General features: G+C 38.9%; 3 protein-coding genes across 5 annotated transcripts; 1 reads left to right on the top strand and 2 right to left on the bottom strand.

Moving 5' to 3' along the window:
• Positions 1–27,814: 27,814 nt before the first annotated feature.
• MAIP1 (matrix AAA peptidase interacting protein 1) lies at positions 27,815–42,597 on the bottom strand. 3 transcript variants are annotated; one of them, XR_005985008.1, is made up of 5 exons: positions 42,019–42,597; positions 36,611–36,682; positions 36,082–36,208; positions 34,801–34,902; positions 27,815–32,982 (listed from the first exon to the last, which is right to left on the bottom strand). XR_005985008.1 is itself a non-coding variant. In XM_041737172.1 (5 exons), exons 1-5 carry the CDS (start codon positions 42,460–42,462, stop codon positions 32,904–32,906), a joined length of 870 nt encoding a protein of 289 aa, XP_041593106.1. In that variant the 5' UTR covers positions 42,463–42,499; the 3' UTR covers positions 27,815–32,903. The 3 variants fall into 3 exon arrangements, 1 of the variants encoding a protein (XP_041593106.1); XR_005985009.1 differs by lacking the exon at positions 34,801–34,902 and adding an exon at positions 34,610–34,763; XM_041737172.1 differs by having other exon boundaries at positions 34,801–34,948; positions 42,019–42,499.
• A 76-nt stretch (positions 42,598–42,673) lies between these two features.
• Positions 42,674–62,779, top strand: TYW5 (tRNA-yW synthesizing protein 5). The gene is made up of 8 exons (XM_041737171.1): positions 42,674–42,884; positions 48,883–49,037; positions 53,502–53,571; positions 56,054–56,098; positions 57,168–57,305; positions 59,013–59,100; positions 59,492–59,608; positions 62,283–62,779. The coding sequence occupies exons 1-8, from the start codon at positions 42,807–42,809 to the stop codon at positions 62,537–62,539; spliced, it is 948 nt and encodes a 315-aa protein (XP_041593105.1). The 5' UTR covers positions 42,674–42,806; the 3' UTR covers positions 62,540–62,779.
• Positions 62,780–66,543: 3,764 nt separating this feature from the next.
• On the bottom strand, positions 66,544–80,360 carry C22H2orf69 (chromosome 22 C2orf69 homolog). Its single transcript, XM_041737170.1, has 2 exons — positions 79,928–80,360; positions 66,544–69,502 (listed from the first exon to the last, which is right to left on the bottom strand). The coding sequence occupies exons 1-2, from the start codon at positions 80,264–80,266 to the stop codon at positions 68,678–68,680; spliced, it is 1,164 nt and encodes a 387-aa protein (XP_041593104.1). The 5' UTR covers positions 80,267–80,360; the 3' UTR covers positions 66,544–68,677.
• Between the last annotated feature and the right edge of the window lie 49,545 nt (positions 80,361–129,905).

The following is a 129,905-nucleotide window of genomic DNA, read 5'->3' as shown; positions in this document are numbered from 1 at the left end:
CAAGAGGTCAGGCAGGACTGGAGGCAAACCAGTTTCCAAGCCAGAATTGGCTTGTTGGGGCATCAGATTGGCTCATCCTCTTTCTGAGCACCGCGAAAGGCAAGTGCTTGGCTGAGAATCACTGCTCCTCCTGGCCTGGAGCGAGAGCAGCACCAATCTTACAACCAAGCCTGAGTCTGGAGGAAGAGGATGAGGAACTGAGTGCAGGACACTTGCTTCCACACATCTGGAACCCAAGGTCACTGACTGAAATAATCTAAGGAGGTCATAAAGGCATGGCTAAATTCTGGAACATAATGAAATGAAAATATCTTTCTGAACCTATTGTAAAAAATCATGTGCTTTAGCAGTGTGCTAAGAAAACCCATCAGAATCTCACCTAGTTTCTAAGTTTTTCCAATGTAAAGGATACCTTTCTATTCACCCATGACCTCGGGTATGACTTCATGGGATTCACAGCCCCTATCATATTTAAACTGTGCCATCCAAGCCTCTGAGAGATATTCAGGTATTAGGTGAGTGCTTCTAAACCCTGTCAGATTCAGTATCTCTTTTTAGAGCAAGTATTTTGTAACATCTCCTTTCCTATCTTGAGATGATAATCACAGATAATGTACCTTAACTTAACTTGTAACTTTTTAAAAAAATCAACATAATGCCATAGCTGTAATTTTAAGAAATAAATAGAAAGTAATTTATAATAAAAAATACATATTTCAATATGTAAAAGCTCAGACATGCCTGCATTAAAAGAATGAAAAAGCCAGATATTTGTACCTATATGCAGAATTACTATGATTGCAACAGCTAAAAATGCCAACAGTTATAGGCGCTGTGTTGGCAACTCAAGTGCCCCAAGCAGTATTGCTGTCAGTGATATAATTTTCTGAAGTGGCTAACAACTTTTATTAAATTCCCAACAAAGCAAAGTATAATCTTCCATCCATTTGCATGGTAGCTGCACTCATGGGAAATTCAGTATATATTTAAAGTGTACCCAATGTAGTCTGTGTTTAACATAAAGAAGAGTTAGGCTTTAGGCTTAGATAATTATAAACAGGTTTCTCACCTTCACTGATGTCTTTTGGGACATTTAAAAGACATGTAGATCATGCATCAATTATTCGCTATGCAAGACAGTCTTGTATATTGCAGAAGATACACAATCCCTGACACTTAGCTCATGAATGGCCATTATCTCCCCTAAACATTGTGACAATCGAAAATTCTCCTCCACATTTCCAAATGGTCTTAGGGGAAAGTGTCTCTGAGAGCCACCGTACGACGGCATCTTAGTATGAAATATCATTTAAAACACAAGAGTCAATTAATTGGCCCTTATGCAGTATCTTCATAGTTTTAATGGTAAAAAATTTCAAGCATGCAAGACTCAACTCTGGGCACAGGGAGAGAGGGGACAACTGGAGGGTCCCTCAAATAATTTAAGCCAAGAGCAGATGAGAATGTTATAAAAACTAGACATTTGATCTAGAGAACTAGTAACTGTATTGTTGAAAACCTAAATCATGTACCAAACCTATACAGATCAAACCTGCCAGGTTTTAATCAATTGTCCAGAATGGAAAGAGCTCACCATTTTAGGTTGCTGCATCCACCTGAGAAATCACTAACATGGCATCAGATCCGACTCTGTTCTGTGCTTCTGACCTTCTAGAATACTTCTAATGTTTCATGGAATGTTTTAATGTTTCATGTTTAATGTTTGCACATTAAACGTTTAATATTGACCTCCTGTGACTTTTGCATAATCTAAGCATTAAGCCCTTTGAGGGCAGGGATCTTTTCTAACATATCTTGGGCTTCCTCCCAGGAACTAGTAAACAATTGGTGAGCACTCCCAAGAAGGAATGGAGAACAAAGGATGGGAAGAACTGCTTCCAGGGACTGGAACCTGGTGGCAGTCAAGAATTTTTGCTGTCTCCAGAGATGGGGAACCTGGTGGCATGTGGCCTGCTGGATTTCAAAATCACTATGATTAGTGACTATTCTCTACCCCTCATCCTTCCACCTTATAGATGTGTTTGGTATGTCCTTCTCATCTCACCATTGATGTAGGATGTGAGTAGGGGGAGGGGATGGAGATCCTTGTGTTTCTAGTTCATAAGTCTCTAGGTGGAGAGGCACTATACTGGAGGAGTATATGCTGAAGAACCTCATCGGCAGCTGGATTTGACTATGATAATAATCCTGGACTTCAAGTCTGATACCATAATGACGTGAGACTTTTGAGACTGTAGTAGATTTGCAAAAAAAAGGTCACAATCTCTTTGAATTGCTTCCCACACTTGGTCCTGTGGCCCACACTTGGTCCTGCGTCCTGCTTTTGTCAGTGTGACACCAACAAAGTACAAAAATAAGCTTGAAATGTGCTTGCACTTTGGGATTCAGAATTGTTTGGAAACCCTGTAAGCAAGCTTGACTTGCCTTCTAAAGGAGAGGATGTGGAAATAGGCCACAGCCATCCAGCCATCCAACCCATCCATAAGCTGACCTGCAACCACATGAGTGAGTGAGCATGCGGAAGTCCAGCAGAGCTGCCTATGTGAGTCCGACCCAAGTAGCCAACTTACAGAATCATGCGCTAATCAGTGGTGGTTGTTTTAATCCACCAAGTTTTGGAGATGGTTCGTTACATACACAGATGAACCTATGTAGTAACTCTACAGCTCTCAGTGAGAGGAACCTCATCACCACGAACAGCCACTGTGAAGTTCCCCAGATAGAACTGCAGAAGGCTTCATTATCTGGCTCACTGGAGACATCAAAGTTCCCAGCTTATCCAAAGGAACACTGGCCACTCTGATTACTGACTTGTTTTATATATCCAACTTTTACACATAAAGGTTTCAATCTTGCTAAGTTATCAGATCCTGAAACCGCTTGAGAGAAAGAAACTTCACGGTCCAATACACCTACCTGACATTTTTAGGCAGTTACTCTGACTTTAATTTTACCTTTGGCTTATGAAACCTTATGTAATGCATCAGTTTTGCTCCCTAAAAGCTTTAGGGTTTATCAAATTACATGTTGTTAGTTGACCCCTCTGCTTTTCTCCCCATTATGCTGGCTTACTGCAAGGTACGTGTGATTAAATATCATTAACCAAGGGGAATAAAGAAGTCTTGTAAATACGCATGCCAACCTTTGAGCAAATACAGTTTGCAGGCTATTTCAGAAAAGAAATGCTGGAGTTCTCATCTGGCACTTCTATTTCTGAGTTCAGTGGGGGCTATGTGAGGTGACCAGGGTGCTCAAGTAGGGGTAGACAGGCCTGGTTTCCTAGTGAGGCCATTCCCTCTGTTTTCTGTGAGATCTTAGAGTTCTTTAACCCACCCCAAATCTCAGCTTTCCCATCTGCTAATGGGAATGATGAAACCTGCTTTGCCACTCACAGGGTGGGTGTGAGGAATAAATGAGGTCATGCTCTTGAAGAGATTTTGAAAACTCAAGACAAAAACTTCAAAGCTACGTGTGTCAGCATTATCAAGTGTTCACCAGGCAACAGAAGCTTTGTGTATAAAAAGTTGCTTCTAATGACAAAATTTCACCTCTACACAGTAATATGTTAGTGAATCAGTAGCTACCACGCTTATCAGAGAGAAGAAGCCAACGCAAAGCCCTCAGGCCTTGGTTCCCTGGCAGCTAGGAAGCCAGGGCACCTGCCCTCCCTGGGCAGTGGTCTCCACCTTCTGTTCAGAATTTCTCTGTCAGCATGGTGGGGGAGATCTTCTGAGCATGCATCGCATTTATTTATGACATTAGATCATTAGACCATTTCTATGGCTACAGGGTGTACTTCTACCAGAAATGTATCCACACTCCTCTTATACACACCCCCTGATATTTGCGAGGCCCAGGGCAAGAGGCTGAATGGAAATTCGTATGCCCTATGTATGAATATCATTTAAGTATCACATAAACTCATATGGGAGTTAAGTAAAATATATTATATTCTCCTATCTTGACAAATATACCTTCACACTAACCTTGAAGGCTGATTTCAAAGTTAGAATTCCTCAGACTTCTCAGACACATATGTAGACATCTCTGTCCTCATGCCTCAGCTCCACCCACACTTCCCACAAAGTTAGTGGTTTTGGCCTCTGCTCTGAGAACCGTGCTAGGGGAGTATGGTCCACGCGCGGTAGGCAGACCCAGTAAGAGGTCTGCATGAGCCCTGGAAGTGTGGTATGGACTTTTGGGCAGACATTTCTAGGGTCCTAGATACCTAGAGTATGGTCCAGAAGGGAAGTCATGGGCGCTCTTCATGGCTGCATTCCCTTGGTCCTATAGACTCCTCAGCCTTACTTACTGGGATCCCTGAGGTCTTCAGCTCTCAGAGTTACCACTCCCCTTTCCCCAACTTCACAAGCAAAGTCATGACTCAAGAAGAGATTAGGAGGGACCTTAAAGCTGTTTTGAAATGAACAGGGCATGAGTACCATCCAATCATCCAACCATCAGTGGTAAAAATAGACACAGACTATGAGCAGTTGCTATGGCCATAGTTTTGCCTGGAGCTGGCATCTCTCTCTCTATCTGATATTTGTTCATAGCTTGTCCCTCTCCCTGCTACACTGGCAAAGTCCATACAACTGACACTCTGTCCCACGCGACTTGCTGGAACTGGAACTCTTCCCTGACCCCCCAGTGTCTTTGACCGGAGCCCTGACACCCTTCCAAGTTCTTCCCAGCTCCTCTTTCAGGGGCTGGATGCCTCAGTCAATAAAATTACCCAGATGCATAGTGCCACTATCTGCCTTACTGTGGTAAAACCTGCTGCCTGTATCCCCACAGATCCTCCCAACCCACTGGCATGGGCCCCATCGAGTTTGTCTAGAATTATTCTTCCCATCCACTTCCTGAGCACTGAACCACCATCAGGCTGGCTATATGGATAGACTAGATGCAAACACAGAGAAACAGAAGCAAGACTTTGATGTAAGCAGGGTCCTATCTTTCTGGCCTCGCCCTCCCTATTTCCAGGCTTGATAGTCCTCGGTTTCCACCTTTGTGGCTGGGAACTCTTTTCCATCCCATAGCTGCAGCCCAGAACTCCTGGATCCATGGTCATCTTCCCTGGTTTGCTCTTTCTGCTCCCTGCTTCTAGCAGAAGCTGTGTCCTGACTCTTTTTGACCTGAGCTCCAACGTACCTTCTTGCTCACTCAGAGCATCTGACTAATCATCTCCCACTTGGGAGAGGTGGGATTCCTGATGCCCACCCCCCACCCCGGGCCTACAGGCCCTTGTGTCTCAGGCAGTGTCTCATGGAGTACCTGGGTCCCAAGTAGAAGTACAAATGCAGTTCCATGTATAGTATGTCTAAATGTTTTAAAGTTATACGTTAAGCCAACCAACTGCTAAATAAAACACAGTCTATTATCTTAACCTGGACAAATGTACCTTCCTGGTGTCCTTGAAGTCCAGATTAAAAATTCAGTTTACTAAACTCCTCAGAGCTTTATGCCAGGATGTGGAGGCCCATAAGAACTAGTCTTCAACCTGCCACACAACCTCCTCATCTTCTGACCTGCCTTTGCTCCACATGAGGAGGGATCTTGAAAGGACATGTGGACATCCCACTCCTCATGCCCAGGGTTCATCCACACTCTTTGAAAACATCTTACCTTTGCCCACCCCATCTTTGAGGTGACCAAGCCAGGGAGGAGGTTGGCACAGGCCCTGGAAGCAGCCTGAGGCTATCTGGATGAGGAAATCTGGGGTCCTGGATACCCAGGCAGATGTGGTCTAAAAAAGGGGATGTGGGCTTTACGTGGGGAGTTCCCCTGACCACGGATTTCTTGCCCTGTGGGGACTGGCACAGCAGGGGAAGGGAGAGAATGAGCCCATAACACCTGAGGTCCAGTGCAGGACTTCTCTTCCAGGCCTAGAGGCTGTTAGGAGAGAAACAACGAAGAAGTTTGGCTTTAAATGTGTCCAACCTGAGATGCTGTCCTACGTGGAGCTGTCCTATAGGCCTTTAGGAACATGGTTACAAAGTTTGGTCAAAGAACCACAATCAGCAGAAACATGAACATCACAGAGCTAAAGAAAGAAAATTAAGTGGGATTTCCCATACCAGCTGACAGCTGGTAGAAAGTTATTGAAAACAGGGAAGCGTTGTAGTGCCCCTGGAATCACTGCTCCTAATAGTGCAAAGGTGGTTGCCTCTGCCTCTCCTGGTAAGGCTGTTTTAATAAGATACATGGCTTTCTAGGAGACATCTGGGGCAGCTGGAAGGCACACTAAGCTAGATTAGGGTTGACTACAAGTGCCAAAAAATATCAATGGCTTACGTAGTGGCAGTCGGGCTGCAAAGTTGGCATCACAACCACCAGGAGCCAGGCTCCCTCTATCTATCATTCTGAATAATAGTTTCCACCTCATGGTTCAAGGTAGGTGCTCAAGCTCCAGTCATTGCAACCACATCCTAGCAAGCTGGAAGGAAGAAGAAGAAAGTACACGCCTTCACCTTTAAGGACATTTCTCAGAAGCCGTACGGGGCAGGTCTACCTTCATCTATCTCACTGGCCATCTCATGGCCACACCCGACTGCAAGAAGCTGGGAAATACAGCATTTATTCCAGTCTGCTAGGGTGCTCTCCTCACCCCTCTCAACAGGGGGTTCCATTACTGGAGCATAGAATGGAAATCCAAGGACAATTGGACAATTAGAGACTGCCACAGGTTGGAAGGGAAGAGGTAACAGAAAGGGGTGGCCTGAGCAGCAGGCTTTCTTTGCTTCTGCTGCACAGAGAAGTCCTGGGGGGTACAGCCCCCCTTCCGCCCTGGTCCTTCTGCTGCTGTTTGTGGGGGATGGAGACCTCCCCCACCGCCAGCACTGGGGCCTTTCAAGTGAAGCCCGAGCAGTCGGCCCCTGTGGAGGTTCTGGGTGACAGTCAAGTCTTCACCTGTCCCTGCTCTGCTCATCAAAGGCTGGCTGTCTCTCTGAGCGAGCTGCGGCTGTTCTTGGGCCCCGCAAGCTGAGAAGTTTCCGGGGATCAGCAGTTCTGGAAGCTGACTGGCCCTCGGGTGCCCAGCACATGAGCAACTGTGCCGCGTGCAACATGGGGCTGGGCCGCGCAGGGCCTGCTGCTGGGTACCCAGTCCGCGACGGTCCCGGAGGCCCTGCGTCCAGTCCTGGGGGTGCAGCCACCAGCCCAGGTGGCAGCTCGGGAACCAGGGGACGTTGAAGTAAGGAAGAGGAAGGAAAGTAAGAAGCAGAGCCTTCCAATGAGAGTCTATCCTCTGCCTTCGTGCTCTGAGCCCCTCAAAGTCAAGGGCTTCCGGGCGTCAGGAGGCAGCAGGTCAGGGAAGGAGAGTCCAGGGCACTGCAGACCCCTTGGGGCACCAGCAAGGGGGCCACTAGGGCCGCATCCCAGCACCAGCTTGCCCCGCCCGGTAAGTCCTCGGAGACCCCATTGATCCGTGCTCTCCCCCAGTTACCCCGCACTGCAGGCCCAGGCCGGGGAGCAGCATCCTGGCCAACGCACAGGGTTTGGGGCCAAGTGGAGCCCAAGTTAAAATTCTGGAGCTGCTATTTACTAGGTCCGGAGTCATAATCATAGTAACCTGAGCCTCAATTTGCCTACCTGTAGGATGGAGGGGAGAGGGAAATACCTCATAGGGTAGCTAGGACACTTCCATCAGGATGGTCCGCATAAACCCCTGGAGCAGTTCTGGCCCATGCACACATACAAGCTGTAGTTGCCTCCTCTGTCCCTTGTCCCCCACTGCAAGCACTGAAGCCTGGGTAGGGCCTGCCCAGGAGAACCCCGCTGCATCTAATAATCCTTGCCCATCCCCACTGTGCCCAGCCACAAATTCCCTCTCAGCTGCTATTCTTGACTCTCCGGTTGAGCCCTACCCTTACTTATCCAATTCGTTCTCACCAGTCACAGAATGTCCTTTCTCAACAGCTGCCTGGCCCACATCAAGTTCTCCCTGCCCCAGAGAGACTTATGGAGGAAGTCTTTAATTTCTCCTACCACAAAAAACTGCTTGTTGGCTAAGTGATAGCTCAGCCCAGATGACCTGGGCCTGGCTAGTCCGGACAGTAAATCCACAGCTGTGAAAACATGTGGTCCTAGGAACTGAGCATCCCCTGATTCTGAAGCCCCTCTGAAGCACCCCCACAGTGACTAAAATCTTCTTTTGGATCAGAGCAAGATGCAGGGCGGACTGGAGAAACTGGAACCCCAGACACTTCCTTCTGGGCTGTTACATATATTTGTAGGTCAAACCTCCTTATTCCTCCCTCTACCTCTGGCTGGTGACATCCGCCCTGGCCAGAGGAGCCTGGCCACACCGAGTCCAGCTAACACTGGAGGCCTTAGACTGGCAGACACAGAAGAACTTGCTCCTGATCCTGACTTGCTTCCTCAGTAAGACACACTTGGGGAGATCTGAATCTGCCTTCTCTTCCTCTTCCTCCAGCCACAGGGCAAGGACCCCTATAGCCAGCCCTCTGCTGGGCTCACTTCCCAGTCCCTGAACTGGTTTCCTTCTGTTACCTCTTCTCTCCTCTTCATTATGAATGCTTCCCTCTGGATTGGATCATTCCAAACACCATGAAAACATACTTTGCCATTTCCCAGTTAATAAACAAAACAAAACAGAGACTTTCTCCTCACTCTGCTTCCAGCCACTATCCTGTTTCTCATTCCTTCATGACACAATCCATTATGGCTTCCATTCCTTTCTCTCTGCTGCAACTGGTTATCAAGACTTCCAAAGATCTCCATGTTGACAGGTCTTGGGGAATATTTTCTACCTTCATCTTGCTTAGCTTCACATCAGCTTTCAGTTGACCACTGTCCTTCTTCTTTGGCATCTATAATGCCAACTCTCTTGTGATTTTTGTCCCTAGTCACTAATCACTCTCTCTCTAGCTTCTTTGCTAGTCTACCCTCTTCTATCCAACTCCTAAATACTGGAGTTGCTCACTTCTCAGCCCACAACCTTGTTTTTTTTCTTTACACTCTATTGAGGGCCAGATATGTCTCATCTATTTTTGTGGGCTTAGATCTCTCTAAATACCATTTATATGCTGAGTACTCCTCAATTCACAAATATTTCTCAAACTTCACCTCTGAAATTCATATTCAACTCACTACTAGAATTATCCATTGAGGATCTTACAGGTATCTGCAAATGGCCAAATGGAACTTTTGATTCCCTTAAGCCTCTCTTTCTTCTTCAGCCTTCTTCAACCAAGAAAAAGGCATAACACTTCTACCCAGTTAGTTGCTCAGGCCAGTGATTCTTGTTGAATGTACATTCCACAAGGGAAGGGATCTTTGTTTTCATTGTTGATGTGACTGGCACATAGTAAGCACTCAATATTTATTTGTTGAATAAATTATTTCCTTAATTTTTCTCATGCTCCACATCCAATCCATCAGCAAATCTGATTAATTACACTTCCTTTTTTTTCAAAAAAAGATTTTATTTATTCATTCATGAGAGACACAGAGAGAGGGGCAGAGACATAGGGGGAGAGAGAAGCAGACTCCATGTGGGGAGCCTGATGTGGGACTCCATCCCAGGACCCCAGGATCACGACTTGAGCCAAAGGCAGACGCTCAACCAGTGAACCACGCAGGTGCCCCTGATTAATTACACTTCCAATCCAAACCAGCACACGCACCTGCTCATGCCTCTTCATCTCATGGCCACCATTCTGATGATCTCTCACCTGGATGCCTGAAATAGCCTTTCTTTTTGTCTTGCTGCTTCCACTTTTGTACCTTGCCAATCTGTTTTCTTTACAGCATCAGATGATACCACTCCTTTGCTTAAAATCTTTCAGAGGCTTCAAGGTAATATGAATTCCATTCTTTTGGCCTACAAAAACTTGAATGGCTATTTCTAACTTTTGGATCTCATTTCATTATCTTTCAGACTTTCTCATTAACTTTTAGTTATTGGTCTTCCATGGATATCTACAAATTTCCAATTTCCTTCCACCTCAGGGCCTTTTCATTCACTGCTCCTTTTGCCGAGGAGTATTCTTTCTTCTCTTTGCTCTTTGAATGGAAGATTCTTTCTCAACCTTTATGTCTCAGCTTAAATATCACTTTCTCAAGAGATCTCATTGAACAGCTTACCTTGGTATTTTCTATTACAGTACTACCATTATTAACATTCAGTAGAATCTATCATTATTTTGACCATTTATTTAAATGTTTATTGTCCCTCCCCACCTCTTTCTCTACTCCTCCTGCATGTTTATTAACTTCATAAAATCAGAGGCTGTGCCTATCCTGTTCACCATCAATGCTACTGGTCTGGTATAGGTACCAGCATTTGCTCTAAACCGTATTTATTGAAGAATGAATGAATGACTCAGATGTGCTTCACCTGTCAAGTTACATGTGCATTCTTGAGATATCTGGTCCAACTTCGCAAATATTTGAATATTAAGTAACTCAGATATCAGTTCTAGGTACCCATTCTTTCAGATTTACATACGGTTGAGAGTAATTCTCTTTCCTGCAAAAGTTTAATGTCCTCCTCAGGATGTTTATGAATTCCTGGTCTTATGCTCTCAAGAGCACTTCTGGTCTTAATTTGCTGCTCCTGTAAATTCTCAGTCTCGTTCACATCTCTTCTCATGAAGCTGTTCTTAGATTTCTGCTCCAACATATTCCAGATGAGAAACAGCTTTCTCTTTCTCACTGGCCCCAAACATCACCTGACCAGGCATTTGAGGATAAAGTAGAGTTTCTTGATGTGTTAGAACATTAGTTGGGATACAGAAGAAGAAGCCAGAGAAACAACAGTGTTTACACTACAGCACTAGGAAACAAACAGCTTTAAATGTCAACATTAAACATTCTTGTCCTTAAAAGTCCTAGAGCTACCACCACCGCCACCCTGCCATTGGTGATTTTTCACTGGTGACATTTCATGGCCTGGCCTCTTCTCCTTTCCCATTGTTCTTCCCCTAATTTCTTTTGGAGAGCAGCTTAATGCTCTCTTCCTCTTCTTTTAAACCAAAGGGTGGTGGGAGGGAGCAAAATGGGGGGTGAGTGACACTTGCCTTTCAAATAAACACAGAAATAGTCTAGTCCCTTGGAAACAGAGTGGCGGCTCTCTGCTCCTCCCCGTTCGACAGACAGCTGTATCTTCTGGTGCATGGCCTTCTGTGTCCCCACCCGCAATGTGTCAGTTGTGGATCTGACCTGCCGCCTGGAGAAAGCTGCCAAATATGACGACATCAAGAAGGTAGTGAAGCAGGCATTAGAGGGCCCCCTGGGCTACACTGAGGACCAGGTTGTTTTCTGTAACTTCAACAGTGACACCCACTCTTCCACCTTCGACACTGGGGCTGGCATTGCCTTCAATGACCACTTTGTCAAGCTCATTTCCTGGTATGACAATGAATTCGGCTACAGCATCCGGGTGGTAGACCTCATGGTCCACATGGCCTCCAAGGAGTAAGAGCCTCCTGGACCACCAGCCCCAGCAAGAACAAGAAGAAGAGAGAGGCCCTCAGCTGCTGGGGAGTCCCTGCCCCAACTAAATCCTCCAACACACTGAGAATCTCCTGACCTCCAATTTACATCCTAAACCTCAAGGAAGGGGAGGGGCTTGGGGAGCCCTACCTTGTCATGTACCATCAATAAAGTATACTGTACCCAGCCAAAAAAATAAAAAATAAATAAATAAAAAGAAACAGAGTGGCTGCAGATTGTTGTGATTAAAAAAACAAACAAACCCTTTTTAATTCTATTGTACGTACTCGTACTTGCACCAATTAAAAGAAGTATATTTATTGCTATAAGTGCCTACATTAATAGTGATAGAGAGAGAGGGATGATAGAGATAAAGACAGAGATGATTGGGCAATTATTTTGGTTTTCCAAAGAACTCCTGTGGAAAGGCCTGAGGCCCATGACCTTGATTCTCAGTGAGTCATGACTTTGGAGTCTGAACAAAATTCTTCTTCTCTGGGTCTGCAGCCACCCTACCTCTACTCTCTCTTACTTTACCCATTATACGTTGGCTCATGTAGACCAAGTAGCCAAGTCTGGTAGAGTGTGAACTGGGGAAAGGGTTTAAAGACATTCACACAAATCTCAGTTAATATTGGATCCAAGGAAGAATAAGAATCTTCATTTGGATGTAAAAGTATGGAATACCCTTGGGATTGGTTGGACTTGATTTCCAAAGAATAACTCTGAGCACATAGGAGAACTCATACATCTCAGAAACAATAAGGAAAATAATAAAAGGACTATGTTCCTCTGGTGAAAGAGATTGAAATCATTTGCTCTAGATGAAAACATTTGGAAAGGTCATGTTTAGATTACCCAGGGAACATAATAGCTGACTCCCTAGAGCTCAGAGCAAAGTGCACTCTCAGACTTCACTCTGAGATTGAAGTAGGTTTTCTTGTACTCTAAGTACAAGTTGATATATTCTAGACCATTTAGGCTGAGAAAACCTGGTCTCTAAATACAGAGGAATTCAGACTTTATAGAGAGGTCTGAGCCATTACTGGCTTGCTTTAATTAATGGGGAATGGGGTTATAAATGGAATAATCAGCATCAATATTTCTGTGGGTCACTGAGTAAGACACATGCCAAGTATTCTAGAAAGAATAGAGATAGGACTGTCCCACCATCCATGGCAAGGTGGAGAAACAAGGGGTTGTTGTTATTCCTGTGGGTCTCCTCTTACCCACAAATGGCAAACAGGGCCAATCCTTGTCCCCAGCTCATTGCCTCTTCCAACATGTTTCCTTTGTAAGCTAAGTCTGTGAAGAAAGCTGGGGCCTGCCTAGGGGCCAGGCACGGTCTCTCTGATGAGGACAGCTCTACTCTTGTTCTCTGGATGGCTTTTACTACCAACACTTCTATCAGACCCTCCTTTGCTTCTTGCCTTCTTGAATGCCACGTTGCTAGATTGGGTCAGTAGAGGTTAATTCGATCAGAATTAATGACTAAAGGAATTCCTACTCAGTCTCTTCTCCTCTGCCTTCAGGCGTAACTCACTTGGGAGATCCAACAGTAAGGATTTAGGGGGCTTCTGGACTGATGTTTGTAGTCAATAGTGACCCAAAGTCCCTTTCCTTCCTTCCCTGACTAGTTCTGTAGTACTACAGGCACTGATGTGATTCCTCCCTTTCCTCCACTCCCTCCAAATTCAGTATATAGGCAAGACATTTAGATAGATCTCCCAAAGCCACCTCCTTCTCTCCATCCCCACTGCCACCAGCCCAGCCCAAACCTCAACTGATGTGAAGGCAATTTCAGATGCTTCCTTCTCTTCTCTCTTTTCCCATTTTCCACACATCAGCCAGAATGATCTTTTAAAATGCAAATCAGATGATGCCTCTGTCCTGCTAAAGCCTCCAATGCATTGGCAGCTTCAGAACTTCTATACAGGTTAGAAGAAGGACTGTCGTGCATCACTTACCTAATATTGTGGAAACAGCAATTAAAGAATGTGTGGAGGAAGGACTCATGGGCTTATGGGGGGTGGAGGAAACCTCAAACCACTTTGAATAAAATCTATTGTATCTTATGGCTTGAAAAGACCTCCATGGGGTAGCCCTCCTCTTTCTCTTTGCCCTCAGATAGACCCACTATCCCTTTGCTCACTGTGGGAGGGACCAATGTGGACACACTGGTCCCTCCCACAAGGCGAGCTCTTTCTGTCCTAGGACCGTTAGCACATGCTCTGCCATCCGTCTCTGCTTCTGCATGACTGAACCCTCCTTGGCCACCACGTCACCCCCTCAGGGTGGTCTTCTCTGACCTCCCTTAGAACCACCTCCCATCCCCCCTTCTCTCTCTTTCCCATTACTCTGTATCACCACACTGAGCTTTCTTCATAATACTTTCCTCAATTTTGTCAGTCTTCCTGACTAGACTGTAAACTCCAAGAATGCAAAACAGCATTTTGATTTTGTTTCCCAGCACTTAGCACAGTGCTCATCACAATAGGCACTCAAAAAATACCCGTGAATGAATGAATGCTTGAATGAATGAATGAATGAATGAATGAATTATACTGGGTGGCTGTATTATTTCTTTTCTGGCCAAAAGAATCATGTGTGACTAAATTAAGAAGGTAACAAGGAGGGCCGCCCGGGTGGCTCAGCGGTTTAGCGCCACCTTCAGCCCAGGGCCTGATCCTGCAGACCCGAAATCGAGTCTGCATGGAGCCTGCTTCTCCCTCTGCCTGTGTCTCTGCCTCTCTCTCTCAATCTCTCTCTCTCTCTCTCTCTCTCTCTGTGTCTCATGAATAAATAAATAAAATCTAAAAACAACAACAAAATAAAAAGAACATAGCAAGGATTAACAGCAAATTTGGGCTCTGCACGCAGTTTCAACCATTCACATGCATAAACCTAAAACTGGAGTGGGAAGTATAGATGTATTATCAAGGGATAGTCTGATGGCCCCTGAACCCAGAGAACAGGTATCAGGGATCTGGGAAGGTACGTGTACAGATATATCATTACCACACTTAAGTGCATCTAGAACCATATGGTCTAGTGCTGGGTTTCTCAGCCCCCACACTATTGAAATTTGGGGCTGAAAACTTCTTTCTTGTGAGGAGCTGTCAGGCACATTGTGGGAAGTTTAGCAGCATCTCTGGCCTCTGCACACGAGATGCTAGGATCACCCTACTAGCAGTTGTAAACAACCAAAAATACCTCCAGAAATCACCCAATGTGCCAGGAAACAAAATCATCCCAGTTGAGAACCACTGGTCTAGGGCACCACTTAACCATCTTCAGATGGATTGCAGTGATCTGAAAGACCTTGGGGTGTGCAAAAGAAAGAAAGAAGAAAATGAGATTGGTTATAGGTTGCTTTTTATTCCTGGCATGAGGACTAGCACACAGTATTCAAAGGCCAGAATGTGTAATCAATCTAGTTTTAGCTTCAGAAATAGACAAAAGATCTACAGAATGAAGCCTGAAGCTCACTAGAGACTTCCAAAAGAAGAGAGAGGTGAATTAAATACGACTAGATAAAATAATTCATGCAACAGCAACAGGATTTAATTACGGCTGGCTGCAGTCTATGAATGTGAATCAAAAAAAGTGCCAAAGGCACATCGAGCAATGATGACTGAAATGATGCTCATCGTAAACGACCGGCTTATGAACCAGGGCTTGCTGGATAGAACATGGGGAATGAGCCGCGTCTGGTAGGGCCTTAATCAATAGGCAAGTCCAGGTAAGCAGTTCAGGAGCTGCTAAACTGATGCGATCATTGGCCACGGCACGGGGATGGGAGCGCTTTATAAATCATCCTGACATCAGTCCAAGCAGTAGAAAAGCAAAGCTGAGGTTTCGGGCGCTGGGTCCGGAAGGAGACGGCATGTGCACAGAGAAAGTGAGTAGAGAGAAATGAGAGGGACGAGGCGGGAGTGATCTGGGCTCTGCCCGTAGGGAACAAGCGCCAAGACTGTGTTGCAGAAATGCAAACTGAGACACAGAGAAGGCGTCAAAACATTTAAGTAAACGGGCCTCGAAGGCACTTGGAATGGAAAAATGATTATGGCGCAGAGCCCTCCCAAGGAAAACAGGAAACACTCTGCACTGGGGGAAAGCACAGAACCTTCCTCGCACAGACAATCCTACATGCAAGTGGAAACTTGAAAGGAGACACGGAGCCGCAAACTCTCGCACACACACTCAGGAGCCACATAACAGCTGCCTGATGCAGAGCAGAGTCTGTGAATGTGTCTTTGAAATTATCAGTGGCAACAGCTGAATAAGACAGAAGCTGTGAAGGCTTCTTCTCTGTTAAGAGAGGCTTTTAGAAAGTATCCGGGAGGCCACGGGCTTCAGGATTTCAGCAGCAGGGGAAAAGCGTTTTGAAGCCCTAGGCCGCAGCCTGAATGTAGGAATTGCTAAGAAAGTGATGTTTAATTACAAAGAAATCAGCACAGATTTTCAGTGGGGAAACTGTTTTGCAAACCTGCGAGGTGAACCTGTAAAGGAACATGTTAACGGCTGAAGCTGCCTACCCAAATCATTTAAACACCTTTCCGGAAAGCATTTGACACCATTCTTTGTAAAAACCCTAATCTGCAAAAATATATTCTGGCATTTACAAGGCAAGCTATTTTAACCACAATGAGAAAAGAATCCAACCCCCCCCTTCCCCAAACCAATTTTGAGATAGGCTATCGAGTTACAGTCAATATTCTGGTATGGCAGGAAGAACACTGAGGCTCATTTGAAATACTGTGTGCAGCTCTGATAAGGACATAAATATGGAGAAGGTGGAGCAGAGAGCAACCAAGTGATAAAGAGACTCAAAGGAGACATACTTTACATTAGCACGTATCTTGCAAAATCAGCAACTGCACAGCACTTGGTCAGCAAAGAAGGGAATTTATGAGTGGATTTCATTGAGATGTTAAGGGGAAATCTAAAGGGATTACAACTGATCATGCAACAGGGCTGCTTGATTTTGAATGTATGACCAGGGTCTGCAAATTCAGGTGCATTTTTAAAAATGTAAAAAAAAAAAAATTTCTTGTTTATTTATTTGTTTGTTTGTTCACTGGTGGAGGTCGTGGGCCTTTTGAAGTGGGGAAGAAGGGCCTTGAGCAGCGTAGGGACAATGGAGCAACTGTGAGAACTGTGAAAAGGAGAAACAAAGAAGAAAATGAATCTTACAGCATCTTGGACATGGCCGTATAGATTCATCCCACCCTAGACTGGAGAAATAGCTGTTTTTCTCCTTAGGTCCATCTCACAGTTTTATGTATGGATATGTTTCTTCTTAGATCAACCTCATTGCAGATTTTGTGTAATCCTGCCCCATGATGCAGAAAGCAAGCCGTCTCACCATGATAGAGAATATAGAACACCTACATCAGGCTTCTTAATGTTCCCTGTGGCTTCTTTCTTATTTCAAGTCCAACACATCCTTCAAGATTCACCCAAATTCTATCTCCTCTAAGAAGTCTTGGTTGACTTCTTCGGTTGAATGTGATTGCTTCCTATTCTGAACTCCTCTGGCATTCTCTTCTCTTCGTGACATCATTTATTGGGCGTTTACTTTATACCTAAAGTAAGTTGTATCAAGAGCAAAGAAAAAAATCAAAGACTATGGCATTTTGAGTGGGGAAATAAAGCAGGAACAGATTAAAATGAGAGAACTGGGATCTAACTCAAATTAAGATTTGAAAATGGAATAGATCAATTTTCTTAGAAAAGAGAAAAAGGACTTTAAATGCTAATATATGGTTTGTGTTTATGCTAGGTTACTTCATTATGTTTTCACTAGGTAATCCTACTCTACAATATTTGCCTGTGTACATATACTTATGTAAATTTTTATTTATTTTTTAATTCTGGAGGGAAAGACACCTGTTAATAACTATGATTTCCTCCAGGGAATGGAGTACCTGAGAGACACTCAAAGAAGACCTAATTGACATGAGCACATCCAGTAGGGAGTGTGAGGGGGGGGGGGGGGGAGATGATTGAGGACTTTGGATTTGCCCCATTCGTGGATTATTTTTATTTTTGTAATGCATGCTCACGTGAGTACCTGCCAGAGTCTCAGAAGAAATAAACCACTGCAATTATTTTAACAGTGAGAATTTAACATAAGGAATTTTTAACCAGGTGTTAAAGCATTTCAAAAGCGTAAAGGGAACACCGAAGTACCACACAGGTCATCACTGCCCAGAGCACCCGCCACCTGGAGCTGGGGAACAAAGGGAGGTCAGCAATCACTACATGTTAAGAGTCTGGAAGGGAACTTGGCTGGCCCTGGTGCCTCGGGATCTCAGAGGGCGAACTCAGATCTCCAACAAGGGGCATCAGGGATGGTAGGGAAACCTCAAAACTGAAATCAGTGACTAGGGGAGAGTCAGGCAGGAGGGCCTTGGCTGAGCCACCCCCGCAGGAACAGAAGAGCAGGGAGTGGCTGGCTCTTCCTCCTTCCCCTTCCTTCCACCCTTCCCTCTCTCTCTCTCTCTCCCTCTCTCTCTCTCTCCCCCTCCTCCACCACCCATGCCCCCTAATGGAGATTATTGCAAAGCTGTGCCAGGGAACTGTGTACAGTGTTGGTGAACCTTATTCACAGCTTACCAGTTATGTTGTGCAAACCCTATGATCCCTGTGGGTGATATAAACAGTTCAGCTCTCTCCTAATCCTAAGAGTCAGAAGCAGCCTCAAAGACGTTAGAAGTGGACCCCGCACTGATGTCTAACCAGTCTCCTTGGAGAGGAACATTGGATTGGTAGGGAGTACACGCAGTTAGGAGCGAACAGTTTTTATTCTTTCTCTGGCTCTGCCACTAAATGGGCTATCGTATATAAACTATGTCATCTCTTTTAAAATAATAATAGTAATGGATGTCTGGGTGGCTCAGTGGTTGAGTGTCTGCCTTCAGCTCAGGTGATTATCGGGGTCCTGGGATTGAATCCCGAATTGGGCTCCCCACAGGGAGCCTGCTTCTCCCTCTGCCTGTGTCTCTGCCTCTCTGTGTCTCATGAACGAAGAAATAAAATCTTTTAAAAATAAATAAAATAAAATAACAATAGTAAGAATTAACCCCTGTTAGAGTATGACTCTCTGGCCTCTGTTTCCCTGTCCATTTGAGGAGGTTGGACCAGCTGATACTGAAGGCTATTTCTGCAAGACACTAGGATCCTAACACAAAGGAACTCAAAGGTCCTGACTAAAACATAACTACAAAGAAAAGCTCCCTCACATATTTATAGACCCCTGATCTCTCAAGACTGATAATAGCACAAACTTTTACATAAGTACAAAAACTGCCAACTTGACATAGGTTATTATTCACCATCATCTATTATCCTGCTAGGAATTAGATGAGAAAAAAAAAAAAGGAAGAGGATCAACAGCTTTTTAGAAAAAAAGTCATTTAGGATAATCTGTTTCTTGCTTTTGGCGTTTAGGTGTGTGATCATCCCACATTTGACTATAACCCTTAATATTAAATTGGGGAGAGGATAATGCATATTTTTTATTACTTTGTTTTTTCCCATTTTTATATCCTGTTTGACTTTAAAATTCTCAGTCTATCACAGGCCTTTGAGATGAGTTAGTATTTTCAAAATGGAAAGGTCCAGAGACCAGGGATGCTTGAGAACTTGCCTGAGGACACCCACCTGGTAAGAACTGAGCTGGGATCTGAACGTGTGATGAGTTTTACCTATAGTGACAGTACCGGGACTGCCAACACTAAAACTGATCTTGTCGTAGAAATCCTATTTTTTAAATAAAAACTCTCCTGTCAGTGTGTAACCTTGTAACTCTTGACGAGCCAGGGATAGGGACATTAATACACTGCCAGCCCCTTGGCCAAATGCCCTGACACCACTGAATCCCTGGAAGTGTCACCAAAGCAAGTCATAGGCCAGCCGCCCACCATGCTAATGGGGTCCACAGGTGTCCAACATCCCCAGAAACTTCACACCTCACCACTGGGCCTGAGTTGTAGAATATGATGGAACCCCTAAGAGTCTCAGGAATGGAGTGATTTTATAAGCACAGACACTCATTTTCTTAGAAACGTTCCTGTGGAAAAAAATTGTGCACCTAGGCTAAAGCAAGCCTCTTCTGTTCACCATCAGATGATTTTAGCTACAACATTTATAGTGCCATTTTGGGCTTATGATGAAGTCCCTTGTAGGCTTTTGGACCCCCCCTGCTGGGAAATAGAGGGCTCACTGTAATAACAAGATGCCTGCCTCAGAGAGAGATCTTGATTCTTCATCTGCACATCTATAGAGCCCCAGAAAGAGTGAGGGCAAGAAAGGGAGCGCAGGGAGGAGAGCAAGCCTTCCCAAGGAATGGTCTGGGGTGCAGGTTCCATGTCAGAACTCCAGGGACAGCTAAGCAGAAGGAGTGGGGATAGCTGGTCCTGTTTCTCCTCTTCCCTCCACAGATAGGCTGGAGGTCCTTTGAGAATGCCATGCCCTCTTCAGTGTAGTCACAGCCTGTGCCCAGTGTATATAGGGCTATCGTATATCGTATATAATAGCCCTCATACCTGAAAATGAATTACTTTAATCAACTATCAAAGTCAACAACTAATTGCATCCAATATTATCTCTGAAGGGAGGGTGGAAGGTACTGGGGGTTTCGTAGACCAGGGCACAAACCCCAGGAATTCCACCATCTTTATAAATCTATACAGGTACACAGCCTCTTGAGCCTGGGTGTCTTCTTTTGACAAAGGTGAGTGATAAAACTGCTTTTGTTGGCTGGAATAGTAGTTTCCTATGGCTATTGTAATTAAAAAAAAACAACAACAACAACCTTAAAATAACAGAAATTCTGACTTTCATACTTCTGGAAAATCAAGTCCAATATCAAGGTATTAGCAGGAGTACGTTCCTTCTCAAGGCTCTCGGGAAGAATCTTTCCTTACCTCTTCCGGGTTCTGGTGGCCCCAGGCATACCTTGGCTTATGGCAGCATAACTCCAATCTCTGCCTCATCTTTACACGCCCTTCCCTCTGTGTCTCTTGTCTTATAAGGGCATCAGTTGTTAGATTCAGGCCAACCCTAATTCAGATGATCTCATCTTGATTCTTAACTAATTGCATCTGCAAAGACCTTATTTCAAAATAAGGTTAAATTCTGAGGTTGCAAGTGGACATGAATTTTGGGGTGTGGGGCGGGTAACGGGAAACATCACTATCAACCTATGATGGCTGACTAGGAGGCTAAATGAGAAGTATCTCACACAATACTTGCATGTTATAGGTCTTGAATAAATAAAGGGATGGTTTTTGGTTTTATTACTATTGCTACCGTAGGAGCCATTGTTTTCCTAGGCAATCAAAACAAAATGTTTGATCTAGGAATGAAAGGGCAGGCCTGGGGAGTAGTAGGGGAGAGGACAGCACAGAGACCCAGCAGAGAGAAAGTGCTAAAGTGATGATTACTATGTGGACTTGCTTCATTTCTATGCCTCCCGAGGCCAAGACCCAGGATAAGCTATCAGCGTTGGTTGGGGAAACTAGACTCTTCAGCCTGGCCCGGCTTAGCTTTATTTCCCTGAGGGAAGAGAAACAGAAGAATCTGGGGAAAGGAACTCCCCACATCCCCACTTCTAGTATATGTATTTCAGAATGTTTCTTACAGGAGTGGAAGAACAGATTCTGGAAGCAACACTCCCACAGGCTGAGGGCTTCTCACTGAAAAGTGACTCTATCTCTCGGAGCTGAGCATAGAGAGAAACTCATGATTCCAGATGATTCCCGAACCCTGGAAATCAACCAAGGATAGCAAAAATGTGAAGTCAGAGACAGCTGGAAAAGCTAGACCCCTTCCTCCCCAAGGCCAAAATGACAGGCATCCTGAATGTTCTAAAATTAGGTCAACACAATTTTGAATACACTAAAATTTCATTCTGATACAAACTGTGCACTGCCAAGCATTGTAACTAATAGTTTTGGTATGTTTGACACATCTTTATGTCATCAGAGGAGATGGAGGGGAGAGAGATGAGTCACAACGAAAAATTATTAATTATTAATTATTATTATTATTATTAGTCTTCCCTTGAAGACTAACTTCGTTCTTCCAGAGACTAGCCTAGTGGGCTGTCAGCCAAGTGTTCCTAACCTTTTCTCTATATCATGGATACTTTTTTGAGAGAGAGAGAGAGAAAGAGAGCACGCTCACACACCTGAGCATGCGCAGTGCGGGGAGGCTCAGAGGGAGAGGAAGAGAATCTCAAGCAGACTCCACATCCAGCATAAAGCCCAACATGGGCTGGATCTCATGACCTGAGATCATGACTGGAACTGAAATCAAGAGATGTGTAAGTGACCGAGGCACCCAGGCATCCCTATACCATGAATACTTTTGACAGCTTGATAAAGTGCATGGGCCTCTTTTCAGAATATGTTAAAAAGCAAAACAAAATAAAATAAAACTACTGACACCAATATTAAAATACCAACAACAAAACAACAAATTCGTGATATAGTCCTTATGTGCTTCTTTTTAAGGTATTAAATCACAAGATCCAGCAGGAGGTCCTCCTGCTACTGTAATTTTGAAGTAATGAGGGATACAACCAATATTTCAAGATCTCTGCAGCACCCATGGTGGATCTACAAATATCTGTGATTTGTTGCCTACACTTCATAATCGAAAGAAATCCTACATTTTAGTAAGAGGATAGTGAAAATAAACCATAGTTTTTTTCCCTATCTAAGGTCACAGAAGTCTATCAATGGAGATCAGTGGCCCCCAAATTTAGAACCCCTGTTCTAAGCAAACTTTTCTTTTTTTTTTAAGCAAACTTCAAAGGTACCCAGTTTTTGGTGGGGCTCTGCGGGCTAACCTGAGCACCAACACAGTTATGTTGGCAAAGGCGGCCCCCTGCTGGCCAGATGGTTTGTGCTAGTTATCTGAAAACTCCTTTAATTGGCCATGTTAGAAAACAATAGGTCGGGCAATTAATTCATTCACATCAAGAAATGGAGCAGGAAAGCTACTTGTCAGCCAGGCTCCAGGGTATCTAATCAGTATAGGTTTAAAAGCTCCATTTGGCTTAATGGGGAAGTGCTGATGGTTTGTGGCTGGCTGTTGGTCATTAGCAGAAGAGGGTGAGATGCCAGCCCAGCAAGCTGTTTCTAAGGGGGCTGCTTTCACCTGTTCCTGGCCAAGAATGACAAAAACCCTGCAGATTGGTTAAAGGTTAGATTTCCACCATGGGCTTGTCTAACCAAGATCTTTAGGACCTGCATTTGGTACTTGGAGTGTGGAGCCAAGGGGAAGGGAAGGAGAGCAGAAATGAATTTAGGACTAACTGTGAGCCACATACCAGGGTGTTTACAGATATGCTATTGCAATCAATGCCTAATGCAACTCTGCATTTTTTAAATTGACTTTTTTATTTGTTTTTATATACAGATGTAAATGAAGCTTGGAGAGGGATGTTGTCACTTGCCCACGGTCACTGAATTAATAGCCGTGTGGGTTGGAGGGATGGGAGCCCATCTGATGCCCTGTTTCTGCCACCAGAGGCAGGGCAGTGAGATGCCCATAACAGTGCCCATTCCTCTTGGCACAGAGTTCTGGAGACTGTTGTTTGGTTTGAATCCCAGGCTTCACCATATACTAATGGTGTGAACTTAGAAAAATTAATCCATCGTGTGCTTCAGTTTCCCAAGCTGTAAAATGAGAATAATAATAGTACCTATTGTAAGGGATGTTGCATTGATTATATATGAAACCCATCTGTAGGCAATTAATAAATGATAGGTATGATCACTCTCAGACAATATTGCCTCCTGAACACCAACACAGCAACACAGCAGCCGATAGCTTAGACCAGTGTTCCTCAATTGCAGGCGATTTTGTTCCCCAGGGGACACTTGGCAATGTCAAAGACATGTTTGGTTGTCACAACCAGGGGGCCAGAGATACCTTTAAATACCCTCCACAGAAAAAGACAGCTCCTCCCACAACAAAAAGTAAGTAGCCCCAAGTGTCAGTAGTGCCAAGATCAAGAAACGCTGCCCTGAACTGAACAACAGGGAGATAAAGGATATTTTGCCAGATAGGATGAGGCACTAGATTGAAACCACAAGGCCCCATCCTAGCAGAGGGAGGACAGACAATAAGCAAACGAATAAAAAAGAGACCATTGGATGACAGTAAATGCTCTGAGAAAAAAAAAAAACACCAGAACATGATTGGGTCAGGCGGCTTTAGATTGGATGAACAGAAAGTCTTCACAGAGGAGGTGGCATTGAAACTGGAACCTAGATGACAAGAAGTGACCAGCCATTGAAGATCTGAACAAAGAGCATATAGCTGGCAAAGGGATAGTTCTTCAAAAGGTGCCAAGGTAGGGAGAACCTCCATGTGCCTGGGGAACAGAAGGAATGGGAGGCTAGAGACTAGCCATAAGGAAGGACGTAGGGAATCAGGTAAAACTCCCAATCAAGCCACACAGAATGGCTTCTTTTGGACAATGCTACCCCTTGATGTACTCCCTAGTTAAAAATGTGGCCTCAAAGAACTTGATGGTAACTAAAATATGTGATTTGTTATGTGGTATAAATTTTAAGTTGGTTTTAAAGTTGGATTTTTTCCCCCTTTAGGAATCAATACTAGGAAATCTCTTTCCTAGCAATAAATTAGTTAACAAGGTCAGTTATTGGAATTGGCTATTTCTGTTTGAGATAAACCGCATTTTTTTTTCTGTTGGAGCTTTTTCCCTGAGTGGGGTGTCATATTACAATGCATATTCTGAGAATCAATAAAGCCAGGATAGGGGGTGGGGAGGAGGGCAGATGAGGCACTCTGCTAAACCCATAGAGCTTTGCCCATAGCTCCTCTGCACTTAGTCAGAGGCTAAGGAAGGCTCATCAAAGGACCTGATTATCTACTTTTTCCAGTGCTCCTGATGGATTTCTTCCCATGAAGGCAAAAGATGCTGTAACTTCTCCTACAAAATTGAAATTGAGTTGTAATTCATTAAGCAAGCAAATGAAGTAAATTTTGATAAAATATCCAATAGACTGATTGGTTTATAGGATGGAGGGGAGGACTGTCAAGAGGTTTCTATTTTTGAAGAGGGGATAAACTATCTCCAGAGTCCTCCAGGCAGGAATGTATGGTATAAACAACAGGAAGTGAGCCCTCAGAGGTCTGGACAGATTATTTGGAGCATTCTTAAGCAGCTCTGGATTGAGAGTCTTCTCTGGGTGCTCTATTACATCTAGGTTTTAAAAATTAGCTGGGCAATGTTTAGGACTATTACTAGACCCTACTTAGAAAGTGTGACGGGGTCTCCAAAAGCTAGCTCTTGGTCAGTGAAGCTGGCAAAGCAAACCTGTCAGCCATCTACCAGAGTCCACACTGACTTATGACTCAAGGAACCCAATCAGGGCAAATTACTAGTTGCCTCCTCCTCTTCCTTTAGTCTTAGGACCCTTAGTTTTATTTGGGCAATAAATTGTGCCCAGCAAAAGACTGTATTTCCCAGCCCTAACAAAATTATGTTTGGCCATATGCCTAATTCCTAGCCAATGAAATTAAATGGAAGTGTTTTGTGTGATCTCTGAGAGAGCATCTTAAAAGACAGCTGATGGGTACCCTTTGCTTATTCTTTTCTTCTCCTATTCTGCTGCTGGAATATAGATATAATGGCTGGAGCTCAGCCATTTTGTACTATGAGGACAAGGGTCATACTTGAAGGAAGGCAATACTGACTGGAAGGAGGCTGGCCCCCCCAAAGACTCTGTGGAGTTCACATACCAGCCCAAAGTATACTATCTCTGTACTTCTGTTAAGTTGAAAATAGAGCAAGCAATTGCACTACTGGGTATTTGCCCCAAAGATACAAATGCAGTGATCCAGGAGGGGTACCTGCACCACAAGATTTATAGCAGCAATATCCACAGTAACCAAACTCTGGAAAGAGCCCAGATGTCCTTCGACAAATAAATGGATAAAGAAGATGTGTATATCACATACAATGGAATACTACTCAGCCATCAAAAGAAATGAAATCTTGCTATTTGCAATGATGTGGACGGAACTGGAGGGTATTATGCTAAGTGAAATAAGTCAATCAGAGAAAGATAATTATATGATCTCACTCATATGTGGAATTTAAGAAACAAAATGGGATTTTAGGGAAGGAGAGAAAAAATAAAACAAGACAAAATCAGAGAGGGAAACAAATCATAAGAGACTCTTAATCATAGGAAACAAAAGGAGGGTCGCTGGAGAGGAGGGGGTGGGGGGATGGAGTAACTGGGTGATGTGATGAGCACTGGGTATTATATAAGACTGATGTGATGAATCAATGACCTCTGCCTCTGAAAACCAATTATATGTTAATTAATTGAATTTACATTTAAAAAATCAAAATTAAAAAAATAAATCACCTTGGCAGGCCTCATCAAAGGAAGAGAATGGAATTCACATGTTCAATGGCCTTTTTCATTTTATACTGGTTTAAGACATCTGCAATCATTGATATACAGAAATAGGCCCCTCACCTTCAGTCCCTGATAGCAGAGTAGTTAATAATCCTCAGCTAATAAGAAGTCACCAGAGGATCTGGGAAGTCCCTTTTTGTACTGAGCTTACTGATCTTTCAGAATCAAGAGTATGAATTGACTGGCTCTACAGCAGTCATTCTTAGAATTAAAACAAGAGAGGTAGTTCCTTGCAGCATGGGAAAATAATTGTTACTATTCACCAAATGCTTCTCAATCTCTGCCTTCCAGCCACACAATAGAATTATACTTGGTGGCTCTCTGTAGTTGAGTAGGGTCATGTTCTGGCCAATGAGCTGTATCACTTCCAAGCTTGATATTTAATTGCTCATGTGAGACCCTTCAGAGCTGTATTTTTCATTTACCATCGTTTCAGGTAGTGGCTGCTCATCAGCTTTGTCCAGGAGGGCAGGCGATGCCAGTGCTGAGCAGAGTCCTTGGGTATCTCATATTGGATAAGTAGTGTAAACAAAAATATAATTTTTTTTGCTTCAATCCCCTGATATTTGGAGATTGTTTCTTACTGCAGCATAATTATTATCCTGACTGATATACTATAACATCATCCAGAAAAAAACCTTCTGAAGATGGAAATAATCACGGGAGAACTGAATGATATAATCTATGGTTCCAACAATCAGAGAAAAGATGTAGGTAAGTTCCCTCTGCTTTGAATCATGCACTTAACCCTTTTAACATCAATAAATTCTGCTCGTGAAACTTTTTTTGTTAAGCAGTGTCTATAACATAGCTACAAAAATCTGTCCGTAAGCAAAGCAATCCTCCCATTCCCCAGTGACTTCAGACCCCATCAAATTACCGCCCAGCCTGGCATTTAGATTCCATACACAATTAGCGCCACCGTGTGGTATTCACAATAAGTGACATTTGTCATAGGATTATAAAAGTAAGGTCACTTACCAAATAATATCATTTACTCATTGAGAAAGGGATTGTGTACATGATAAAAGAAACCATATCCAGCTTGCTAGGATGTCAAATCAAAAGCAAGAGGGGAAATTCTCCTGTCATGTGAGCCAGGAAACTAAATAGTAGTGAGATTTGCTCATTTATTTATTCATTCAACTAATATTTACTAAATTCTGCTATATACCAGATATTGTTCTGGGGCCTGAAAATACAGCAGTGAACAAGGGAGACAAAGTCCTTGCCTGAGTTGCAAATATAGACAATGGAATAAATCAACAAAGTAATATATACTACAATGGCAGATATGATAAGTACTATAAACCAGAATAAATCTGGGCTAGGGCATAAAGAGTGGGGGAGGGGGAGAGAAATTATTTTAAATAAAGTTGACAAAAATAAAGGCAAACTGTCTACATTTAACCCTCCAAAAGTTACTTTGACTGATGTGATGAATCAATGACCTCTGCCTCTGAAAACCAATTATATGTTAATTAATTGAATTTACATTTAAAAAATCAAAATTAAAAAAATAAATCACCTTGGCAGGCCTCATCAAAGGAAGAGAATGGAATTCACATGTTCAATGGCCTTTTTCATTTTATACTGGTTTAAGACATCTGCAATCATTGATATACAGAAATAGGCCCCTCACCTTCAGTCCCTGATAGCAGAGTAGTTAATAATCCTCAGCTAATAAGAAGTCACCAGAGGATGATTTTGGATCATCCAAAATCTCAAATATATATAAACACGAGCCATTCCTTTGCAAATAGTAAATGTCAAAATGCTTCCAGATGCCCAAAAACTTGGTTTTTAAACATTATCCTCTTAGTCCTCTTAGTTACTGTAACAAAACTACCATAGACTGGGTGGCTTAAACAACAAACATTTATTTCTCACAGTTCTGGAGAGTGGGAGGTCCAAGATCAAGGCGAGGCAGATTCAGTCCTGGTGAGAACCCCCTTCCTGGATTGTAGATGGCCATCTCGTTGTGTCCTCACATGGCAAAAGGAGATTTCTGGGGTCTCCCTTTTGAGAACATTAATCCCACTCATGACGACTCCACCTAATAACATGATATTGGGAGTTAGGATTTCAACATATGAACTAGGGAGGGACACATTCAGTCTATAGCAACCATCCTGAAAAGAAATCATGATTCTTCAGAGAAAACACTGATTTTTCAGGACTGAGGCAGGAAATGAAGATCCCATTTTTCATTATGACAAAAAATGCAGCATTCAAAGACTAATAACAACTATGGTCATGATAGTTTTTACCTGTCACAGCAAACAAATTATAGGGACTCCCACTGGTCAAATTGGGGACTATTCAAGCATCAAGATAATAGTAACTGTTATTGATACTGCATTGGCTGATTACAATTCATGAATTTGTGGTGATTTGTTTTTTTAAGGGAAGAGGCTCTGTTTTATAGAATGCCAATGGAAGGTATTATAGAGAGAATCATTAATTTGCAAACTATAGCAGAATTCATGAAAGGATCATTCTGTATATTAATTCCTGTTGCCAATGTAACAAATTAGTACAATCTTAGTGGTGTAAAACAACACAGATTTATTATTTAACAGTTCTGGAGGTCAGAAGTCTAAAATGAGTGAGTATGGCTGCTCTCCTTCTGCAGACTCCAGGGGAAAATCTGTTTCTTGCCTTTTCTACTTTCTAGATGCTGTCTACATTCCTTGGCTCTCATGGCCCCACATCATTCCCACATTTGCTTCCATTATTGCATCTTCTTCTCTCTGGTTCTGACCTGTTTCCCTTTTATAAGGGCTCTTGCAATAACACCAGGCTTACCCAGAAAATCCAGGATATTCTCCTCATCACAAGATCCTTTTTTTTTTTTTTTTCATCACAAGATCCTTAATCAGATCTGTAAACTCCCATTTTGCCATGTTAGGATAACATATTTACAGGTTCCAGATATTAGGATATAAACATCTCTGGAGACTATTACACAGCCTACCACCGTATACGGTGGCATATATGTGTGTATATGTGTGTTCTGGGTATATGTATATATGTGTATATATGTGTTCTATAATACCAAGTATACAAATCACTTGTGAGATATTCTTGCCAAAAATGTTTAACTTGAATCTAATCAAGTATTTAGTGCCAACTTCCAGCCAGCTTACAGAAATGACAGCATAATAAATAATCAAATACATTGCATGTATGGGACATGCTATATGTGCACTACCCTAGACTCCTCAAAGTTACAGTGTCATAAAAATAAATGGAGGATAGTCTAAAATTTTTAAAAGAACTTGAGACATAATAACTAAATGCTATGTGTGAACCTTGATGGGATCTTGGTTCAAAGGTATTTTAAAGACGGTGGAATTTTAAACTTGGGTTAAATATTAGATATTATGGAACTATGGCTAATATTCTTGTATTTATATAGGATAATGTCCTTAGTTTTTGGAAATGCACGTTGAAATATTTAGGATTGAGATACACAATTCTGAAACTTACTTTCCAATGGTTTAGATAAAAACTGTGTAGAGGGGGAGGTGGAGAAATGAAACAACATGGCAAAATGTTCATGTTTCGTTACTCTAAGGGGGGAGTATATAATCCTATATTGCAGCTCTGACAGTTAATTTTATGAGTCATTTGGTTAGGTCATGATACTCAGATAGTTGGCCAAACATTATTCCAGAAGTTTCTATGAAGACAATTTTAGACGAGATTAACATTTAAACCAGCAGATTTGGGTAGATTATCCGTAATGTGGGTGGGCCTCATTTAATCAGCTGAAGGCCCGAATATAAGAAGACTAACACCCTTTTGCTGCAAGTATGAATTGTGTCAGGAGACCATCTTCTGACTTAAACTGCAGCACTGACTCCTCCTTGGGGCTTCCGCCCAGTTTTAGTGATATAAACATATCTATCTTCCTGGGCTATCTAATTTATAGTTAGCTAGCTTATTGCTAGCCTCTCAAAAAGCTAAAAATGATTAAAAAGTAGCAGGATGGGGAACAGCTGGAGAGATTTAAATAACCCAATGGTGCATAAGAAAATGGCTTTGAAATGGGAAAATACACATATTAAATGCACTACATAGGGACGTGTAGTCTTTCCTTTATGGATAATTGAAGGCAGAATCAAAATTGTAAAGGAAGTAATGATAAATTAATAACAGACTTTAAAAATGAACTTCGGGAAACTTTTAAACAGTAGACAGAAAGGGGCTTCGTTCTCTTGGTGTCAGTGGCTCACACCTGAAATAGGGAACTGAATCAGAAAGAGTACAATGAAATGGAAAATTGCCAAATTGGAGAGTTCCAACATGTAGCTGAACATTTAAAGAGCTTTAAGAAGTAAACTAGATGGAAGTCAAACCAAACTTATGTCCCTTTAGATAAAATAACAGCCCCCCAACTTGATATATGTTGGCTATTGTAAATAATGCTACAAAGAACATGTTTTAACTTTTCTAGAATTTCACAGAAATATAATTTTACAATAACAACTCTTTTGCATCTGGCTTCCTTCACTCATTTGCCCATTCATCTACTGAACATGTGGGGATCTTTCTAGTTTGGAGTCATTAAGAAAAAAAGCTATGATATTCACATACAACACTTTGTATGCTTATCATATTCTATGCATCCTATATGCATATCCTATGATAAACATGTTTAACTTTATAAGAAACTGCTAAGGGCACCTAGGGGCTCAGACAATGCTCTGCCTTTGGCTCAGGTCTTGATCCCAGGGTCCTGGGATAGAATCCTGCATTGGACTCCCTGCTCACTGGGGAGTCTGCTTCTCCCTCTGCTGCTTCCCCTGCTTGTGATCTCTCTCGTCTCTCCCTCTCCCCCAAGTGAATTAAAAAAAAAAAACAAACAAAAAAACCTGCCAATATCTTATAAATGGTTGTGCCATTTTGCATTATTACTAACAATATTTGAGAATTCCAGTTGCTTCAGATCTTCACCAATATTTTGTACTTGTAGTGGTATCTCCATGTAGTTTTATTTTTTAAATATTTCATTTATTTATTCATGAGAGACACAGAGAAAGAGGCAGAGGCATAGGCAGAGGGGGAAGCAGGCTCCATGCAAGGAGCCTGTGTGCGACTTGGTACCAAGACACTGGGATCAAGACCTGAGCCAAAGGCAGATGCTCAATCACTGAGCCATCCAGGGGTCCCTAGTTTTATTTTTCTATTAAGGATGTAGAGCATCCTTCTGTGTGTTTACTGGCAATTAGAGTATCTTTCATGGAGAATCTATTCAAATATTTTGCCCAGTACTTAAAGGGCTGTTTAACTTTTCATTAATGAGCTATAAGCATTACTTGTATTTCCCAAATATAGGTCCCTTATCAAATGTATCTATTCCAACTATTTTCTCCCAATCTGTGACTTAGCTTTCCGTTTCTTACTGCTTTCAAAGAGCATTTAAGTTTTAATTTTAATATATTCCAATTTACTTTTCTTTAATGATTCATGCTTTGTGTATCCTAAGAAACCTTTGTCTATCCCAAGATAGCAATTTGTAAGTTTCTCTCTGTAATTTCTAGGATTTTAGCTTTTAAGTCTATGACTCATTTTGCATTCCCAATTTTGCACTAATATTATATATGTGAGAGGCAAAAGTTGAGGTTAGTTCTCATTTGAGTGTATAGTTATCCCATTTGCTAAAAAGATTACTTTTCCCTCACTCAATTACTTTGGCACTTTGTCAAAAACCAATTATCCAAGAGGTACAAATTTATTTCTGAACTCTATTCTGTTCATTGACATTTCTTATAAAACAGGTCTACTGGAGAAAAATTCACTCATCTTTTCCCTGTCTGAAAAAAATCTTTTCTCACCTTTTCTGAAAGATATTTTTGCTGAATATAGAATTATAGGTCAACAGGCTTTTTCTTTAACCACTTTACAGATGTTATACCAAGGTCTCTAATTTGCACTTTGAGGAAAGAAAAATACAGTCATTCTCTGCATGGAATGTCTTTGTTTTCTCCAGCTGCTTTCCAATTGTTTTCAACAATTTGATTATGGTATACCTTAGTGAGGTTTTATGTGTCACTCTGCTTATTGAATTTCTCGCATCTGTGAGTTTATAGTTTTCATCAATTAAGAAAAATTTCAGATACTATTTCTTATATTTTGTCTTCCCTACCCCAGTTTCTAGGAATCCAGATACAAGTATGTTAGAAGATTTGTTATTATCCCATAGGTGGCTACAACGGTAGCTGTATTTTTTTTCTTTTGGTGCTCTAGTAAGCTTCAAGTTCACTGATCTTCGGTTCTGCAGGGACCAATCTAGTGTAATTCCATCTCATCCTTCTCATCTAGCTAGTGATCAGAAGTAATCAAATAGCAGCACTGATTTTTAAAAATAAATCTTAGGGATCCCTGGGTGGCGCAGAGGTTTGGCGCCTGCCTTTGGCCCAGGGCGCGATCCTGGAGACCCGGGATCGAATCCCACATCAGGCTCCCGGTGCATGGAGCCTGCTTCTCCCTCTGCCTATGTCTCTGCCTCTCTCTCTCTCTCTCATAATTAAAAAAAAAAAAAAAATTCTTAGATGTACTTGAATTATTAGTTTAAATGTATTAACTACAAATAAAATATTTAAGGGCTATTAATTTAGAAATGTGTAGTTTTTTCAATACTTTATTGTCTACAAAATTATTTTATGTATAGTTAACATTAGAAATGATATTGAATATGAGACCAACAATGAGCTGTTGCAGTTTTTTTTTTACTTTGATCTCTTTTATAGAAGGCAATAACAATCTGTGGAAAATGCTTTATTGTATCATGCCAGTATACTACAAGGAATATTTCAAAATAATACAAAAGTAAGCCACAGACTTGACTAAGTGAAGATCAACTCATCCAAAAATCACTTTCCTTAATTTTTCATAGTAATTGCCAGAAGTCCAATAAGCTGATTTTTCCAAGAAGGATCATTCTAATAACTTTGAGTGTTCAATCCGTGCAATGGTCCAGTCAGGCTTTACTCCTTGTGTAAACTCCCTCTGAAATCTAGGGAAAAAAATTACAAATAATGTGAATCTTAACATTAATCCAAATACTTCTTGGATAATTACATAATTTGCAAATGTACAATAGAGGCAGTTTTTAGCAACAAGCTAATGGTTAATCATAAATAAAAATCAAGGGACGCCTGGCTCAGCAGCTGAGCGTCTGCCTTCGGCCCAAGGTAGGATCCTGGAGTTCTGGGATCCAGTCCCACACTAGGCTCCCTGCGAGGAGCCTGCTTCTCCCTCTGCCTATGTCTCTGCCTTCTCTCTGTGTCTCTCATGAGTAAATAAATAAAATCTTAATAAATAAATAAATAAAATCAAAACAAAAAAGTTTTATTTACCAATTCAGTCAAAAATATCCTCACAAAATTAGAACATTCTCCACTAAAATGAGTATTTTTAATGAACTGATATACATTGTAACATCTGCCAGTTCTTAAGAGAAACTTGGGTATTATTCTGCTATTAAATACTAGCTATAACAAATGCTTATTAATATGAGGAAAAATAAATTGGGACTATGGTAATGAAAAGGGTACTTTAATGGAATTTGGTTTATAGACATTAGGTCAATTTTGAAAATAACAGTTTTAGTAGGGAACATCAGAAAAAACAGAGGTGAGCATTGATTATATTGTTATTTAATTATAAATAATGTCTTGAAAAGGAGATGATTCAGATTTTGTATAACAAAGCAAAATTCAATAAAAAGAAGAAAGCACACTTCAAGAAAAGTGAAAGAAAATAAGGATACCTTTACCTTAGTGAAACGATATATTTTCTTTCTTAGGTCATTTTTGGGCTGTTTGTTATTTAAATCAAGTTTATATAGTTTTGGTAACGTACTCTCTTTTAAATAAATATATAATTATTTCTCCACTGACTGGCTCGATTGGTTCGCTGTTCCAAATCTTATTAGCACAAAAGTACATGACAGTGTCTCTTTTAAATCAGTTTCTAACCTAGTAGATAGTACCTACTCATATGCAGGAACCCTTCAATTTTGTATCTGAACTCCTACCAGAGTACCTGGTAGATAAGAAATGATCAATAAACGTCTAGAGAGTGGGATGGTCCATGTGCCAACTGTGGCAGATTTTATTTTCCAACAATGGCTATAACCATATGCCCCATCCCACATGTTCTTCTGCAATGTGACCCTGCTATTTCCCATAAAAACGTGGAGTCTCTCCATGCCCTTTCAACCACAGGTCCTAGGACTATTTTGACAGGTAGGCTAGGTGGAAATGATGTTCCAATCCCAGGCAAAGCTCCTCACTAGTCTAGCCAACGATCATGTAAAACACGTGAACAGCCTGAGCTACCACAAACCCAAGCCATGAAGAGAGGCCTTGGAGAATGAGATGTTATGTGGAGAAATCAAGGAGCACCAAGGGGGTGTACATGTGTGTGATGAAGCCACTGGGGAAATGAATCCTCCAGCCCCACCACCCTAGTTGATGACAGACGAGGCAAAGAAAAGCCCACAGCTGGGTCTTTCCAAAATTTCTGAGCAGTAAAACAGCAGAGAAAATAAACAGCTGCCTGAAGTGACTGAGTTTGGGAGTGGTTTATAATGTAGCAAGACAGCTCAAATACCTTTTAATTAAATTCAGCAATATTACCTCTTTCTAATTTCTGAACACTTCTGTTTCATGTCCAGTATGTCTTTATGACTTTCTCTCTTCTTAAATAACTTGTCAAATTTCAATCCTTTTCTTCCTAAAGCTCCCTTTAGTTTTCATACCTTCATACTTCCTTCATACTACCTTCCATTTTCTAGAGAAAGGAAACAATGAAATGAGATTAGACTTACTCATAACTTGCACTAAGAAGCTGTTTAGTTTCCACGTTCTGATCCCCCAACTTAACCTGGAATACACTGGCTCCACTTAAAGTTTCACTGGGGATGTTGGCACTGGTTAGATACCAAAAGCACATCAGGATGTTAACAAACTTCCTTCCTTAGAAAAAAAACACACACACACACATACAAATACAAATCACAATAATCTATCATCCATGTATCCACAATGAAAATTAGAAATTGGCAGCAGCTACACAGTTGTTACAGATCATTTTTTGTACTTATTCTATCCTAACTTAAGATACTTATATTGATACTTTTTTATTTTTAGAGAGTTCTCTTAGGGTTTGTGACATATTTGGCTTTTTCTCTGCATCTCAGAAAGAATAGTTATGATTTATTGAACATGTACCATTTATCCAATTCACCTTGCTATGTGCCTAATGTTTATGACAATGTCCTGTGTTAAAATGAGTTAATGAAAAATAAATAAATAAATAAAATACAATCAGTTAATGATCATGGTGCTGGATGCAATTTGAAATATTAGGGGAGAAGATAATATTTATCACTAAAAGTACCTATAGAAATATTTCAAATTAACATGTATATGAAAAATGTTTAACTATTTAAGACTCTATATCAGAAGTGCCTTGGAAAATATGTAAGCAAAGGCTAGATTTCCTGTGTGCCTGGCACATGATACATTTGCAAGTATTTGTAGAAGAAATAAATGAGTCAATAGATTTTTAGGAATAGGTATGCATAGGGAAAAAGGTATGCATTAGACAAGGAGAAGAGCCAGACAACCACTAAAGTTCCTTTCATCCTTTTTCATGCTCTCCAAACAAATCCAATTTGGGAGTTCCATAGTTAGTCTTATTTTCAATAAAGTCATTAACCGATATTATTTATTTTTTCTTTCACATCTTACTCCTATTTAATATACAGCCGGACATTTAAAATGCTGAATTGTTTCCTTCAGGTTAAGAAATATGAAACACAGATATTTTCTATTTGAGACATGATAGCTGCCTTAGACAATTTTCATCAACTTAAGTGACGATGCCCTCTCTTATGAATGAAATAATAGTAGACAATGGTCCCAGATACAAGGGTTTAAGTAACTATTTCCTATCTCTACTCTTCCAGAGTCAGGTCTTTAATGAATGTATTATTTTCCCTGAAGTCTGCTTGTACCAACAAACCCCCCTATTCCATGACTCTCCACTAGTTTAGCTTATCTGGCCAACTATTTATCATTTAAAGCTGACTATGCTTTAGCATTACCTTTCTCATCATAGTAAATGGAGATGTCTCCTGTCGATGTGTATACAATTTCATCTATGTCAGCAGCAAGGGCATTTTTATGGTTGTCAGGTAGTGAAGTAACCTTTTCCTTCAATACATGTAGCACCTGAGTATGGAAAAAGCAAACCATAGTTCACTTGTTGAATTTTCAAATGCCTTTCAAAAAGCAGATGAATTCTTTATGAATTTTTCTAAGCCTATTTTAAAATTTACTACCATATTTACTCATATTCAAAAGCAAGGCTGAAATGCATCAAATTGTTCAACAGTTAATTCCGAATAGAACACTTAGGATAAAGACAAATGAAAGACATAGTTACTTATGCCTTAAGTAGCAAGTCATTCTATTCTGTGCTTTTATATAATCCAAAGTACCAAAGTAAAGACACAGGGACACTGGCTAATGGCACACATACTACTTTTAAGCATAAATAAGGGTAATATGCATCATTCTATCGTAGGAGAATAACATATTTATTTTTTAAAGTAAATTAAAAGTATACTTTACCTCTTTGGCCACAAGTTCTTCCAATAGATCAAATTTACACTGTGACAGTAACTTGGACACATGAGCAAAAGCCTTAAAAAAAAAAAAAAAAGATGGAAAGAGGTTGGTAATCGTTATTGCAAAAGACCATGCAAAATACCATACAATGTACAATGCTCATATTTAAGTAGCTTAGTATCACAAAGACTATTTTATGATAAATAAATAATGTCAAATACTATGATTTGTTCAACAGTTAATTGTGTCAAATACTATGCAACATGTCAAATACTAAGATATCATTGTTAGGCATGACTCTTTCAAATTGATTGGCTTTTCTCTTCTTGTATGGCCTTCCCCTACCATATACAGTGGTGAGCTGATTGCCAATTACGTATCCACTTTCAGGACCTGGGAAAAGATGCTGTGTGTGTACACATTAGCTCCTAAATAAAAATCTTCCTAAAGATTTCCTTTTGAAATAATGAAGTAATCACTGTTATCACTGTAATGACTATAATATGCAACCCTCCTCTTAACCATGACCACAAAGAATTTGAGAAGCAGTACAATCTAGGTTGTACTGGGAGTCTAGAGATTTAGGTTGCAATCTGAACCTCATGAAGATTGGTAAGGCAGGTTTGAGAAAGTGGGAAAAAAGGTAATGAGGTCATACAGTTTCATACAGTGGATACCAACTCTGAAGTAGAAGAATCCCATTTTAAAGTAGGGGGAAATGAACTGCAATCCTCCACATCCTTTGCAGTGAGAAATGAAACTGCAGAAGACTCCACTTATCTTTAAGGAGCTTTCAGATGACATGAGAAGGGAAGTGAGTAAACTGACAAGTTCAAGAATTATGATGGGTAAGAACAGGATGACCTGAGCAGAAAAGTCACTTAGGCCAATCTGGGAGGACCAGAGAGAGCCTCTTAAAGAAAGATCTAAGATGAAATCTGAATAACTGGCAGGACAAGGAGGAAGTGCAGACATATCAGGCAGACAATAACTGTTTAGGACGGGATGGGATGGGATGGGATGGGATGAGCAGTGTTTCCCCCACATTCATATGTTGAAACCCTAACTCCCAGTACCTCAGAAGATGACTATATTTGGAGAAAGGCTCTTTAAAGAAGTGATTAAAAAAGCTGAGCGTGGGCCTTAATCCAATCTAACTAGTGTCTTTATAAGAGGAAATTTTGACAAAGCACCCAGGGCACATGCACACAGAGGGAAAAAAACCATGTGAGGACACAGACGACAGCCGTTTGCAAGCAAAGGAGAGAAGGAAGCCAAACCTGCCAAAACCTGGGTCTTGGACTTCTATACTCCGGAACTGTGAGGAAATAAAGTTCTGCAGTTTAAGTAACCCAGACTGTGGTATTTGGTTATGTGCCCTGGAAAACTAGACAATAATAGAGTTGAATTCTGAGAAAATGCATATAGCTAAATGGATTTAAGGACCCCTTAAAAACACTTTAAAGGTCCTGAGGGTTCAGAGACACTTTTATATGTCAATAAGCCTTCATGTGAGGAAGACGGGTGGTATTTAGGTAAGAAGAAACAAAGACTATAGTGATCATGGTGAAACCCAATCATTACATTCTAGTTTGGCCAAGCTATGACGTTTGTGTGGCCAAAGATTCCACCAGAACAAATGATCTGATAAGATAATAACAAACCATTAGGAGGCTGCTCTGACCAGGCTTTGATAATATAAGATTGTCTAACCCAAAGAGACTTCTATGAAATAGCCCTCTAACGCATGCAAGCAAGATACGGGAAAATAAACGCTGCATGATTAATGTGGTTTGATGGTGTTACGTAATAGGGAAGCTCAATCATATGCACATATCAATCGTGTGATATTGTGATAAGGCTGTAAATACACATTTATTCTTCCTACTGGTTCCTGGCACAGAGGAGCTCCTAAAATAAGCCCCTTTCAACATACCTGAGTTTAGGCTAATGAGGTGACTGTTGTCAGAAGAACCAACCTTGTGATTAGAGGGTTGGAACTTTCAGCTCCACCCCAAGACTTCAGGGAGGGGAGAGGAGCTGGGGATTGAATTAATCACCAATGGCCAGTGATTTATCAATCATGCCTACATAATGGAACGTAAATAAAAACCCTACACAAAGGGATTAGGAGACATTTCAGGTTGGTGAACACGTGGAGGTGTTGGGAAAGTGATGTGCCCAGAAAGCATGGAAGCGCCATACCCTGCTCCACACCCTTCTCTGTACATCTCTTCCATTTTGCTATTCCCGAATTGTGTCCTTTTTAAGAAACTGGAAATAGCCAAGTAAATTGCATTCCTAAGTTCTATGAGCTGTTCTAGCAAATTATCGAACTTCAGGAAGGGCAATGTGGCCAATTTATAACTGGCCAGTCAAATTGAGAAAATGCATATATCCAAATGGATATACTTATGAGTAGCATCTGAAGTGGAGGCAGTCATCTGGGACTGAGCCCTTAACCTATGGGGTCTGCGTTAACTCCAGAGAGTGTCAGACTGTTGCAGGCTGCCCTAATGAGGCCTGGATGACACATGAGAGTCTAGCCTAGAGAGGCTTCTAGGAAATAGCCCTCTTTTTCATAGAAAAGGCTAAATCTGGCAAACAAGATTATAGGAAAACATACAGTATATGATTAATGTGGTTTAATGACAGTAATAGGGAATATATCATGTTATTTGTACGTATTAATGGAAAGCAGGGTCTGTGGAGCTAATAAAGCTTAGTTAGCACTGGACCACCTATTTCTCAGGCTCATGCAATGAATAAAAGCTTGACTAGACTGTACTTAACTATCTCAACTGCTAGTGACTAGAGGACCAACACTGCTTGTAGACTGGGTCACAGGACAGTACATATAATGCATCCTGGAGCCAACTGTTTTATCATCTGAAAAGGATTGTCAGACTAGAATGATGATCCTTAAGATGCCTTTCTGGGGGTGTCTGAGTAGTCTCATTAGTTAAGCATCTGCCTTAGGCTCAGGTCATGATCCCAGGGTTTGGGGATCGAGCCCCACATGGGGCTCTCTGCTCAGGAAGAAGACTGCTTCTTCCTCTCCCTCTGCTGCTCTCCCATGCTTGTGCCCTCTCATTCGGTCAAATCAGTGAATATGATCTTTTGTTTTAAATTTTTTTTTTTTAATTTATTTATGATAGTCATACAGAGAGAAAGAGAGAGAGGCAGAGACACAGGCAGAGGGAGAAGCAGGCTCCATGCACCGGGAGCCTGATGTGGGATTCGATCCCGGGTCTCCAGGATCGCGCCCTGGGCCAAAGGCAGGCGCCAAACCGCTGCGCCACCCAGGGATCCCTGATCTTTTGTTTTAAAAAGACTTTTTGTTTTCATGTTCTCTGGTTAAAAAAAAAAATCCGAATGAACATGATCTGACGATAACTTAATATTCACAACCCAAGATAACATTTTATTGCTGGGAAGTTAGCTTAAGGAGAAAGGGCGAGTGGAGCCCAGGTGAATAGATGAAGTAGCTAAAGTCTTTGCACCAGCCCTAGAATTATACCCATGCAAAGAAAGATACAGTTGTATCAGGAAATCTAGTAGGGAGAAGGTTTTTTGGCTGGGTCCTCTTAAATCTTAGGTGCTGATGAACTGATTTGCCTGATATAAAAGGGTACGTTAAGTAATCAATGGCTTTAGGGAACTGGTAAATATTTGCCATGGATGACACATTCCTTTTGAAAGTCACAATGGTTAAATGGTTAAAGCAAAAACTGACAGATGAGGCAAAAACTGTTTATAGACTGGCTGATGAAGGTGTGGAGATACTACTTAAAAGCAAGGAGGAGGGCTAAAATAGGACCAGAGTGGCTAAAAAGTGTCCCATGTTCCTCTCTGTTCAGAAGATATGGGGCCTAAGGCCTGATTCCTGTCCATGGAGGCGAGAAGATTTCATTCCTTACTGACACATAAATGAGCTGGTACAGTTATGTAATGCTATGAGGTAGACAAGCTCACATATCATTGGTGAGTACGGAGGCGGACAGTGGAATCGTGCCAATTGACCTCTGCATGCACAAAAGACTTTGAGAACTGACACAGCGGAGATTTACCTCTTATAATGCTATTAATCAAGCTTGCCCTTTGCTCTCTAATCTTCTTATAAACACACAAAGCAGTCAAGAGTTGACGCAAGGAAGCAGGAACCAGGAGTTAACATCAACACTGATTGTACAAAGTTGGAAACAACTTAGGACTGACAGGTCGTACAAATAAATATAAAAACGGCTGTGTTTACAGAAACAATCTGAGATAAATTAGGACTATATCACTATCAGTATACGATCAGCACTGTGAAATGGTTGCAGTTACAAGTTTAAGCAATATGACAGTTTTGAGTTGGGAAGCAGACTAGGACTTCTGAAACGTTTGGGAATGACCAACTCTCTAGGTGATCCAAAACAAATTTTTATAGAGGGACTTTCCTCCCAGAAAAATGCCTGGACCCACACAATCCGTAAAGGGCAGCCCAGCTGGCTCAGCGGTTTAGCGCCTGCCCTCAACCCAGGGTGTGATCCTGGGGACCCGGAATCAAGTCCCACGTTGGGCTCCCTGCATGGAGCCTGCTTCCCCCTCTGCCTGGGTCTCTGCCTCTCTCTCCCTCTCCCTCCCTCTCTCTCTCTTTCTCTCTGTGTGTGTGTGTGTCTCTCGGTGTATGTCTCCATGAATAAATAAAATCTTTAAAAAAAGAAAAAAGGGGCAGCCCCGGTGGCTCAGCAGTTTAGCGCCACCTTCCGCCCGGGGCCGGGGCCTGATCCTGGAGACCTGGGATCGAGTCCCACGTCGGGCTCCCTGCATGGAGCCTGCTTCTCCCTCTGCCTGTGTCTCTGCCTCTCTCTCTCTCTCTCTCTCTAAATAAATAAATAAATAAATAAGTAAATATTTTTTTTAAAAAGGGGAAAAAAGATAAAGTTCTGTTTTTCTCCCCCAAATTACACCGTTGCACCGTCTTACTCTTGCAAAAACAATCGTTAACTACTCATTCATGTATCCAGCAAAGGTCTGCGCGCTGCCTACTGTGCGCCAGGCACCGCCTCCTCGACCGTGTAGAAGAAGAATCGCGTTCAGGAACGATTAAAGCCGTGGTAGCTTTTGAGTGGCAGAAATGGGCTTTGAATCGCATCCATTTCTATCGGATTCAAAACCTGTAGGCGGAAAAAGAAACCGGGGGGCTCCACCCAGGCGGTCCCAACCGGACCCCGCACTCCTCGGCGACCTTGCGAAGCATCAGCAGAAGCTGAATTGAATGAAGCCCCAGAAGGAGCCTCGGGCTCCGCGTCTGGGTCCCTAACCGCCCCCCCCCCATTCGGATTAACTGCAGAAAACGCATCGCTGGACCCTTTTCCCCCCTTTTTTGCGTGTTAACAGCTCAACCCCCAACTCCGCAAACCAACCTGCTTCGCTCCCTCGGAGAATTCCGCGATGCTGAATTCCTGGTCGAAATAGGCCCAGATTAGGAAGGCGTAAATTCGAGTCCGAACCCAGTTGATGGGGTTGGAGAATCCCAGGATGATCATTTTGGTTTTCTGGCGCGGCTGGGGCGGCTCCTCGGCGCTGTAGGTGCGCCGGGCGTCGGCGGGGAAGGCGGAGAGGGCCGCGCGCGGGCCCGGGGGGCTGAGCAGCGGACGCGGCGGGCCCCGAGCGAGCAGCGCCGAGGCCCCGGCCCCGCGAGGAAGCGGGGCCGCTCCGGAGCCGAGGCGGCGGCGACAGAAGCAGCAAAGTCCAGCCAACGGTGGCTTCACGTCGGCTCCCCCGGGGGCCGGGGGTCCGGCGGACCCGCCCGGCAGCGGCGGCGGCTTGAGCAGCAAGCGGGGCCGCAGGCGGACGGCCAGCGCCATTTTTATGACTTCTCACCCCACTTCCTGTCTGTGCTGCGCCGAATGGACGTCGGCGGGAAACCAGCGGAGCGGCTTCCGGAGAAGGAGCCTAGCGATAAAGCGGGCCTGCCTGCTGCTGCCGCCGCCTCTGGCGAGTCAGCCCCGCGCCGGGTCTCACCGAGAGGTCTCCGCGTCCTCAGCGCCTCCGCGCCCGCGACCCAGCTCTCCAGCCAGCCGCGCTCGGCGGGGCCGCCGTTCCGCGGACCTTTTTTTTCTCTCCGGCTCGTGTTTCCGGGCGGATGGCGCGCTGAGGAGCGCAGCGCACCAGGTTTCCTGGACTCGGAGGAGGACGGGCGTGGGCGGCCATGGCCTTTCAGCGTGTCCCGGTTCCCCGGCTCGAGGGCGTCTCGCAGGACCGGTTTATGCAGCAGCTCTACCCGCAGGTAAGGCGCTCCCTACCACGTAGCGCGGCTCCGAATGGTTCCTTGCGGCCCAGGGTATGGGGAGGAAGCAGCGAGCGGCTGGGGCCGCGGGGGCGCGCGGGGCGTGGGGCGGACCCATCGGCTCCGTGCTCCGGGGAGAACAGCTCCACGTTCGCGGGCAGGACAGCAGCACGACCGCGGGGAGCTGAGTGCGAGAAACGGCGAGCCTGACAAGCACGGCCCGCTGCGAAGGTGGCCTTCGGGGGACCCCCTTGCTCGCTAGGCCTCCTTCCGTTACCATGGCAACGGGGGGGGGAGGCTGGTTGGTTGGTTGGTTTTCTCCCAACCCCACGCCGCCTGCGCCTCTCGCCCCGGGTTTCCGGAAGCTCAGGGCAGGTATCCCCGCCCCGGCTGGTCGAGCGGAAAGGTGGCCCGTGGAGTCCGCTCGCGGTGCTGGATTCACAGCAGCAGGCGTTTCGTTGCACTGAGCCAAAAGGGGAGGAAGCGGTGGGAATGCGTCGGGAAGCTTGCCCCGGCCCTGGATTCCGACTACCCCGGGTTCCAACGGTGCAGGGGTTGGACTCTCTTCGTGTGTGTGATTTTGAACCTCAGCTCTTCAACAGAAACCTCAAGAGGAAAATATTAAGGAGGAGCGAAGTATTTTTACCTGCAGTGCTTTGTAAGGGGATCCCTACTTGAGGAAAACTGGGACTGGAGAGCCCGGCCGATCCCTAAAGAAACAATAATCCGCAAGGTTGAAGTAGGTTTATGGTAGACCCCCTCGCTCCCGACGGATTTTGCTTGATGTTTACAAGGGTGGTCAGAGAGCTAGAGTTCTCACTATTGAAAAAAGCAGGAATGGGCAGCACGGGTGGCTCAGCGGTTTAGCGCCTGCCTTGGGCCCAGGGCGTGACCCCGGGGTCCCTGGATCGAGTCCCGCGTCGGGCTCCCTGCATGGGGCCTACTTCTCCCTCTGCCTGTGTCTCTCATGAATAAATAAAATCTTTTTTTTTTTTTTTTTAAAGCACGAATGTTTTGTTTTTGTATTTTAGGAGTTTGCAACCTACAGAGAGGATCTAAGCCTTTATTTGTTGGTCTAGTGCTGGATGGTTTGTGGTTGCCCTCACCATCTCCACCTCAGGACTGTGTTGGTATAAGATGCTTGTAGAGCACTGAGGAGAGGCAGGGATATATGTGGAAATGCTTTGTAAGAAACATGGTGAAGGGCATTTTTTAACGTGATCTTCCCAGACATGATACATAATGTGTCACAAAGAAAGCATCACTGTTTCTTAAAGTAGAAAATTGCCAACAACACTGTGGTCACAATGTAATAAACTTAGAAGTGAGTAAAACTGCAAAATAAGGTCTTTCTGCTTGGAAACCTTGAAGAATATCTATGAGGCGGCATAGTCTTCAGATTTTTTTTTAAAGATTTTTTTTAATATATTTTTTTAATTTTATTTTTACTTATTCTTGACAGACACAGAAAGAGAGAGGCAGAGACCCAGGCAGAGGGAGAAGCAGGCTCCATGCAGGGAGCCCGTTGTGGGACTCGATCCTGAGACTCCAGTATCAGGCCCTGGGCCCGAAGGCAGGCGCTAAACCACTGAGCCACCCGGACTGACCTTTTATTTTTAATATTTTATTTTATTTTATTTTTATTTATTCATGACAGACACGAGAGAGAGGCAGAGACACAGGCAGAGGGAGAAGCATTTTTTAAAAGATTTTATTTATTCATTCATGAGTGACACAGAAAGAGAGGCAGAGACACAGGCAGAGGAAGGAGCAGGCTCCATGCAGGGAGCCCGATGTGGGACTCGATCCTGGATGTCCAGGATCAGGCCCTGGGCCGAAGGCAGGCGCTGAATCACTGAGCCACCCCAGGATCCCCAGTCTTCAGATTTTTAACGTGTTTTGATAATTAACAGTGTGATATAGGTGCATGAAAAGATAGACCAGAGAAATAAAAAAGTCTGGAGATACACATACATCCAGAAATAAATTTCCGTTTATATGGAGATTTAGGATGTGTTGAATTGAAATGTTAAAAACGACTGGGGCACACCATTTGCTTCGATGTGGATGGAACTGGAGGGTATTATGCTGAGTGAAATAAGTCAATCGGAGAAGGACAAACATTGTATGATCTCATTCATTTGGGGAATATAAAAAATAGTGAAAGGGAATAAAGGGGAAAGGAGAAAAAATGAGTGGGAAATATCAGAAAGGGAGACAGAACATGAGAGACTCCTAATTCTGGGAAAGGAACTAGGGGTGGTGGAAGGGAGGTGGGCGGGGGGTGGGGGTGACTGGGTGATATTCTATATGTTGGCAAATTGAACACCAATAAAAAATAAATTTATAATACAAAAATCACTGGGACAAAGGAACTTTTTTGTTTTTAAATATTTTATTTATTTATTCATGAGAATCACAGAGAGAGAGGCAGAGACACGGGCGGAGGGAGAAGCAGGCTCCATGCAAGGAGCCCAATGCGGGACTCGATTCCAGGATCACTCCCTGGGTTGGAGGCAGATGCTAAACCACTGAGCCACCCAGGAGTCCTGCAAAGGAATTTTTAAATAAATGGTGCTGGGGCAACTGAATAGTCACTTAAAAAATGATAAAATTATATTTATGTCTGACACCATACACAAGAGTTATCTCTAAATGGATCAGAGATGCAAATGTATTTAAAAAAAAAGAAACTATACAGTACCAGAGGGAAACATGGGTAAATTCCTCTATAATGTAGATCTGTGGAAGGACTTTGTAACTGTGCCTGAAAATTCAGGTGTAGTGAAAGATTAAAATTTGAATACATAAAATTCAAGCTGGGGGGGATACCTGGGTGGCTCAGTGGTTGAGCATCTGCCTTCAGCTTGGGGTGTGATCCTGGGGTCCTGGGATCGAGTCCCCTGTCAGGCTCCCTGCATGGAGCCTGCTTCTCCCTCTGCCTGTGTCTCTGCCTCTTTCTCTCTGTTTCTCATGAATAAAATAAATAAAATCTTAAAAAAAAAATACAAGCTGGGAAAAAAATATTTGCAACATGTTTCATAAAAGGGCTGTGAAAACCCATGTATGTAAAGAACTTTTAAAAATTAAAGGGTGGGGTGTGAAAGGCCACAAGTCTGATAAAATGTGAGCAGTTGTCGCCTCTAAACATGAAAAGATGTTCAGCTTTAGTCAGAACTTAAAGCCACACTGAAATACCATTTCTTATCTATCATTGGCAAAAATCAGAAGGCCACTTTTTAATAATAACAATACTCTGTGGCTCTGTAATACTTGAGGCTGTGAAGAAACTGGCACTCAAATACTTTATGCCAAGTGCTGCAACCCTTGTGAAGGGGAATTTGGTATCTATGTCTCTGTGTTTACGGTATGATCCAGCCGTCCCTCTTTTAGGAGTTTACTTTAGGGATTACTGGAAATAACCTAAAAAAAACTTTGCATAGGAGAGTGATTAAATTGTTCATTTACACTATGGTATACAAAGCTGTAAAAAAGAATGAACTGATAGCAGTGATTTCCAGGATATATTTTTAAATTAAAAAAAATCAAAAGAAAATACATAACATGCCACCTTTTTGTGTAAAAAAGAAGGGGAAATAAAGAAGTATATATGTTTTTGGTCTTGTTGCAAAACAAAACAAAAAACTGGATTGATAAACCAGAAATGAGACTAATTATAGGGCTTGATTGTGTACGAGGTGGAAGAATGTGACTGGTGTGACCTTTTTGTATAGTTTGGACTTTGGGGATCACATTAATGTTTTCAATTCTAAAGTAATAGTAATAAAATTAACAAGAATGAGGAATGATTTAAAAACCTAAAATTCTAATATAGAATGTAAAAACAAGGAGAAGAAAGATAAGTAACCCAAGTCACTTTTGAATATAATACTCTATGTCCTCAGTCTAAAGACTAAAATGATTGTAAAGAAATACTGAGCTTTAGTTAATAGACTTGCTTTATATATTGATGTGACTTAGCAATTGTGAAAGTACTTATTGTGAATTTGTGCAATTGATTAAACATTGAGGATGATGGAAGTGAAGTTTCTCACTGTTAAGAGAGATATAAATAAAAATTAAAATGAATCTTATGGTAAAAGATCAGAAGGGAGGTATCAGTATTATGGCTCATATATACATGCGTTAAATGTATATATAGTATATATGCCTGCTTGGAGAGAGATAAGTAGATATGGTATATACCTATGTGGGGTGTATGTCTGTGTGTGTATGTGTGTACACGTATTTGGGAAAGGGGGAAATGAGTATACACAGACTTCCACGTATTTCCCAGCTCTGTTCACTGAGAAAGCGTAGAAGTAATGATACCCCAATAGCAATGAACACACTTAACACCCAGATCATGGTTTCTAAGTAGCATTCCCTTTAAAGAAGCCAGAGCTGCTTGAAGAAATGACTGTAGGGCTGGGATGGAAAAAGTATAAAAGGATTCTGTGTGGTGTTTTTTTTTTTTTTTTTTTTTTTTTTTTTTTGCTATAAAGTAAGGAAGTGTTCAGGTAAAGTCACAATAGCCAGCTTGTTTTGGATCCTCCTGGCCAAATCTAAGATAATTTGAGCATCAACATTTTATCAGTAGATTATAACCAAGTGAATAAAATTAATAAGTGGAGATAAGTAAATTAGAGCATTTTGACATTAGAATGCCAGCTAATATAGAAGATGATGAAATTTTTAAAAATCATGATTTTTTGCATTCATCATAGCATAATTAATTCAGGCAGGAATTACTAGTTGATCAAAGTTAACACCACAAATAGAAAACAATATCATGTGCTACCTGATATGCTACACTGAGAAGGGCACAACATTGCTTCTTTGGCACATTCCTTCCCAAAGTAGGTGACTTGAATATTAAAGAAACGTCAGATAAGCTGAAATTGAAGGGCATTCTACAAAATAACTGGCCTATACTTTTCAAAAATGTCAAGGTCATGTAAGAAAAATGCTGAGGAACTGTTACAGAATAAGAGAGAAATGGCAACTAAATGCAATGTGGCATCTCAGAAAGAGGAAAAAACCCCAACAACTATAAGGGATATTATTATGACAGTTAGCAAAATTTGGATATGGACTGTGAAGTAGTAGTAGTAGTATATCAGTGTTAAATGTAATTTTGATAATTATTCTGTGGCTAAGTAAGAAAATGTCTTTGTTCTCAGGAAATATACTCAGGTTTTTGGAGATGAAGGTGTATGATGTCAGCAACTTACCTTCAAGTAGTTAAGGAAAATTTAATTTTTAATAATATGTTTGTCTCTATACACATAGTGAGAGTGAGAACAAATGGTAAAGTAAATGGGGCAAATGTTAAATTAACAGTTGGTGAATCAGAGTAGAGAGTATATGGGAGTTCTTTGTTCTTGCAACTTTTCCACAAGTTTGAAATAGTATCAAAATAAAAGGTTAAGAACAATATTGACTATAAAATATACATTTTAATCATTTATATTTTTGTCATAAATAATGCTTGTGAAACTACTTTTTTAAAAGATTTATAAAGATTTATTTATTTGAGAGTAATAGCAAGCATGCGGGTGGGGAGGGCAGAGAGAGAGAGAGAGAGAATCTTGAGCAGACTCCCCACTGAGTGCTGGAGCCCCAGAAGCAGGACTCAATCCCATGACCCATAAGATCACAACCTGAGTGGAAATCACTAGTTGGATGCTCAGCTGACTGAGTCACCCAGTCGCCCTGATAATTCTTTAAATAATGTTGATTTTTTGTCCTCAGCTAATGATGGTACTACTATTTCCTTTTATTTGTTTTCCTAATGTTAAAATTTTGTTCTAAGTATATTATATTGCTGTTCTTCCTATTTTAGTTAATAGCATGAATTGTCAAAAGACTTGAGTTTGAGCATCTTAGGATCAAGAATCATTTCTTACTGTTTCTGTTCTTCTATTGCCAAATATAACTCCATATATATTTTCATTTTCCCTAATTTTTTTTTGTTGTATATTTTCCCAACTTACAGAGAAAACCTCTAGTGTTGGAAGGAATTGATTTGGGGGCATGTACAAGCAAATGGACGGTGGATTACCTGAGCCAAGTTGGAGGGAGCAAAGAAGTAAAGATTCATGTTGCTGCAGTTGCCCAGATGGACTTCATTAGTAAGAACTTTGTATATAGGTATTTTCTTCCTAGGTTTACTCTGGGACTACAAATAACTTCTTTAAAATCTTTAAGATATTTTTATATTATTATACAAAGACCGTGTGGCATTTCATCTTTTGGCTATTTTGATATAGTCATGGAACAGCTTACTAATTTTTAAAGAGTGGGTTTTAAAAGGCAAGAATTCTGAGTTGTTACAATTATATAAAGACATTTTCAAAGACCATTTTTCATATAGGGTGTATGCCTGATACCTTCTGGAGCCATGGAAGGAGCTGGATTTCTAGAACTGGAGTTAGATTACCTCTAATGTTGGATATGCTGTACTTCAGTGCTTTATTAATTAATTGATCTTCCCTCATTTAGTAATTATTATCTAGAGTAATGAATTCTGAAGTTTTCCTTCATGACTTACTTTGATTTTTTTTTTTTTTTGACTTACTTTGATTTTTAATGTACTCATTTTTAGAAGATTTTCTAATTCCTAATTGTGAGAGAAGCGTAAGCCCATGTTTTCTTTTTCTGCTCTCTCCAGAAATATATAGGACATGTAGTTGCTATGTTTGGTATAGTTTTTCATCAACTTGGATAGCTTTCAAAAAATCATATTAAATTTTCTCTTTTGACAAAATAAACTTAAATACTTTTAATTTCCCTTGTGGTTGTCATTTTATGCTTTGAGATGAGATGTCTTAAAAGTAAGATAGTTAAAAGATGCTGAATGTCCAAACTTGAAAGTTTCAGATGTCAATAATCTTATAGATTTAATGTTATTTATTCCCAGAAGTTTCATTAAAAATGTTAAAAAAAACAAATTTTTATATTCTGAGCACGGGCAGTTTCCAGCAAATTCAGTCTTTTGAAAAACTATGTAGTTCACAAAAGATGATTTTTAAAGAAAGGTAGTTCTCACTGTTCTTCCAGAGTTTAGAGATGAGTAAATAGAGCTTCTAATGTCCAGAGTCATTCCTTTCTCATTAGAGTTTTCCAAGCTCATATAGTAGCTTGCCAAAACATTTCTTAGTTTTTGATCCTTTGAATATCCACCATTATAGTTTTGGTTTTTAATAGGCCGTGAATTGAATTTAATTGCCGTAAGTTTTTCTAAGTGTAAGAACTTTTCATTTTTTATTAAATCAAAAAGGTGGAAGCAAGTGCTGGAATGATGAACATTTTTAGGTCGGCCGTTAATGATGTTTATTTTCCAGAGAGTCCAAAGCCATAACAAATGGGTATTGAAACTTCATCTAAAAATTGCTTTGCTATTTTGTCATGTTCCATAAACTTTTCAAAACTTGTTTTTGAATCACATACATTATGTAATAGTTCCTATCCCAGCTTTCTCCAAGCCTTTCACTAGAGCAACTGAAGAATTGCAAGATTATTTTCTTAGTGCAAGAAAAAAATAGATTTAGTCATTTTGGCAGTTACTGGGGAGTAGGAAAAAAGGGAGACATCTAGGTCAGAGAGAGTCTAGAAAGGAAGAAATCCTACACACATATATCATCATTATCACTTCAGTTTAAAGTTGCATGTCTGCTTATTAAATATTTGAGGAGCAATACATTTCCAAGTCTTAGCTTTTACTTCTTTCTTCTGGGTGGCTCTCATTGTTCTTCCTGAATCAGGGTACTGTGAACGGGAGGAGTCATGTGTGGTGAAAGAATACTGTTGGTATTCTTCTGGTTATAGATTTAAAAAAATAAATCAGTCTGACTCTTATGAGCTTAACTGCTCTGTCACATCATCTAATTCATGTCATCATCTTGCTCTTATTGTTTATTATACTTTTATCATTCCTGATCTTGGTTTGCAAAGCAGCTTTTGCAAATGGGGAACAGAAAAGTGAAGATTTTTTTCCTTGTTTCAAATGTTGGTAACTGCTTTCATGCTGCTGAAATGGTTTAGTATCATTGTTGTTAACCCCACCATTTGTTCTTTACTGAACACTTACTATATATCAGGTGCTGTGCCATGCATCCTAGGTTATATTAATCATTTAATTTAGGAACAATCTATGAGGTAGTTTTGTTTTCAGTAATTATACAATTAAGAAAATGGAGGCTTAAAAACATTAAGTAACTTGCCCAAGATCATATAGCTTGAAATAATGGAACCAAACTTATACCCAAATTTGCTTGACTCCACAGAACCCATGATCCTAACCCCTCTTTGATATTATCTCCCTTACTAGTCTGTCTCCCAGTCCAGACAAATGGAACTTAAATAACAGATGTCCTTCTTTTTGAAACATGCACAGGATAGATAAAACCTTGAGTCTAAGAAACTTTTAATTCATACCTCAGTTCCCCCCTCTCAGCTTTGCTTCTACAGAAGCTCTGAGAGGCACCACTTCCTAAGGAAAAAGATTGCTGAGAGCACCCAAGTTCTGCTTCTGGAATTTTTTTTTACTCTATCTGCCCTGTTCTTGTAAAGGTTTTGAAACACTTTTGAGTTTTCCCTCATAAAAAGATAAGCCTGGGCAACGGCACCAATTACAGGGGTAGCTCTGGACCTGAGAGGCTTCCATATTTTCCCCAAAGTCTTCCAGAGTTGCTTTGGTAGAAATGAAGGGTATATGGTGAGGTCAGAGATGGAAAACATTGCATAGGAAGATGCCAAGTAAATTTGTTGATATAATTAACTAAAAACTGTAGTAGCAAATGGGTCTGAGCAGATGGTAGACTCCTCTCTTGCAATGCTCACTCTTCTACATAATCATCAGCAGTGTCTTCAAGTTCAGATTGACATTCACGCCCACAGGACCCACTAGTCCATAATCTGGCATTAGATTCACTTAGCTTTGTAAAAAGATACAAGGCAGGAAAGCACATACTAGCAGTATAGTGTCAGTGGGACTCCTCATGCCAATCCAGGAGCCATTTTTGTCTCACCAACTGACAGCTTACTTCCAAGGGAACAAGATTATAAAGATGGGCACAGACACATATTAGCTAAATTAAGCCACATAGTCCACAGAAACCAGTGATATGAAATGGCACATAAATTTAGCTTCTGTGTTCCTACAAGGGACAAACTCAATTACAAGAGTTATACCACACACAGGGGAAAGCCAGATCCTTTACTTTTTAACAAATACTTATAATCCACTCATCAGCCTTTTAGTCCAAATGTAGTTCATCAATCAAGAGTCATTTTTACAATAAGCATGGTTAACTGATATCACAGCAGACATTCACATTTATCTTAACCCAGTAGGTTTCTACAAAAACCTTGCTAGGAAAAGGTAAGCCCAAGGTCATCTTATAGAGAAGGAGAAAGGGTTTTTGCTAACACTTTCTCCTCACTTCCTCAGTACAGATTCCAAGTAGAAAGATTTGGTGGTAAGAGTGAAAGGACTAAAACAAAAGGAGAGAGAGAAAAGACTACTACTCTTAATCAGAGGTTTGGAAGCTGGAGTGCAGTGGCGGTTGTGAGGAGAGGCTTTTGACCCAGATGCTCTTGAGGACTTTATTGTCTTGATGTTACTGTTGTCATCTTCATATAGGGGTCAGTACTTTTGATTCTAGATTGTTGAAGGGACTGGATGGAACCAAAGAAATGGTAGCCCTCCAGGTTCTCAAGAGTGAGCTAAAAGGAAATGAACTCCTTCTGTGATGTTCAGCCCCGTTTAAAATGAGATTAGGAGATAGCCATTTGAACAGAAATATGGAGGAAGAATAAAACTTGGTCACTTCCCTGAATTCTCCTTAAGGTATTCCTCAGAATTCTTAAAATGATGGAGTGGTGAAGAAGATTGAGAGCAATGTTGTGGGCTTCTGTTTTCTGTGGTACTGCCAAAAGGCAGGAAGATCAGAGAGTGAAGGACTTGATCTTCACTGGACCATTTGCCTACTGTCTCTTCCAAAATAGCACTTAGTATTTTGTCCGATTCCTTAGTCACAGGACTCGTTTTGCTATGACACTTGAAGTAGCAAGTTTGAAAGTTTGTTTATATCCAGATGTAACCAGATACCATAGAAACCTTTTTCTAACAGTAACTTGGAATAGGCAGATATTAACATAAAAGGATTCATCTGTCCTATAGATTTAAAAGTCTTTAATTTTTGAAATCATAATTTTAGACAATCTAGGTCAAATAAGCACACTGCTAAATGAATTTTTAAAATTTAGAATTACACATAATTATAATAAATAATTATAATTATAATTATATAATTATAATAAAAGAAATAATTATAATAAAATTATAATAAATATTATGGATATTGTAAAATAGAAGGTCATATACAACTCCAACAAGCCTATATATATATATACTGATAAGGGTATGACTAGTTGATTTACTATTAGGTCCAATTATAATAAATAATTATAATAAATTAATAATATAATAAAATTATGGATATTGTAAAATAGAAGGTCATATACAACTCCAACAAGCCTATATATATACTGATAAGGGTATGACTAGTTGATTTACTATTAGGTCCAAGACTACTTTTGTGTTTATTTCAGAACTTTACCTTTTGATAAGTTGGTTCAGAGGGCAGCTGAAGAAAAGCATGAAGAATTCTTTATTTCAAAGGTAACTGCTTTGAATGGATTTTCTTTAAGAAGCATTAATATGTATATACTAGTTGGATTTTCTTGTACAAGAACATTAGATACAAGAGCCTTCTCTGATAGCCGTTTTTAAGGTTCGGTTGTATATGCCATAGATGCAGTTTTGCTGTTTATTAGATCTCAAACCTTGACTAAATTATTTTTCTGTGCCTCGGTATACTCATCTATGAGATAGGAACAATAATAGTTCCTATTTGATAAGGTTTTTGTGATAGTTAATTAAATAAAATCTGTAGAGTACTTAGCACAATGCCTGACATGTGGAAACTACTCACTAAATGTTAGCGATTAATAATACACTCTTTGAAAATGCTTTAGTCTGATACATAAAGTTCAAATGCTGAAGGAGAACTTTATTTTCATATCTTATTGGCTATTAAAACTACTTCTATATTATTATTATCAATGTGATTTTTGTTGTATTTGTTATAACATTTATTCAGGATTAAATGCAGAAGAATTCTACTTACATTATAGTCCAATTTTAAATAATCCAATTTAAGTTTCTTGAGATAAAGCATGGAGGCATATATATATAAATACATTTTTAAAAAAATTCACTGTTATCTCAAAAGCACATTTTAAAAATAAACTGCTTTTTAAGCTTTGAATAAAGCTGTTGTCTGCATCTGAGCCAGCCAGGCTGGTGGCCGGTTTGGTTGTGACAGGTGCTGCTACTCACCGTTCTCACAACAGGTGGTGGTTATACTAGACTACCACCAGGATCCCTCAAGCTCTGCAGGTCTGAGTCTGCAGTATGATTAGATTGTCTGCTGAAACTGATTCCACTGACTATATCTGAACTAACTGTGTATTCATCTTATTTACATACTTTCCATACTTTTTAGATGTAAATCCTTTATCTTGCCTTGGTTTCTTTTACTTCACTTGACATTTCACAGCTATTTAAATCTGTACTGCTCATTACTCTTGGATAGGAAAGTTCTCAAGGTCAACGGCATACACATGTATATTTATGTCTTAAAATTAGGGAAAGTATGTAAATAAGATGAATTTAGACTGTCCGCTCAGTCTTCCAGGGAGCAGGGGCTAAGATGGAATTAGGAGTGCAGACAGATTTATGGGGGAGTAATACTTTTGAAAGGAAAGGAGTGGATTGGGTCGGGGGAAGCCATCAGACAGTAACATAGGTCTAGCAGAATCTCTGCTAGCTCACTGTGGACCCCTGAGCAGAGACTGCCTGTCTGAGGAGTCCTGTGTGGGTGACAAGGTCTTGGCCTTTTGCCATCTTGCTCCGTCATTGCTTGGGACTACCCAAGAAGAGCATGACCATAAAAGGCTGAGGTGGACCTGAAAGAATTCATAGCTAGCACCTGTCAGTTAATCACACTCTTTGCCACTAGTGGTAAATTCTTTCTTGAAGGGGTTCTGAGCAGTATATCTCTGTGTCTGCCCCATTCATTTTTTTTTTCCAATCCGAAAACATTAGAACTGGCAAAAAAAAAAAAAAAAAAAAAAAGAAAGAAAAGAAAAGACCTCAGAATTTTGAAAAACATACTTTGAAACCTATTTAGCCAATAATAAATTTATAGAAATTATCTGATGCTACTTATAAAACACTGGATCTGAGAGTTAATTTAAATTTTTAGCCATAGATTTAAAATATGTTGCTAAGGTAAATAACATGGATTTTGAATTTTGTGTTGTAATAGTCAGTATATGTATAAAAGAGGCAGAACTCTGAGTTGGATTGCTTTTATGCTTGACCCCGTATCTGAGTTCTCTAATTCTTAGAGGAAACACAGATAACAGTAGTGTGTTATAATTCAGACAGTTCCTTACTATAGCTACTAAGTGAAGAATAATTGGCAGTTTTTAAAAGTATCAACATAAATTTACTACTCTGAAATGACATATTTCTTTTTTTTTTTTTTTGTGAAATGACATTTCTAATTCATATATGAGTTGACTCTAAAGGATTTGGCTTGAGAATTTATATGATCAGTGATAGGCTTAACTTGATAAAATGCAGCATTCTAGATTTTTAAAAAATGTATTACTGTATAAATTATCATATTTATTTCCTACCCTGCATTTGCATTATATTAAGAAGTTTGTTATTGGCCACAACAGTACCTTGAGATCATGTGTGTTACTACACAAATGAGAATTCTTTTTAAGTATTATTGTTAAGAGTCTAAATAAGTTAAAGTCCAAAATAAGCATTGTGTTTTAGATGTAGTAGATATATGTTGCCTTTCAAATTTATTTTATATAATATTTTGTGGATCCAGCCACTATTACAAGCAGCATATAAAGACATTTCTTTATATGGCCACCAGAGAGCATTAGTAGAAAGGATAAGAAAATGGAGCTCTCTTGAAAACAACTGGGTTAGGTTTTTAAGACTTAATTCCTTCCGTCTTTTACTTTCTGTTATTTTTAAATGAATATTTATGTTACTTTTCTTTGGGATGTTTAAGGATGAGAAGTACTACTTACGGTCACTTGGAGAAGACCCTAGAAAGGTAAGAATTCTGAATGTAAAACAAAGGCTTAAAACCTAATGGATGCATATATTTTAACTGGCCCTGTACTTTTTATACTTATTGCCTGACATACGACCTGCTTCTTTTTTTCCCATTCTTTTCTCAATGATTTGTGCCCTTGAATAAAAATAAAACAGTTAGGGGTGCCTGGGTGGCTCAGTCAGCTGAGTGGCCGACTCTTGATTTGGACTCAGGTCATGATCTCAGGGTCCTAGGATCAAGTACTAAGCAGGGTCTGTGCTTTGCAGGGAGTCTACTTGAGGTTTCTCCCTCTCTTTTTCTCCTCTCCCATTTGCATGCACATGCTCTCTTTTTCTACAGTAAATAAATGAATCTTTAAAAGAAAAAAAGTAAAATTATTAAAAGTTGATTACTTAGCTTTTAATTTTAAGCAGGACCATAGTATCTTTTAATAGATGTTTAAAGTCATCTACTCTAATCTCTACACAATTAAAAAATCTTTTCTACTATGTATTTTACAGATGGTCATTCAGCTAATAAAACATAATCTAAGATAATTATTAAAATATTGAGTAATTCACTAATATAAGCTTTGACATGTATTCAGAATCAAATTAATATGGCTGCAGTATTAAGTATTGGTCCCTAAAATGATGAAGTCATATTCTGTTTTTTCCTATTATGTCCTTATTTAGTTCTTTAACTTCTTTTAGTCTCCTCCCTCAGTAAAATCCACAGGTTTTACATAGTTAAAATTGTTAACTCCTAAATTTTAAATACTTAATATTGGAGTAGATGGTGATTGTATGATAGTTTCTTAAATAAGAAGAACCTATTATTAATGAAGCATATTAAGCTTAACTGTACAATATTGTTGAATTTGCAATCTATTACATAGTCTGTTATTCCTTCATTCAAAAGATCATATATTGACTGTGGTCACCAACTAGTATTTAAAAGCAATGAATAGAGTTTTACTCCGTTCCTCCTTAATATCATAGGCTCTGATGGCAGCCTGAGGTAAAACAAGTATTATACCAATACTGCATTTATTATTAAAATTTTTACAGTGTTTCTCTCAATACAGGATGTTGCAGATATCAGAAAGCAGTTTCCTTTACTGGAAGGAGATATCAAGTTTCCAAAATTTTTCAAAGAGGAGCAGTTCTTTTCCAGTGTTTTTCGAATTAGCTCGCCAGGATTACAGCTTTGGACCCACTATGATGTATGCTACATAAATGAGAAATCCGAATCTATAGTAGATATTTAGCATCTATAGATATAACATTTACAGTTTCAACTTTCTGTAGAATACCCTAAAGATCTGGGAGGCAAAATTTGCTGAAAGATGAGATTTGAAAACTGGTGCTCTGTAAGTTGATGATATGGGAGTAAATGATTTAGCTAATGCTACAGCCTAGTTAGTTTTCTCACATTTGCATTTCTTTGTGGTGGTGGCCTTGGTTCATTGTATTTTGTGTGAAGTTTTATTAAGTGGTTTTTTTTATATGTGATAAATGGCCACCAGATGAGGGGCAAAATTGTACAATGAAGAAGCAATAAAGTTGTGACAATGAGGATGTGGAAACGATACACATGACTAGATGGAACTGTTATTCAAGAGAAAGAAGTTTATGGAGAGCGATTTCCAGTTCTAAGAATTTGGGGATATCTGAAGGTCTTAGATTATACATCCCTGGAGAATGTGAACTGTCCACTATATTTTTGAGCAACAAGATGTATAGAATATTGTCCGTGATCATTTATTCTGGGGTATTATAATTTTATTTGCATTAAGTATGTACATATAAATATTTTAAACACACTAAAAGTATAGTATTACGTATGGTTTGGTGTTGGGTGGAGAAATTTAGGAAGCTAAAGCAATACCTAGTAGGTTTCTAAAGATAAAATAATTTTTTAAGAAGTTCTAAATCAAGCTATATTAAGTTTTATAAGCATGTTATAATTCAGCTGAGGGCCCCTTGGGAAGAATAATAACTAAATGAGATAGACATGAATTCTTAGCATATTTTTTAAAGGTTTTATATAAATGATATAGTGAGAAAATGATGTGGTAACTTAAATAATATTTTTAATTATGTGACTATTTTAAATTTTAACTAGTATCACTTTTGTCTAGATTTACAATAGAATTCTATGAAACTTTTATTAAAAATAAGTCAAAGAAATGCTTGTTACATAGTTATATAGTTAAGGTTTACATAAGAAAAGGGTTTGTAGTGAAAGAAATGGTTAGGTGGGAGCAGTATGTAAGTAATTATGAATATATCTTGCTTAGTATATATTTTAATTCCTTTGCTGAGAATTATGTAACTGCCTTTTAATATTTTCCATAAAGTGTACCCTTGAGTATGCAGAAATAATCAAGATTACTCCATTAATAAGTACATCAAGAAAATTTGCCAGATTATAATTCTGTAGAGATAATTTGGAAATCAAGATGCCTATAACTAAATTATGGTTGGCCATATATTAAAAGAGTTTAGCAGTGGTTGATTACAGTAGTACCTTGTGTTTTCCCAACACTTAATTTTTCTAAGTGCTTTCAATCTGTTTCTAATGTTGGCTGTATAGCATTCCTTGGCAGTTAAGTAAGTACTAACTAAGGGGAGCTTCAAATAGGTGAAACTACCCTCTCTGTCAGAATGGTGGGGCAAGAGCAAATAGTTCTCAGATTTCCAGTCCTTCCCATTTTAAGGCAGTGCTGCAGGAATATATTTAATAAAGGCACAGTTGCATTTACAATACAAATGTTTGCATTGTTAGAATATTTCTGTAAGAGTTGTAGATAATGTGAATCAAGTCTTACTAAAGGAATGAGATTTAGATTTAACTGTTTGGAATACCATTAGTTTTGTTTATTTAAATTTTAGATAATGTTTATTCATAAGTTCTTATTGGCCTTCAGGTAATGGATAACTTCTTAATACAAGTGACAGGAAAAAAACGTGTTGTACTGTTCAGTCCTCGAGATGCCCAGTATTTGTATTTATCAGGTACTTTTTTTAAGTTTACATATCTAAAGTCTAGTCTATTCAGTTACTCTTTTTGAGAAATCTTTTACTTTCATAGAGAAACATTGTAGGGCTTATTTCTAATTATCATGTATTTGTGTTCTCCATGGGTATATATGTAATGATAGGCTATATGAACAATAAAATTTTAAATTTTAATTATACTACATAGATGTCAATAGTCATAAAGGGTGGGGGGTGGTCATTGAATATTGTTTTAGGTTTCAGGAGAATAGTAATTGTTCTTACACTGTGGATACAATAAATAATTGTACAGAAAAGAATAAATTTTCAGGTTTATATTTGTGATTACCTTTTAAGAAACGCTAACTTTGCTTTAATCTCTATCATCCTTTTTTTGGGAACTTTTCAGGTACTAAGTCAGAAGTCCTGGATATAGATAACCCAGACTTAGTTAAATATCCACTGTTTTCCAAGGCCAGAAGGTATGAATGTTCCCTTAAAGCTGGAGATGTATTATTCATTCCTGGTAAGATTTCTAGACTTCATTCATTTCCTCTTTATAAAATCTGTATTCTGTCACTCATCCATTATATGACTGTTTTAGTTCAAAAGTATATTTGTTATATGTATTCTATACAAGTTGATTTTTATATATCATTGTTTAAAGTATGCTAAGCACATTCTTATAAAATTAATAGTCTTGCTTTTCAAAGGCAATTTATAACATTATACTCCTATCTTATTAAATGACATTAAACAAGTTACATTATATCTGGGAGAAGATTATACCTGGTTGTTCTTTTTAATCATTTCTAAAATATTTGCATATTGGGGCTCTTGGGTAGCACAGTCGGTTAAGCATCCAAACCTTAGTTTCAGTTCAAGTCCTGATTTCAGAGTTGTAAGATTGAGCCCGTTGGGCTCCGCACTCAGTGCAGAGTCTGCTTAAGACTCCTTTCTCTCTCCCTCTTCACCCCCCCTCATCTTTCTCTAAGATAAATAAATAGATCTTTTATAAAAATAATAAAATATTTGCAAATTTTAGAACTATGTCACTTAAATATTTACCAATAAACGGTAAATATATTTCAAAGCCAAAACAGACTAGAGATTGTTAAAAATCTCAACACCTGTAATGTCTTTTGTGTGCATTATTTTCTGTGGTCTGAATTAGTGCCACTTTGCACAATAGGCATTAGTTGTTAGTGATGCAACTAACATCTGTAATTATTCAAAAGTGAATACCTGAAGATTATAAAAATCATAAGATAAAAGGAATGTATTAACAAATTATATAGTCGTATTTCTCACATCTAAGTTAATATATTTTAATCATTAATACCTCTTTTCAGTGACAGAATTAAGTAAAGAAGTTTTTTTTTTTTTTTTTTTTAAGTAAAGAAGTATTAATAAGAATATGATCTCGGAGTGCCTGGGTGTCTCAGTTGGTTAAGTGGCTGCCTTCGGCTCAGGTTATGATCCCAGGGTTCTGGGATCGAGCCCTGTGCAGGCTCTCTGCCCAGCGAGGAGTCTGCTTCTCCCTCTCCCTCTCCCTCTGCCTGCTGCTCCCCTTGCTTTGTGTTTTCTCTCTCTCTCTCTCTCTCTCTGTGAAATAAACAAATAAAATCTTTAAAAATATATATGATTATCTCATTTAGGGTTACCTTATAAATTGCTTGAGGACAAGGAACTATGTTTTGGTAATCTTTATATTCTCCAAGGGGCCTGATACAATGTCCTTAACATAAGTATCTATAAAAATTGAATCATTAATTTCTTATTCATAAGTTCTTTGTAAACAACTAGCATACTAGTCCTTAAATGCGTTGCCATTATTTAAATTTTTTTGGTTTTGTATCTTTAGAGTGGTTAAGAGCTATGCGGTTTTCTCTTATTCTGTATGCTACTTTAAAAAGCCAGACATACTTAACATTTGCATGTATTTTGAAATAAAAGCAAAACCCCTGTATTTGCATTTAAATTTAACAGAATGGTTAGCTTTATTCCTGTTATATTGAATAAGGAAAAAAGATTCTGAAAGAATAGTTAAGATTAAATCCATGTTTGAAACTAGTTTTGCAAATCAAAATATTTTAAGCTTTTGTTTTTCCTAGAGCACTCTTAGAATGAATTTGTTTCTAAAATTTAGCATCTTATCTTACTTTCTCCCATTCACAAGATTAAACATTTTTTGATGTGGCTAGTATTTTTTTTAAGATTTTATTTATTTGAGAAAGAGAGCACAAGCTGGGGCAGGGTTGGGGGACAGAGGGAGAAGGAGAAGCCGACTCCCCACTGAGCAGGGAGCCCAACTCAGGGCTCCATCCCAGGACCCTGAGATCATGACCTGAGCCAAAGGCTGACCAGATGCTTAACCAGCTTAGCCACCCAAGTACCCCATTGACATGACTATTATTTCATCTTGGTTATATATTGTGATGTTGCTTTCATATTCCTATAGCACCTATAGATTGAAAACATTTAGATTCAGTTGAAAACAAAGAAATGTTCTAAAGGAAGTGAAAAATTAATTAGCTGTATCATATGATAATGCTTATTCATCCTCCCCACCACAATATTTGCTTTATTTTTATACACTTACTGTACAGGAGCCGAAAGAAATATAAGATATTTATAATTGCATTAGCTTAATATAAAACTAAGGAAGCTACAATGAATGCAAATTTAAGCAAGTTAGAAAACCAAATTCAGCTTGAATAGGAGGTCTTTGAGAACAAAAATATGAGAACAAAAGTACTGTGCTAAGGCGGAAAAGGTCAAAGATACTCCTCAAATAATTGAAATGTTCTGTGTACAAAAAATAAACACTTTTGATGTGGTTGTATGACTCAGGAAGTGTAAACAAGTAACAAAACATAGCCCCAAATTACAGAACTTACAAAACAAATATAACTTTATTATGTCTTTCAAGTTAAAGGGGAAAATTGCTATTTTCCAAAGGTTTTAAAAGTAGAGTTGTGTTATTGACACTTTAAATTGGTTGGCAATTCATAAAAGTTAAAATGATTCTGTTAAAATCAGGAGTGTGCTAACGAAGGGATCTAGTTACAAGAATTTCTTACATTGGCTATATGCAATTTGTGATATTTCACTGACATTTTGGTTTGTTTCTTTTTTTTTTTTTTTTTTTACTCTAGGTTTTATTTTTAACTTGTTTTTTTTCTTTAAACTTTCTCCAGCTTTATGGTTCCATAACGTAATTTCTGAAGAGTTTGGAGTGGGAGTGAATGTCTTTTGGAAGCATCTTCCATCTGAATGCTATGATAAAACAGATACCTATGGAAATAAAGATCCTACAGCAGCATCAAGAGCTGCACAAATTTTGGACAGAGCTTTAAAAACACTGGCTGAATTACCAGAGGAATACAGGGACTTCTATGCACGGCGAATGGTCCTACACATTCAAGATAAAGCCTATAGCAAAAACTTGGAATAAATAATGAAGTGAATGCAATGAATATAAATTTTAAATACAATTCAGTTCAAATATTGGAAGAGTATAACAAATTATTTTTTAGAAGATTATTTGTTAAAATAGGAAAGAAAAATGTCAGGCTTATGGATTAAATAAATAGGAATTGTTATTTATGGTTTCTATTTAATACAGATTTTTATGATTGAAAGACTGCTGTATTGGGTAGGACCACTCTAGTTTTCAGATGCAAATAGCAAACAATCCAACTTAAAATGACTTAATAAAATGTATTGAATCATTATACATTTAGTCTACTGATAGAATGGGCTTCAGTATTTCTGATCCAGTGATTCAGTAGTGTCACCAAGAGCCTCTAGGGTTTTTCTCCCATTTTCAACTGCAGCATTGGCATCATCCTAAGGCTGGCTACCCTCGTGGTCATGGGATGATTGCCAATAGCAGTTTGAGCCATGTGCATCTTCATTTACATGCAGTGGAGGAGTCAGGCTGGATTCCAAGGGCCTTCTTTTAATATGCAAAAGCTTTCCCAGAATTTGCCACCAAATCCTTGGGTCTCATTAATTTAAAGTGGCTTAGACCTGTCCATCCCTGAACAGTCACTGGGAAAAGGTATGGAATAACTCATGCCAGTCAGGTCTCCTGGAGCTTTTAAATAGAATCCTCTCCCTCTGAGGCACATGGGAACATCAGCATGGATAATTTTTAAAATCAGGATTCAGATTAGGAAAAGGTGAGCAACCGACATCTATATCTCTTTGAGCTTTTCAAAACACAGATGTTTAGGCCCCAACTTTGCAGACTTGGATTCAGTATGCTTGGGGTTTGCTATATAATATATGTATTTGATAGACCTCTGAGGTTGTTTTGATGTATAATCAGGACTGAGTTGGATCAGATGATAGTAATTTGGATTATTTTGTGATTCATCCAAAACACATTTGTTTGATCTGATCTTGGTTTTTCTTGGCATTCACTGCCCCCCCCCCTTTTTCAATGTCAGAAAATATTCAGATGTTTTAATTTATACCTACAGCTAAACTTCAACCCAATTAGTTTTCCCCACTAAATGCTTTTCACTTACCCTTTTCTAAAGAGAAAAAAATTTTCGAGAACAAATACAGGAGAGATCCCAATTATGTTGTCATCATTGAAGACAATGAGCCATTGTTATGTGGATCTGTGCCATTCTTTGTTTTGTACCTAGTAATTCTATTGCAGCATCATTGAAAAAAGACCAGATATATTTACTGAACACAGATGTGCTCATCTAAAGCAATCAGAGTGCATCAAGTTGGTGCATTTTAAATTATGGAGAAAATAATTTTCTCTGTTAAAATAATTCATCCATATCCTGTTTTTGGAGTTGGATTAATTTCAGATATAAAAAGCAGATTACAATAAATAAAAAAGGAAAAGTATATGAAAAATAACTCTCCTTCCTAGGTGTCTTTAGGAAGAGATACTGAAGTTACTCAGGTCAAAAAAAGTGTAAAGATGGTCTGTTAGAAAAGGAAGTTACTTTAGCCAGGTTATTAGATTTTTTTTCATTTTTGGTTACTTATATTAAGCAAAGAAATTCTTTAATGATTGCTTTTCCCTTGGGAAGAAAAAAAAAGACAAAACCTCTGTTAGTTTGAATAGTACTTATAGTCAGCTTTTAGATAAACCTTGGTTTTTTTTTTCTTTTAAACCATTAAGAGAATTGGTGCAAAGTATATATCCAGAATCGTAGAAAACTTGGAAGTTAAAACTGAGATTATAATCTTCCAATGAATATTCATTTTAATTCAGTTTATTTGGGAAGCAAACTGGATGACCTTAGGCAAGTTAAGAAACTTAATCTTTATGAAGCTTATTTTCCTCATCTTTAAACTTGTACTTTATAGGGTTGCTGCAAAACTACAAAGAGGTAATTCAGGGCACCGACAGTTGAGAGCTGATGCTAGCTTTCTGATTTGAGATGGCTCTCGTTGCAGTTAAATTCTATCTTAGAAAACTAGAAAGTAAACCCTTTAGGAAGTTTTAAAATTATTTCCTTGGTCATAATTTCTGATGTTAAGAGTTTATTTTAAATTCAACACATTTTTATCTTTTTTGCTGACCTGATTGAGACCAAATGAGATGTTTTTAATGTTAAAACTTTAAAATATTAAGCAGTATGTGTTAGCTGCAACTTCTCAGGAATTCCAAATCTTAGAACTTTATTGCTGAAAAGGACCTTAGAAGTCACTTCATCAATCCAGATTGCTTAAGGGAGGGTCAAGGCTTACACAGCTGGGTGATGGAACCTACAATCACGTTGTGACCAGATCGGTAATTCTCCATGCTTTCTCCCTTAGGTACAGCTCATCTTTGTTATTCTTTGGCTACAGCTTAGGGGCTTGACTTGATTCACAAAAGAATTTTTTTCCTCTGCCAGCAAAACTCACTGTACAGCTCACTGTACCACACAGACAAAAGATACAAAGTAAGACAAAGGGATACAAAATAAGATTAATGAACAAGTAGCAGAGAGTTCTATAAAAATGGAACACTATGCAAAGAATGAGACAGAAGTATTGTGGCACTGGCAAGAAATTTTTCCAAGGTGATTAAATGAGAAAAAAGTTGCAAACTATAGGTATGGTATGCTGTCATTTGTGTAAAACAAAGGTATATTCTAAACATTTGTGTATGCATAGAATTAACTGCTAAAATATGCAAGAAACCAGTGAGGGTGATTGCCTCTGAGAAGTTAGACAAGTTAGGTGGGCAGACTAGAATCTGCAGTTGTGTATTTTTTCTGCCCTTCTATTTATTCTTTCAAAGTAACTTTTTGAAATACATTTGTAGACTAATTAGTTTTTCGTGAACATTAACAGTGTTTGTCTCGGCATATAATTACATTGGAATTCTATTTATTCAGTAATTAAAACTTGTCACTCATTTTTTAAAAGGGAAATAAAGTCAACAAGGCTTATTTTGTATCTTTCTATCCTTTTGAACAGCAGCTATGTGAACATTTGGAAAGAACCTTAGTAGGGAGGCTTTTCTCTCACCTATCTAAAGTTGCCAACAGACATCTAAGCTGAATCTAAGTTGACAAAAAAAAAAAAAAAAAAAAAAATGTAGAAAGCTGGAATGCAGGTCTGGATGGAGTTGGAACTGTGCTACTGACTCCTTCCCTCCAGTGCTAAAACACAGATGTAGTGAGGAAGAACTAATGTAGATTGGCAGTCACCCACACATCTCTGGTATTACCTTAATGTCTTGTTTCAAGCATACAGTCCCTAAGTGTTGGGTGTTTTAAATAAACCTAAGTTATATTCTATTTTTTTAAAGTTCCATTAGATGGGATACTAAAATGACCATCCTAAGTGACTGCCTGTCTCTACCACTAAGAACTGCTAGGTCTCTGCCATTGTAAAGACCCAACCTGAATTTACAGATGACATCTATCTACATGTATATCTTACCCTCTAAAACATGTTTCTTTTAAGGACCCTTAAGTATAACAGAATAGCTATTTTAGGAATACTACCTTTTGTTTCATATTTTTGCTTTTAAGTCAGTCTATTACATATTTCTATACTAAAATGCTTGGGATTGTCTGTGCCTGGACCATTCTTGCCCTTGCCCTTGCCCTGGGTGCTTAGGTATTATAGGTATTACATGAATGAAATGAAAAACAGATCACACCATATTCTAAATAAGTCTCTTAATGACAGCAAAAGGAATACAGACACCTGAAATGATTAGCACATAGAAGGAAAAACTTATTTTTGAGTAATTTTCTTCAAGAAATTTAACAGAAGATATGAAAATAAAGTGAATTATTGGGCAATTTAAAGGAGAGAAAAATAATTTACAAGGAGAGTTTCAACATTGCTCATATGAAAGAAAAAACATGGAGGATTAATGAAAACATACAAACCTAAACTGGCAAAGTGGAAGAAATAGCTTTCTTCCAAGTAACAATCTGAAGTTTTAACAAATCTAGTAACATAAAGCACATCCAAACAGACTTCTCTGGATTAGATTTAATACAATTGTACATTCATGCTGTGGCGGTAACAACTTTCACATTATCTTTGTGGCTTCTCAGTTGACTCTCAAGACACAAACACAAAGGCACAGTCTAAAAGGATACACTAACATTTACAATAGTTTTAAGCAAATGTAGAGAAGACAAATTTGAAGTCTTAAAATATTTGAATATGGATCAGCTGGAATATATTTTCATTCAAGAAAATATTTCTACTTTCAACACTAGTTTTGCTGCAGTGGCAGTTCCAGGTGCCCAGTAAGTTATTCTCAATATTCACTGAACATATAACAATTATAATTAAGCAATCACATGACTAGATAGCTAAAGAACCTAGATTTTTAAATATCTCAGGTTTTTAAAATGAATCCTGCAGGAAGTCCTACTTTTTCCATTTCAAATGTTAATCCTGTAAAAATAAGTGCCTTTCCTTCCCCCCTCATTAGTGTATTCACTACCTTATGAATTCACTACCAAATGAATTTAACCAAGGATTATTAAATATTGAAAGAAGCCATCCAATCCATCATGGTACTTTAAGATTAGGTAATAAAATGCTAGAATCAGGCTGACATGTTTCTTTGTTGGGAATTTTTGGTCTCAAAAGAAACATGTATTTAAAGAAACTGAAGCAATATAAACTAACATGTTCTTTAAAAAAATTGAGTGATACAATTCTATACTTTATAGAATTAAGGGATGTTATTTTTAAGCATTTGGTGAGTAAGAATTCTTTCTCATAACTGGATATTTGGAATGTATTATAGTCATTAAAATACAATTCTGTGAAGAAACCAAGAGATTAACATTTTAATTCTATATTTTATAAATTTAGGTCCTCTGGGTTATTAAGATATTAAGCTTCAGTGTCTTTTTTCCAGTCTGGAAGCAGCAATGTTACTTCCCTGCTTAATTATTTCATGACCTATAAAAGCTAAATTATTAATAAATTAAAAAGTGTTCATCCTTTATTGTAATCACACAGCTGTCAATGTCGGTTGACATTCATTAGGTCTTGGGTTTCTGAAAATGTATTTATCTAGGTCAAGAAAAACAGGCAGAAGGAAACCTCACCCAAATTATGTAGCAGTGTTAAGCAAATTCAGTTTTTGAGCCAAATTAAATCATTTGTGTCTTCAAACTTTCCCTGTAACTTTTCTTATAGCAATATAATTTTGCATTTTGGCCAAAGAGAGCTGCTTTCTTTTGGCAGACAAAATCATGCTTCTGGAGAAACATTGAGTTAGATCTTTAGAATCTGTCTCCTTTTCAATAGAGCAGTAACAAATAGTGTGTTACACATTTATTTCACCTAAGTTGATCTCTTTCAAAAGACTGATATGATGAAAAGATTTTAAATCTGTAGCATATTTTTACCCAATATACCTAATTATGTTCAATTTAAAACAATTTTCCAAAAGAACTGGTTTTTGGTCAGGAGTCAAGAAACTCCAAAATAACTTATCTAAAAGTTGTCAATTAAAAATTAAGCCATAGTGCTTAAGTGTAATGTTTTCAAAAACCAACTATACACTACTGCATGTTCTTGGAAATTTGGAAACAAATATACTTGACTCTTAAAAAAAAATACTTGGTGGCACATTAAAGAATGACTATGAGTTTACAAAACATATGAAGCAGGGTATAGTTAATTCCAAAACTATGGAAAACATCAGTGTGCCTTTGCTTTACTTGAAGAGAAATGGAGTTTTGAGTGCCAAATAGCTAATTACCATTAGCGTCACCAAAATTAATCCCAAACATTACTCAGAAAATAACTATTTCCAACAATTTTCAAGACCTTTTATATAAGGACTATATTGTAACTTTCATTCTTAAGGGTCTTATCTCTCTCCTTGTAGGATTATCAAAAACCATCTTTTACTTTTCAAATGAACTAATTCTAACCCAACCCAAATTAAAAACCGTTCACATTCACAAGCAAGGAATACTATTGCACATTATACTCATTTTAGGAATGTGTGCTTCCTCCCCCCCACCCTCCCCCAAAAAACTGACAATGCATCTATGAATTATATCTCATTATCTGTATTTATAACACTCAAAGTGCTTCTGCTCTTCCACTGAACAAGTATATTAATACTTTTATAGTCTCAGAATACTTCATGAACCCTGAAGTGATTCTCTATGGAAGGAGCTTCCTTTGCAAAATGAATTTGGCTAGTCACCTGCATACCAAAATCTCCAAGAATCTGAACAAATTTCTTGTGCTCCTTTCCAATCCAAGATCTCATTGGATCACACACTTGGTAAGGTGTTACATGGGTATGAACAATAATCCCTGTTTGTGCAAATTCTTTCAGGACTTCTGGATAAGTAACCCACGTATTGCTTCCTCCAGAATGACCGCCATCCAGCCAGTACATTGTTCTTATGCTTCTGATAAAAGCATCTATGTCCTTGTCTTTCTTGGCTTCTTTTAATTCAAAAAGCAATTGATTCAAAACAACACAACCTTTACTGAATCCAATCAAAGTAAAAGAAGCACCATTTAGTGATGGTGGGTAAAAACTCAAGGTGGACTCATCAAATTCTTCACAGGTCCTCTCTTTTTCTCCCTGGCAACCATTAGTAGTGTGAGAATTGGATCTACAATTAGATGCTTTGGAGTCCTTATTCAAATCTTTTACATTCTTCTTTGATATCAGACTGTTCTGACTTAAGTTAAAAGCATTAACTAATAACATATAAAGGTGCTTAAAAGCTCCAAAGTCAGTATTGTGTTCTGGAGCACCAAACATATTACTTTTCACAAAATTGTCGTAGCAGCTGAATTTGTGCAAATGCATTCGCGAGCACTTTATCACCCAAATATAACTATTGGGGAACCGGTGGGCTAAAATGGTGGCAACATTTTCTAGACTCCAGTTTTCCCACTGATAATTCTCAGGATGACGAGTCATAATTTCATGGTAATTCTGAAAGGTAAGAAAGATGAAACAAGCATTAAATACATATTTATATAAAATTATTTCCACAAAATAGTTTCCCATTTTTATTGTGGAGGAAATTGGGATGTTATATGACCAATGGTTAATGTACTAAAAATGAAAACTATATGTCTATCATTACCTTCTGATCTTAAGATTTTAAACAAATAATTTCCCAATTTAAACTTAAAATCTATCAAAAGACTGGGTTATAAGATATAGCTAAATAGCATAGTAGCAATTTTAAAAATTAAACTTACTTTAAAGGGATTATAGATATTTTTATTTTTTTTAGATATTTTTAAATAAATTTTATTTAGTATACATACAATCTCCTATTCCTAAACACATTAACTGAAAATAAAAATTGGTTTATTAAGCTTTTTTGATAACACAAAACCTTAAAATATTTTCTCATTAAAGCTGTTATCCTGAATCCCTCCCTTTTTGGATTACTCTAACAACCAAATTTCAATTTTGGGTACAACAATTGAACAACATGGGTTTGAACTGTGCAGGTCACTTACAAGTAAGTTTTTTCCTGTAAATACAGCATAATACTGTAAATGTATTTTCTCTTTCTTAATAACATTCTTTTTTTTTTTTTTGAAGATTTCATTTTTGGGATGCCTGGGTGGCTTAGTTGGTTAAGTATCTGCCTTTGGCTCAGGTCCCGATCCCAGGGTCCTGGGATCTAGCCGCATATCCGCTCTCTGCTCAGCCGGGTGTTTGCTTTACCCTCTCCCTCTGCTTATACTCTTTCTCTCAACTTAATAAATAAAATCTTTAAAAAAATTCTGTTTTTAAGTAATCTTTACACCCAACATGGGATTCGAACCCACAACCTGGAGATCAAGAGTCCAATGCTCTATCATCAAACTGAGCCAGCCAGGTGCCCCCATAACAACATTTTCTTTAAAAAAAAAAAAAAAGATTATTGGGCAGCCCTGGTCTCAGCGGTTTAGCGCCACCTTCAGCCCAGGGCATGATCCTAGAGACCCTGGATCAAGTCCTACATCAGGCTCCCTGCCTGGAGCCTGTTTCTCCCTCTGCCTGTGTCTCTGCCTTTCTCTCTGTCTCTCATGAATAAATAAATAAATCTTAAAAAAAAGATTATAAAAAAAATAAAAATAAAGATTATCTTATTATAAGAATACAATATATGATACATATACAAAATATCTGTTGAATCAATTGTGTATCAGTAAGGCTTCGGGTCAACAGCTGGCTGTTAATAGTTAAGTTTTTGGGGAAATCAAAAGTTATATGTGAATTTTCAACTATGTGGGAGTCAGTGCCCCTAACCCCTGCATGGTTCAAGGGTCAACTGTGCAATGAACGTTCTAGAAAAATGTTTTTATATATCTGAGATTACATCAATAAAAATAAATTCCTGGATATGGGGCTGGCCCAGTCAGTTAAGTGTCCAACTCTTGATTTCAGCTCAAGTCATGATCTCAGGGTGGGGAGATGGAGTCCTACACTGGACATGGAGCCTGCTTGAGATTTTCTCTCTCCCTCTGCCCCTCCCCCAGCTCTAAATAAAATCCTTTTAAAATAAATAAGTAAAAATAAATTCCTGGATATGGAAAGATTGTGTCAAAGAATATTCATAATTTAAGATTAGTTATACAGACTCCAATACTATCTTCCAGAAAGGTATGTATAGCTCTTCTTTTCGTTCAATTTCTTAGGCAAAGGACAGCTTATTCTAATTTGGATTTATTGAAAATTTGAATGAAATTATAATTTTGTTTATTTATTAACCATCTGGAGTTCTACTTGTGTCTGTGCATAACTTTGGTCCTTTTTTATTTGGTTCTTGTTTATTTAAAAGCATTCTATATATATATTAATAAATTTTTGTTTAGGTTCCAGGATATGCATATAAATTTTGTTTTCATTTTAATTCACAGTAGCTTTTTTTAAAAAGGGAGAAATTCATTCAAATTTATTCATTTATTCTATGAGATTTATTGGATACCTACTGATTGAGTATGGATCAGAACAGACTAAACTACTGCCCACACAGAGCTCACATTTAGTAGAGAGATACACAGTAAACAACTCCATAAGTAAACAGAGCAACACTGTTCAATAGAAATATAACATGATCCATGCAAAAAAATTTCTAGTAGCTACATTTTAAAAAGAAGGTAACAGGTGAAACTACTTTGAATAATATATTTTATTGAGCCCAAATATCTAAAATATTATAATTTAAACATGTAACTGATTTAAAAAACTAGTAAGAGATGATTACATTTCTTTTTCTTACTAAGTCTTTGAAATCCAGTGTGTATTTTACACCTACAGCACATCTCAATTTGGATGCTAAATTTTCACTGGAAATACTGGATCTGAATTTAGATTTCATAAAATTTACAGTTGAAAAAGCAGATTCACATATCCAAGTTGTTCAAATATACTTAAAAGTTTTCTAGGAACTGAACTATCAGTTTTTAGGTTTAAATTTAAAGTTAAATATAATTAAAAATTTAGTTCCTTGGTTAGACCAGCTTTCGAAAGGTCAATAGCCACAAGTGGGTAGAAGTCAGCACAAAATATTAAGATGGTGGTTAAGTGCAATGGAGTATAATTAAAAAAAGAAAAGAAAAGAACAGGGCAAAAAGAATACAAGGATTTGGAGAGGGTGGAAGATTATTATTTGAAACACAGGGTGGTCTCCAATAAGATGATAGTTGAGAAGGACCTGAAGGAACCAAGGGAGTGAAGCAGGGTATTTCAGTCATAAGGAATTGCAACTACAAAAAGCCCTGAAGTGGAAGCATGACTGGTATAGTCAAGATACAGCAATGAGGCTAGACTAGCTCCGGCAGTGTGAACAAAAAGAAAAAGTGATCACCAAGGTCAGAAAGATTGTTGGGGAGAGGGGGAGGTGTGAGGACTTTGGCTTTTGCTATGATAGGGTTTGGAGCAGAGGGTTGATGTAATTTCTGTTTTGAAAGGATTACTCTTGTTCCTATGTTGAAGGATCAGGAGTTGAAGCAGGGAGACCAGCAGGAGGTTACGCAAGTGTAATCCTGAGGAGACAAGGTGGCTTGAACACTGAGTGGTAGAAAAATTAAGGTGGTAAAAGTGGTCAGACAATATATTTTGAAAGTAGAGTCAACAGCATTCTTGCTGATTGACTGAATACAGAGTATGAGAGAAAGAGAAACAGAGTTGTGATTTTCCTTTATTTATAACACTATATACTATACATGCTGAACAATTTTAAATGCACTTCTCTTTTGACCTAGTAATTCCACTTCTAGGAATTTATCTCAGTGATATAACTGCATATATGCATAAATAAACATGTTTAAGGTTATTTATTTTTGTTTCAAAAGAATGAGGCAGGTCTATGAGTACTCAACATGCGTTATAAAACAAGGGCTAAAAAACCCCTGTAAGCTATGCTACCATTTGTGTTTTAAAATAAAAAAGTTCGTGGGGTCCCCAGTGGCTCAATCATTTGAGGTTCCCAGTCTTGATTCAGCTCAGGTCCTGAGATTCAGCCCCATGTCAGTCTCCACGCTCAGTGGGGAGTTGGCTTCTCCCTCTCCCTCTGCCCCTTCCCTTGCTAGCACCTTCTTTCTCTCAAATAAATCTTAAGAAAAAAAAAAAGTTTGCATCAGCATAGAATGTCTCTGGAAGAATACATATATCAGCAACAGTGGTAGCCTTTAGGAAGAGAAATGGGAGACTGAAAAGGGGATTTACTTTTTAATGTACAGTCTTAAACTTAATTTTAACAATATTTTTCTATTAAAAAACTAAAACTGCGCAGCCCAGGTGGCTAAGTGGTTTAGCGCTGCCTTCAGCCTAGGGCGTGATCCTGGAGTCCCAGAATTGAGTCCCACATCAGGCTCCCTGCTTGGAGCCTACTTCTCCCTCTGCCTGTGTCTCTGCCTCTCTCTCCTCTCTGTGTATTCTCATGAATAAATAAATAAAATCTTTAAAAAAAAAAAACAACCTAAAACTGATAGAAGTAAAATTCACTAAAAAACTTTAGTCTATATACAAAGGTAGAAGGGAAGATGGAGAAGCCATCCATAAAACCACCAATTAGAAATAATCATTAAAATTTGAGTCTAGCATTCCAGTTTTCTCTAGTATACAAACACATTTACAAATACATATATTAGACAGCATTCTTACTTCTTCCTCAACAAGTTTATACTTACAATTTTCACTTAACAATATATTTCAGGCATGGTTCCATATCAATAAATATAGATTTGCATCACAATTTTTAGACTTCCCATCAAAAAGATTAATATCAATTTACACTCTCACTGGCAGTATACAAGAATTTACCCACATCCTTACCCACACGGGCTACTAACATTAATTTTTTTAAAACCTTCACTACTATGATAAAATACCTTACTTTTTATTTAATTTGCATGTTTTGATTCCTAAGAAGGATGAATATTTTTCTATGTTTATTGACAATGTTCATTTTTTTTTGTTAATTCTGCATTCGTGTCCTTTGAGAATTTTCCCAATCAGATACTCAATTCTTTCTTACAGTTAATAATCTCATTAATAGCTTTTCATATGTTAAAAAATATTTACTCCCAGGAGGAGGCTATCATTTGGCTTTTTATGGATTCTGCTACTGCCCTCGGCATATTCAGATTTGTGATAGAAAATTAAAATAGGAACTTAGATCTCAAAGAGCTCAGCTAAATCCTTTTTATAGCTATGGAAACTGAGGGCCTAGAAACTATATAGTTATTTCTATCATACAGTTATTTGGTTAATGAGTCAAAATGAATTCAAGATTCTGTAATTCTCAGTTCAGTCTCTACCACATAGGTAAATCTAAAAACTTGGTATTTTCTTTGATTAGCCCTAAGTTATATGATCAAAGGGGGGACATGCTTATACAAAGGAATTGTGTGCACTAAAATATAAAAATAGTATTGTTACTGTTGTGTCAAAACCCGGATCCATTAAAACAATGGATAAATACTCCCAAATTCCAAAAAGAAACACAAGACATCCCCATAGAACTTGCAGACAGGTGGCCAAAACTGGTTCTGCAACTCAGGCCAGTCTACAGAAAAGGCTAAAGACTATGGGAAGAGAGTGCTTTCTTTCAAGAATTTTTATCTCAATTGGGAATGCAATGCGCTTATTCCCCTTGGGCAGGGGGGGGGGGGGGGGGGGGGGCGGAGTATGTAGGGAGCAAGCTTCTCCTCATCACCAGTGAGGCAGGTAGCAAAAGAATTTCTACGGAGAGATTAAGGGGTTCTTATTTCACAGTTAGATGCTTGCTGACCTGCAAAAACTTACAGGCCTATCCCATACAGCTACTAAAGTTAAAGGTACAAAGATCTTTAGGAAAACAACATGCAAGTGTCTACAACAGTTCGGAGGCATTCATGATTAAGTTTCAAGCTAGGTGGATTATTCCTACAGCAGAGCAAGTACAACTATATTCCTGGCACAGAGCTCCTAAAACCCTTGGAATTTCCCAGGTGACAGGAACACCTTTGTTCTAATGGGGTGACTCTTGGTGGGCTTCTGAACAGGAACTGGTCAACCAGAAAAACCAAGACATGACTGAAGTTTGGAACTTTCGGTCTCACCATCCATTCTCCAAAGAGAGGCTGGAAATGGGAGTTAATGACTGATCATGACTGTACAATGAAGCCTCCATAAAAAAATCCCCAAAGTATGGGTTCAGGTAACTTCTAGGTTGGTGAATACATGGAGGTTCTAGGGGAGTGCCACACTGAGAGAGGTCTGCACCCCTTCCCACATACCTTACCCTATGCATCTCTTCCATCGAGATATTCATCCATTATCATATCCTTTCATAAGTGGGTAAACAGTAAGTAAATTGTTTCCATAAGTCACTCTTACAGATTAACTGAACCTAAGGAGGGTATGATGGCAACCCCAATTTATAGGCAGTCTGCAGGAGCACAGGTGACAACCTGGGACTTTTGGCTGGCACTGGAAATGGGGATGCAGTCTTGTGGGACTGAGCCCTTAACTTGTGAAATGTAATAATAACTCCAGGTAGATACTGTCAGAATTGAGTTATAGGATATCCAGCTGGTGTGCAGAGCATCACATGGTATGAGGAAAAACCCATGTAATAGGTTTCAGAAATGTTGCGAGTGTGGTAGTAGTATGAGTAATAAGGCGTGACACACCAGGACATACATTTAGGGCATGGTCATCTCTATATCCTAGTCTTTAGGAAAACAGGTTTTTTAAAGGTAAAATTGGCAATGACCCAAATGTTCACCAAGTGCTGAATGAGTAAATAAATTGTATATCCATACACCAGAAAACTACCTCGGAATAAAAAGGAACATACTAATGATACAGGCAATAGTAAGAATGAATTTCAAAAGCATCATATACTAAGTGAAAGAAGTCAGACACAAGACTACATACTACGATTGCAAATTAATGAAAATGTAGAAAAGGCAAAACTATAGTGAAAGAACGCTGATCAGTGGTTGCCTGTGGCTGAGAAAAGAGACCAACAGAAGTGGGGAATAAAGGTACTTTTTAGGGTGATAGAGATGTTGTATAACATGATTATGGTGTTGGTTACATAACTGTAACATTTGTCAAAATTCATCAAATTGTAAGCTTATACTTGAAAAAAGAGATAAGTATAATTTTATATACTGAAGCTTTAAAAAGCAAGATAACTCAAGAAAATTGGAAAATGCCTCCTTAAAAAAATCCTGATTTCTGTTCCCTCCAAAATCATTACTGGATTAAAAAAAAAAAATCAATGTACCTAAAGAAATATGAATTACTATGTTCTCAGCTCACCTGTTAATTCAAATGAGAAAATAACAAATATAGAATAAAAAAGGACACACAACACCAACAAAAATGATTGCAAGAGGAACATCAAGAAAGTAATGGTAATTAAAATTTAAAATTACTTGGACAACCAGATCTAATTGATACCAAACAACAAATCGGTATCAACAAGAAGTAAAGCTTCTAATAGTACCCTACAAAGTTCTGTTGGACCAAATCTGTTCGGTATTTATCCAAATTAAAAATAAAGATATTGAAAGAATGCCTATTTAATTAATATATGATACAAACCAGAATAATGGTTCTATGAAAGAACTGATATACTAATAAGATGAGCTGTGTCTAACAGGGTAAATTTCACACAAATAAACATTAGGCTAAAAAAAAAAAAATCAAGTACAAAGATATGAAGAAATGTGAGCCAAAAGCATTTCATATAATAAGAGCCATGATTTATCAAGCACTTCCTGCACTGTTCAAAGCAACTTACATATATTCATTCATTCATTCAACAAGTTATCTACTGAACACCTACTACATGCCAGTCACTGAACACCAATCACTAAGCATCAAAGATAGTGAAGAAAACAGACATGAAACTGACATTGTAGTGTTGCAAGACAGACAAAAACCGAAATGAATAATACAGTAAATGAAATGGGTAAAATAGAAGAGGAAAGCTGACAGGGATCACATGTATGTGTACATGTGATTATGATACAGGATGGTCAGAAAAGGCCTCACTGCGAGGGCAACTTTTGAGCAACTCAAAACAGGTGAGGTAATGAATCCTACAGACATCTGTAGGCAGATTGTTCCAGGCAATATGTGCAAAGCTTTTGAGGTCAAGTGTGCCTACCCCGAGTAATACAAAGAACGCTGTTAGGGCAGAGTAGACAGAAAAAGGAGAAAGGCAAGCAAGAGTGGGAAAAGATAAAGACAGTGAAGAGCCCTTCTTCAAGAGTACTCTGGCTTTTCCTCTGAGTAATGGGAAGCTACTGGAGTTTTCAGCAGTGGTGTGGCATGATTTGACTTACTTTTAAACTGGTTATTCTGATCACTTAGATAGGTTTAGAAGGGAAAGCAGCTTTAATTGTTGATCGAGGTGTAAAAGAGAGGTTACTAAAAGATTAACTTCAAGATCTCTAACTTGAGCAACTAAAAAAAAATTTCCATTAGCCGAGATGAGGAAACTGCAGGAAGAACAGATTTAAAAGCAAAGATGCAGGGATCCCTGGGTGGCGCAGTGGTTTGGCGCCTGCCTTTGGCCCAGGGCGCGATCCTGGAGACCCGGAATCGAATCCCACGTCGGGCTCCCGGTGCATGGAGCCTGCTTCTCCCTCTGCCTGTGTCTCTGCCTCTCTCTCTCTCTGTGACTATCATAAATAAATAAAAAAAATTTAAAAAAAAAAAAAAAAGCAAAGATGCAGAGATTTTATGTTTGAGGTATCTATTAAATATCCAAAAGGAAATACTGTACATGCAACCGGTAAGTCTCGAGTTCCAGGAACCTCTCTAGGCTAGTTATACAAATATCGAAGGTCATCAGAGTACAGGTGGAATGTAAAACCACAAGACTCCAAGAAATCACTACGGGGATAAAGGTAGAGGAGAAAAGTCCACAAGCCGAGCACTGGGGTAGCCCAATAATTGAAAAAGTCATCAGAAAGATAAGAAGGAACTGTTACTCATGAGGAATTCCTGTATTTAGTCCTCATTGATATCCTATAAATTATTATTGCTATTTTATAGTTGAGGTAGCTGGAATTAGCCAGAGATGTCATAGCTAAAAAGTGCAGAATCAGGGTTCAAACCTAGGCAATTTGGCATTAAGGCCTTTTGATGCATTATCTTACTCTTCTCTAAAAGACCTGGGTTTTTAAAGCACTTCATACACTCTCTGTAAAGCAACACTAGATCACTGTCCAAAAAGCTAATGGAATCTCAGGCTACATAAGGAAATGGATGATGTCACACACACACACACACACACACACACACACACACACACAAAAGAGGAGGTATGACTCTAAGTGTATTCAGCACTTTTTTTTAGACCTTATCTGAAGACTTGTATTGTTTTCTGACTGTAAAACTTTATAAATATTTAGCAGACTCTCAACAAAGGTTCGTCATCATCATCATTATAGATGCACATAGTAGCTGTTCCTCCAATCTCTGGAAGCCGCTATCAGTAATGTCATGCTGTTTTTTTCCCAAACTGAGCAACAGAGGATCAATGATCTACTCTTCAATCTAAATACGAGGGTTTGTTTTTGGTTTTGTTTTTTTCACAGTTTCTATTAGCAGTCAATGAGACCGGTTCCTTATTTTAAGGATAAGAGGGAAAAAAATTACATGCATCTTCATCATCGTTTGACACAGCACAAAGTTTGCGACTACATCAGTCTGAAGCATCCATTCAAAAACTAATACTACTGTTTCAGGGAGTGAGAAACCCAGCTGGCCAACATTTTAGCTTCCCTGTCCACACACCGACCCGTACTACCCCCGACAGAACTTGGCTCTGACGACGGAAACGCTCCGCGTTCGCACTCGGCCCACCGGGGCGCCCGCAAACCTTAGGTGCCCCCGGGCGCTGCAGACGCCTTCGGCGCGACGCTCCCGCCTGGATTTTGCATTTCGTGAATGCAAACCAAACGGCCCACGTACAACTAACTAACTGACGGGACGGCCGCCAAACTAGACAACACAGCTCTGCATGGAGACCTAAATTAAGACCCAGGACAAAACATGGGAGACACCCCTAACTCTGGGAAACGCACAAGGGGTGGTGGAGGGGAGGTGGAGTTGGGGTGACTGGGTGACACTTGGCGGGATGAGCCCTGGGTGTTACGCTATATGTTGGCAAATCGAACTCCAATAAAAAAATGTTTTTAAATTGAATTAAGACCCAGCTTTCCCAGTACCAGACAGCCACGAATATTTGCCTGAAGATCTAAAATCAAATAAAGCTAAAAAAAAAAAAAAGTACAGAATTCAGGTTGAGCGCAAAATATTGACAGGCTTAGCAATTACTGCCCTTTTACTCCCCACCCACCCTCTTTTTTCTAGAGTTAGTAAAAGGGGGGGTCATACCTTTAGAAATTTTATTTTAATTAATTAATTAATTAATGCATGCATGCTTTATTTTTTGCCCGTTTGCTCTTTAATGACTGCCAGGGTTTTCGGCACCCGCGTGCTGAGTTAATCTGAAAAGCCACGCGCCTGCCTGCCGCCGAGCCCCCGCGCGCACCTCTGCGCCGCCAGGTTGTAGGGGTGGATGTATATGCACGCGGGGCCTCATTCCTTCGGGCTCGGATTGCACACACCCCGCCGCCCTCCCCCCCCAAGCTCGGACGGACCGACAGCTGGCTCTGCCCGAGGTCGTGACCCTCCAAGGGCACCTCCCTCCTCCTCCCCCCGAGCCGGGGGCTCCCGGAGCAGGGGGCCCAGGGGTGTGGCAGGGGCGGGCCCTGGGATTTCGCGGGGCCACGCGGCTCAGGGCACGTGTGGGCGTGTTCGGGGCAAGCCTGGAACCCCGCACTGGGCCGGGGCGACTGAGGCCGCTCGCAGAGGCGCGCGGGGAGGGAACAGGTGTCCTACCTGCACGTCCCCGGGGAAATAGAGAACGTGATGCTGCGGCTCCTCCCTCGCCGGGTCCCCAGGGAGGGCCGGCCCCGCCGCCTCGGCCGCCAGCAGGAGCAGCTCGTTGCTGCGCTGCGGGTCGGCTCCCGGCACCGGGGGCAGCTGCACGCACTGCGGCCGGCGCGCCGCGGCCAACGGGGAGCCCCGTGCGCAGCCGCCGCCGCCGCCGCCGCCGCCGCCGCCCAGGTTCATGGCTTCGGCCTGCGAGCGCGACGCGGCCATTCCGAGGCTGAGCTGCGGCAGCAGGAGCAGCAGCGGCGGCGGCGGCGGCGACCGCAGGAGCCTGAACTCCCACATGGGTCGCTGCCGCGAGAGCGGTTCGGGGCGGGGGGAGGTCCTGAGGGAGGGACCCGGGCGGGCCTCGCAACGGTCCCCGGCCGGACGGGGCGCGGCGGCGGCGGCGTCACAGGCCGACGTGCGCGCGCGCGCAGCGTGCGTCGGGGCGGGAGGGATGTGCCCGGAAGTGGGCGGGGCTTCCGCGGGTTGGGGAGGGGGCGTGGCCCGAGGGAAGGCGCTCCTGATTGGTAGGTTCTGCTGCGCGGGAAGTTCGAACGGCAGCCTGGGGAAGGGCGGGAGCGGAGCCAAGGAAGAGGGAACGAGCTCCGGGCTCCGAAGGAGGGGCCGCAGCTGGAGTGGGTCCAGTCGCTGGGTAGGGTTTTCAGTAAACTGTGCTCCCGTCTCTGTGTAGGCTCACCTTTCAGGTGAGGTGTGTTTTTTTGTTTTTGTTTTTAATATATAGTTCTTGGAGCCCTAAAGGAAGAGAATCTCCCTTTCCTCACAAGCTTTAGTTTTCTTTGTAGATAGACAAGATTTCTAGTTCATGGGAATTGATGGTTAGATACGAAATCTATCTAACGCACCTTTGGTTGGAGGTGGGGAACAGGATGCATGGACTGGGACAGCTAAAGTGGGCCAAAGGCGTTTATTTCCTGCTGTGTTTGCAGCCAACGGGATTTGCTAGTTTATTTTTTTAAGGTTTTATTTATTTGTTCATGAGAGACACAGAGAGAGAGAGGCAGAGACACAGGCAGAGGGAGAAGCAGGCTCCATGCAGGGAGCCCGACGTGGGACTCGATCCGGTGTCTCCAGGGTCACACCCTGGGCTGCAGGCGGCGCTAAACCGCTGAGGGATCTGCTATTTTAGAGTTTCCAAAAACCACTTTGCACAGTAGGAAAGTGATGACACGTCCAACAACCGTCTGTGGCCAGGTGTGTAGGAGTAAGATTTGGTCAAGTGTATGCCAAAGATGGGAGGAGGACGGCTCCTCCATATATGCAGCTGTTTGTGGGGCGAGGCACCGTAAGGAGCCTTATAGGAGACAAAGCGGTGAGTTATAGCTATGGCCGCCATGTACTGATGATGCCTTACTGTACATCAGGAATTGAACTTAATAACTTAAAGGGAACTTTCAACTTTTAATGTTTGTGGGCCTGCTCATGGGCTCCCGGGGAAGCCATACATCTAACATTTGCCAGAGTCAGCAAAAACCTCAAAGCTTGGGCTCTGTTTCTGTCCTGAGCACCCCTTGTACATCTGCTTCACTTAAACAAACAAACAACAACAACAGCAACAACAACAACAAAAAACAAAACAAGCAGCAGTTCATACATAAAGGAGTTTAAAAAAAAAAACGACAACACGTCCCTGGTTCCCATAACATTAAGATCATGCAGCCCCTATGTGTACTAAAAGCTTAAGATAAAGTTTGTAACTTTCAGAAACGTCTTTTATCTAATGCTTTTTATGTAAACAGTGTATATAATCCTACACCAAATGTTCCTTCCTTAGAGCCCTCTCTTCTCCTTTTTTTTTTTTTTTTAGACTTTATTTATTCATGAGAGACACAGAGAGAGGCAGGGACATAGGCAGAGGCAGAAGTAGGTTCTCTATAGGGAGCCCGATGCTGGACTTGATCCTGGGACCGTGGTATCACACCCTGAGCTATAGGCAGACGTTCAACCGCTGAGCCACCCATGCGACCCTAGAGCCCTCTCTTCTTTATGAAGATTGTGCGCCTGGACAGCTGTCCTAATTTGGGATGGAACAAAATTCATTTCTTTGAGAAATTCTAAAAGACTTCATTTTGTGTTGACAAACTGGGCACTTTGTATTATTAATTGTTCTGAGTCTATATATGTATGCATTGAAGTATACACACTGTTTTCTTTGCTCCACATATCAAAAATTTTAAAATAGTCTTGCGGGGGGCGAGGCGGGGGGGTTGCCTGGGTGGCTCAGTTGGTTAAGTGTCTGACTTCAGCTCAGGTCATGGTCTGGGGTCCTGGGATCAAGCCCGGTATTGCATTCAGGGAGTCTGCTTGTCCCTCTCCCTCTGTCACTTGTGCGCTCTCTCTCTCTCTCTCTCTCTCAAATAAATAAATAATTTTTAAAAAAATCCCAGACAGTCTTGAAGTAAGAACACAAATGAAAAAAATGATAAAATATAATTTTATTATATATATTTAGTGAATTCATCTAGGTGTAATATACTAACCTACAGTGGTCTAAATTATTAGGTTCCATCTGACATCAATAATAGTGTAACCAATGAAAAATTAATTATTACTAAGTAGATCTGCTTTTTAACAATTACTAGTTAAAAAGAAACAGGCCAAGTATATAATGATGAATATGTAATCATGTTTAGGAAACCAACCTTCACTCTATTTTGTGAATCACATATATATTGTTACATTCTTGTTAGGTAGAGGATTACTGAAATATAATCCAAAAACCCATATACATATATTTCAAATGTAGCTTTTGATTTTTATAGTCTTGTTTTTAGGTTGACCTTTTGAGTCAGTCACTATTGAAGAGGATGGAGAGTTCTTGTGTTTTATAAAGAAGATTAATTGTGTTAAATATTAAATACTACAAAGTTGTCCCAGTCATTTTAAGATATTTAAGGTCTTTAAGAAATACAAATAAAGATTTAAAGGTCAGAGTAAAGAAACACTGAAGTAAGTACAACTTTTTTCCCCCACAGTCAAGGATTTACATGAGCCTTTAGTAGCCACTTCCAGAGAAAATGATAGCTCTTAACTCATCAGTTGAGGTATATATGCCATTTATGTTAAGTCATTGACATTGTAATTGCTTTTCATAGGTCCTATTGATATTACTGTAATACCTGTTTTCTTTCTCCATCCCCTCTTCTCTTTTCCAGGAAGATCAATATTGTAAATCACTACTTTTCTAACAACGACAGGCACAGACTGCCCAGCACTTTTCCCCTTTATTCACTCTCTGAGGTGGGCTTTTCTCCCTGAAAAAGTCTTGCATGTATGCAGTTAGTGTAACTAGTTGTTTGAGTTTACCCCTCCTTTTTTTCAGATGGACGTGTCCACAGGAATTTTAATATACTTAAAGGGCCCAAAAGGCCACAACTTATCTCCAGACAGTAGACAATGATCAAAAGATCCTATGGGGCTTTCAGAACTTTTGTTACACTATTCAATATAAGAAAAATTTGCAAAATTGGAACGAATCTGAGAGAATGTAATTAACATACATTGGAAAGGATAGCATTAAAAAGTCATAAATCCCAATATCTACAGAGGTTAAGCCTGTATCATAAATAGTAAATTTGGCCATGTGTAATACAATAGGGAGTGGTAAAGACTACAGCAAATTAGAGGACATACCATGTTCCAAGGAGACAGTCACTATTCACTGCCATCCAGTGGTAAAATGTCGAATAGGTTTTGACAAAATCAAATTTTTCTTTTTTTTCCCCCAAATTCAAATTTTTCAAAGGAAATCATATACATAGATTTTTTTTTAAATTTATTTATGATAGTCACACAGAGAGAGAGAGAGAGAGAGAGAGGCAGAGACATAGGCAGAGGGAGAAGCAGGCTCCATGCACTGGGAGCCCGACATGGGATTTGATCCTGGATCTCCAGGATCGCGCCCTGGGCCAAAGGCAGGCGCTAAACTGCTGCGCCACCCAGGGATCCCTCATATACATAGATTTTTATGTGTCATTTCCTAATTTATAAATCTTGCCAACTAGTTAAATTTATTTTAAAATGTTTTATCAAATTAAATGCAGGCATAGACTAGATTTGGCCTATGGGCCACAAATGTGCAATTTCTCTCCTAAAAGATAAAATGAATGGGTACAGAATGGCAGAGAATGGGGGTGGGGGAGGTGGGAAGGAGACCTTATATATGGGTTCCTATGGGAGACTGAATGGAAAAGGAGTGAAGAAAGCAAGATTTTTAAAGTTTTTTCTTGTTTTAGTATTTTTTTTTTAAGATTTTCTTTAAAAAAAAAAAAAAAAAAATATAAGATTTTCTTTATTTGGGAAAGAGAGGGAGTGAGCGAGAGAGAGAAGGAGCAGGGAGAGGGGCAGAGGGAGAGAGAACCAGACTCCTCACTAATCAGGAGCCTGATGTGGGGCTTGATCCTGGGATTCCAGGATCATGACCTAGGTGAAGGCAGACACTTCACTGAGCCACCTGGGTGCCCCTAAAATTTTTTCGTTGAATTTGGATTGGATCCCATTTGATATTTTTCGAAAGATTCCAATTATGTTTTAATTCTTTTCCGTTTTTCTTGGCTTTGGACAGGTGTGTTGTGTATTTTCATAAGCTTCTGTACCAGAATTGGACACTGAAAGGAGCAGGCTTCAAATGAGGTATGCAACTCTAGTGTATAATTTTGCCCCCACCCAAAATGCCTAATAAAACAAGATTACAGAATAAAGGCATGTGGGGATTTGAAAGCTTATTTTTTGGCTGATTTTGCTAGCTAAGTGACACTCTTTCCACTGCCCTTGTAGCACATGATTTAAATACATGCTTCAGCAAAATCCATTGCTTCAGCAAAATCCAATCGCAACATATCAAGACCTTATGGATTATCTTTAACACTCAATGAACCCTCAAATGCAATGATTTAGCTAACTCTTCTTACACATATTATACTTTACCCGCTATTAAAAAGTTAGGAAATATCAATTAAAAACTTAATAAATCCTCAACAAAATACTAGCAAGCCAAATTGAGCAACATACAAAAAGAATATACACCAAAAAAAAAAAAAAAAAAAAAGGATTTGTCCCAGGATTGCAAGGTTGATTTAACATCTGAAAATCAATTAACATTATATACCATACCAATAGAATAAAAAGCAAAAATGCCATGATCGTCTTTTTTTGTTGTTTTTAAGATTTTATTTATTTATTTATGAGAGACACAAAGAGAGAAGCAGAGACACAGGCAGAGGGAGAAGCAGGCTCCTGGTGGGAAGCCAGACACGGGACTCGAACCCCGGACCTGGGATCATGCCCTGAGCCAGATAGGCAGATAGGTGCTCAACTGCTGAGCCACCCAGATGTCCCCCATGATCATCTTAATAGACACAGAAAAGGCATTTGACAAAATCCTGTGCCCTCTCATGATTAAAACAACAACAACAACTCAACAAACTATCAAATAGAAGGGGAAGGGACTTTTTCAACCTAATAGAGGACATCTATGAAAAGCTCATATCATTAGTGGTAAAAGACTGAATGTTAGCTCTATAAGAACAGGAAGAGGATAAGAGTGTTTACTCTTGCCATTCCAATCAACACTGTACTGGAAGTTCTAGCCAGGCAGTTAGGCAAGAAAAAGAAATAAAAAACATCCAGATTGGAAAGGAAGGAGTAAAACCATGTGGATGACATGATTTTATTTATAGAAAATTTTAATAAATCCACTAAAAACTATTAGAAATAATGAACAAGTTCAACAAGGTTGTAGGATACCAGAACAATATTCAACAGTTGTATTTCTGTACCCTAGCAATAACCAATCTAAAAGTGAAATCAAGAAAATTCCATATACAATAGCATCAAAAAGAAAAATACTTAGGAATAAATTTAACAAAGGAGATGACGAACTTGTATCCCGAAAACTACAAAACATGTTGAAAGAAATTAAAGAAAACCTAAATAAATAGAAAGACATTTCATGTTTGTAGATCAGAAAATATTATTAAGATGGCAATTCTCTCAAAGTTGGTTTACAGATTTAGTGTAATCCCTATCAAAATCCCACCTGTATTTTTTTGCATACATGTATAAGCTGATCCTAAAATGCATATGGAAATGCAAGGGACCAAGAATAGCCAAACAGTCTTGAAAAAAAAACTTCAAAGTTGGAAGGCTCATAATTCCCCCCTTTCAAAACTTACTACAAAGGTACAATAATCAAGACAGTGTTGTACTGGGACGCCTGGGTGGCTCAGCGATTGAGCGCCTGCCTTCCGCCCAGGGCGTGATCCTGGAGTCCCGGGATTGAGTTCTACATCGGGCTTCCTTTGTGGAGCCTGCTTCTCCCTCTGCCTATGTCTCTGCCTCTCTCCCTCTGTGTCTCTTAATGAATAAATAAATCTTTAAAAAAAGAAAAAGTGTTGTACTGGCATAAGGAGAGATACATGGACCAATGGAATAGAATTGAGAGTCTAGAAGTAAACCTTAAATTTATAGTTAATTGATTTTCAACAAGGGTCCCAAGAAAATTCAATGAAGAAAGAAGTCTTTTAACAAGTGGTGCTAGGGTAACTGGACAGCCACATGCAAGAGAATAAAGCTGGAGCCTTTTCTTACACCATACATAAAAACTAGCTCAAAATGGGTCACAGACCTAAATGTATGCACTGAGATTATAAAACTCTTGGGAAAAATATATGAGTAAATCATGACCTTTCATCAGCCAAAGCCTTCTTAGATATGACACCAAAAGTACAAGAGTCAAAAGAAAAAAATAGATAAGTTGTACTTCATCTAAATAAAAAACTCTTGGTGGCTCAAAAGGCACCAGGAGAAAGTGAAAAGCAACCTACAGGATGTGAGAAAATATTTGGAAATCATGAACCTCATAAGGAATTTGTATCTTGCATCTAAAATATAGAGAATATGCAAAGAATACTTACCACTTACCAATAAAAAGACAAATAACGGGGCACCTGGGTTGCTCAGTTGTTTAAGCATCGGCCTTCAGCTCAGGTCATGAGGATCAGGGCCTGATTAGGGTCGTGGGATCAGGCCTTGCATTGGGCTCCCTACTCAGTGAGGAGTCTGCTACTCCCTCCTCTACCCTCCCCACTTGTTCACTTGTTCTCTCTCTCTTTCTCTCTCTCCCTCTCTCCCTCCCTCCCTTTCTCTCTCTCAAATAATTTTTTTAAAATAATTTTTTAAATGGGCAAAGGATCCAAATAGATATTTCATAGAAGATATAGAAATGGAAAATCAAGACATGAAAAATACTCAACATAATTAGCCAAGAGGGAAATGCAGATCAAAAGCACAAGAGTTACCACCTTATACCCACCAGGATGGCTATGATAAAGAATACAGATAATAACTAGGGTTGGTAGTCATGTGGACAAGTTGGAATGTCATGCAATGCTGATAGAAACAGTGAAGGTGTTTGAGAAAACAGTTTGACAGTTCTTCAAAATGGTAAACATAGATTTGCCATGTGGCCCAGAAATTTCACTCCTAGGTATATACTCATGAAAACATATCCACTTAGCAGCTTGTTTACAAATATTCACAGTATCATTATTCATAACAGCCAAGAAGGGGAAACACCAAAATGTCCATTAACTGATGAATGAATAAATAACCTGTGATATATCCATATAATGAAATATTATTCAGTGATAAAAAGGAATGAAGTGCTAATACATGTTACAATATTGATTAACCTTGAAAACATTATGCTAAGTGGTAAATGCTAGTTATAAAAGACCACATAATGTATGAGTCCGTTTAAATGAAGTATCTGGAAACGGCACATCTATATAGCACAGAAGTAGATTAGTGGTTGCATAGAGCTGGAGAGGAGGGAGACTAGTTAAAAACTACTCACTAAGTCTAGCCCACAATTAAGGGAAGGAGAATTAGGCTTTACTTCTTGAAGGGAGCAATGTCAATGCTCTTGTGGACGTATTTTATTTTGTTTTTTAAATTCAATTTAGTTAACATATACTGTATTATTAGTTTCAGATATAGAATCTAGTGATTCATCAGTTGCATGTAACCCCCAGTGCCCATTACATTCAAGTGCTTTCCTGAATGCCCATCACTTAGTTATCCCATGTCCTACCCACCCTCCTCCAGCAGTCCTCAGTTTGTTTCTTAGATTTAGGATTCTCTTATGGTTTGCTTCCCTCTAAGTTTGCATCTTATTTTATTTTCCCTTCCCTTCCTCTTATGTTCATCTGTTTTGTCTCTTAAATTCCACTTATGAGTGAAATCATATAGTATTTGTCTTTCTCTGAGTGACTTATTTCATTTAGCATAATACCCTCTAGTTCCATCCATTTCATTGCAAATGGCAAGATTTCTCTTTTTTAAATGGCTGACTAATATTCCAATTATATATATGTACATATCTTTATCCACTCATCTATCGATGGACATCTGGGCTCTTTCCACATTTTGGCTATTGTGGACACTGCTGCTCTAAACATTGGGGTGCAAGTGCCCCTTCAAATCATTATGGTGTAAATACTAGTAGTGCAATTGCTCAGTTGAAGGATAGTTCTATTTTTACCTTTTTGAGGAACCTCCATACTGTTTTCCAGAGTGACTGCATGAGCTTGCATTCTGACCAACAGTGTAAGAGGGTTCCCCTTTCCCTGCATCCTCACCAACATCTCTTGTTTCCTGAGTGGTTAATTTTAGCCATTCTGACTGTGTGAAGTGATATCTCATTGTGGTTTTGATGTATATTTCCCTGATGCTGAGTGATTTTGAGCAATTTTCATGTGTCTGTTGGCCATTTGTATGTCTTCTTTGGAAAATGTTCATATCTTCTGCCCGTTTCTCAACTGGATTTTTTTACTTTTTGGGTACTGAGGGGTTTTTTGTTTTTGTTTTTAAAGATTTTATTTATCTGAGAAAAAGAGAGACTGAGAGAGTATGATTGGGAGGAGGGGCAGAGGGAGAGGAAGAAGCAGACTCCCTGCTGAGCAGGGAGCCAAACACAGGGGCTTCATGATCTGAGCCAAAGTCAGACACTTAACCCTCTGAGCTATCCAGGTGCCCTGGGTGTTGAGTTTGATAAGTTCTTTATAGATTTTAGGTACTAGCCCTTTATCTGATAAGATATTTGCAAATATCTCCTCCCATTCTATAGGTTGCCTTTTAGTTTTATGGACTATTTCCTTTGCTGTGCAAAAGCTTTTTATCTTGATGAAGTCCTAGTAGTTCATTTTTGCTTTTGTTTCCCTTGCCTTTGGAGATGTACCTAGTAAGAAGTTGCTGCAGCCAAGGTCAAAAAGGTTGCTGCATCAATTCTTCTCTAGTATATTGATGGATTCCTGCCTCACATTTGGGTCTTTCATCCATTTTGAGTTTATTTTTGTATATGGTGTAAGAAAGTGATCCAGTTTCATTCTTTTGCATGTGGCTGTCCAATTTTCCTAACACCATTTGTTGAAGAGACTTTTTTCCATTGAATATTCTTTCCTGCTTTGCCAAATATTAGTTGACTATAGAGTTTAGGGTCCATTTCTGGGTTCTTCATTCTGTTCCATTGATCTATGTGTCTGTTTTTGTGCCAGTACTCTACTGTCTTTATGATTACAGCTTTGTAATACAGCTTAAAGTCTTGTGGACATATTTTAAGACAGCTATACTCAGACTCTACTCTAGGTGTATTAGGATTCAGAGATCTTTGAACTTAAGCACAAGGGGTATAAAGTAAAAAGTGAAGTAGAGTTAGCTAAGCCATTATCTATAAAATATAAGATGACTCTGAAAGGTAAAAAGAAAAGAAGAAGAAGAAGATGATGATGATGACAACGACGATGACGATGACGACAAGCTAGGGACCTTGGGAGTCAAGGAATAACAAGATGGTAAATATACTGGGTTTTCTTTACAGAATTAAAGTTAAAGAATCCAGCAACTTAGGAACTCCTATAGGCACAAACAACTGTTTCAAGAAAAGGCTGCTGTTGCCAAACAAAGCAGGAGGGAAGAGGAGGCCTGGCAAGGCTTAAAACTTTGAGAAAAATAATTGCTCTACTCCAGCAAAGTATCACAGAAAAAAACTGTGGGCCACCCAAGAAGCAAAGGCTGAGTGGGGAGTCTAGACTTCTACCCTCAGGTTGAATGAGGTGCCTCGACACCCCTGCTTGCATAGTGTCAGAGAAGCCCAAGTAGAGAGCCTGGACTTTTATCTCCATCACCAGTAGTAAGCCTTCTCCTTCCCCTACATTGTCAGTGGATAGGGAGAGTCAGGACTTTCACCATTGCCCAGCAATAATGGTCCCAACAATGGGCCCACAGTGTCATTATAGGCCATGTGGAGAACTAGAACATCTGTTTATACCCAGTAGTAATGAGAAGCTCTTACTCCCATCCATTGTCAAAGCTGGCCAAGCAGGGAATCTGGATTTCTATCACTACACGGCAGTAGCAAGGCAATAACCATCTCCCCTGCTATAGTCATATTGGACAAAGTTTAAAACCAAAAGTTTAAATAATATACAGAATGAGCACTGGGTGTTATACTATATGTTGACAAATCGAACTCCAATAAAAAAATACAAAAAATAAAAAAATTTTTAAAATTAAAAAGGATACAGAATCATATAATATGAAAAATTCCAGGTTTCTTTTGAAAACTACCTGTCATGCCAAGAATGAGGTAAATCTGAAACTGAATTTAAAAAGACAAATAATGGATACCAACAGTGAAATATCAGAGGTGTTAGAATTCTCTGGTAAAGGTTTTAAAGCAGCAATGATAAAAATGCTTCACCAAGCAATTATAAACACATTTGAAAAAAAAATTAAAAATAGCCTCAACAAAGAGAGAAAGTCTCAACAATGCAATAGAAAACTAAAGACAAAAAACAAACAAACAAACAAACAACAAACCTACGTAAAAGCCATAGAGGATGGGCTCAAAATCAGTGTAGGAAATAGAGGAAAGAGTCAGTGAACCTGAGTATAGAGTAATAGAAGTTACCCAATCTGAACAACAAAGAGAAAATAGACTGAAAAAGATAAACAGAGCCATGGGGGATTGTGAGACTTTCACAAAAGATCTAACATTTATGTCATTAGAGTTTGGGAGGAGAAGAGAAAGTAGAGTTTTAAAAGTAGTTAATGAAATAAAGGCTAAAAATTTCCCAAATTTAGCAAGAGACATAACCTATAGACTCAAGAATCTGAAATGAATCTGAAACGGGGTAAAACAAAAGGAATTTGTGCCAATATACATCATAGTTAAACTTGTGGAAATTGAAGACAAAGGAAAAATCTTGACAGCAGTGAAAAAGAACTGACACCTGATAAAGGAAATTTTCAACTTCTAATGTTTGTGGGCCCTACGCCTAGGCTCCCAGGGAAGCTATACTTTAACATTAACCAAGGTCAAATTGACCCAACAAAATTTCAGTGCCATGGAGCCAAGATAGTTGGAGATGATGATATGAAGAAACTGAATTTCAATCTGGAGGTGGGGGGGATTGAGAACACTCAGACCCTGAGGCTTTGTCTCATCCAGTTATTATTAAGAGAGCTAGCAGATAATAATCATCATGAATCTACTTGTTTAGCTATAGGAATGATTAAGTTTGGGAAACAGAGAAAAACATTTTTACATCAAAGAGTAAAAGAATTGTCCCACACAATACTTTACAATCATGCCATATGATGTATAAAGAGGCTATTAACTCAGGGACGGGGAGCAGAAAAGCTATATCTGGAGAACAATAGGGTCAAGAGTCAGTATGCAAGCTCAGGACCTTAAGTATCCTCAGTGTGCCAAGGGTAATGAGATTCCGTTCTCAGGTAAACTCTACAGCTGGTTACCCACACCTCAAAGCATGGGGTCTGTTTCTGCCCCAAGCACACACTGTACATCTGATTTGTTTACATAACCAAAAAGGAGCATTCTGAACACAAAAGATAAGAAAAAGAAAGAAACTTCCTGATTCTTGTCTAAGTCATACATCCCTACATATACTAGAAACTTAAGGTCTGCAACTTTCTGAAGTGTCCTTTGTCTAATAATTTGTAACTTTTTAAAAAAAGATTTTATTTATCTATTCATTAGAGACACACACAGTGAAGCAGAGACACAGGCAGATGGAGAAGCAGGCTCCAGCAGGGAGCTCAATGTGGGACTCAATCCCGTGACTCCAGGATCACGCCCTGGGCTGAAGGCAGGTGCTTAACTGTTGAGCCACCCAGGAGTCCCAATTTGTAACTTTTCAATGTAAAAAGATGTATATAACCCTACACCAAATGTTCCTTTGCAGGAGCACTCTTTTCTTTGTAAAGTTTGTGTATCCCCTGCAGCTGTCCTAACTTGGGCTTGAATAAAATTCTCTTACTTCTAGAGATTCTAAAAGGTTTGTTCATTTTATGCCAACACATCTTATCTATAGGAGAAAAGCAATGGGAAATGATAGCAAATTTCTCATCAGAAACATGGGAGTCAGAAGGAAATAACAATGTTTTTCAAGTGCTGAAGGAAAGGAACTGTCAACCTAGAATCCTATACCCAGTAAAAATATCTTTCTGGAATAAAGGCACACAAATCTACAATTTGAAAATAAGTTCAGTTTTTTAAAAAATTTTTTAAAAATTTATTTATGATAGTCACACAGAGAGAGAGAGAGAGAGGCAGAGACATAGGCAGAGGGAGAAGCAGGCTCCATGCACCGGGAGCCCGACGTGGGATTCGATCCCGGGTCTCCAGGATCGTGCCCTGGGCCAAAGGCAGGCGCTAAACTGCTGCACCACCCAGGGATCTCTAAGTTCAGTTTTTTAAAAATATCATTAGGCTCCTTCCTTTGTCATCCTCTTACCATAGGCAACAGTAATGCCCATTGTTTGCTACCATGTTACAGGTCACCATTGTTCAAGGCTTCAATATGACTGCCCAGTTGACTTAGTATCCCAGATTCCCCACACTGTCACCAACCTCAGATATCAGTCTAGACATTTTTGCGTGGAGGAAGTGGGGAATGTCATTATTCCTGACATGTGAATAAAATCTGCTTATCAGAGAATGAAAACAAAAGAGAATCAAATTCCCAGGTTTAGTCCCGAAAGCTCTGAGCTGTCTTTGTTTCTGGGAATTATCTCAGTAGCATTTTTTTTTTTAAGCACCACTTTCATTTTGTATTAAAGTGCATGAATTTCATACATACTGCTTAGTGAATTTTTATTTTTATTTTTATTTTTTTTTCTTAGTGAATTTTTAAATTTATAACTATTTTTAGAGCATTTTCATGTTTACAGAAAAACTGAATGGACAGTACAAAGAGTTCCCATATTCCCTCTATCTCCCCAACCTGAGCCAAAGGTAGATGCTTAAGGGACTGAGCCACCAAGGTACACTGTTAGTTTCTCTGATATTAACATCTTCCATTAGTGTGATACTTTTGTTAACAATTGATGAGCCAATATTATTATATTGTAATTGTATAAACTAAAGTTTATAGCTTGTTTACATTAGGACTTACTTTTTATGTTTTACATTTTATGGAGCTTGCCGACTGCACAATGCCATATACTGACCATTACAGTATCCTACTGAATGGTTACCCTACCTTAAATATTTCCTGTGCTCCACTTATCCATCTCTCACCTTACCCTTCCCCTCCACTGAACCCCTAGCAATCTCTGATCTTTTTATGGTCTCAAGTTTTGCCCTTTTCAGAACATCATATAGTTGAAATCATATAGTAAATAGGCTTTTCAGATTGGCCTCTTTCATTTACCATTATGCACTTGAGTTTCCTTCATGACTTTTCACCGCATAATAGCTCATTTCTTTTTACTGCTGAATCACATTCTATTGTATCCATGTATCTATTGTATCTACACTGTGTTTATCCATTCACCCATTGAAGGATATCTTGGTTGCTTCCAAGTTGTGATGATCTTAAGTAAGGTTACTATAAACACTTGTGTGCTGGTTTTTATGTGTGAACACAAATTTTCAGGTCTGGAGTGCCTGGATGGCTCAGTCTGTTTGGTGTCTGCCTTTAGCTCAGGTCATGATCCCAGAGTCCTGGGATTGAGCCCACATTGGGCTCCCTGCTCAGTGGGGAGCCGGCTTCTCCCTCTCTCTTTGCTGCTCCCCTTGCTTGTGCTCTATCTCTGTGTCAAATAAATAAATAAATAAATAAATAAATAAGTAAGTAAGTAAATAAATAAATAAATAAATAAATAAAATCTTAAAAAAAAAGTTTTCAGGTCATTTAGGTAAACACCAAGAAGTGTAATTGCTGGATCATATGGTAAGAGTATGTTCAGTTTGGTAAGAAACTGCCAAAATGTCTTCCAAAGTGACTGTACCATTTTGTATTCCCACCAGCAATGAATGAGAGTTCTTGCTGTTCCACATCCTCACCAGCACTTGGTGTTGTCAGTGTTTTGGCTTTCAGCCATTCTAATAGATGTGTAGTGATATCTCATTGTTTTATTTTGTAATTTTCTAATGACATATGATGTTGAATATCTTCTCATACATTTCTTTGCTGTCTCTGTATCTTTTCTGGTGAGGTGTCTGCTCAAATCTTTTGCCCTTTTTAAATTAAACTGTTTTCTCATTGCTGGGTTTTAAGAGTTCTATATAGACTGCAGATACCAGTCCTTTACCAGATATGTATTTTGCAAAGATTTTCTCTCAGGCTGTGGATTGTCTTTTCATTCTCTTAACAGTGTTTTTCACAAAGCAGAAATTTTTAATATTTATGATGTCCCACTTATCAATCATCTTTCGTGGATTGTGCTTCAGATGTTGTATCTACAAAGTCATCACCAAACCCAAGGCCACCTGGATTTTCTCGTATGTTATCTTCTAGGATTTTTTTAGTTTTGTATTTTACATTTAGGTCTATTCTACATTTTGAGTTAATTTTTGTGTAGGGTGTAAAATCTATGTCTAGACTCTAGACTTCTTTTTTTTTTGCATATGGATGTACACTTGTTCCAGCACCATTTATTGAAAAGACTATCTTTACTTCATTGTAATGCCTTTGCTCCTTTGTCAGAGATCATTTGATTATCTATGTGTGGTTGTGTTTCTGAGCTCTCTATTCTGTTCCATTGATTGTGTCAGTAACCTTTTAATAATTTCCCTTATTTGCTTAGGCTGATTTGAATTGAATTTTTATCAGTTGCAGCCGAATTATCACTGATTAATTCAAGCACTTGGTACATGCCAAGCACTGTGCTAATCTCTTCACATAAATTTAATCACAACAGCCTTTTGAAATAAATAAGGAAATTTGGGGTTTGTGAATTTAAATAACATGTTCAAGATCATACCACCAATAAGTGACCCAAGTCTGTCTTCCTGTCTATACTATACTACCTGTCAAAGATGACCTTGTAACTCCTCACTCAGACTATTATGGTTGCTCTAATAGTTTTCTTCTGCTAATTACTGCTTTTAATTACACTACGGTTGCCTTCTAAATTAAATACTGACTCCTTAGCCAGCACTTAAAGCCTAAATGATTCTCCAGCTTTTTTCTTATATTCTCTTACATGCTCAGTGGGACTACTCTATGATCTTGTGTTACACCCTCTGCTTTATTATATCAGTATGTGACCTAACCTATTCCTCATACTTGCTGCATCTCCAAGTATCAAAGTTCCTCTTGTCAGAGTCCACCTCAAATGCCATCTTTTCCCTTGATCCTTGTCAATTTTGTACCCTCACCTCACCCTAAAACCAGAGCAGAGAGTTCTCTCCTTAAAGTAATCAGAGATTTTCATTTAAACCTCAGTAGCAGGACACCTGGGTGGTTCAGTGGTTCTGCGTCTGCCTTTGGCTCAGGGTGTGATCTTGGGATCCTAGGATTGAGTCCCATATCAGGTTCCCTCACGGAGCCTGCTTCTCCCTCTGCTTGTGGCTCTGCCTCTCTCTGTGTTTCTCTCATAAATAAATAAATAAAATATTCAAATAATAATAATAAACCTCAGTAATGGCATATCTTATGCCTTGTGTTTTTAGCTTGACTTGCCCTTGCTACTAGACTGCCACCACCCTGACAGCTTGTATACTGAGTAGAACCTGGCATGTATTTTTTATTTTCTTGAGTATATAATATGTATACCAAAAGCTTCACTAAACACTGGGGTGACAAAGATAAAAGGCATAGCCACTGCTTAAAAAAAAAAATGTATAGTCTAGCAGGAGAAGCCAGACCAGAATGCAATTATTTTTCTGTAACTTACATTCTAATATGAAAATAAACCTCCACTATCATGGAATGGAGCACAGAGTATGAAGTGCTTAATGCAGTATGAATCAGGAAAAGACAGAAGACTTACCGGAGGTCAACAAATAAGAGGAGGTAGGCTGCTGAATGAACAACACATGCCAAAGCAGAGAGGCCTTAAGAGAGCATTTAGAGTGCAGGTAGCTTGGATTAGCTACACTACAGTGTTTGAGTTAAAAGACGACAAGGGATGAGGCCAAACAAGTAGGGAAGGATGATATCTTAAAAAAAATTCTGAGCCTTGCAAAGGAGTTTGCATGGCATCTGCTGAAGGACAGAAAAGTTATTGTAAGGTTTTCAAGCAAGGAAATTCTGTGATCTCACTCATGCTTACATGGATCACTCTGACAGTTATGTGGATAATAGATTGGAATTAGCTGAGCCTAATGACAGGCAGGAAGAGCAGCTAGCAGAATGCTGCAGTAGTCTAGATCAAATAGTATTAGCACCTGAATAGGCCAAGGTGAAGAGAGAACTTACTTGAGAGATATTTAGGAAACAGAATTTATAAAACTTGGTGATGGGGTAAAAGTAATTCTTTAAGATCTCAAATTCTCTGTGCCTGGGATTCATTTAAACAGTGTCTTTCTCATGCCAACCTAAAGAGATCCTTCTTCCTCTTCCACTGTAGTGCATCTCCTTCTTCCTTCCTTTTCACCGAGACCACCTTGCCAAAACAGCATCTGCTACCAAAGGGACCCTCCAAAGAGTTTCTGCCTCATTATCAGAGCTTTTGGCGCTACTAGAAGGTAAAAGAGCCTCTGCTTGCACTGCTAAACTTGGGAGAGATGTACTTCTTTTGGGGGGGGGGTGGTGGTGAGGAGAGATGTACTTCCAAGATGAAAATTAGAACTCATTTTTTTTTAGAAATAATATTAAAAGGTACCCAGGTATATCATGTGTTAAATGGTCTATTTTTTTTCTTTACGGTCTGTTGTAGGAAGATATAACTGTTTAAGGCACTTCAATGACAATTTATAAACAACCTTCTTTTTTAAAATCTTGGAAATTAAGTAGAGGGCTTCTTATATACTGGTGTACCAAGATGTAGGGAGCAGTTCACCTCAGCAAAAAGGAGTATTTTATTGCTGACATTCTTTGGACTTGCTGTTACATGTTAATGGTAATAATAATAATAAGGTAGACCTACTTTTAATCTTTTTTTAAAAAGATTTTATTTATTTATTCATGAGAGACACAGAGAGAGAGAGAGAGGCAGAGACATAGGCAGAGGGAGAAGCAGGCTCCACACAGGGAGCCGTCGTGGGACTCGATCCCGGGTCTCCAGGATCAGGCCCTGGGCTGAAGGAGGTGCTAAACCAGTGAGCCACCTGGGCTGCCCTTTTTTTTTTTTTTTAAGATTTTATTTATTTATTCATGAGAGACAGAGAGGGAGAGAGAGAGAGGCAGAGACACAGGCAGAGGAAGTAGTCTGTTTTATTTTTGTCTTTAAGTTTTCTTGCAACTAATGCATCTCTTGTTGCTTGCTCCTAGAGCTATTACTTCTAGTCCCCCTTTCTGCTCCACTACTTGGTCCACTGATGTTTATGTATGAATTAGCAGTTGAGAAATGGAAATTAGAGGTATGTCATAAGACAAGAAAAATTCTGAAGGTACAAAGTCTAGACATGAATCTATATTCTCTATTTTACCAACAAAATGATCTGGAGCTAGTAACAATTTCTCTGAGTCTCAGTGTCCCCATCATTAAAACAGGATTAAAACATCTGTTTTGCTGAAGGTTAAACAATGTAATCTATTTAAAGCACCTGGCCCTTAGCAGATATTCTCAAAATATGAATTCTCTCCTGCAAAAAACATTTTCAGATTTTCTGGCTGCCCAGGTTGTTTTGAATATACTCGCTACATTTAGGGAATTCCCAATCTTAATGTCAGTGCTGCTTCCCCAAGGTAAGCTCTGAAAACGAGATTTCCAGACTCTCACAGCTAGGGCGCAGACATATGACCTGGCCTTCAACATTCAGCACACCTGCATAAGACTTTGACTGGAAGTTCATAGCTCAAGAAAGGAAAGATTCTGCTTGGAAAGCAATTTGCTGGCAAAGGCATCTGACCTTTGGAGGTGGAAGTGATTGCAAGGTTAAATTCCTCGTGCAGAAGTGGCCTTAGTGGGCAGTGGAATTGGCAGCAGTTGCTTTTAGTGTTTGTGGGGCAGTAGCTGGTAGTATTGTGACCTCCTTATTGTGCCAGTTCCACAGTGCGGTTGTGAGCATTGTTCCTGGAAGCTGAGTTCCATACCTGTCCCTCCAGCCTCCCGGCAACTCTCTGAGTCTTTCCATCTCCTCTTAAGCTTCTTTTCTGCTCATTCAGCCAGAATTAGCTTATGTCCTTTACAACCGTGAGCCCTGACTGATCTACAGGTCTCCATTGGTATTAATACCTGTGAGTGAGATCCCAAGAAGACTGTCAAGGTAGAGGCAGTAATGATGTAAGTTATAATCGCCTTAAACAAAAGCACATAGTTCTCGGAAGCAAATCTTAGAAAAATTTAAGGAGCTATATAAATGAGTGGAGATTGAGGAATATGACTTTTGAGGAAATTGTAATATTAGAATATTTCTGCCACGTTTTAGTTTCTCTGTTGCTGTTGGAAATAGGTAAGAGAAGTAGATTTTCATGCTCCCCTCAAAAGAAATTATGTCATACCATATATATATATGTAATCCCTGGATGTTGATTCTGCAGAGCTGTCCCAAGTGAGTTTATCAATTCAAGTCAAAGCCGGAATCAAAATAAATCAGGCATTATATGGCATATTAAATTTCTAGAGCTCAACTCTGTTCCCTTAATCTCTTAGCAGCAGTAACAGAGTGGCAGCTTTCACTCATTGCAGTAGGGAAATAACAAAGCAAGAGTAAAATTGCTGTTGCAAAATGAAGCACATCACCACATTTCCATCTAATGCATTATAGTTCATGAATCTCCCAGGAGCCAGAAAAACACAGTGAAGTCTTTAAAAGTGAATCCAGATGTCAGCCATCACCATGGCAGTGCTTTAATTATCAAAAAACAAAGAAATAACTCCTTAGGTACATTCTAAGCAGGTGTTCCTTCACACACACACAAAATAACAGAATAGCTGAAGAAGCAGCTGTGGCATTGTATCTGTTTCAATCCAGAGAAGAAAAGTACAACCTAAATAACAGACTACCCAGAGGGAGCTTAGAAAAATCACATTTATTAGGATTTTGTGAGTATTAATCTATACAACATAACAACTGATTAATATTAATTACTCCATTTTACAGATGGGAAAATTGAGTGCCTCATTTGCCAAGCATTTCTAACTCAAAACCTTTCAGTCTTTGATGGGTTCACTGTATAATGAATTTATTTTTCAAGATATTTTAAGTATACCTATAGCATGGGGTGGTTTTTAGAAAACATATATTTTAAACACAATCCATTTTCATTCTAGGAAAGTTAGAAAATAAAGAGCAAAAAGGAAACCTTGAAACAATCTCTAATAACTGCTATTTTAAACTGGAACTTCAAAACTGGGTCTGTGGTTGGGTTTCAGAAGATCTGTGAACCCCTGACGCTAAAGCAAAAAAAAAAAAAAAAAAAAAGACAATGTGCATTTTTCTTGGGACTATATACCTTTTATCAGGTTTGCAAAGTGCTATCATTCAAAGATCAGAACTCTCCATCCTTCTGGACTTTATGTATGTGCCTGGAGGAACAAAGACATCACCTACAAGTCACAGCCTGAGAAAGATGGCCTTTATCTATAATGTTAAATGGGCCAAAACAAGTAGTTATTTCTAAAATTTGGCTTCTCCTTTGCACATTAGCCTTGCCAAATTATGGAGTATTAGGAAAATATTTCCTTTCTTCCTTAAGAGTTGCATTTTTTGTTTTTGAGTGTTTCTCTGTATATCCAGTCTTGATTGTTAGCTGCTGCTGAGGAAGCAAAAAAATAAAATAAAGAGATGCTTTTGCAATTCACATTAGTAGGAAGATCTGACAAACAATAAAGTATTTACAAGGAGCAGCAGAGTCAAGGTGGTGATATCATGGATGAGTAATTAAAACCTGAATATATTTCACAGCAGAGAGGAAAAAGGCAGTTGAAAAGAAAGAGTGAGGACATAAATGAGGGAGCAAAAGACTTGATAGCATCTTTTTGAAAAGCTAGGGGGTAAAGGCTTTGTGATTGAACAGGACAGGAAATCAGGGGACCACCATCCTTTGATGTTAATGTAGCAGGAAAAGGAAAAATATTGAGAGATACCCTTTGCTGTAAAACATGCTAGACGGATGAGCTATTTGATGAACCGTACCACCCATTCAATGATCTCTTAGTGAGACCTTACTATCTATGAAGCACTATGGATAGAAATATGTGTAAGAAATAACTCTGAGCCCCAAGGAGTTTATAGCATAACTGGGGAGAGAAATATAAATCAGTTCTGCAAGGTAGCAGAGTCAGAAGCCAGGGACAACAATATTTGTAAGACTGCAGTGGAGGTGGTCAGTGAAAGCATGAAAGAATGGTACTCAAAGTGGGTCTCAAAATGCAAATATTTTGTTGTTATCTGGCAAACAAGGAGAGCAAAGACAGTGAAGAAGGGAGCGAATCCAAAGGCATGCAGAGGTGTGGAAGGATGGCGTCCTTCCTGGGTAGAAAATGCCATGTACATTGACATAGTGGCAAAATAAAGGACTCAACAGGTGGCACAGGGCTAGTAATGATGTTGGTTTCTGCAAAAATCCAGAGAAAAGAAAAAAATCCCCAGCTAAGTCAGTGACAAGTGGGGAGAGAGAGAGAGAGAGAGAAGAGGATTAACCTAAGAAATAGCTGGAAAGTAAGAATATCAGGATTTAGTACCTCTTGAGAAAGCCATTATGAACCCTTGCCAAGGCTGCATTACCAACAAAGATACTGAAAACATCATGTTAGAATCAACCTCCCACCTCCTCTTTAAGAGACTACAAGACATAGGGCGTGCCCCGGTGGCTCAGTTGGTAAAGCATCTGCTTTTGGCTCAGGTCATGATCTCAGAGTCCTGGGATCGAGCCCCTCCACCAGCTCCCTGCTCAGCAGGGAATCTGCTTCTCCCTCTCCCTCTCCCTGGCCCCAACTGGCTCATGCTCTCTCTAGCTTTCTCTCAAATAAATGAATGAATGAATGAATGAATGAATGAATACATAAATAAAATCTTTGGGGGCGGGGAAGGGACCACAAGAACTAGTTCTATTATGTCTCACACCTCTGTTTACCTCTGTTTATCTCTATTTGGGCTAAGCTTTCCCCAAATGCTCACCCTCATATTGCTCAAGTTATTATCTCCAGGGCCCTTTGGAAGCAAAACTCAGGGAGTACTATTTACATTATATTCTGTGCAAATAGGACATAGGGTACAAGCTGAATGATGCCCTGCTCACCCCTTCCTCAACTCCCAAATCCTTTCACTGTGACCTTCAAAATGCCCTCCAGAATGTCTTACTGTGTGATCAGCAAACTGCCCTACAGCTTCAACCTCTTGTTTAAATGATTGCAACTCACATTAGTATTAACTTGCATTAACTGAAAGCTCTGATATCCTGTTGTTCTTGCAGCCTGTCCATCCAAAGCACCTCAGTGCTAAGAGGTGGAGTAGATAGCTTTGCATCCATAGCTCCTTGCAAACCACTTCATGCCCTTCTCTTTCTTCAAAACTCATTTCCATTTCTTCCCCTCGTCATCACCAATATTTAATGTCCTCCTTCCCATCTCAACCACTGAAGACTTTAGCTTTTGGTTCATTTTTTCTCTTCACCTCCTTCTATGTAATCTCTGGAACTGTGTCATTTATGTGGGTGATTTATCTCCACTTGCTGTCTCTATTCCTGGATCTTCTCACCTCCAACACCTGGTCCTCCGTTCCATTGCAGCTGCACTACCTTAGCCATTTCTTGAATCTCTCAGAACCAAAGTTTGGTACCACTGAAATCTGGGCTGTAGATATCTGGCTCTGGGCTATTGTCCTTTTATTCTTTCCCCTCTTCTGTAGAACTCCCACAGCCACAATTTGTCGATTTAATTGAGACTTCCAGTACCCTGACCCCACACATTTTCATTATCATTTAATCCCCTTTTCCTTCTACCTTTTTGCCTGGTTTTAAGTTCTATGATCATTGAATCATAGAGATTATTATAATCATAATAATTGATATAATATGATTATTATAATAATCATAGTTATTATTATGATGACTCCTTTGATAATACCTATCTTTGCCTCTTTATTCATTTTGCCTGGAGAGGTAGAAAAACTTATTTGATTGGAAAATTTGTGAAGAATTACTGAGCATGCTCAGCTCAATTCTTTCCTTGCCCCGTGGGTGATAAACCTGCCCACAAAAAGCACATGTTCCCCTGTGCCCCTCTAAAGGCAGGCTCTGCCCTGTGCAAAGATTGGAAGAGGCCTAGTCTGTCCCAGTGCTGCACTGTGCTGGGTAAGCAGGCTAATTCTGCACTGTGCTGGGTTCAGTATTAGAAAACTCATTTCTGTTTTTTCTTTTGCCAGTGGTGTTTCAGCCATACTGGTCTTTGGTTTCCTAGAACAACCCAACTCTTGGTACCTTCCTGTTTTTGGCCTTTCTCTGCCTGATTCACTTCTTTTTCTGCTCTTCTTCAGCTGGCTCTTAATTTTTAAGGTTTCGACTTAACGCTTCTCTAAAGAAGTATTCCCTGGCTTCACTATTGAAGGTAGGTTGTCGTCCTATTATGCTTATGTCTGCCTCTTGTGGAGTTTAACTTGAATATATTGATCTGGGCCTCAAAGGAGAAGGTGTGTGCTAATTAGAATTTAAACATACAGAGGCATATAAGATGGCCCAAGGAAATAGTCAATGTTGGATAAGTGGAAACAGTGTTGGGAGAGATCAGAACCCTGAAGAACCTATGAGAATTATTTCCAGGGAGAGAATTCAATGATGGAACTTGAGAATGAATAGTCAGAGAGATAGGAATTCCTTGAGACAGGAGAGGAAGGAGAAATCTTTAAGGAAGGTTTAGTTTACAGTGTAGAAGCAGCACTGAAAACTGTCAAAAGGAATTCAAAGTTAGGGTCTGGGCCTTTGCTATCTTTCCAAGAGAAATCTTAGCAGAAGTAGGAAGGGAGTCAAAGCCAGGCTACAGTGGATTGGAGACTAAAGACATGGAATAGTTTAGAATAAGTAGTTTTGGAAACTCGGCAAAGAAAATGAGAGAGATGAAGCAGAATAGTTGGAGGGGAACTTAGGACCAAACAAATTTTATTAAGACTGGAAAAGATTTCACCAGTTTATAGATGAGGCTAACGGATCGATAGTCTAGGTACTAGAGAAGGCAGGAGGGTAATCAGCTTTAAAGTGGAGTAGCTTACTCCTCCTGACAGAGGAATGCTTCTTCCTCTGACCCTGAAGGGAAGAATGCATATGGCATCGGTAAGTTTAGGAGAAGATGGATAGGAAATCTGGGAACAAGATTGTTCTTGGGAACAAGAACATCAGTTGAGAATGTAAGAGTTGAGGCCCTGAGGAGAATGGTAGAAGTTTATAATAGCTGCTTGAGGTGGTAGGTGGGATGATAGATGGAATTTTCACCAAGGAATAGTGAAAGGATTGGTACTTAGTATTAAAGCTTATGGCTGAGGCCAGTGGGAATCTTTATCCACAAACTCAGGTCTGCAGAAAATACCACTATTTTTTTAAGCTAATTTAAATTTACCTCTGAGCCTCAAATTAATAAAGCTGGAGAGTAATTCATTCTCAATCATTACTGGGCTCCCCAACCTCCTCCCCTGAGAACTGTGCAAAAGCCGCTACCTTAGAGACCCCTCCAGAAAAGTAGATTTAAGTTATTGGCTCATTCTGCTTAGTACTGAAATAACCACTGCCCAACCCATGAGCCATCCTTCAGATCTGGCATCTCCGCTGCATGTTTTGGGAATAAGACTCTTCTGCTAGTTAATAGCTCCTATGACCCCAATCCTGTCTTCCTGTATGCCTGTTGATGCATTTTCATATACTTGTCACGAACACTCTAGGATCTGTGGACCTCTGACCTTTCCCAATACAGAATGTAATGCAATGATTTTAAAATTGTGACTGGAGAGGCAGATTAAAAACAAAATTTAAGTAAATCCATACAAGCCAGATTGGGGGTAGTGATGGTGTATGAAATTAAATTAAGTTGTCATATACTAAGAGGTTAACTGCAACCTGGGTAAGAAGTTCAGAATCCTATTTTCCCAGATCAGGTGATTAAATTTATAATGTTTACAGTAAAAATTAGGAAACTGTGAAACTCAAAAAGATACCTAGCCACACATGATTTTTGGGAAACCAAATTCTAGAATATAATGTAGACAGGGTTAGACAGGGTTGTAGGTTAAATAGGGTTAGACAGGGTTGTGGGTTGACCTAGCGAGCAGAACTTACCATGTGGATTGAAGATGGCTGCGAATTCTTTGAAATTTGTGTCGTTGAGAGGTTGAGTTGAATTCCTTACTTCTTGAATCTAGCCTGGACTTAGTGACTGCCTAATTAATCTAATTTGGTGGAAGTGACATTCTGGAACTTCTGAGGCTAAGTCATTAGAAGCTCAGGGGCTTCTTTCTGTCGGGGCCTCCTGAGCAGCCATGTAAGAAGTTTGGTTACTTTGCAGGAAAAACTGCATGGGAAAGTGTCCACCTAAGTCCAGCCTTCTAGACATCCATATCCAGACAAGATGAGTGAGTTACACTGTCTTTCACTCTCCAACTCTGCTCAACAATCAGCTGAATACCACCAAGTGGCTACCTAGTCAAAGCTAGATGGAGCAGATGAGTCTCTTAGCCAATCTCTGCTTGAATTTATGATTATAAAAATCACCCCATGTAACAAAATTTTAGTTGTTTTAAGCCACTAAGTTTTGGGGGAATTTTTAAGCAGCTGTAGTGCTTGTTGAATTGTAAGTTTGTCTTGTCAGTCATGTAAAGTAGCAGAGATAATCAGATGTCTTAAATTTGTCAATATAGTTTAAAAGGCTTATTTTTATGTGTGTAAATGGAGACTAACTTTTTAAGGAATTTTAATCTGTTGAATTTAAGAATTAATTGAACATTCATCAAAGAATGAATGAACGTGATTTATAAAGGATTTTTACTTCCCATCCCAGTACACTGATAATGATTAGGAAGTCTGACTATACCAAAAGTCTGGGGAGGATGGAGACCACTTTTAAGGGAATGTAAAGTGATGGAATCCTTTGGAACATAATCTGCTGTACCTTACAACTTAGTGATTCTACTCAGTTATTTATCCAAGAAAGATTCGTACATCTATACACTAAGAGATGTGTTTAAGAATGTTCATAGCAGGGTGCCTGGGTGGCTCAGTCGGTTAAGTGTCTCACTCTTGATTTTACCTCAGATCATGATCTCAGGGTTGTGAGATCTAGCACCATGTCAGGCTCCCCGCTGGGTGTGGAGCCTGTTTGAGATTCTCTCTCTATACCTTCCTCTGCCCCTTTCCCTGCTCAGGCACGTGCTCTCTCTCTCTCTCTTTCTGAAAAAACAAGAACAAAAACAAAAAAACATTTAACAAAACAAGACAAAAACTGAAAACAACCAAGATGTTCATTGACAGAAGGATGGGTATATAAATTGTTGTTTATTCAAATTGTGGAATAGTATATAGCAGTGAAAAATGAGAACTATACAGATGCAATAACTTAGGTGATTGTCAGAAATGTAATGTCAGTAAAAAAGCAAATTACAGACAAACATAAAGTATGATATCATATAAGTTCAAAGTCATATCAAGCTAAATATGACTTAGGAATAGACATACTCATTTGTAGATAAAACTTATGGAAAGCAAAGGAATTGTAAACACAAAAATAAAATAGGTAGCTACTTCTGGAAGGGGTGATAGGATGATCACAGAGAGTCTGGAAGGCTTCGAAGGTAACATTCCTTTTCTTAAACTGGGTGGTAGTTATATGGATGTTTATTTTGTTGTTCTTTAAATCATGCATATTATTTTATATGTATCAGTTTATATATGTGTGTATATGCACCTATATGTACATATATTCTTTTGTAAGCATGAACTACTTAATAATTTTAAAAATTCACAATAAAGTGAATATATTCGATTTCCAAGTTATGTCTCAAAGCTTAAAAAAAAGTAATTTTACATTACACTTGAATAAATTGACAGCTATTAAAAGCACAACAGTGATTAAGTACTGCTGCCCTTTTCACCCATAGGAACCCTGTAGAACATTTCGAAACTCAACTGGCACAGTTCATACTTTTCTTTCTGTCCTCTCTAGTGGGGTTCCTTTCTTTTTAAGATTTTATTTATTTATTCATGAGAGACACAGAGAGAGGCAGAGACACAGGCAGAGGGAGAAGCAGTCTCCATGCAGGGAGCCTGACGTGGGACTCAATCCTGGATCTCCAGGATTACGCCCTGGGCTGAAGGCAGCGCTAAACCACTGAGCCACCCGGGCTGCCCCTCTAGTGGGGTTCCTATCGTAATATTATTTATGAATTTCAGCCTTTACAAAAGATGGAAAGAGTTTGAATATATGCAACTTTTGCGTTTCAATTCAACCTGACAAAGGGAACTATAGCCACAAAACTTCCCTGACAAAGGGAATCTAAAGCATGACTGTCTGCTTGAAATGGAGAAAGAAAAATATAAGGAAATAAAGAGAGGACAAGCACAAACTAATAAATTACCTGGCTATAGATGTTTTATTACACATAATTTCTCTTGCCACATTCAACTTTTTTCAGGATTTTTGCCATTTATGTGATCCCTTCCTATCAGTTTGTTATAAATAATATGTTCATTTAAAAAGGCCATATGCTATTCTAATAGCATTAACAGCCAGAAGCTTCTCTCCCTTCACAAATATTTTTAAAATTTCTTAAAAAATCAGTCTATTCTTGAAAGTCAGTCTTTCATCCTGGCATCTGAGTCAATAAAAGAGCCTTAAATCATCCCTCGTGACTTTATAATCGAATTTCCTTCAATGAAATCCTTGTGTGGGTATTTGCTGACTTAGAAATCTCCCAACTACAAATTGCCCTCTAGGTTTTAAGTTCTGTGCTCTTCCCTTCAGAAATTCTGCTTAGTTTTTTTCCCTCAGCAGAATTTTCTTTTATGGATTTTAAGGTAATAATTAGGCAAGGGACAAATTTCAGAACCCCCTTGCCTTTCTTTTCTTGCATTTGATCTTCAGTTTTCCTCTCTTGTGTATCCATTCTATTTCTCCCTATACCTTTTGCTACTTTTCCTTTGGACTCCCTCCTTTTTCTGAGTGTGTAGCTATTAATTCCCCAATTCCCAAAATAAACATAAGAGATTTAGTATTTGGTTGCTAATCTGCCCCTTATTTTTGCTGCATCTTTGTTTTGCCTGTCTCCAATCTCTTTTCAATTTTTGTCCTGTCTCATTCCAAACATAATTTTATGCCTTTTGCCAAACACATTTTCTCTTGGTTTTACTCCTTTTTAAAATTTAACTCTCCTTTTTCTTGGCAATCATTTGAAAATTTAACAAAATATATAAGTTATTATATTATTTGAAACTTACAAAAGTTTCCCCTGGGAGCGAAGCCAGTAGACTTGATCTCTACATTCTCATTTACAGATAGCCAAAGGAAGGGTAGATGGAAATATCTTGCCTTAAGCCATATGTTAAGTCTGTTAGAAAGGCAAACTAGGTCAGGGATTAACTGCCCTCATATCTATCACCACCTGGTACACTATCACCTGAACCACTTCTTTCTCAAGAGAAATCTAGGGATCACCTACATCAAGTCATCCTCCTCACTTTTCTGCTCTAAACCCAAGTATTCAGATTCAAAGGATAAGGCCCAGAAAGCTCCATGTTTAATAACCCCACAGTCATTCTTAGGTACAGTAAAGTAAAAAAGGAAGGAGGAAGAAGGAAGGAAGGAAGGAAGGAAGGAAGGAAGGAAGGAAGGAAGGAAGGAAGGAAGGAAAAATTGAAGAAGGAAAAAAGCCACTGCTCTACTACTGTAGCTCAGCTTCCTAAAGTAGTGAAGTAACTAACCTTTTTGTGCACATTGTGTGCATCCAGTATTGTGGTCTATTTTTTCATAGTCATGTTATTATTTATTATTTATTATTAATTCTATAAAAATCTATTGAGTTAGATTTCTTAAATCTATTTTATAGTAGAGAAACTGAGGTTTGAGCCAAAGTCATTCAGCTGGTAACACAAAGAGTCCATGCCTAACTCCATTACTCTAGATTTTAAGAACTGTGGCATGGTACATGTTTTAAATGTAGCATAAATAGGGATGCCTGGGTGGCTCAGTCAGTTAAGCATCTGCCTTTGGCTCCAGTCATGATCCCAGGGTCCTGGGATTGGGCCGCCCCAGGCTCCCTGCTCAGCAGAGAGTCTGCTTTGCCCTCTCCCTCTGCTCCTCCTCATCAGCTCATGGTCTTTCTGTCTGTCTCACTCTCTCTCAAATAAATAAATAAAAATTAAAAAAAACATTAATGTTGCATAAATAGCTATCAGATATAATGTTACCATATATATGGGATTATATTCATCTCCTAGTATACTGCAAACTATAAAACATGAATCGATTAGACTCACTCAAATATGTCTACTTTTTTATTGCTATGATTGACATGAACATTATATTAGTTTCAGGTACACAACATAATTATTTGATACTTGTATATATTGTGAAATGATCACCATAATAAACTTAGTTAACATCCATAAACACTTATAGTTATGAATTTTTTCTTGTAATGAAAAATCTACTCTTGGCAACTTTGAAATATATAATCTAGTATTATTAACTATAGTCACCGTGCTGGACATTATATCCCCAACACCTATTTATCTTATAATTGGAAGTTTGTATCTTTTAACCACCTCTACCCATTTCACCCATCCCTAAGCTCCTATCTCTGGCAACTACCAATCTGTTCTCTGTATCATGACTTCAATTTCTTTTTCTTTTTTTTTAGATTCCACATATGACTGAGATATTTATCTCTTTCTGTCTGACTTGTTTCACTTAGCATAATGCCCTCAAGATACATCCATGTTGTTGCAAATGACAGAATTTCCTTCCTTTTTTTATGGCTGAACAATATTACATTATATATATGTACCACATTTTATTTTTCCATTCATCCATTGATGGACACTTAGGTTGCTTCCATATCCTAACTATTGTAAGTAATGTTGCAGTGAACGTGGGGGTGCAGATATCTTTTCAAGTTAGTGTTTTTGTTTCCTTTGGGTAATTACCCAGAAGTGGAATTGCTGCATTATATAGTAGTTCTTTTTTTTTTTTTTTAAAGATTTTATTTATTTATTCATGAGAGAGAAAGAGCTAGAGAAAGGCAAAAGCACAGGCAGAGGGAGAAGTAGGCTCCATGCAGGGAACCCCATGTGGGACTCAATCCCAGGTCTCCAGGATCAGGCCCTGGTCGGAAGGTGGCGCTAAACCGCTGAGCCACCCAGGCTGCCCTATATAGTAGTTCTAATTTTAGTTTTCTGAGGAACGTCTACACTGTTTTCCATAGTGGTTGCACTAATTTACATTCCTACCAACAGTTCAAAAGGGTTTTCTTTTCTCCACATCCTTATCCCAACTTGTTATTGCTTGTCTTTTTTTTTTTTTTTTAATATAAAGATTTTATTTTTAAGTAATCTCTGCATCCAATGTGGGACTTAAATTTACAATCCCAGGATGAAGAGTAGCAACTGAGCCAGCCAGGCACCCCACCTATCTTTTTTATAATAGCCATTCTAACCGGTATGAGGTGACATCTCATTGTGGTGATTTATCTTTTCGTGTATCTGTTGACCATCTGTGCGTCTTCTTTGGAAAATGTCTATTCGGATCCTCTGCACATGTTTTTAGTTGTTTAGTTTTTTGCTATTCAGTTGTACGGGTTCTTTATATATTTTGAATATCGATCCCTTATCAGATACATAATTTGCAAATATTTTCTCCCATTCAGTAGATTGTCTTTTCATTTTGTTGATGGTTTCTTTTTCTGTGCAAAAGTTTTTCAGTTTGATGTAGTCCCACATGTTTATTTTTGCTTATGTTGCCTTGCTTATGGTATAAAATTGAAAAAACATTGTCATTAAGACTGATATCAAGGATCTTACTGCCTATATTTTCTTCTAGGATTTTTATGGTTTAGATCTTATGTTCAAGTCTTTAATCCATTTTCAGTTGATTTTTTGTGTATGGTGTACAATAGTGATCCGGTTTCATTCTTTTGCATGTAGCTGTGGAGTTTCCCTAATAACATTTATTGAAGAGATCATTTATTTCTCCATTATGTATTCTTGATTCCTTTGTCATAAATTAGTTGACCGTGTATGCATGGGCTTAGTTTTGGGCTATTATGTTCCATTAATCTATGTGTCTGTTTTTAATGCTAATGCCATATTCTTTTGATTATTAGAACTTTATATTTTATTTTTTTTAAAGATTTTATTTATTCATGGGAGAGACAGAGAGAGAGAGAGAGAGAGTCAGAGGGAGAAGCAGGCTCCATACAGGAGCCTTACGTGGGACTCAATCCCAGGTCTCCAGGATCATACCCTGGGCTGAAGGCGGTGCTAAATCGCTGAGCCACCCAGGCTGCCCTTTAATATAGTTTAAAATCGGCAAGTGTGATACCTTCAGGTTTGTTCTTTCTCAAGACTGCTTTGTTGTGAGTCATGAGTTTACTTTTTCTTGAAAATTATCTTTTAATATAGAAAATGTATAATCAAATACAATGACAAAAGAATTAAAAATTATGAATATACTAATTACGTCAAAGAACCATGATCAAGTTTTGGTCATAAAACTTACAATGCATTGTTCTGTGTGGGAAATGCCCCCTTTTTTTCTTCCTGCTATCTGGACTACGAATGCAGTAGCTAGAGGTAGAGCCACCACCTTAAATCGCAAATTAGAAACTGAATATTGAGGATGGTAATAAAAGTCTGAGTCTGAATGTCTTTCCATAACACCCTGAACTGCTTTCTAGATTTTAACAAATTCTATCATGTAAATGTTAATGATTATAAAAGCTAACAAAGCTATACTTGGTATTATTTCAAAAGGATAAATCAACAATGAGAATGTGATATTTTAATAATAATGCATATGTTGTCATTCTTTGGTTCTCAGTTATAGCTATTAAAATTCTGTTTTGTGCTTAGCAATCTTACAGGAATTGTTTGTAGTGCACTTCAAGTTTAAAATAAACTCAAAATGAAAATGACAAATCCACTGTTAAGATAATTATTTATGATTCTATGGTAACTTTTTAGAGATAACTTTGCTATGTCAAAAACAAAATTTGAATTTTATAGGATGAGTAATACATTGAGACAACAGAGGAACTCTGTTTTCCCAGTTTCCAGGTTTTTGGCTCTATTGCACCAAGCCAAATGTCCTATATCCGTTTAAAGTACTCTAGCAGATTTAGGATTGGAATGCAAGAATTACGTTGTAATGCTGGATAAAAATGGGACTAATGGGAGGAAATATGAACTCTTGGAGAAAGTTCAAGTATCAACTAAGCCAGTCAAAGAATCACAGTTTATCATTATAATTGATACTTAGAAAAATATCTTCTGAAGAATGAAGTGAAAATCCTTCATTCCCTATTCTAGAAGTTGACCCATTATACCGAATTCTGTCATAGCAGAATTTATTCCCATGATTTAAAAATATTTTTTCCACCTTGCTCTTCTCAGAGGGACAGCATCACACGTGTAAGAAGATATTGTCGTTTTTAATCTGTATCTATTGTATATTTAGGGAGTGGATAGGTAAAATAGGGTTGGATTTGGAAACCCGTAGAGAACATGAAGAATCAAATAGTTTGATTTAAAAAGGAGAAATGTAGTGTTTTATAACTAATGTAACAAATTTTAAGAAATTGCTCTTTCTTGTTATTGTTTTTGAATGCAAGATGCATTGAACAGGTCCAAACAGCAAATTGCAAGGTGAATTTCAGTGGACTTAATGCAAGACTAAATTTCTGCATTTAAAATAGAAACCACTAATATTTTCCTAAATGTTCAAGTTTTATAAAAAAAATAGATAACTTTAATTTCAGGATCTTTGTAGGTTGGATTTCCCCCTTTTTTTAATTTAACATAAATAAATGTTAAAATCTAGAGGCATTCTCTGAAGCTATTAGAGCTACTAAAAGCCACTACACAAGGATTCCATTTGAAGATCCCCCCAGAGGACAAATTTAGTGAAAACTCAATTCTAATTTTCCTTCTATATAATGCCAGAAGACCAAACTGACCCTGTCAGGATTTGATCCTTTAACTCTGATTTCTCACCTGAGATTTGGACCATATAATCATGCTCTAAGTACTTTAGCAAGGCATTCTAACACTGCATTTCTAATCAGGGAAACATAAAACAAGATTTGTCCTTAAGCTGTTTTACTTTTCCTTATAATGGTCTCCATTTCCTTTCATGAGGCATTATCTTGATAAATTGCTGTTTTTTAAAGATCACTTCTTGCCTGGAAAATGTGTAATAGGTCAGACACTGAAGGTTCTTGTTGGGGTTGAGATTTTGGCCACATGTTGTATAACCTTACTGCTTGCTGTACTAATACCCCATGATATTCCTGATTTTGCTCATTGTTTCTAATTTGTATACTGGTTATATTAGTAAATTAGACTGGGTAGTTTCTCCCAATGATAAAGGATACTCTTTAGCTAAACTAAGAACTAAAAGGCAAATCAGAATATTATTTTACTTGGGAAAATTATTGTATTCTCAGTACTTAAGCTCTGAGAAAGAAAGAAAGAAAGAAAAGAAAGAAAGAAAGAAAGAAAGAAAGAAAGAAAGAAAGAGAGAGGGAGAGAGAGAGAAAGAAAACAGCCCTGTAAGTCAGGTCACATTCCTTGAATTCAAATGTTAATTATTCCCAGAGAAAATTACTGTGCTAATTGATTTATAGATGTATGTTAGAATTTGAATCACTTACCTACATTTATCCCTAGAAATCTAGCAGTAGTTTAAAGAAAACTTACATGGTAATTTGTCTGTACTTATTACACTTGGAGGAACACTTAAAAAACACTACACATAAACAAAATACAAAGCAGGCACATCACGATGGAGTACAAGTTCCTTAGAGTGACAATAACAATTAGTATAAAAAGAGCAGCGTTGGCTCCATTGAGGACTACTATTTCCTCAAAACCAAAGGAGCAATTTAGAGGAAACTTATCAGAATTAGTCACTATATCAGTGAGTTGGTTGTTAAGTAATGCCCTGAACCAATTTTGAAATAACACACGAGTATAGTAGTGCTACTGGGAAATGGTAAAGAAAACATTTCTGAATTCATTTATATTTACCTAGATTTTCTGTCAAGTAAGTTTTTTATTACCAAGAAGTCAAGAAAACACCTGTCCCTCTGTTAATTTTTTATAGCATTAGGTTTATATCTCTAATAGAGGATTAAAAGACTACTTTATAATTATCAAGCATGAATCTCAGATTCATATTTAAAAATAAAATTCATGTCATGCCCAAAGTCATGGAGAAATTTAGAAGTGGTGTTTAAAATAGAAATTTAGACTACTGACTTGAAATCTCATGCTCTGACCACTAGACCACACGCCTGCCCAAGAATACTTACATTTTTTTACTGTGTATTCTTCTTTGTAATTAGATGCAGTGATTAGAGTGTCTTTTGCATTACTCTGCATTTTTCTTTTAAGTCAGGGTTGTAACCCACATAGGGCAATGTCCCTTACAAAACTAAACAAGGGATTTTCAGTCTTGCAATACAATCTCTTGATATTTGTTTATAGGTTTCACACATCAAAAAAACAATGAAATCTGTAATTTTTCAAATTACAATCTTCTCATTCTCTAAGTTATGTGCCTATGAGAATTTGCAAATCTTTTGAAGAGAATGTAATCTTTATGCTTACAAAATGTAGGCTTTCATATTTGGGTACAATTACAAATCAAGGCCTTTTTCTCCCCCCCGTAATAATCAGTTCTCCAAGTTGTGGGTTTTCCTCATTTGAAAATAAATTAATGGGAATTTTAAAATATAATTCATCCAGTTATTAAATCTTTTCAATCATTAAAATTAGAAATCATTTCTATTCTCAATCTGCAAGGAAACAATGGCAGAACAGGCCTGATAGCATATTACAATTTAATTTTTGTTGACTGAGGAAGTAAGAATAAACAGCTAAAACCACATTAATTTAAATCTAAAAAGGGAAAAAACTTCTATGAGTCCTTATTATTTTACTTTTTTTTTAATGAGAGCTATATATTGCATGCTTAAATATTGAGTTTTTCTCTATCAAGTACTTGTCCAGAAAGAAAGGCCATTTTGGAACAACAAAAATTCAAAGTACTATAGATGGCTTTCTAAGGAATTTGAGTTAGTATTCAATGTTGCAAAAAAACAATGATAACTTTTGTAGCTCTAACCATCTAGTTTATAAAATTAGAGATTGATATATAAGGGAACTGATTTTGCATAGTCATTCATTTTATTTTATTTTATTTATTTATTTTTTTTTTAAATTTTTATTTATTTATGGTAGTCACAGAGAGATAGAGAGAGAAGCAGAGACACAGGCAGAGGGAGAAGCAGGCTCCATGCACCGGGAGCCCGACGTGGGATTCGATCCCGGGTCTCCAGGATCGCGCCCTGGGCCAAAGGCAGGCGCCAAACCGCTGCGCCACCCAGGTATCCCCATAGTCATTCATTTTAAAATAACACATCATAGTTACTAAATCCTACAGTTATATGTAGAGGCATACATATTTTCTGAATGCTGTCATGTAATTATGTAGAAATTTCATTTTCAAAGCTATGAATTTGAGACACAGGTTACTTTTTTTCCCTATTAATACTTTATTAATTGAAATGAAGATGTGGTCATTCACATTTTTCCCAGACCTTTCTGGAGCAATCTATATATAGGGCAGGCAGTGGGAGCTGGGGGACCAAGGAGGCAATAGACATATGTAAAACTTGTTAACTCTTAAATAAAATGTGTGGGCTTGTTGGGAGGATATAAAGAGTTTCCCAGAGGGAAAATAAAGTGGAATCAGGAACACCAATGCTCATACAAAGAAGTACTCTTCTACATAATGGTTGTCTTTTTTTTAAATCAAAACTCTAGAATATAAGTTTGGAGAACAAGTTCTTTGTCTAATTTGCTCAACACTGCACCTCTGGTGTCTAGAATCACAAATACTTATTAAATGAATAAATGAGTGAATAGGTGAATGAATATGCAGTGATTCTTCTAGATATATTTTAAATCAAATTGCCATATTAACCTTAATAATTATGGGTAAACTGAAGGTAATCCCACTGACAGTGAGTGGTATAGGAAGTATACACATTGAAGATGTTTAAGAGAACAGAACTGTGGCTGGGATCAAGGATTCTTGAGAACAAATGGCCACTTGGGCAACCTGAACTTTTCCACAGTAGTTGTAAGTTGTGGAGAGACTATTGATTTATTGACGTGAAAATCTCTTCTTAAATTTAGGATGAAATATGATAATTGGGCTTTCCTTTAAAATCATACTTTGATCAGATGCTTGGGTGGCTCAGTTGGTTAAGTGTCTGACTTTGGCGCAGGTTATGATCTCAGGGTCCTGGGATGGAGCTGTGGGTCAGGCTCCCCACTCAGTGGGGAGACTGCTTATTCCTCTGCCTCATCCCACCCCGCTCATGCACTCTCTCTCTCTCTCTCTCTCAAATAAATAAAATCTTACAGATAAAATAAAATAATACTTTGAGAGCTAAAGTGGAGGGGAATAGATGAGGTATAGATGAAACAAAAAATAGATGAGGTATAGATGAAATCAAGTTTACTCATGTTGATAGTGGTTGAAACTGGGTACATGGGATCCATCATACTCTTCTCTACTTTCATGCTTGAAACTTGAAAAGTCAGCAAACACACAACCCTCCACTTAAGCGTGACATAATAAACATTTATATTGCCCAATACATAGTCTAATCTTAGAAGGGCCTACTTATATCATGTAGGTTAAGAAAATTTTTGAAAAGATTTGTCTTCATGACAAAAATTGCTTTTAGCTCTAGATGCAATAAATCATGATGGAAATCATTATCATATCACTGATAACAGGTTTTTAATAATCTCGGGGGAAAGGTAGGGAGCATAGGCTTATGTTTACCCAAAGCCCAAGTTATCCTCAGCACATCTTGACATTCAGCTAGATGAGGGCTGAGGAAGTCAAGGAGGTTAGTGGGAAGGTAACCAAGTAACCAAGATAGCTTTGGAAACCCCCTTACTGCTACCATTTGCAGAAGACTTAGGTATGGCCCTCTCATTGGGCACTGGAATTTATTACTTTAAAGTGCTTTTACATTATTCTCATTGTTTTAGCATAAGCCAGATTTATCTGTCAAATAAAATTAATCTTAGTTCTGGCCTCACAACCTTATCTTAGTCCATTTAGGCTGCTGTTAAAAAATACCAAGGGCTCATGGGTGGCACAGCTGGTTAAGTGGCCAACTCTTGTTTCTGTTCAGGTCATGGTCTCTGGGGTCATGAGATCCAGCCCCTGGTCCATACTCAGCACAGAGTCTGCTTAATACCATTCTCTCTCCCTCTGCCCCTGCTTTCCACCTCTAAAATAAATAAATACATCTTTAAAAAAATATCATAGACTGGGGAGCTTATAAACAATAGAAATTTGTTTCACACAGTTCTGGAGACTGGAAGTTTGAAATCAGAGTGCCAGTGTGGTTGGGTTCTATGAAGCCCCCTTCCAAATTAAGGCCAGTAGACTTCTCTGAATCCTTTTGTAAGGGCACTAATCCCATTCATGAGGGCTCCATCCTCATGACCTAATCATACCCCAGAGGCTCCACCTGCTAATACCACTACAGTGGGCATTAGCTTTTCAACATATGAGTTCGATGAGGATGCATTCAGACCATAGCAAACCCTTTAATGATTTTATTTTTCTCTTAAAGTCTAATTCTTTAACAAGGGACACATGTTTTTCCCTCCCTCTTCAGAGGATTTTTTTTCAGGTCTTTTTCAGCTCAGTGATTTGTAACTTCATAAATAAACAGTCTAATATATATTAAGTAATTAGGGTAAAATGAGTTTGAATTCTCAATGTGTCTTTAGGCACCATCATAAGTAATGTGATGCATTCAAATAAGAGTTGATGAGAGGAAATGAGGTAATTTTTCCAGTCCAATCCTCATGCTTTCCTACTCAAAGAGTATTTTCATTGAGATTGATTTGCAAATATTTGGCTTGAAAACTTAAAAAAAAAAGCTGTGTATTATAGGGTCCTCAAGGGCAGGAATTATCTCTCCACAGGTATCTTTTTAATGTTCTCATAGCACGTAATAAACAATTCTGTTGCGTGGGAGGCCCCAATACCTTTCTTTGCACTCTTAACCATCACTATCACCACACAGCCTGGTGTAAAAATAAATAATTCCAATCTTTAATAGTGTTAATCTGAAAATTTTTAAGCCTATCTTTTTATTGAATTAAGAAAATACACAATGGCATCATTGTACAATTGAAACCCACCCACTGTGTGTTTGGTACTAAGACTGAAAAAATCATACTGTAACAGAAGAAAGCCAAAATTAAGTGAGCTGTTCACTTCAAATTGTACCATAACTCTTGTATTCATACAATGTATTACAGTTTCCATCTGACCTCTCAAATCTACTTACAAGAAGAGAGGTTTATAATTCAAATATTATAGGAAGAGGAAATCTAATTTTGACCTTGAGTCAAACTGATGCCAAAGGAACTTTATGGTTTTCTTTACTTTATAAGCTGTAATTGCAAATACAGTTTCCTTCATCTAAAAAACTATTCCACCCTGAAATTTTCAAACAAAAATAGTTTGCAGAAACATTGGCAAAAGACATCTTCAAAGGAAACTAACTAGTTTGAATTAGAAGGAGAAGGAGGAGAGAGATGGTGGATATTTTTAAAGGGATTATGTTTTCAATATTTTGGGCATTCGATGTCTAATTCCTGTTGCTTTTTTTAAAAGCATTTCTCATTTAAAATTTAAAAGTAGATTAGTAATTTAAATGTGCTTAATTTGTAAATAAGATAAAAATAACATGTGTATAAGATAACTTGAAGAGAAAAAACATGTGAAAAGCTTCTCTTTAAATATTAAATAGAAATAAAATTGTTATTAGGAAATGTCATAAAATACTAAAATAGGTAGTATTAATAAAGACATAGAAATGGTGTGAAGTTCATTTATCAAAAATATTTTGGCTGATTATTTCTACCAGAATACTTGAGAATATAATTTCATGTTCAATACCAGAAAAGAAAAAAAAGTTATGTTGGTTGTCCCCAAAACTGTTCATTATGATGTGTCTATAGCCAGTTAATCTCAAAGTAAACCATGCCTAACTTTGAGATTAACTGGCTCATTACCTTTGCCACAAATGTTCAATATAAAACACCTCAGACTTCTGGTTTTATGAAGTTAGTGTATTATTCAGTAGGTGAGAGGTTAGAGTAGGGTGTGACATTAGCATTAGGTAAAAATGTTATTCCTTCAGGGTGCCACAGTTGGTTAAGCTTCTAACTCTTGATTTCAGCTCAGGTTGTGATCTCAGGACATGATTTCAGGTTGTGATCCTGGGGTCATGAGATTGAGCCCCACTTTGGGCTCTCTGCTCAGTGTAGTGTGCTTGAGATTCTCTCTCCCTTTGCCCCTCTGGCTCCTGTTCTCTCTCTCAAATCTTAAAACAAAATTTTTAAATTAAAATGTCCCTTCTCACTTCTTATTGCCTCAGATTCTAGGTTATTTCACTGACCTCAGTTCTCAAATAGATAACTTTCGTGTATGTATATGTGTATTAAGTTCTCAGACTCAAGTAGTTTTGATTCCAGTGAATATTACACATGGATTTTTCACTACCAAAACCATGTTTGACCAAGGTTGCACAAAGGAACCCACCAAATTCATCTCAAATGTTTTTAGTTTACCTTTGAATTAAATATAGAAAATACAGAAATGATAATGCAGCAATGAATAAAAGAGATAACCTGAATCATTAGGAATACATAAATGTTGGACTGAGGTAGTTCATTTATCTTTAAACAGCCATCATATTAAAGAGAAAGTTCAGAAGCTCTTACTTGTTTCTAGGAAGACATAATTAAATACAATAAAAACAAAAAGATTCAAAGAAGCATCACACCTTCACAGGAATGACTTTTGTGTCAGGTCAGGATAAAATGATGGGTTTAGAAAGATAAAGCCATTTCCTGAAGTAATAGCTCACCCCTGCCCCACCAAAAAAATCCCCACCAGATTAAGAAAAACAGAATAAACTACCCCAAGACAAGAATAATAAGAAAATGAAGATAAAAATGGATTTCCTAATCATTAAAATTGTAGTGGCTGTTGTACATATCCAAGAAGACAATATACCATGTGGTGAGACCCAATCTTGTCTGCATTGTGGAAAACTTATACCTTGGGTAGTAAATGCTCTGTAGGCCCTCTTCAGGAATAGGTGGTTTATCTTGTTAGATTCCTAAACTGTGCAGGGCAACACTATTCAATTCATCCTGTGGTTCCCACTCTCAGAAAGAATATGAAGATGGGTTTATGTTTTTACCCAATAGGGCACTTCATAGAAACTTAACTATTAAACTAGAAAGGACATGATAGGATTCCTCGTCCAACTCCCTCATTTTACAGATATGGAAACTGAGGAGCAGAGAGAGAGCCTAAGCCATTTGTCTAATGTTATACACTTGTTGACAGGCTGGAATAAATACATGGCTTCTTGATCACTGGCCCAGAGTTCTTTTCACTATGCAGTATTACTAATCAGGGACATAGCTGTATCAATTCAAAACCAAAAATGTGTTATTCATAACATTGATGATCTTCTTACAGAAGTAATGTGGGACCTGAATGCCATTACAATTATTGTCGTTGTGGTTGTTAGATTTCACCGCCTTTATCCACCTGCTGGGGCTCTATCTTAAGGCACACAGGCAAGCAAAGTAGTCTACTCTCTTGTAACATAAAATAGTTACTTTGGGGTCAAAACGATTATGTGAAGGTTCCTGCAGGAAAAGTTCTCTTTTTAACACTCTTGGCTTCTCCTGTTTTCCAAAATAAGGGTAACTTAGAGAAGAATGGACTTTGGATACCCACTTGCCCTTGGCTGAACCTCGTTAGCCATTCTTGGTGTTTCCATTTGAAGAGATGAACAAAGGAGATGATTAAGTAACAAAACCTTTCAGGGTATGGCTTTGCTTACTTTCAGTGAGACGGAGAGGATGATTGTCTATTAAGATGGGAGAAACAAATAAGAATAATAGCCAATTGAGCATTTTGCCTATAAAATTAGAATTTAATTATGAATGTAATTAATATAAATGCTTTTTCTATATCAATAATCCCATGTAGGCTTCCCACACTGCCCTTAGCATTTGGTGCTCCTGATACCTTGTGCTGAATATTTTCTTTCAAATCAGAAAGGAAAACTTACATTTTGAAAAAGAGAAGAAACTTCAAATATACTATGTTGTACATAATCTTCTTTTCATTTTACTCTCCTTTTAGATTTAGAATAGATTTATATAAATACATATTTAGGCTGAATGCCAAACAGCTTAGTATTACAATTGTCAGATGCTGAAGCTAGATATAATAGAATGAACTGTTGGATACAAGAAGAAATGTGAAATGTAATCACAATTACACTTTTACAATAAAAAAAATGTCGGTAATGGAATTTTTAAAGTTTGGTCTGGTACAGGCACAAATATTCATATTTCTGTCGATCTATTTCTCAATTTCACAATTAAAAATTCTTATTCTTTTTCTATATAACATTATCAGCTTTCACAATCTTCCCTAATTTTGCAACATTTTGCTCTTCTAATAGTTCCAATGTATAAGGAAATCTTAATCCAAGTTATATCTGTACATTCAAAATGAATATTCATATGTTAACCAATACATTAGAATGGCCTTCCTTGTTGGCATTAGGCCCCAGCTTTACTAATTGTACATGATGCGGACATGATGATGTTGACATAGGTATGTGGCTACTTGACTTTCCAAAGGCTAAAGGGAGGCTATAGTTGAAGCCAAATAGAAATCTTGGCCAAACACCAAAGTAAAAAAATCAAACTTTAGGAAGTCCCTAATTCAGAGTTTGGTAGAATATTTCAATAAGCAAAGGATGTCCTAATTTTTTATAGTTTTTCGATTCTTTTTTTCTCTTTTTCTGGAGAAATAACTAGACATTTTAAACTGAAATCAGTGAATTCCCCTAAAATCCACAAGATGGTGCTATGAAGTGGCATTTAGAAAATTTTTGAAAACCATATGCCTTGGAGCAACTTTCAGGCAGGGCCAACTAAGTACCATTTAATAATATCGACTACAGGTAAACGCCATTTAAAGAAAGTAAGTCAACCAGATTAGTTGACATTAAGGAAGGCATATCTTTACTCCTACTGTAATACTTTTAATACTTTGTCCCCCAAATTATACTTCTGAAATTCTTTTATTGGTCTCCAGTTTTAAAAATGTCTTATGAGAAGGCTAAGAAATAAACTTGCATCTTAGTGGGGCTAAGTCGTAATGAAAAAAGTTCTGGGTTGAGATAGAGACCAGAGTCTAATCTCCGCCCTCCCACTGAATCGTAGCATTCAGCCAGCCTTCCAAGTATTTCAGCTGTTCTCCACCATGGGTGATTTTACCCCCTGGGGAATATTTAGCAACGTCTTGGAGACATTTTTGATGGTAACAACTTGGGTGCCGAGGCTGCTACTGGCATCCATGGGTAGAGGTCAGGGATGCCACTAAGTATACTACTATGCACAGGAAAGACTTACCCACAACGAAGAACTATCCTGCCTAAGATTAACCGTGCCTAGGTTGAGGAACTTGACCTATTCGTTCATTCCTTTGTTGGCTTGTCTGCTCATTCATTAACTAGTTCATACATTCATTGACTTCTGCATGTACACATTCATCACTTCAACACATTTTTACAAAGCGTCTACTATGATTTAAGACCAGACTAAGGTCTAGGGATTAAAAAGACAAAAATTATCCAATTCCTGTTCAGCATGAGACTATGGGGACCTATGAAATAATGTAACAGTATGTGATCAGTGTTTCAGTGTTAAATGTAGGATGTTCTAGAACACAGAAGAGAATAATAAATACCGGAGAAAAGGGCAGGATTCAGGAAGGCTACACAGGGATGGGGGTAACAACCACTCTGTGGGGGGACAGAGGTCATAGAATGAAATTTTGAGCAGTGCACAAGCTAAGCCAGAGACAAACATTAGTCCAGAGTGTGTTTGGTGAGCAGTAGGCTGCTGTGGTGTCAGAGAGAGGAAGGAGGTTGGGAAAGAAAAGTGAAACTCTTACAAAAGTAGAATGGGGTCCTGCTGAGAAGGGCCTTGGGCTTCACCCTTCAGCCATCAAAACTTAAAGTAGAAGAGTGATATTAAAGTAAAAGAGTGGTAATCACTTTACCTCTTTAGGTCTGGGTTTCACACCCTTCAAGTATTTGATGAGATATGTTAAAGGTTGCCTTTAGTTTTAAAACTACATTTTATAAAGTCAGTCAATTAGATATATTAAATGCTGTATATTCTTAGGTTGATATTAGGGCTATCAATAAAAATCACAATACAAAGTAAATATACACAAAAGTTGTGTTGTTACAGATATGTGATTTCACTGTAATGAACAAAATATAATATATTCCTATTATATTATTTGGCATTTGTTTTAAGGGTGGACATACTTGAGAAGATCAAGTTAGTCTGCAGAATATAGTCTTCCAATTGGTTATTTCCTATGTCAATAACTTCTTTTGGTTGTACCCGGGATAGATTATTTTAAAAAAAGATTTTATTTATTCATGAGAGACACGCAGAGAGAGAGAGAGAGAGAGAGAGAGAGAGAGAGAGAGGCAGAGACACAGGCAGAGGGGGAAACAGGCTCTGTGCAGGGAGCCTGACACAGGACTCGATCCTGGGACTCCAGGATCACACCCTGGGCCAAAGGCAGGCGCCAAACCCCTGAGCCACCTAGGGATCCCAGGGACAGATTTTTTTTTTTCCCCAGGGACAGATTTTTAAAATATTTTTTCCTTAACCTTCTCTACGTTTATCAACAAGTTTCAGACAATCTAATCAGATCTAAGTAATTTAAGAATGCTTTATAATTTGAGTAATCACTTAATAATATGAGTGCTTTAGGGACATTAAACACTGGGGTTTCTTATGTCGTACATTAACAAATGAAGAGAACCCAAAGATTAACAATTGTTTGAATTTTACTTAAGTAAAATTAGTAGCTATCAAACTGAATATTTGATATAATTTGATTATGATTTATAAAATGTCTTTTCATGATATATTTCTCATTTGATATTTTTATATTTGTAATTTAAATTCAGTTTTAAAATATAGATAGCTGAACCCCTATTCCAATCCAGTTCTGTTGTCATTCAGAATTTAGTCCATAGGTCAAATGACATACCATGAGATTTTAAAAAATTGGATGGGGAATGCAGAAAAGAAGAATGGGCCCCATATCTAAATAAAATATAGAAATCTCCTTTGGGAAATGCTGCCATTATTGTACCCCAAATAGAGCCATGAAAATACTAATGATAAAGTGACAGAGGCACCAGGAAAGCCAGGGCTGTGCTAACAGCCTTCAGAACTGGTTAGGGAGGCAGGAACTAAGCCACTTTCATCCTTGCTTCGATGAAATGGTCTGATTGCATCTTTTTGAATCTTTTTTTCTCCTTCCCCCAAATCATGATCTTTCCAGGTTTCTGTATCATACTTCCTTGAATATTATTAATGAAAACCTTTGATGGATCATTTCAGATTTGAATATCCATTCATATTCATTTTCTTCCACAGAAATTATTGTTAAAACCCAACAATTTAAAGTAGTGTTGATTTTTCACAGTGCTTGTGTTTTTGAGACAGCATCATAGACTTATTTCAAGATAGAGGGTTTATCTTCAAAAGATGAGAAATATATATGCAGTTGTAAAAAGGATTTCAAGCCCCAGAAAAGTGGTTGAATTCCTTGGTACTTTTCAAAGGCACTTTGCAGTAGCAGGGGCAAAGTGTGAGGGTGACCTGCAGCACCTACCCCTACCCCTGCTTCATCACAAGCTCTGCTTCCACCTCTATGGTCTCTTTGTTCCAGATCAGATATCGTTTGAACAAAGGTTATGATGAGGGTGTCAGATGATCTCTAAGGTCTTTTCTGACCTGAACTTCTGTGAATTTGTATTTTCATTTTTTTTTTGAATTTGTATTTTCAAATTCTTTCCAAAAAACACAGAACTTCAAGCTAAAGAAGTTGCATAGTAACTGAGAGGCTACAAGGTAGGATAAAGAAAACATTAAAAACAATAGCAGCAAAAAATTAATCTTATTCACCTCTTCTTAAGAAATTAGACATTTTCTATTTAAATGCAATGAAAAATAACATTTAAAAAGTTAATTCCCGGCACCCCGGGTGGCTCAGCGGTTTAGCGCCACCTTCGGCCCAAGGTGTGATCCTGGAGACCCAGGATCCAGTCCCATGTCGGGTTCCCTGCATGGAGCCTGCTTCTCCCTCTGCCTGTGTCTCTGCCTCTCTCTCTCTCTGCGTGTCTCTCATGAATAAATAAAATATTAAAAAAATATATAAATAAAAAGTTAATCCCTTCAAACACTACAGTATACAATAAAAGACAAATCAGCAAGAACAACTTCATTGGAACCTTCAGTTTGAATGTCCTACAGAGACAGAACTTAAAGATCTGACCAAAAGCAGAAATGGTTCTCCTCCTGAAGGGCTCATTTTCTTTCTTTCTCTCTTCTTTCTTTTTTTTTTTTTTTTTAATACTATTTATTTATTTATTCATGAGAGACACACAGAGAGAGAGGCAGAGACATAAGCAGAGAGAGAAGCAGACTCCATGCCAGGAGCCCAATGTGGGACTCTATCCCGGAACTCCAGGATCACGCCCTGGACTGAAGGCAGATGCTTAACTGCTGAGCCACCCAGGCATTCCCATGAAGAGCTCATTTTCAATGCAAGGAATGGCTCTGAACTCACACGTGATTAGGACATGCAGACATCACAGGAATGCTTCTGTCTAAGGTCTCTGATTCCTGTGCATATAGGAGGTTACTCTCTTGGAATCAATGAGTTGACATTCTCTTGCATATACATAGGACATTAAGAACAACAGTGCCTACTACTGCGCAGAGCGTGAGTGGCCACTACTGGGTAAGTCACAAGATGTATTATCTTTCTTAATGAAAACTGGCGTCATCACTCAGTGGTTGGCATTTTAGAGTAAATATTAACAACACCTCATGACACAACCAAAATTCATGTTACCTAGGGAAAAACTTTTCTAAGCATTCCCAGCATTTTTCTGAATATGATAAGATACACTTTGTGAATTACAGTTTTAGAAAAAATTTTAGTGTAGTCCCATAAACTAGAACAAATTTTCAGCAAAAAATCAAAGTCTATTTTAGGAACTGTTTTTCATCTGCGATTTGACTAATAGCTATAAAAGACAGCTTTGGAGAAAGCCTCTAGGAGACATTTCATTGCATTCAATGCCTAGGTTGCATATTAAAGGAATGCACAACTGAATGACCACATGGAATAAAAAGGAATGTGTGGCATAAAACATGGCGTACATGGTATAAAAAGGCAAAAAATGAATTAAGGGGTGGATAGGTCACAGACTTTTAATTTTTGCCTAGTTACATGAGATAGTCCCTGTATGAATGAATAGAATGCATAACAAGTGATTCCAATTTAAGCTAATAAGGATGCTTACATTCTAGTCTACTGGTCTTTTATGATAAATTCAGCCAACCGAATCCATATTGTGTAAAGGGGAAGACATTTCCCAAAAATGTAGGTTAATTCTGGAAATCTTGTGAGTTTTTTCTTTCCTTTATTAAGACAAAAATGGCTGGAGATAATTTCCCATAATTAAGGCAGCAGTGTGTGGGCAATGGAGGTGTTTCTGTTAGTTGTTATGACTTCTTTCTGGATATTAAACTCCTTTTACTCATTTAAACAAACTAAAAATTAATTTTTACAAACTAAAAATGGCAGCAGTGAAACCCATTTGCTGTTTTTAGAAAATGACGAATAGAACAGATATTTCATAATGTCACATGATTCAAATAGTTTAAAACAAGTACTTAAAACCACTTCTGTGCTTGTCCTGGGATGATAACTAAAGTCGCCTTTTTAAATTATTCATTTATCAGACCATATTTATATGAAAGAGGAAATGAAATCTTTTCGTGTTTCATGAAGAAGGGAGAATGTAATCTGATATAGTGCAAAAATAGGGCAAAAGTAAAGTAAAATGTTAAAAGAAAAAAAAATGCATTAGGAACTAGATTTCTGGGGTGCCTGAGTGGCTCAGTTAGTTCAGTGTCCGACTGGATTTCAGCTCAGGTCATGATCTCAGGGTCCTGGGATCCAGGTACTTAGCAGAGAGTCTGCTTGAGGATTCTCTTCCTTTCCCTCTGCTCCTCCCCCTGCTTGTGCTCTTTCTCTCTCTCTCTCCCTCTCAAATAAATAAATAGATCTTTAAAAAGATTACTAGATTTCTGTCTTTCTATGAGTAATTATCACATTTTCCTGAAAAGAGGTAAGTGCTAGAATATGAGGATTGAAAACAGACTCCTAGCATTAATTTAAAATGGTCTTTAAAACATTATTTCAATGTTCCTAATAGGAAACTTTCTAATTACCATATTTTGAAATGTAGCAGGTAAATAGGTAAGGAAATGCATTTAGTTAATGGAGTTAATTCTTTTGCTTGTCTAATAAGGATTTGCCTTCTCTTGTGGTAAGTTGGCCAAGTCTCTTGTATATGGAGGTCTAGAAAACTCTTGAACAGACTACAAATTATATATAACCACTGGCTTGGAAATTTCTACCCTTGGCATTTCTGGGTTTTTGCCCATTTGGGGGGCTCAAAGAGAGGATGCAGGCAGGGCATCCTGCAGTTTCCTCTTACCCCTTCAATCAGAAGCAGGCTGGTTCAAAGGGGGGCACAACCACAGGGCAGGGATCAGGGTAAAGTGAAGGTGACCGGGTTGGACAAGTACAGGGTAAGGTTCCGTTTTACTTAACATGTCATCATTTTGTCCGCCACGGATTTCTTATTTTGCATTAATTTTGACTTTTTAGGATATTGCATTACCACGCTTTTTGGCACCCACTTAAATTTTGCATGTGAGGTGAACGCTTCACTTCCTCACCTTGATCAAGCAGTGCCTGAGCTCTGCATTCCTGTAGCCCTGTGGAGCTGAACTAGAGCATGGCCTCTCCCTTTTACCCACCTTAGCTCTGAGGGGCCATGGAAGGCTCCTAGAAGACCTAGGTTCTCCTTGCTTTCAAAAATGAAACTCAAGGGTACAGAAAGCTATCTTTGTCTCACAAGGGACCAAGGGGAGTGTTAGGAAACAGGTATCAGATAGAACTGACACTGGGACTTGGAGCTATGCTCTCTTCCAGTGCTGCTTCTTCTCCTTCTCCTTCTTCTCCTTCTTCTCCTTCTTCTTCTTCTTGACAGGAATCGTAATAATCAAAGGAACTAATGCCCTGAACGTGGGCTTAGCAGGAGATTATGAGGAGTCAGAATAACTCATTCACCCAGAAAGTATGGAAAACTCCTCCAAAGCATGCTAAGCTAAATAATGAGAGGTTTCATGCTCATACATTGTAAATCTGACATAGAGCTCTTTTAAATAGCAAAAAAGGCAGGATTACGTGTGGCTGAGCTAAAGCAATACCAAGGGTGCTTTTCAATTCTTGAAAAGAGCAAAATAAGACTTTCCAGTCTTATTGCTGAACTTTCCATCGGACTTGCTGGTATCCGTCTCCTTATCTTAGACAGGCTTACAGATCGCAGGCAGGGGCGGACGCTGCCTTCCTCCACAAAGAACACTGAGACCCTGCCTGCCTTCTCTCCATTTGTGTCTGACCTCAGTAGAGTGGAGAAGCGGATTAAGGCTCACTGAGTAACTGCTGGATGTTGATGCTTTCAGAAATGTTATCTTCCTTAACGCCCCAGCAGCCCTGTAAAGGGAGAGACATTCTCACAGGGAGGATCAGGAGAGTGGGAAGAAGCTTTAGTTTTAGCAGTTGTTACAGCTAGAACTGTGGGTCCCTCAGTGTCACCCCGGTTTTTTTTTTTTGGAGGAACAGGTAAGACTAGATGGAATGTGACTGTCTTCCCTTGTAGCAAGTAGACTCATCATAGGTTTGTTTCGAAAGGTGAGATACAGGGCCTTCCACTCCATCGTCCTCCTTGGAAGGAAATGTTGGACACCGCAGTACTTTTTGCAAACTGGGAGCTAATGCTACCGTCAGTAAAAGCTCTCTAAAGGAGAGAAGAGAAAGTTAGGGACATCGGCCTAGTAAAATTATTTTGAAATTATCTGCTGACATTTAGAGTGTTGGTTTTTAGGCATTTGTATGGTATATGTCTATTTTATGTGTATCTATTGTAGGTTCAGTGGGGAAAAAAATACCTAAATATATATTTAATTCCATAGGATCCCAAGCATTTTGAGGATTTAAATTGATAAGCCAACCTCAAAGGGACTGCTTCTTGCAACTAAAACACAGACACCTCTGGGGTGAAATGTGGCAACAGTTTGACAGGCATAGCAGTAGCTTAGGCCAGAAAGGATTTATCCAATTAAAATTATGGGATGAATTTTGGCTGGCAGAATGTAATTACCAGCCTTGGAATGAATCCAGGATCCTGAGGTTAACACCCCTCCTCTTGCCAACAACCCTCCTACCTGCCAACACTCCGAGATGGAGAAGGCTGGATCTGACACAATCGCACATAATACTGTTGTGACATCTAAGTACAATGATGATGATGTGAGAAGCATCATGAACCTGATTTTTTTTAACACTCATTATGTTACTTATTTTTATGCCACATTAGGCTAGAAACCAAATGTCCACATAAATGTTAATTTCCTCAAATCTGTGTTTAAAAAGTATAATTAGAAAATTAAAAAAAAATAGATCTAAAAATTAATTTATTCCGTCAAAGTGGTTATTTAGTGATTATTTCACTCCAGGAACAAAATTGGATCAAAATGGTGACATTTAATCCCTGCTATCTATGTGTTTCAAAAAATCAGGTTTTTTGTAGGAGAAATGTGTTCTCAAGGTTCACTGGCCTAGGGAAAAAAGGGAGACGCTTGAATGCCTGGTTCACATGGCTTGTCACTGTGGAGTTACGGGGCGGGCAGGTGCTGGTACTGCTTCGCCCCGGGGTGGGGGTGGGGGTGGGGGTGGGGGTGGGCCCAGCCCTCCGCGCCGCGCGGCCCGCAGTGCGGGAAGTGCCCGGGGACCACGGGGAGCGGCTGGTGCGCGCGGAGCCCCCTGCCCGGCCGGCTCTGCCGGGACCCGCCTCGTCCTTCCATCCTAAAAAGGCGGCGTGTACAAAAGACCCTGGCGGGGACTCCCACGCGAAGCCAGAGGGGGCGCGAAGGCGACTCCAGGCAAGAAGTGCAAGGGCCCGGCGGCCGGCTCGTCGGGAGGCGGC

This window comes from Vulpes lagopus, chromosome 22, assembly GCF_018345385.1.
Source record: "Vulpes lagopus strain Blue_001 chromosome 22, ASM1834538v1, whole genome shotgun sequence".
NCBI lineage: Eukaryota > Metazoa > Chordata > Mammalia > Carnivora > Canidae > Vulpes > Vulpes lagopus.
This window is presented reverse-complemented; position numbering and strand designations above follow the sequence as displayed.

Bases quoted from the DNA above. Each gene is read 5' to 3' on its own strand.
- MAIP1 (XM_041737172.1), bottom strand. From the start codon at position 42,462: ATGGCGCTGGCCGTCCGCCTGCGGCCCCGCTTGCTGCTCAAGCCGCCG. The intron at 36,683-42,018 runs GTTGGTTTGCGG...TTTTTTTTTAAG, and splicing joins TCTCCGAGGGAGCGAAGCAG to GCTTTTGCTCATGTGTCCAA. The intron at 32,983-34,800 runs GTAAGTCTAATC...TTTTTTCCCTAG, and splicing joins CTTCTTAGTGCAAGTTATGA to ATTTCAGAGGGAGTTTACAC.
- TYW5 (XM_041737171.1), top strand. From the start codon at position 42,807: ATGGCCTTTCAGCGTGTCCCGGTTCCCCGGCTCGAGGGCGTCTCGCAG. The intron at 42,885-48,882 runs GTAAGGCGCTCC...CCCAACTTACAG, and splicing joins TGCAGCAGCTCTACCCGCAG to AGAAAACCTCTAGTGTTGGA. The intron at 57,306-59,012 runs GTATGCTACATA...ATTGGCCTTCAG, and splicing joins AGCTTTGGACCCACTATGAT to GTAATGGATAACTTCTTAAT.
- C22H2orf69 (XM_041737170.1), bottom strand. From the start codon at position 80,266: ATGTGGGAGTTCAGGCTCCTGCGGTCGCCGCCGCCGCCGCCGCTGCTG. The intron at 69,503-79,927 runs GTAGGACACCTG...CTTACCTTTCAG, and splicing joins ATTTCCCCGGGGACGTGCAG to AATTACCATGAAATTATGAC.